This window comes from Ranitomeya variabilis, chromosome 1 (genome assembly GCF_051348905.1).
Source record: "Ranitomeya variabilis isolate aRanVar5 chromosome 1, aRanVar5.hap1, whole genome shotgun sequence".
NCBI lineage: Eukaryota > Metazoa > Chordata > Amphibia > Anura > Dendrobatidae > Ranitomeya > Ranitomeya variabilis.
Genome location: NC_135232.1, coordinates 763,387,860 through 763,507,738, shown reverse-complemented (window position 1 = coordinate 763,507,738; position 119,879 = coordinate 763,387,860). Strand labels below are relative to the sequence as shown.

At 45.9% G+C, this 119,879-nt stretch overlaps 1 protein-coding gene across 2 annotated transcripts; it reads left to right on the top strand.

The window, feature by feature from the left end:
• Window positions 1-48,676: 48,676 nt before the first annotated feature.
• FAM32A (family with sequence similarity 32 member A) lies at window positions 48,677-95,423 on the top strand. Of its 2 annotated transcripts, XM_077271797.1 has the most exons (4): window positions 48,677-48,825; window positions 66,248-66,389; window positions 90,830-90,883; window positions 95,043-95,423. In XM_077271797.1, exons 1-4 carry the CDS (start codon window positions 48,752-48,754, stop codon window positions 95,109-95,111), a joined length of 339 nt encoding a protein of 112 aa, XP_077127912.1. In that variant the 5' UTR covers window positions 48,677-48,751; the 3' UTR covers window positions 95,112-95,423. The 2 variants fall into 2 exon arrangements, with proteins under 2 accessions (XP_077127912.1, XP_077127919.1); XM_077271804.1 differs by lacking the exon at window positions 90,830-90,883.
• The last annotated feature ends 24,456 nt before the right edge of the window (window positions 95,424-119,879 follow it).

Genomic DNA, 119,879 nt, shown 5'->3' with positions numbered 1-119,879 from the left:
TCCAAGCGTATACAAGGCGTTGCTAGGATAAATTGGTCATGTAAAATCCCATAGCAACCAGTAAAAGGGTTCCCCGGCTTCCCCGCAGTGCTGTGAGGGTGCCCCCAAGGTAGATAAACCCCTTTTCCAACCGTATCCAGGGCGTTGCTAGGATAAAGTGGCCATGTAAAATCCCATAGCAACCAGTAAAAGGGATCCCCACCCACCCCGCAGTGCTGTGAGGGTGTCCTCCAAGGTAGATTAACCCCTTTTCCAAGCGTATACAAGGCGTTGCTAGGATAAATTGGTCATGTAAAATCCCATAGCAACCAGTAAAAGGGTTCCCCGGCTTCCCCGCAGTGCTGTGAGGGTGCCCCCAAGGTAGATAAACCCCTTTTCCAACCGTATCCAGGGCGTTGCTAGGATAAAGTGGCCATGTAAAATCCCATAGCAACCAGTAAAAGGGATCCCCACCCACCCCGCAGTGCTGTGAGGGTGTCCTCCAAGGTAGATTAACCCCTTTTCCAAGCGTATACAAGGCGTTGCTAGGATAAATTGGTCATGTAAAATCCCATAGCAACCAGTAAAAGGGTTCCCCGGCTTCCCCGCAGTGCTGTGAGGGTGCCCCCAAGGTAGATAAACCCCTTTTCCAACCGTATCCAGGGCGTTGCTAGGATAAAGTGGCCATGTAAAATCCCATAGCAACCAGTAAAAGGGATCCCCACCCACCCCGCAGTGCTGTGAGGGTGCCCCCAAGGTAGATTAACCCCTTTTCCAAGCGTATACAAGGCGTTGCTAGGATAAATTGGTCATGTAAAATCCCATAGCAACCAGTAAAAGGGTTCCCCGGCTTCCCCGCAGTGCTGTGAGGGTGCCCCCCAAGGTAGATAAACCCCTTTTCCAACCGTATCCAGGGCGTTGCTAGGATAAAGTGGCCATGTAAAATCCCATAGCAACCAGTAAAAGGCTATAGTCTGGCCTGAGGGTATAGTGTGGCCTGTTATAGTTTGGCCTAGGCTGTTTTACATCCTTAGGTATAGTTTGGCCTAGGCCAAAATATACCCAGGGTTAAATGTAGCCTAGGCCACTTTAACCCTGGGGGGTATAATGTGGCCTGGAGGGGTATAGTTTGGCCTAGGCTATTTTACACCCCGGGGTATAGTTTGGCCTAGGCCATTTTATGCCTGGGTATAGTTTGGCCTAGGCCAGTTTATACCCCGGGGTATACTCTGGCCTAGGCCAAATTATACCCGGGGTTAATCTGGGACGGGGTTACTTTGGCCTGTTACACCGGAATCTTAGGTGTGGCTGTTCTGGACAAAGATGACTTATAAATACCAGCTTTTATTCTATTAATAAGTTTTGGGCAGTGCCTTTCACCTTTGTCTTCGTTTCTGAAAACCATAAGTAAGACGTTGGGTGAGAAGGAGACAACTGTTAGTGCAATAGTAAGAAAATGGAAGAAATACAAATTACTGTCAATCGACATCAATCTGGGGCACCATGCAAAATCTCACCACATGGGGTATCCTTGATCATGAGGAAGGTGAGAGGTCAGCCTAAAACTACACAGGGGGAACTTGTTAATGATCTCAAGGCAGCTGGGCCCACAGTCACCAAGAAAACCACTGGTAACACATTACGCCGTAAAGGTTTTAAATCCTGCAGTGCTCGCATGGTCCCTCTGCTCAAAATGGCACATGTGCAGGCCCGTCTGAAAATTGAAGTCTTTAGCATTAACTCGACTCGCCATGTTTGGAGGAAGAGAAATGCCTATGACCCAAAGAACACTGTCCCCACTGTCAAGCATGGAGGTGGAAACATTATGCTTTGGGGTGTTTCTTCTCTGCTAAGGGCACAGGACTACTTCACCGCATCAATGGGAGAATGGATAGAGCAATGTACAGTAAAATCCTGAGTGACAACCTCCTTCCCTCAGCCAGGACATTAAGGCTATGTGCACACTTTGCGGATTCCACTGCGGAATTTTCCGCAGCAGAATTCCAAAATCCGCAGTGAAAACCCGCTGCGGTTTTTACTGCGGATTTCTCGCGTTTTTTACTGCGGTTTCTCCTGCGGATTTTCATCTGCAGTTTCCTATTGGAGCAGGTGAAAATCCGCAGAAAAGAAGTGACATGCTGCGGAATGGTTTCAGCGCGTTTTTTTCCGCAGCATGTGCACAGCATTTTTTGTTTCCCATAGGTTTACATTGTACTGTAAACTCATGGGAAACTGCTGCGGATCCGCAGTGGAATCCGCAAAGTGTGCACATAGCCTAAAAATGGGTCGTGGCTGGGTCTGCCAGCTAGACTATGACCAAAAACATACAGCCAAGGCAACAAAGGAGTGGCTGAAAAAGAAGCACATTAAGGTCATGGAGTGGCATAGCCAGACCCAGGACCTTAATCCCATAGAAAAGTTATGGAGGGAGTTGAAGCTCCAAGTTGCCCAACGACAGCCTCAAAATCCTACTGATTTAAAGATGATCTGCAAAGAGGAGTGGAACAAAATTCTTCCTGACATGTGCGCAAACCTCATCATCAACTACAAAAAATGTCTGACTGCTGTGCTTGCCAACAAGGATTTTGCCACCAAGTATTAAGTCTTGGTTGCCAGAGGGATCAAATACTTATTTCTTACTGCAAAATGAAAATACATTTATATAATTTCTAAAATGTGATTTTCGGGGTTATATTTTTGATACTCTATCTCTCAATGTTAAAACTAACCTACCCTTAAAATTATAGACTGTTAATGTCTTTGTCAGTGGGCAAACTTACAAAATCAGCAAGGGATCAAATACTTATTTCCCCCACTGTATGTTAGGTGGTTGGTGTGTATGCAACTGTATGGTCCTCCATCCCTAGTCTGATAGTGTCCCATTTCTCATACCCTGTGTACTGTTATTAGTGCTCGCTGTAACAACTCTGCTGGCATCACGGCATGGCCTCGCATTTCTCACACTATTTTACCCACTGCTCCAGGTCATGATGTGGTTTCTGTTTTATGCCAGCTCCATGTTCTGTGTCTCTGCTCTCTGCATGCTTCATGGTTCTGTGTATAGAGGGGCGGCGCCTGAACTCTCTGGTTCTTATAGGAATCAGGTGCATCTGTCCAATCTGTTCCTGACCAATTGTCAAGAGGCCTCCAGTATATAGTGCAGCTCCACCCAGTGTTCTGGGCCTGTGCAATGTGTTAGCTCAGTTAGTGTCTTGCTTCTGAGTTTGCCTGGCCTTCCTCTGAGTTACTCCCTCTCTGGAGGATTCTCTGTGTTATTTCCTTGGTCTTGTTGTCGCCCACCAGGAGGCTGTATATCCTGGTCCCAGTGTCTTTGTCCTTGTGTCTTGTTCCTGCCTCTCTGCACTTAGTCTTACCTCGGTCTCCTAGTCTTTGGCTTCCTTCCCTGTTGTCTTTCCTTGTATTCTCAGTCTGCTTACACTCCGCACTCTTGCAGCTCTGCCTGCTCTGAACCTTTGTGACTTTACCTCTGCTCCTCACTTCTGCGTTTCTGCTCCTTTCTACTCAGCTTATCTTCTGCTGTTGCAGTTATCCCTTGCTGCAGCTTCTCTCCACATTCTTTGTGGCTCTGCTCAGCTTTGCTGCAGAAACCCCTCCCGCAGCTCCTCTCCGCTCCTTGCGGTTCTACCTGGCTCCGCTCCTTGCGGTTCTACCTGGCTCCGCTCCTTGCGGTTCTACCTGGCTCCGCTCCTTGCGGTTCTACCTGGCTCCGCTCCTTGCGGTTCTACCTTGCTCCGCTCCTTGCGGTTCTACCTTGCTCCGCTCCTTGCGGTTCTACCTTGCTCCGCTCCTTGCGGTTCTACCTTGCTCCGCTCCTTGCGGTTCTACCTGGCTCCGCTCCTGCATTTCTGTTCTTGGCTCTAGCTCCTGTGCTTTCGCTCTGCATCCGCTCTTGCGGTCTTTATCTACTTATTCCTAGGTCCTCGTGTCTGAACAGGTTCTTACCCGTTCTACATACCTGCCTGCAGACCGGTCCCTACCGGTTCTTCCAGTGTACCAGTCTTGTCCACCAGTCCTGCCAGAGAGCCAGCCGTGCCCGCCTGCCTTTCCAGAGAGCCAGCCGTGCCCGCCTGCCTACCAGAGAGCCAGCCGTGCCCGCCTGCCTGACAGTGTTCCTGTTGTACCCGTCTGCCTGCCTATGTGCCAGCCGTGCCCGCTTGCTTGTCTGTGTTCCGTTCCGCGGTGGGATCAGCAGCCACAACCAGACTCCACCCTGGAGTGGTACCTGGTAGCTTCCTATTGCACAAGTCTGACCTCACCATCAGAGGCTCCAGCGAACACCTAGGAAGCTACTTAGTTACGCCCCTTCCAGGGAGGTTTGGTCTGTGGTCCAGTGGGGCCACTCCCACGCATGCCCGCGCCAACCAGTCTGGGCGCGAGCATGACAGTTTGCACAGGCCATGGCCTCCGCTGTATCCCATGTCCTACCGCTCGCAGAGCATGATGAACTTTCTCTCTGCCCGTATGAGCAACCTGATAAATTTGTTCCACCAAGGGTGGTTCAAATTGAAGAGACCTCTGACCCAATTATTGTCTCTAATGCTCTCTTCAAGCAACTTCAGGCCTATGAGGAGGAGCACTACCCAGCTGACCCACCTAGGTTCTATGGGAATCCTGAAGAATGTCAGGGGTTCCTGAAACAGTGCTTACGCTACATCCTGCAGAATGCAGCTTGTTTTCCCTCTGACTGGGTCAAGGTGGGTTACATCATGTCCTACCTGGCCGAAGATGCTCTAATATGGATAACTCCCCTCTGGGAAGCAGGGGATCCTATCGTCATGAACCTAGGGGCCTTCCTGGTTGCCTTCCGTAGAGTCTTTGACAAGCCTCGTCCTGCCACTCCTGTGAAGTCTTCCCCATCTAGATCCGAGAGGCGCTTCAGACGAGCGAAACCCGTGAAGAAACCCCCACGTCAAGCCATGACCGTCTGTGACCCTCCAGTTCCTCTACCCGTTAATGCAGCTACCCGTGTGAAGCCTAAGAAGGTTGATGAGAGTGGGCTGGCAAAGCAGCAGCCTGAAATCAGCCATAAGAAGGGCATACAATGTCGCTGCTGTTGTGAGGAACACCTGGATGGCCTCTGTCCAGGGGATCTAAAGCTCAAAAACCTCGGGTCAGTAGGAGAGACTGCCCTTGGTGAGAATATCTCCCTGCCGCTAAAGTCTATGACTGTTTCTCTGCCTTCTGGGAGCTTTGGTGTGTCTAAGCCGCCTGTCATATGGAGTCGGTGTATGGTCTCCGTTCTACAGCTCCAGAACCCGGTGTGGGCGTTGCCTGATAATGGCCGAACCCTGCTAAAGAACAGTCTAGTCCTACAAGGACAACTACAGCTCCAAGGTGGAGCCTTATACACTAAGAAGTTTGTCTTCCACATGCTGTCTGTTATGCCCATGGGTCATTCTGAGCCAAGGACTCTACCACCCGCTCTGGTCAAGGGTTCCAGTAAAGTGCTTCGTTTGAACTTACCCAGTCTTGAGAACTGTCTGGTTCCCATGCGTCAAAGACACTCAGCAGTGTCATCTTCTTCAGCTGGTCTGCTAGTCGACGAGTCAAGGTGTGCTGATGTCACCGAAGATGGGGAAACGGTGACGATGTCTCCACACATCTCCAGCGACTATACCAGTAAACACTTAGTCGTCGAGTCAAGGGGGGCTAATGTCACCGAACATGGGGAGGCGGTGACTATCTCTCCACACAGCTCCAACGACTATACCTGTAATCCGTTCCTAGGAACATCCCCGCCGCTTGGACGATTTCTTCTGGATAACTGGCAGAAGATGGTTCCTATGTTTATACCTTCAGCGTCCTTGTGGCCGGCTGGTGAAGACTTCAAAACAGAAGTTTGTTCTCCTCAACTTTTCTCTGACCCGGTGGAGCTGTTGTTCTCCACACTCATTTCTAGTGATTTTTCCTGTGTTCAGTACTCTAGAACATCTCTGCTATCTGAAAGTTTGTCTCTGGATATCGGGCAGAGGGTGTATCCTGTGAGTATTCATTCGGCTTCCATGTGGCCGGCTGGTGAAGATAACAAGTCGGTAGCTTCCAAGTCCCTGCTTCTTGTCTACCCTGAGGAAATGGTCCAGTCCATTGAGAAGGCTAACCCTATTGGGTACAATGAGACTTTGCTATCCGAGATTTCTGATGAAGCTAAACCTGCAGAGCACAAAGAGACTTTGTTTTTTGAGATACCTGGTGACCCTCCTGCCGCCTTCTACCCTGAAGATATCATGTTGGCCTGGACTATGTATGCTCCCATCCTTCTTCTGCAAGTTATTCTGGCGGGCTTGAAGAAGAGGGGCTGTAAAGGGGGGGGGGGGGGGGTACTGTAACAACTCTGCTGGCATCACGGCATGGCCTCGCATTTCTCACACTATTTTACCCACTGCTCCAGGTCATGATGTGGTTTCTGTTTTATGCCAGCTCCATGTTCTGTGTCTCTGCTCTCTGCATGCTTCATGGTTCTGTGTATAGAGGGGCGGCGCCTGAACTCTCTGGTTCTTATAGGAATCAGGTGCATCTGTCCAATCTGTTCCTGACCAATTGTCAAGAGGCCTCCAGTATATAGTGCAGCTCCACCCAGTGTTCTGGGCCTGTGCAATGTGTTAGCTCAGTTAGTGTCTTGCTTCTGAGTTTGCCTGGCCTTCCTCTGAGTTACTCCCTCTCTGGAGGATTCTCTGTGTTATTTCCTTGGTCTTGTTGTCGCCCACCAGGAGGCTGTATATCCTGGTCCCAGTGTCTTTGTCCTTGTGTCTTGTTCCTGCCTCTCTGCACTTAGTCTTACCTCGGTCTCCTAGTCTTTGGCTTCCTTCCCTGTTGTCTTTCCTTGTATTCTCAGTCTGCTTACACTCCGCACTCTTGCAGCTCTGCCTGCTCTGAACCTTTGTGACTTTACCTCTGCTCCTCACTTCTGCGTTTCTGCTCCTTTCTACTCAGCTTATCTTCTGCTGTTGTAGTTATCCCTTGCTGCAGCTTCTCTCCACATTCTTTGTGGCTCTGCTCAGCTTTGCTGCAGAAACCCCTCCCGCAGCTCCTCTCCGCTCCTTGCGGTTCTACCTGGCTCCGCTCCTTGCGGTTCTACCTGGCTCCGCTCCTTGCGGTTCTACCTGGCTCCGCTCCTTGCGGTTCTACCTGACTCCGCTCCTTGCGGTTCTACCTGGCTCCGCTCCTTGCGGTTCTACCTTGCTCCGCTCCTTGCGGTTCTACCTTGCTCCGCTCCTTGCGGTTCTACCTTGCTCCGCTCCTTGCGGTTCTACCTGGCTCCGCTCCTTGCGGTTCTACCTGGCTCCGCTCCTTGCGGTTCTACCTGGCTCCGCTCCTTGCGGTTCTACCTGGCTCCGCTCCTTGCGGTTCTACCTGGCTCCGCTCCTGCATTTCTGTTCTTGGCTCTAGCTCCTGTGCTTTCGCTCTGCATCCGCTCTTGCGGTCTTTATCTACTTATTCCTAGGTCCTCGTGTCTGAACAGGTTCTTACCCGTTCTACATACCTGCCTGCAGACCGGTCCCTACCGGTTCTTCCAGTGTACCAGTCTTGTCCACCAGTCCTGCCAGAGAGCCAGCCATGCCCGCCTGCCTTTCCAGAGAGCCAGCCGTGCCCGCCTGCCTACCAGAGAGCCAGCCGTGCCCGCCTGCCTGACAGTGTTCCTGTTGTACCCGTCTGCCTGCCTATGTGCCAGCCGTGGCCGCTTGCTTGTCTGTGTTCCGTTCCCCGGTGGGATCAGCAGCCACAACCAGACTCCACCCTGGAGTGGTACCTGGTAGCTTCCTATTGCACAAGTCTGACCTCACCATCAGAGGCTCCAGCGAACACCTAGGAAGCTACTTAGTTACGCCCCTTCCAGGGAGGTTTGGTCTGTGGTCCAGTGGGGCCACTCCCACGCACGCCCGCGCCAACCAGTCTGGGCGCGAGCATGACACTCGCTTCCTGTGACTGCTTCGGCGGTGTCCGTATCCTGATATCGCGTCTGCAGTATCTGTTCCCTCCCGTCTCTTATTACGTAACATCCTCTCTATTTATGTATGGTGCAGTCCTTTATTATGTAGCATCCTGTTATGTGGAGCGCCGTCCTTTATTACACAGTATCATCTCTTGTCATCTACAGCACCGTCCCTTACATTGAGTATTCTCATCATTTTTGTTATTCACAGCGCCCTCTCTTTATTGCATAGTGTCCTCTCCTGTAAAATGTAAAATGACAGCTGATGGAGCAGCATCTGATCAGAAGACCAGTCCATCAGCCGCATCCATCACAAAAGAAGCTTTCCCATTCTCCATCAGCCATCATTTCAGTTTATATCTAACAAGAATGGACGATATGTAATAAAGAAAAGGGAGGTATAAATAACAAAAATAACGAGAATCTGATCTGTAAGGGACAGTGCTGGATGTAACAAGAGGGAACTATGTGATAAGGGACGGCACTATACATAAAGAGAGTGTACTGTGTAATAAGGGGCGGCAATATATATAATGAGAGGAGACTGTAAAAAATATGTACCGTATATACTCGAGTATAAGCCGACCCGAGTATAAGCTGACGCCCCCTAATTTTGCCACAGAAAACTGGGAAAACTTAATGACTCGAGTGTAAGTCTAGGGTGGAAAATGCAGCAGCTACTAAATGTCAAAAATAAAAATAGATACCAATAAAAGTAAAATTAATTGAGACATCAGTAGGTTAAGTGTTTTTGAATATCCATATTGAATCAGGAGCCCCATATAATGCTCCATACAGTTCATGATGGCCCCATATGATGCTCCATATTAAAATATGCCCCATATAATGCTGCACAAATGTTGATTATGACCCCATAAGATGCTCCATACAGACATTTGCCCCATACAATGCTGCACAAATGCTGATTATGGCCCCATAAGATGCTCCATAGACACATTTGTGTTGTGAATTCGGCTCTTGGGCTCCCTCCGGTGGTTGTAAGTGGTACGGCTGCTGTCTTTGAATCACAGCATTTATCAGGTGCGTTCACCTATTGCAATTATGACTGGGCTATTTAGTCCAGCTGGATCCTTTGGTTAGTGCCAGTTGTCCATTGTTTTCTGGAGGATTCACATCTCTGCCTGGTTTCTCCTGCTATGCAGTCCAAGTCAACAAAGATAAGTTCTGGCTTTGTTTTTTGCTGTCCACATGTTGTGGGCTTATTAGTTCAGTGCATTTCTCTGTTTTTTCTTGTCCAGCTTGGTCAGTGTAAGGATTTGTTCAGCCAAGCTGGTATCTCTGGAGATGCAGATTTGCCCCCTTCATATCTTTAGATAGATGTGGAGATTTTTGGTATTGTCTGTGGTGGATATTTTCTAGTGTTTTTATACTGACCGCACAGTTCTCTGTCCTTCCTTTCTATTTAGTTAGAAGTGCCTCCTTTGCTAAATCTGTTTTCAGTCTGCGTATGTTATTTCCTTCTCCTCTCACAGTCAATATTTGTGGGGGGCTGTCTATTCTTTGGGGATTTTCTCCGAGGCAAGATAGCTTTCCCGTTTCTATCTTTAGGGGTATTTAGTCCTCCGGCTGTGTCGAGGTGTCTAGGATATCAGGTACATCCCACGGCTACTTCTAGTTGCGGTGTTAAGTTCAGGGTTTGCGGTCAGTACAGGTACCACCTTCTCCAGAGTACGTCTCATGCTGCTCCTAGGCCACCAGATCATAACAGTACAACTGGCCAACAATGAGTTAAATGCATCTCAGAAACAGGGAAGAAAAGTGCTGAGCCATTTTTTTTTCTGTAGTCTATTCTTCCCTCTTTTTTTTTTTCTGGGTGGCTCAGGAGTTAGGCGTCGGCATGGATGTTCAGGCATTGGTTTCTCGTGTGGATCAACTTGCTGCTAGAGTACAGGATATTTCCGATTATATTGTTCAAACTCCGGTTTTAGAGCCTAGAATTCCAACTCCTGATTTGTTTTTTGGGGACAGGTCCAAATTTCTGAGCTTTAAAAATAATTGTAAACTGTTTTTTGCTCTGAAACCCCGTTCCTCTGGTGATCCTATTCAGCAGGTTAAAATTGTCATCTCCCTGCTGCGTGGTGATCCTAAGGAATGGGCATTTTCCCTGGAATCAGGGAATCCTGCTTTGCTTAATGTAGACGTTTTCTTTCAGGCACTAGGGTTATTGTATGACGAACCTAATTCAGTGGATCATGCAGAGAAGACCTTGTTGGCTCTGTGTCAGGGTCAAGAAGCAGCAGAATTATATTGCCAGAAATTTAGAAAGTGGTCTGTGCTGACTAAATGGAATGAGGACGCTTTGGCGGCAATTTTCAGAAAAGGTCTTTCTGAAGCCGTTAAAGATGTTATGGTGGGGTTCCTGTTATGATCCCAATGGATGGCAGAGGATCGCAAAAAGGACAAGCAGAGATGCAAAAATAGGACAAGCTCTAGGGAGATGGAAACTGAACTGACCGCGGCCCTAGACCTAACAAACACAACTAGCAGTAGCCGGGGAACGTACCTACGGTGGTTCTAGACGTCTCGCGCCAGCAGGAGAACTAACTACCCCTTAAGAGGAAATAAAGACCTAGCTTGCCTCCAGAGAAATTATCCCCAAAGATATAGAAGCCCCCCACAAATATTAACGGTGAAACGAGAGGAAGGCACATACATAGGGATGAAAAGAGATTTAGCAAAAGAGGCCCGCTAATGCTAGAAAGCAGAAAAATACAAAAGGGATCTAGGCGGTCAGCAGAAAACCCTAATTAAAAGAACCATCCTGAGATTACTAGAACCCATGCGCCAACTCATGGTGCATGGGGAGAATCTCAACCCACTAGAGCAACCAGCAAGCATAGGATTCACATTTTAGCAAGCTGGACTAGAAAACAAAACATGGCAAAAGCACAAAACTGAGAAATCAAAACTTAGCTTGTCCTGAAGGGTCTGGGAGCAAAGTAGTCAGAAGGAAACTGAGTAGCACTGATTACATTGACAGCCGGCAAGGAAATGTCAGAGAAACAGAGCTATATAGGAACCTCCCAGCAACTAATGAAACAGGTGGAAGCCAGAGACCGCAGACAACATGCAAGGCCACCAGAGGGAGCCCAACACAAAAAGTCACCCAGTACCACCTGTGACCACCAGAGGGAGCCCAAAAACGGAATTCACAACAGTACCCCCCCCTTGAGGAGGGGTCACCGAACCCTCACGAGAACCCCCAGGGTGATCAGGATGAGCCCTATGAAAGGCACAAACCAAATCAGTAGCATGAACATCAGAGGCGACAACCCAAGAATTATCCTCCTGACCATAACCCTTCCACTTAACCAAATATTGGAGCTTCCGTCTAGAAACACGAGAATCCAAGATCTTCTCCACCACATACTCCAATTCTCCCTCAACCAGCACCGGAGCAGGAGGCTCAACCGAAGGAACCACAGGCACCACATACCTCCGCAACAACGACCGATGGAACACATTATGAATAGCAAACGATGCTGGGAGATCCAAACGAAATGACACAGGGTTGAGAACCTCCAAGATCTTATAAGGACCGATAAACCGAGGCTTGAACTTAGGGGAGGAGACCTTCATAGGAACAAAGCGAGAAGACAACCACACCAAGTCCCCAACGCGAAGTCGGGGACCCACGCAGCGACGGCGATTGGCAAACCGCTGAGCCTTCTCCTGAGACAACTTCAAATTGTCCACCACATAATTCCAAATCTGATGCAACCTGTCCACCACCACATCCACTCCAGGACAGTCAGAAGGCTCCACCTGACCCGAAGAAAAACGAGGATGAAACCCCGAATTACAAAAAAAAGGAGAAACCAAAGTAGCAGAACTAGCCCGATTATTAAGAGCAAACTCGGCCAGCGGCAAAAAGGTAACCCAGTCATCTTGATCAGCAGAGACAAAACATCTAAAATAAGTCTCCAAGGTCTGATTAGTACGCTCTGTCTGGCCATTCGTCTGAGGATGGAATGCAGACGAAAAAGACAAATCAATGCCCATCTTAGCACAGAAAGTCCGCCAAAATCTAGACACAAACTGGGATCCTCTGTCAGAAACAATGTTCTCAGGGATCCCATGCAAACGAACCACATTTTGAAAAAACAGAGGAACCAACTCGGAGGAAGAAGGCAACTTAGGCAAGGGCACCAAATGAACCATCTTAGAAAAGCGATCACACACCACCCAGATGACAGACATTTTCTGAGAGACAGGGAAATCTGAAATAAAATCCATGGAAATGTGCGTCCAAGGCCTCTTCGGGACAGGCAAAGGTAACAACAAACCACTGGCACGCGAACAGCAAGGTTTGGCCCGAGCACAAACTCCACAAGACTGCACAAAGGAACGCACATCCCTCGACAAGGAAGGCCACCAAAAGGACCTGGCCACCAAGTCTCTAGTACCAAATATTCCAGGATGACCTGCCAATACAGAAGAATGAACCTCAGAGATGACTCTACTGGTCCATCTATCTGGAACAAACAGTCTTTCTGGCGGACAGCGATCAGGTCTATCCGCCTGAAACTCCTGCAACGCACGTCGCAAATCTGGGGATATGGCAGACAAAATCACCCCCTCCCTAAGAATACCAGTAGGCTCAGAATCTCCAGGAGAGTCAGGCACAAAACTCCTGGAAAGAGCATCAGCCATCACATTCTTTGAACCAGGTAGGTACGAGACCACAAAATCAAAACGGGAAAAAAAATAATGACCAACGAGCCTGTCTGGGATTCAGCCGCTTGGCTGACTCGAGATAAATTAAATTCTTTTGGTCAGTCAAGACCACCACACGATGCTTAGCTCCCTCGAGCCAATGACGCCACTCCTCAAATGCCCACTTCATGGCCAAGAGCTCCCGATTACCGACATCATAATTCCGCTCGGCAGGCGAAAACTTTCTTGAAAAGAAAGCACACGGCTTCATCACCGAGCCATCGGAGCTTCTCTGCGACAAAACCGCCCCGGCACCAATCTCGGAAGCATCAACCTCAACCTGAAAGGGAAGTGAAACATCTGGCTGACACAAAACCGGAGCAGAAGAAAACCGGCGCTTCAGCTCCTGAAAAGCCTCCAAAGCCGAAGAAGACCAATTAGCAACATCAGAACCTTTCTTGGTCAAATCCGTCAAAGGTTTAACAATGCTAGAAAAATTAGCTATGAAGCGACGGTAAAAATTAGCAAAACCCAAGAACTTCTGAAGACTCTTAACAGATGTATGTTGCGTCCAGTCACGAATAGCCTGAACCTTGGCCGGATCCATCTCAATAGTAGAAGGAGAAAAAATGTAACCCAAAAAAGAAATCTTCTGGACTCCGAAAAGGCATTTTGAGCCCTTCACAAATAAAGTATTGGCCCGCAGGACCTGAAACACCATCCTGACCTGCTGAACATGAGACTCCCAGTCATCAGAGAAAACCAGAATATCATCCAAATACACAATCATAAACTTATCCAGATATTCACGGAAAATGTCGTGCATAAAGGACTGAAAGACTGAAGGAGCATTAGAGAGTCCAAAAGGCATTACAAGGTACTCAAAATGGCCCTCAGGCGTATTAAATGCAGTTTTCCATTCATCACCCTGCTTTATCCGCACAAGATTATATGCGCCTCGAAGATCTATCTTAGTGAACCACCTAGCCCCCTTAATGCGAGCAAACAAGTCACTCAACAATGGCAACGGATACTGAAATTTGACTGTGATTTTATTGAGAAGGCGATAATCTATACAAGGTCTCAGGGAGCCATCTTTCTTAGCCACAAAGAAAAAACCTGCTCCCAGAGGGGACGAAGATGGACGAATTTGTCCCTTTTCCAAAGACTCCTTTATGTAACTCCGCATGGCAGCATGCTCAGGTACTGACAAATTGAACAATCGTCCCTTAGGAAACTTACTACCAGGAATTAAATCTATAGCACAATCACAATCCCTATGATGAGGAAGAGAGTTGAGTTTAGGCTCCTCAAATACATCCTGGTAGTCAGACAAAAACACAGGGATCTCAGAAGGAGTAGATGAAGCAATTGACATCACAGGCGCATCATCATGAACTCCCTGACACCCCCAACTCGACACAGACATTGTTTTCCAATCCAGGACTGGATTATGAGTCTGCAACCATGGCAGACCCAGCACGAGAACATCATGTAAATTATACAGTACTAGGAAGCGAATCACCTCCCGATGAACGGGAGTCATGCACATGGTCACCTGTGTCCAGTACTGAGGTTTATTCGTAGCCAATGGTGTAAAGTCAATTCCCCTCAGGGGAATAGGGACTTCCAAAGGCTCTAAATCAAACCCACAGTGTCTGGCAAACGACCAATCCATAAGACTCAGGGCAGCACCCGAATCTACAAAGGCATTGACCGAAAAAGATGACAGTGAACAAATCAAAGTAACAGACAAAATGAACTTAGGCTGTAGAGTACCAATGGCGACCGATTTATCAACCTTTTTCTTGCGCTTAGAGCATGCTGATATAACATGAGTTGAATCACCACAATAAAAGCACAACCCATTTTGCCGTCTATAGTTCTGCCGTTCACTTCTGGACAGAATTCTATCACATTGCATAATCTCAGGTGTCTGTTCAGAGGACAGCGCCCCCCCACAAATATTAACGGTGAAACGAGAGGAAGGCACATACATAGGGATGAAAAGAGATTTAGCAAAAGAGGCCCGCTAATGCTAGAAAGCAGAAAAATACAAAAGGGATCTAGGCGGTCAGCAGAAAACCCTAATTAAAAGAACCATCCTGAGATTACTAGAACCCATGCGCCAACTCATGGTGCATGGGGAGAATCTCAGCCCACTAGAGCAACCAGCAAGCATAGGATTCACATTTTAGCAAGCTGGACTAGAAAACAAAACATGGCAAAAGCACAAAACTGAGAAATCAAAACTTAGCTTGTCCTGAAGGGTCTGGGAGCAAAGTAGTCAGAAGGAAACTGAGTAGCACTGATTACATTGACAGCCGGCAAGGAAATGTCAGAGAAACAGAGCTATATAGGAACCTCCCAGCAACTAATGAAACAGGTGGAAGCCAGAGACCGCAGACAACATGCAAGGCCACCAGAGGGAGCCCAACACAAAAAGTCACCCAGTACCACCTGTGACCACCAGAGGGAGCCCAAAAACGGAATTCACAACAGGTTCCCCACGCCTGTTGGTCTGAGTGATTCTATGTCTCTGGCCATTCAGATTGATCGGCGCTTGCGCGAGCGCAGAGTTGTGCACACTATGGCGTTGTCCTCCGAGCGGAGTCCTGAGCCTATGCAGTGTGATAGGATTTTGTCTAGAGCTGAACGACAAAAATTCAGATGTCTGAATAGGTTGTGTTTTTACTGCGGCGATTCTGCTCATGTTATTTCTGATTGCCTTAAGCGTACAAAGAGAAACGAGTTACCATCAGTACTGTACAACCTAAAATTCTGTTATCTGTGACCTTGATCTGCTCATTATCGTCATTTTCTGTCATGGCATTTGTGGATTCAGGTGCCGCTTTAAATTTGATGGACTTTGAATTTGCCAGGCGTTGTGGTTTTCCCTTGCAGCCTTTGCAGAGCCCTATTCCTTTAAAGGGCATTGATGCTACACCTTTGACTAAGAATAAGCCTCCGTTTTGGACACAGCTGACCATGTGCATGGCGCCAGCCCATCAGGAAGATTGTCGTTTTCTGGTGTTGCATAATTTGCATGATGCTATTGTGCTGGGTTTCCCATGGTTACAGCTTCATAATCCGGTGTTGGATTGGAAATCTATGTCTGTGACTAGTTGGGGTTGTCAGGGGGTTCATAATGACGTTCCTTTGATGTCAATTTCCTCTTCCCCCTCTTCTGAAATTCCTGAGTTTTTGTCAGATTTCCAGGATGTATTTGATGAACCCAAGTCCAGTTCCCTTCCACCGCATAGGGACTGTGATTGTGCTATTAACTTGATTCCAGACTGTAAGTTCCCTAAGGGCCGACTTTTCAACCTGTCGGTGCCAGAACATGCCGCCATGCGGAGTTATGATACGGAGTCTTTGGAGAAAGGGCATATTCGGCCATCTTCTTCACCGTTGGGAGCGGGTTTTTTTTTTTGTTGCCAAGAAGGATGGCTCCTTGAGACCCTGTATTGATTATCGCCTCTTGAATAAGATCACGGTCAAATTTCAATACCCTTTGCCTTTGCTTTCTGATTTGTTTGCTAGGATTAAGGGGGCTAGTTGGTTTACTAAGATTGACCTCCGAGGGGCGTATAATCTTGTTCGTATTAAGCAGGGTGACGAATGGAAAACTGCGTTTAATACGCCTGAAGGCCATTTTGAATACCTTGTGATGCCATTCGGACTCTCTAACGCTCCATCCGTATTTCAGTCTTTCATGCATGATATCTTCCGGAATTATCTTGATAAATTCATGATTGTATATTTGGATGATATTTTGATTTTTTCCGATGATTGGGAGTCTCATGTGAAACAGGTCAGGATGGTATTTCAGATCCTTCGTGAGAATGCTTTATTTGTGAAGGGGTCTAAATGCCTCTTTGGAGTGCAGAAGGTTTCTTTTCTGGGCTTCATTTTTTCTCCCTCATTTATAGAAATGGATCCGGTTAAGGTTCAGGCCATTCATGATTGGATTCAGCCCACATCTGTGAAAAGCCTTCAGAAATTTTTGGGCTTTGCTAATTTTTATCGCCGTTTCATTGCCAACTTCTCTAGTGTGGTTAAACCCCTGACCGATTTGACCAGGAAAGGCGCAGATGTGACGAATTCGTCCTCTGCGGCGGTTTCTGCCTTTCAGGAGCTTAAACGCCGATTTACTTCTGCCCCGGTCTTGCGTCAACCGGATGTTTCTCTTCCGTTTCAGGTTGAAGTTGACGCTTCTGAGATTGGGGCAGGGGCCGTTTTGTCTCAGAGGAATTCTGAGGGCTCCTTGATGAAGCCATGTGCCTTCTTTTCCCGAAAGTTTTCGCCTGCTGAGCGCAATTATGATGTCGGCAATCGGGAATTGTTGGCTATGAAGTGGGCATTCGAGGAGTGGCGACATTGGCTGGAGGGAGCCAAGCACCGTATTGTGGTCTTGACTGACCATAAAAATCTGATTTACCTCGAGTCTGCCAAACGGCTGAATCCTAGACAGGCTCGATGGTCCCTGTTTTTCTCCCGTTTTGATTTCGTGGTCTCTTATCTCCCGGATTCTAAGAATGTTAAGGCTGATGCCCTTTCTAGGAGCTTTTTGCCTGATTCTCCTGGGGTCCTTGAACCGGTCGGCATTCTGAAGGAAGGGGTGATTCTTTCTGCCATCTCCCCTGATTTACGACGGGTTCTTCAGGAGTTTCAGGCTGATAAACCCGACCGCTGTCCAGTGGGGAAACTGTTTGTTCCTGATAGATGGACTACTAAGGTGATTTCTGAGGTTCATTGTTCCGTGTTGGCTGGCCATCCTGGGATTTTTGGTACCAGAGATTTGGTGGCTAGGTCCTTTTGGTGGCCTTCTTTGTCGCGGGATGTGCGTTCTTTTGTGCAGTCCTGTGGGACTTGTGCGCGGGCCAAGCCTTGCTGTTCCCGCGCTAGTGGGTTGCTTTTGCCCTTGCCGGTCCCTGAGAGACCTTGGACGCATATTTCTATGGATTTTATTTCAGATCTTCCGGTTTCTCAGAGGATGTCGGTTATCTGGGTGGTTTGTGATCGGTTTTCTAAGATGATTCATTTGGTACCTTTTCCTAAATTGCCTTCTTCCTCTGATTTGGTTCCGTTGTTTTTTCAGCATAAGGTTCGTTTGCATGGCATTCCGGAGAATATTGTGTCCGACAGGGGCTCCTGTTATGGACCTGGTGGTTAGGAGCACCTGGAATTACCTGATAGTCAAACTGCCAAATTGGTCGAGCTCTGGGAAGTGGGAGCTCTGCTGACCGCAACCCTAATCCTATCATCACACACACTAGAATTAGCCGTGGATCGTGCCTGACTCTGCCTAGACGACTCTTCACAGCCTGAGAGGTAACTACCCCTAAAGAGAAATAAAGCCTCACCTTGCCTCAGAGAAATTCCCCAAAGGAAAAGGGCAGCCCCCCACATATATTGACTGTGAGTTAAGAGGAAGGCACAAACACAGGAATGAAACAGGTTTCAGCAAAGGAGGCCAGTCTTACTAAATAGACAGAAGATAGACAAAGGGATCTTTGCAGTCAGCACAAAAACTACAAAAAGCCACGCAGAGTGAGCAAAAAGACCCCCGCACCGACTCATGGTGCGGTGGTGCCACTCTGCAACCCAGAGCTTCCAGCTAGCGAGACAATATCATGATAGCCAGCTGGACAGAAACTTAGCAGGTACTAAGAAATATATTCAGCACACAAGTGAACAACAAATGAGCTTAGCAGGGACTTAGCTTCTGCTGAAGTAGACAGGTCATCAGGAGATCCAAGAGAGATCTGAACCAGTACTGATACATTGACAGCTGGCATCAAGTAACGATCTGAGCGGAGTTAAATAGAGGAACCAGCCCAGTCTTAAATGATGCAGCTGAGGAAGCCACTTCAAGACCAGCAGCTCCACTTTCAGACACCAGAGGGAGTCCACGGACAGAACTCACAGAAGTACCATTCCTGACCACAGGAGGGAGTTCGAGAGCAGAGTTCACAACAGGCTCCCAGTTTGTTTCTAGGTTTTGGCGGTCCTTTTGTGCTAGGCTGGGCAGTGATTTGTCTTTTTCTTCCGCATTCCACCCTCAGACAAATGGCCAAACCGAGCGAACTAATAAGACGTTGGAAACTTATTTGAGATGCTTTGTGTCTGCTGATCAGGATGATTGGGTAGCCTTCTTGCCATTGGCCGAGTTTGCCCTTAATAATCAGGCTAGTTCTGCTACCTTGGTTTCGCCCTTCTTTTGTAATTTTGGTTTTCATCCTCGTTTTTCTTCAGGGCAGGTTGTGCCTTCTGATTGTCCTGGTGTGGATTCTGTGGTCGACAGGTTGCAGCAAATTTGGGCTCATGTGGTGGACAATTTGGTGTTGTCTCAGGAGGAGGCTCAGCATTTTGCTAACCGTCGTCGGTGTGTTGGTTCTCGGCTTCGGGTTGGGGATTTGGTCTGGTTGTCTTCCCATCATGTTCCTATGAAGGTTTCTTCCCCTAAGTTCAAGCCTCGGTTTATTGGTCCTTATAGGATTTCTGAGATTATCAATCCAGTGTCTTTTCGTTTGGCCCTTCCAGCCTCGTTTTCCATCCATAATGTTTTCCATTGATCTTTGTTGCGGAAATATGTGGAGCCTGTTGTTCCTTCTGTTGATCCTCCTGCCCCGGTGTTGGTTGATTGGGAGTTGGAGTATGTGGTTGAGAAGATTTTGGATTCTCGTTTTGTCAAGGCGGAAGCTTCAGTATCTTGTCAAATGGAAGGGTTATGGCCAGGAGGATAATTCTTGGGTTTTTGCCTCCGATGTTCACGCTGACGATTTAGTTTGTGCTTTTCATTTGGCTCGTCCTGATCGGCCTGGGGGTCCTGGTGAGGGTTCGGTGACCCCTCCTCAAGGGGGGGTACTGTTGTGAATTCGGCTCTTGGGCTCCCTCCGGTGGTTGTAAGTGGTACGGCTGCTGTCTTTGAATCACAGCATTTATCAGGTGCGTTCACCTATTGCAATTATGACTGGGCTATTTAGTCCAGCTGGATCCTTTGGTTAGTGCCAGTTGTCCATTGTTTTCTGGAGGATTCACATCTCTGCCTGGTTTCTCCTGCTATGCAGTCCAAGTCAACAAAGATAAGTTCTGGCTTTGTTTTTTGCTGTCCACGTGTTGTGGGCTTATTAGTTCAGTGCATTTCTATGTTTTTTCTTGTCAAGCTTGGTCAGTGTAAGGATTTGTTCAGCCAAGCTGGTATCTCTGGAGATGCAGATTTGCCCCCTTCATATCTTTAGATAGATGTGGAGATTTTTGGTATTGTCTGTGGTGGATATTTTCTAGTGTTTTTATACTGACCGTACAGTTCTCTGTCCTTCCTTTCTATTTAGTTAGAAGTGCCTCCTTTTGCTAAATCTGTTTTCAGTCTGCGTATGTTATTTCCCTCTCCTCTCACAGTCAATATTTGTGGGGGGCTGTCTATTCTTTGGGGATTTTCTCTGAGGCAAGATAGCTTTCCCATTTCTATCTTTAGGGGTATTTAGTCCTCCGGCTGTGTCGAGGTGTCTAGGATATCAGGTACATCCCACGGCTACTTCTAGTTGCAGTGTTAAGTTCAGGTTTTGCGGTCAGTACAGGTACCACCTTCTCCAGAGTACATCTCATGCTGCTCCTAGGCCACCAGATCATAACACATTTGCCCCCATACAATGCTGCACAAATGCTTATTATGGCCCCATAAGATGCTCCATAGAGATATTTGCCCCCATATAACGCTGCACATGGCCCCATAAGATGCTCCATAGAAATATTTGTCCCATATAACGCTGCACATGGCCCCATAAGATGCTCCATAGAGATATTTGCTCCATATGCTGTTGCTGCGATAAAAAAAAAAAAATCACATACTCACCTCTCGTCGCTCAGGCCCCTGGCACTTGCAATATTCACTTGTCCCATGTTCCACCATCAGCGCCGCTGTGTCTTCGACGTCCTCTGCACTGGCTGTTCAGGCAGAGGGCGGCGCGCACACTAATCGCGTCATCACGCCCTCTGATCTGAGTGTCACTGCAGACGATGCGGAAGACGGAGCGGCGCCGACGGTGGAACGTGGGACAGGTGAATATGTGACCGCTCAATACAGGAAGAAGCTGTCAGCGCCCGGAGAACCAGGGATGTGCAGGGACCGTGCCAGGAGCAGGTGAGTATTATTAGACAGCTGCCGCTCCCCCTTCCCTGCCGACCAATGGGAATGACTAGAGTATAAGCCGAGAGGGACAATTTCAGCCTAAAAAAAAGGGCTGAAATTCTCGGCTTATACTCGAGTATATACGGTATATCTGTAGCTTGGTAGCCTTAAAAGGAGAGGAGGCCCAGATACATTTCTTGCACTGGGGCCCCAAGCTGTCTGTGTCCGCCCCTGTATTTCATATTGAAATGATTTAGAACTTTGTTTGTTTACCATTTTGGAAACAAGACCCCTTAGGCCATGTTCACACTTTGCGGGTTTTACCGCGGGTCCGCAGCAGTTTCCATTGCGTTTACAGTTACATGTAAACCCTATGGAAACCGCAATCCGCTGTGCACATGCTGCGGGAAAAACCACGCAGAAACGCAGCGGTTTACATTCCGCAGCATGTCACTTCTTTGTGCAGAATCGCGGCGATTCTGAACCCATAGGAATGCATTGATCCGCTTACTTCCCGCATGGGGCTGTGCCCACGATGCGTGAAGTAAGTGGATCATGTGCGGATGGTACCCGGGGTGGAGGAGAGGAGACTCTCCTCCAGGCCCTGGAAACCATATTTGGGTAAAAAAAAAAGAATTAAAATAAAAAATCATGATATACTCACCTCTCAGCGCTGCACGCGGCCGTCTGGTCGCAGGGTTGCTATGCGAGCAGGACCTGCGGTGACGTCGCGGTCACATGACCGTGACGTCACGAAGGGTCCTTCTCGCACAGCATCTTTGGAACCGGACCGCCGCGTGCAGCGCCGAGGAGATCGGGACGTCAGAGGGTGAGTATATAACCTTTTTTTTTATTTATTTTAACATTACTATTGATGCTGCATATTGCTGCATATGCAGCATCAATAGTATAGGTGGAAACCCGCAGCGGAAACCGCAAAACAAACCGAGATAAATCTGCAGGGATAACCACAGTGGTTTTGCCCTGCAGATTTATCAAATCCGCTGCGGGAGAACCCGCAGAGACCCGACCTACGTGTGCACATAGCTTTAGGGAACTTATCTAGATATGTGGTGAGCACCTTGAAACCCCAGGTGCTTCACAGAACATGAAAATAAAAAAAAAACACATTTTCCCAACAAAAATTATTTTTAGCTCCAAATATTGCATTTTCACAAGGATAACAGGAGAAATTGCACCATACAATTGCCCATAACAGCCAATTCACAGAGCCGATTTCACAATATCAGAGCAATTTACATAATAAAGGTTATCTCTGTGAGCGGTGACACTACTGGATCTGCGCTGGCACGGGAGGGGAGCACAGGTGTTTTTATTTTAACAGGGGCAAATAATTAGATTGAGAAGGGGTTGTCCTGGTAGTGGGAAATCCCTTTAAACAACAGCGCAATACCCCCAACGAGCAGGAAGCCAGGAAAGCAGTGTCCTTCAGAGGATAAGATGAGACAACCTCGTTAAGAGCACAGAAACATCTTTTATAAAGACCAACAGTAGATTATTTTCACCCATAGTTTTTGTGGATTTTTTTTTGCTTGTAGGAAACTCTGTTGTTTTCATTCATATTATTACCTGCTCTTCCCAGATGATATTTTATTTAATTCAGATATGTTTATGTCTTTTTATTCCTTTACAAGTCCTACAAAGAAACTTTTGGCAAAACACATGAATGAAACGTCACATTTAGGGCTTTTTGTAAAATAAACTCAGTTAAAGTGAGCATCACACAATAATAAGCCTGATGTTTGTAGTACATTTAATATTTACCTGTTGTCTTTTAGGCGACAGATGAAAAAATGCAGAAAATGTGAAATACGAAAACTTGCTGGTTGCTGTACACCAGGGGTCAGGAACCTTTTTGGCTAAGAGAGCCGTAAACGCCACATATTTTGAAATATAATTCCGCGAGAGCCGTACAATATGTTTAAAGGGCCATTGACAGATCAATCGCTCCAATGTTCACTTAGTACAGCAAGGAATGCTCCTCCCTGCTGTATAAAGCCACAACTGGACTGAAACAATGGTAATTAGCAGTAAAAAAATTAAATAAATAACTTACATTGTGAGCTTGCGATGCATGACATCAGTCCAGCAGTCTGGCTTCTTCTTTTTCCTGCGCATGACTGGAAGCTGGCATTCTTCCCACCTGATGTTGAGAGAATGCCAGCTTTGAGGCATTCGCAGAAGAAAGAAGCTGGAATGTTGGACATGTCACACAACGCATTGTCAGTTATGTCAATTATCTATTTTATTATTTTACAGCGAATTATTGTTTAGGTCCAGCGGTGGCTTAGTGCAGCAGAGAGGAACACTCCTTTGTGTACTAAGTGACCGCTGGAGCAATTGTATCTGTCAGTGGCCCTTTTAAAAGTGTTGGTCTTACAGAAAATGAACAAAAAAGAGAGGCTCAGACCCATAGGGAACTAAAGCATTTACTACTTAAAGTGGTACATACAAGCAGGCACACCCAGCGTAAGTTCTGGCGTCGGCACATTGGAGCGGAGCTGTGCAGCTCCATGTGTTCCTATGCGGCCGCACACTCCGCTCTGGAGTGCCGACGCCAGAACTTGGTTCCCACATGCGAGACACGGACGTGTTTCTCGCATGTGGAAACAAGCCCTAAGTGCCATTATACACAGGAGATCTGTACTTAGTATGCAGCGTCTGTGTATAGGTAATACAGTGATCACCGGTGACATACACAGGACCTCAGTATATAGTATACAGTGTATAGTGTCAGTGTATAGGTAACACTGACTCACCAGTGACGTCTCTAAGTGAAGTCCTTCATCTTTCATCCCGCACAGACCGCCATCACTTCATCCAGCCAGGACTCGTCTCTGCAGGAAATAACACAGTTATCACGAGTTCCACTTGCAGAACACATTACTTAATTTTCCCAACTTCTACATTACACCACATGAAGAAGGCGACATAGTGTCAATCTACACAGTAATAGGACCGCCCCGCCATTTAAAACAGTATACTCAAAAAATAAAATAAATACATCCCTGCAGTAATAATATCCCTTAATTAGCCCCTGTGGTAATAATATTCCCCATCCTGGCCCCCGTGTGTCTCATTCCTGGCTCCAGCCATATGTTCTCCCATCCTGCCCTCATGAGTATCCATCCTGCCCCATATGATCTTCCCATCCTGCCCCATCTGTCTCCATCGTATCCATCCTGCCCCATGATCCTGCCCCATCTGTCTCCAATCCTGCCTCCAGTGTCTCCAGTCATGACGCCATGTCTGTCATCCTGCCCCGTGTCTCCAATCATGCCCCGTTTCTCCATTCTGCCCCTGTGTCAAGCATTCTGCCCGTGTCCAGTTTTCTGCTCCTGTGTCCAGCTTTCTGCCCCCGTGTCCAGCGTTCTGCCCCCGTGTCCAGCGTTCTGCCCCCGTGTCCAGCGTTCTGCCCCCGTGTCCAGCGTTCTGCCCCCTTGTCCAGCGTTCTGCCCCAATGTTCAGCGTTCTGCCCCAGTGTCCAGCGTTCTGCCCCAGTGTCCAACGTTCTGCCCCAGTGTCCAGCGTTCTGCCCCAGTGTCCAGCGTTCTGCCCCAGTGTCCAGCGTTCTGCCCCAGTGTCCAGCTTTCTGCTCCAGTGTCCAGCTTTCTGCCCCAGTGTCCAGCGTTCTGCCCCCGTGTCCAGCGTTCTGCCCCCGTGTCCAGCGTTCTGCCCCCGTGTCCAGCGTTCTGCCCCCGTGTCCAGCGTTCTGCCCTCGTGTCCAGCGTTCTGCCCCAATGTCCCTTCTGCCCCCCTGTGTCCAGCTTTCTGCCCCCCTGTGTCCAGCTTTCTGCCCCCCCTGTGTCCAGCTTTCTGCCCCCCCCTGTGTCCAGCTTTCTGCCCCCCTGTGTCCAGCTTTGTGCCCCCCTGTGTCCAGCTTTGTGCCCCCCTGTGTCCAGCTTTCTGCCCCCCTGTGTCCAGCTTTCTGCCCCCCTGTGTCCAGCTTTCTGCCCCCCTGTGTCCAGCTTTCTGCCCTGGCCCCCCCCCCCCCCCCCCCCGATCGCCGCTCTCAATAAAAAAAAAAAACAAAACAAGTTTTACCTGACCGCGATCCTGCTCTGTCTGGTTATCGGTGGGGGCGGCCATCTTCCTGAGGCCGCGCGTGCGCAGGTGGAGCGCTCTGCTGCCTGGGGCTTCAGGAAGATGGCCGCGGGATGCCGCGCATGCGCAGATGGAGATCGCGGCGGCCATTTTTCTGAACTTCAGAAAAATGGCCGCCGCGATCTCCATGCCGAGATGCGAACAGGTAAATTCTGCGCCGCCGGCGACCCGCCCCCCGCATTGTGCCGCCCCCCGCATTGTGCCGCCCGGGGCGGCCCGCCCCCCCCGCCCCCCCCTTCCTACGCCACAGGCTGTCTGCGAGCCAGATACGGCCATCAAAAGAGCCATATCTGGCTCGCGAGCCATAGGTTCCCGACCCCTGCTGTACACTATGCTGATAGCACACTGGTACAGCGTGGGTTACAGGCACCCAGCACAATACAAGTGTGTGCCCCCTAACCCGTGAAGCATTAGTACTCCGAGTCCTTTCCAAAACCCCAGTATTACCAGTAAATTGTAATCTATGGGAAAATACTGATGTAATTATACTTTGAGTTTTTTATGTCTTATTTTTTATTTTAAATTTCTGCTTTTTGCTGAAATCAGATCTCAAATTTTCAAAATATTAAACGTTATACATTATTATATTTGTTTGTTCTTCATTTTCTTACTACATTTTTTTATGTAACAATTTTATTGCCCTAGCCCTATTCTTAATCATATATAATCCTAACTCTATTCCTAATCTGGTCCCTAACCCCAGCCTTAAGCCTAGTCCCGGGCCTAACCATAACCCTGGATAAGTCCCTTTCCTTACTTGTAACACTAGCTTGGATTAGAAATAATGTAAAAGTATAAAAGCAGCTCTAACTAATAAATGAAGACAGTATTGAGCGGCAAAGCGAATGCCCACCTAAGTCTACTTATGCGGAGCGCACAAGGTGGGATGATTTTGCCAGTGGTTGCTGCTCTCTACATAAGCAAAGACCAAAATTACAAATCTCAGTATAATGAAGTGAGCTTTATCATAGAAGATGCTGCCTAAGCAGAGTACAGCAGCCTATGGCAAACTCATCTGGAGTGGTCTACTCTACATAGCCAGAAACAAAGACAACCGAAAATAAATAGCTAATGAATAAACACTGGTTATATGCACTGCACGTGATTAGAGCTGTCTCCAATAATTAGCTGCTCATCTTCTGTCACCATAGTCACTGCTTATACATGGCACTGAAGTCGAAATCAGTTTGTCACAGACTGCTGTGCTCTGCATAGGCAGGAATCAAAACAAACATTATTATCCTTAGCTTTGTCATTTCAGCCACTGCTTATACTGAGTACAGCAGTAGCTGAGAAACTAATATTGCTTGCTTTGTTCACATCCACTCGATGCAAATAATGTTGAGCTCTCAGCTGATTCTCAATACGTACAATGGTCAGGTATACAGTTTATTGATGGTTGTGTGGACCAATAATACAGAACATTGTTAAAATGGGCCCAACAATCCTAACATTATCTGTGAGATAATACTCAAGTGATGGAAAATTGCAAAGATAAAGATTAGATCAACTAACTAAAAACAGTGAAACAGAAACAGATTTACCGTATATACTCGAGTATAAGCTGAGATTTTCAGCCCAAATTTTTGGGCTGAAAGTGCCCCTCTCGGCTTATACTCGAGTCATAGTCGGCGGGTGAGGGGGAGAGAGCAGTGTCACATACTCACCTGGTCCCGGCGCTCCTAACGCTGTTCCAGCCTGTCCCATGGTCTCCAGGGCTGCAGCTCTTCTTCTATTCAGCGGTCACGTGGTACCGCTCATTAAAGTAATGAATATGGACTCCACTCCCATAGAGGCGGAGCCGCATATTCATTACTGTAATCAGCGGTACTGGTGACCGCTGATTACAGGAAGAAGCTGCGGTACCATGGGACAGGCAGGGACAGCGTCAGGAGCGCCGGGACCAGGTGAGTATTTCATATTCACCTGTCCGCGTTCCATTCGCCGGGCGCCGCTCCGTCTTCCCGTCCTCTTGCTGTGACTGTGCAGGTCAGAGGGCGCGATGACGTATTAGTGTGCGCGCCGCCCTCTGCCTGAACAGTCAGTGCGGAGAGACGGGATGCTGAGGAGCAGCGACGAGAGAGGAGTATGTGATTTTTTTTTTTTTTTTTTAATTGCAGCAGCAGCAGCATTACATGTGGCTGTATGGAGCGTCTATGGGGCCATAAACAACTGCATGGAGCATTAAATTGGATCGTCTATGGGGCCATAAACAACTGCATGGAGCATTATATGGAGCGTCTATGGGGCCATAAACAACTGCATGGAGCATTATATGGAGCGTCTATGGGGCCATAAACAACAGCATGGAGCATTATATGGGGCATCTATGGGGCCATAACTGCATGGAGCATTATATGGGGCATCTATGGGGCAATAACTGTATGGAGCATTATATGGGGCATCTATGGGGCCATAACTGCATGGAGCATTATATGGGGCATCTATGGGGCAATAAATGGGGCATCTATGGGGCCATAACTGCATGGAGGATTATATGGGGCATATATGGGGCCATAACTGCATGGAGCTTTATATGGAGCATCTATGGGGCCATAACTGCATGAAGCTTTATATGGAGCATCTATGGGGCCATAACTGCATGGAGCTTTATATGGAGCATCTATGGGGCCATAACTGCATGGAGCATTATACGGAGCATCTATGGGGCCATAACTGCATGGAGGATTATATGGAGCATCTATGGGGCCATAACTGCATGGAGCATCTATGGGGCCATAACTGCATGGAGAGCATTATGTGGAGCATTATATGGGGCCATAACTGCATGGAGGATTATATGGGGCATCTATGGGGCCATAACTGCATGGAGCATCTATGGGGCCATAACTGCATGGAGAGCATTATGTGGAGCATTATATGGGGCCATAACTGCATGGAGGATTATATGGGGCATCTATGGGGCCATAACTGCATGGAGCATTATATGGGGCATCTATGGGGCCATAAAGAACTGCATGGATCATTATATGGGGCTCCTGATTCAATATGGATATTCAAAAAAACTTAACCTACTGATGTCTCAATTAATTTTACTTTTATTGGTATCTATTTTTATTTTTGACATATACCGGTAGCTGCTGCATTTCCCACCCTAGGCTTATACTCGAGTCAATAAGTTTTCCCAGTTTTTTGTTGCAAAATTAGGGGGTCGGCTTGTACTCGGGTCGGCTTATACTCGAGTATATACGGTAATTGTATTCCAACCCGTATATCAAATTGATACATTCCTATAGCATATACCCTGGAATCCTATTGGTCAGTTACTGATCACATGACCAGTGTCATCCAGGTGCCCGTGCGCTCAGTTGACAGTTGAGGAAAGTGACAGTTGGAGTTGATGGTGAAGGTGAAGAATCTGTCTGTGGATTATAAGCAAAGCGCTAATATGGAGAAAGAAGAGTTTGTAGGGAGGAAGAGAGCGAGGAAAAGAAGACACTTGGATTCATTATCTGATGACGAGCCTTCAATCAAAAAAACAAAAAAAGCAGACTCCGGACGGAAGACGTCTCCCACCCCAGAAATGGAGCGAGTGCATGAGGACTTCATTGCCCAGAGTGAAGGGCTAAAGAACAGAAGAGACTTCGCCTCATCGGCTGATGAGAAGTCTTCAATCAAAGAGCCCAAAAGGAAGGGCAAAAAGAGGAAGAATCCAGACGCAGGACAGAAGACGTCTCCCACCCCAGAAATGGAGCGAGTGCATGAGGACGTCATTGCCCAGAGTGAAGGGCTAAAGAACAGAAGAGACTTCGCCTCATCGGCTGATGAGAAGTCTTCAATCAAAGAGCCCAAAAGGAAGGGCAAAAAGAGGAAGAATCCAGACGCAGGACAGAAGATGTCTCCCACCCCAGAGATGGACCGAGTGGATGAAGACATCATTGTCCAGAGGATAGGACCAAAGAAAAGAAGAATCGGCCTGGACTGTGCAGAGGAAGGAAAGACACCAATTATTAAGACCAACATTCAGGAAAAAAAAGACCTGCAGAAGTACCCAGGAGGCTCAGGTAAGTAGAGATAAAGAACTATCAATTACAGAGAAAGTTATTGTACATGTTTTATATCTCCACATGTAATCCGGGGAAAAAAGTCAGCAAAATAATTCTACATCAAATGAACCTTTTATAATGAAAAATTACCAAAACCAGTTTTATATTAGTGCAGAAGATTACAGGTGTTGTAGGCAGTTTACCAATGGAAATGTACAACAATAACATTAGGGTTAAATCATCAAGGTGAATGTCTACTTTATTTCTCTACATTTCAGTTCACCCGTTGTGTATGTCCTATTCTAATGTATAATGTTCTTCTGTCAACTCCACTGTCATGTCAATTAAGTAATTCATTTTATGATTTTTATGATTTAAGTTGTGCTGCTGTGATAACATAATTTCCCACGGGATCAATAAAGTGTATCGTATCGTATCGTATCGTATCGTATCGTAACATGGTCAGAGTTATCTGTTCCCAATTCATGGTGACATGTTCTTATCATTGTGTAATGTCCAGGTTCAGCTCTGATGAGATTTACCACAAGATATGGAAAAGGCTGACACCTTTTTAAAGGGAATCTGTCAGCATGATATAGGGGCAGAGACCCTTATACCAATGATATACTACTTATTGGACTACATGGTGTAATTTTGATAAAATGACAGTCTTATCAGCTGCAGATTTACCAGTTCTCTCGATGCTGAGCTCTGTATAACCCTGCTAACAACACTGATTGGAAGTATTCTGTGTATGTGTACACTGTGCATAGGCAGAAAGCTCCGAATCAGTGGTCGAGTTATACAGAGCTCATGAATATGGATAACTATCTTGCAGCAGTCCTCTACTGATAATCTCCTGCTGATAAAACAGTGATTTTATAAAAACTACAGCAAGCAGCTCAATACGTGATACATTTCTCTTTATATATTACAGTATATAGATATATAATTCTAAATACGGTATATTAGATCTCAGATTAGGCGTTAAAACCTTGGTGACATAACCCCTTTAAATGCTGCAGTATCTGAAATAAAATAAAAAACACACACCTCCTGGAATGGCGCCATTCCCACGATGCTAGCACTGAGTCTCCTGTAAACATGGAGTGCTTTTACTTTGTTGCTCTGCAGCACTCAGAAGGGATTGACCAGTAGTGAATAACTCCTTAAATGACTTTCTCTGCCGTAAACGCTCCTAGAAGTTGCCACATTTGTTGCCAATGTTATAATGTTACAATTTCCTCCTCTACTCCCCTTTTGTTTAGTCTTTCCACATTCACATACAAGGTTTCTCCAGTGTATCCCCCCTCACTCTTGAACTCTCTACCCCAACATATCAGACTCTCACCTACTGTGGAAACCTTCCTAAGGAACCTGAAGGCCTACGTCTTCCGACAAGCCTACAACCTGCAGTAACCCTCGCTCCACCACACCGCTGCACGACCAGCGCTGCCCTCCCTTCTGTATCCTCACCCACCCCCTGTAGACTGTGAGCCCTCGGGGGCAGGGTCCTCGCTCCTCCTGTACCAGTCGCTGACTCGTATTGGTCAGGATTATTGCACCTGTTATTACTATGTATTCTCCTTCTCACATGTAAAGCGCTATGGAGTAAATGGCGCTATAATAATAAATAATAATAATCCATGGAAGGACTAGGTGAAGTGCATTATATTCTATGAAGGACCATGGGGAGTGCATTATCTTGTTTGGAGGACCATGGGAGGTGCATTATCTTGTTTGGAGGACCACGGGAGGTGCATTATATTCAATGGAGTACCATGAGGAGTTAATTTTATTCTATAGAGTACCATGAGGAGTTCATTGTATTCTATAGAGGACCATGGAGAGTACATTATATTGCATGGGGGACCATGAGGGGTGCATTATACTGTATGGAGGATTATAAGAGGTTAATTATATTGTATGGAGGACCATGGGGTACATTATATTGTATTGAGGACCATTGAGGGTGCATTATATTCTTAGGAGGACCACGGGGAGTGCATAAAATTCTCTGGAGGACCATGGGGTGTACATTAAATTGTTTGGTGGATCATGGGGAGTGTATTATATTCTATGGAGGACTATGGGGGTGGATTATAGCCTATGGAGGACCATGGGGAGTACATTATATTGTATGGAGGACCATGAAGAGGGCATTATGTTGTATGAAGGACCATAGGTCGCTCATTGCATTCTATGGATGACCATGGGGAGAACATTATATTCTATTGAGGACCATGGGGGGTGCATAAGCTTGTTTGAAGGACCATTGGGAGTGCATTTTATGGAAGACCACGGAGAGCGCATTACATTCTATGGAGGACTATGGGGGCTGCATTATAGTCTATGAAGGACCATGGGGAGTGCATTTTATGGAGGACCACGGAGAGCGCATTATATTCTAGGGAGGACTATGGGGGCTGCATTATAGTCTATGAAGGATCATGGGGAGTCTACTATATTCCCAGGAGGAAAATGGGGTGTGCATTATATTTTTAAGAGGACTGTGGGGAGTAAATTATATTCTAGGGAGGACTATGGGGGGTGCATTATAGTCTATGAAGGACCATGGGGAGTCTACTATATTCTCGGAAGGAAAATGGGGTGTGCATTATATTTTTAAGAGGACTCTGGGGAGTGCATTATATTCTAGGAAGGACTATGGGGGGTGCATTATGTTCTATGAAGGACCATGGGGAGTCTACTATATTCTCGGGAGGAAAATGGGGTGTGCATTATATTTTTAAGAGGACTATGGGGAGTGCATTATATTCTAGGGAGGACTATGGGGGGTGCATTATAGTCTATGAAGGACCATGGGGAGTCTACTATATTCTCGGAAGGAAAATGGGGTGTGCATTATATTGTTAAGAGGAGTATGGGGAGTGCATTATATTCTAGGGAGGACTATGGGGGGTGCATTATATTCTATGGAGGACCATGGCGACTGCATTGTATTGTATGGAGGACCATGGTCAGGCCCCAAGAAGCAACCTTGCAAAACTGTGCACGTCGGACAAGGGGATCTCTAGCAGCAGCTGGCCCTACCGCACAGTCTGACAGTTCCAGTCTTCTAGCAGGTATCTAACTATATGAGCATTCTGAACTTCCTGGACATTTAATACACCTTTTTACTGAGATCTGTCAGCAGCACATGTGATGTGAAGGAACTAGCTTCTATGGCATATAATCCATAAGCACCTCACCTTGTCTTCACTCCTCCTGGACTTTGTTTCTTTCCTTTCCTTCTTGCAGGCAGCTATTTAATATTGCATCTGCAAAACTTAGCATATAAAGCAACTTTGTAGTGCTTGCTAAGTCTCTCCGTTCCTGTCCCTTCATGAATGTAAGGATTATACATTCGCCTGCTTCTTTTATGCATGGTGCTCGCATTATATTGTTTAGCTGTGCGCTTTATCATTACTTGCTGCAGCTTCCTTTCCCCCTTTCCCCATCATTTGGAGGCCCTTTTTTCTTGCCCTGTCTTTTCAAATTTGTTTTTATACTATTGTTATTTTATAAAGATATTCTTTTATTTGCATGTTGTTTCATATCACTTCTCTTGTATATGGCACCTTACCATAGTAGATGATGTTAGTCATATATTGATGAAGTGTCCTTAGCCTCTTTATTATTGTATCGCATTATATTGTATGGATCACCATGGTGAGGTACATTGCATTCTATGGAGGACCATGTGGAGCGCATTATATTCTATGGAGGAAAATGGGGTGTCCATTACATTGTATGGAAGACCATGGGGAAGGCATTATATTGTATGGAGGTCAATGGGGGTACATTACATTCTACGGATGACCATAGGGAGCACATTACACTCTATGGAGGACCATAAGGAGCCCATTATATTCTATTTAGGACCATGGGAAGTGCATTATATTGTATGGAGAGCCATGTGGAGTGGATTATATTTTATAGATCAGCTGGGTGGGTGCATTCTATTCTTTGGAGGACCATGGGGAGGCCATCATATTGTATAGAGGACAATTGCAGGTTCATTATATTGTATGAAGGAACACGGGGAGCTCATTACATTCTATAGAGGACCATGGGGAGCGCATTATATCTTATGGACCACCATGGGGTGCGCATTCAATTCTATGGAGGGCCACGTGGCTTGTATTATATTGTATAGAGGACTATGGGGGGTGCATTATACTGCATGGAGGACCATGGTGGTGCAGTATATTATATAGAGTTCCGTGGGAGTGCATTACATTGTATGGAGGACCATAGGGGTGCATTATATTGTGTGGTGGACAATGGGAAGGGCATTATATTGTATAAATGTCCATGGGGGTGCTTTATATTGTATGGAGGACCACGGGGGGGGGGGGGTTATATTGTGTGGAGGACCATAGGGGTGCATTTTATTGTATAGAGTACCATGGGGAGTGCATTATACTATATGGAGGATTATGAAGGGCTGCATTTTATTGTATGGAGGACTATGGGGAGTGCATTAAATTGTAAAGATGACCATGAGGGGTGCATTATGTTGAATCGAGAACCATGGAGAGTGCATTATATTGCATGGAGGACCATGGGGGGTCCATTATATTGTATAAAGAACCATGGGGGATTGTATTATATTTTATAGAGGACTATAGGTGGTTCATTATATTGTATGGAGGACCATAGGGGTGCATTATATTGTATGGAGGGCCAAGTTAGGGCATTATATTGCACGGAGGACCATAAGTAGTGAATTATATTGTATAGATGACAATAGGGCGTGCATTATATTGTATGGAGGACCATGGAAAGTGCATTATATTGTATAGAGGACAATGGGGGGGTTTATTATACTGAATAGAGGACCATAGGGGGTTTAATATATTGTATAGAGGACCATGGGACGTGCATTATACTATAAAGAGGACCAAAGGGGTACATTATAATGTATAGAGGACAATGGGGATGTGCATTATATTCTATGGAGGACCAAGGAGAGCACATTATATTTTATGGAGGACCATTGGGAGTGCAATATATTGCATACATGACCATGGGAATGCATTGTATTCTATGGAGGACCATGGGGAGTGCATTATGTTGTATGGAGGACCGTGGGGTGTATTATATTGTGTGGAGGACCATAGGGAAGGCATTATATTGTATAGATGACCTTGGGGGTGTTTTATATTGTAGGGAGGACCACGGGGGTGCATTATATTGTGTGGATGACCATGGAGGGTGCATTTTATTGTACAGAGTATCATGGGGAGTGCATTATACTATATGGATGATTATGGAGGGGTGCATTATATTGTATGGAGGACTATGGGGAGGGAGATTTATATTCTATGGAGAACCATTGAAAGTGCATTACATTGTATGGAGGACCATGGGAGGTGCATTATATTCTATAGAGGACCATGGGGAATGCATTATATTGTATAATAGACCATGGGGAGTGCATTATTGTCTATGAACAATCGTGGGGAGGGCATTATGTTGTATGGAGGACCGTAGGGAGTATATTATATTGCATGGAGGTCCATGGGGAGTGCATCATATTATATGGAGGACCATAGGGAGTGCATTATATTGTATAGGTGATTTGTGGGTTCATTATCTATATATATAATTGTCTAAGGGTCACTTCCGTCTGTCTGTCCCGGAAATTATATTGTATAGAGGACAAAAGGAGGTTCATTATATTGTAAAGAGGACAATAGGAGGTTCATTATATTGTATATAGCACCATGGGGAGAGCATTATATTTATAGAAACTTAATTCCAGCTCACCCAGTTGCTCTATGCTCATCCATCTGGGGCTCAGACACTGGGTCATGTCGACCATGTAAATTTTTCTTATGTATGCACCATATTTCTTTTGAAAAGTAAAAAGAAAAGGAAAATCCAGGCCTGTTGAGCCGGATTCCAATTTTTTCTATTTTCCTTGATGTGAGAGCATAATATTGTATGGAGGACCATGGGGAGCTCATTACATTCTATGGCGGACCATGGAGAGTACATTATATTCTCTGTAGGGCCGTGTGGAGCGCATTATATTCTATGGAGCACTATGGGGAGCGCGTTATATTGTTTGGAGGACCATGGGGGATTGAATTATATTGTATAGAAGACAATAGGAGGTTCATTATATTGTATGGAGGATCATGGCAAGTGCATTGCATTATATGGAGGACCATGATGAGTGCTTTATATTGTATGGTCGACAATAGGGAGCGCATTATATTGTGTAGATGACATTGGTGGGTGAATTATATTGTATTTAGGACCATGGGAAGGTCATTATATTGTATAGAGGACAAAAGGAAATGGTTCATCATATTGTACGGATGACCATGGGGGGTGCATTATATTTTATAGAACACCTTGGGTTGTGTATTATATTGAATAGAGGACCATGGGAATGCATTATGTTGTATATAGAACAATGGGAGGTGCATGATATTGTAGGAAGGACCATGGAGAGTGCATTAAACTATATAGAGGACCAAGGGGAGTGCATTATATTGTATGGGGACCATGGAGAGTACATTGTATTGTATGGAGGACAATTGGAGATTCATTATATTGTATAGATGACCATGGACTAGGACTATGGGCTGTGCATTATATTCTATGAAGGATAACAGGGATTGCAATATACTGTATAGAGAACCATGGGCGGTGCATTATACTGTATAGAGGCCATGAGGAGTGCATTATCTTACATGGAGGAGTATGAGGGTGCATTCTATCTTATGGAGGACAATGGGGGGTACGTTATTTATTATATGGAGGACTATGGCGAATGCATTATACTGTATGGAGTACCATGGGGAGTGCATTATATTGTATGGAGGACAAGAGGGGCTAAATTTTATTGTAAGGAGGATCATAGGCGGTGCAATTTTATTCTATTGAGGACCATGGGGAGAGCAATATATTGTATTGTATGTCCATGCTGGACATAAGAAGGATATGGGACTCACATTGAGTATATGGGGAGGCTATGTGAGTCTCATGCAGTATATAGGAGGCTGTGTGGGGTTCATGGTGTATATGGGGATGCTGTGTGGGGGTCATGCTGTATATGGTGAGGCTGTGGAGGCTCATGCAGTATATAGGGAGGCTGTGTGGGGCTCATGCAGTATATGGGGAAGCTGTGTGAGGCTCATGCTGTATATGGGGAGTCTGTATGAGGCTCATGCTGTATATAGGGAGGCTGTGTGGGGCTTATGTTGTATATGGGGAGGCTGTGTGGGGCTCATGCTGTATATAGGAGGCTGTGTGGGGCTCACGCAGTGTATATGGGGAGGCTTTGTGGAGCTCATGCATTGTATAGGGAGGCTGTGTTGGGCTCATGCAGTATATGGGAGGCTGTGTGGGGCTCATGCTGTATACAGGGAGGCTGTGTGGGGCTCATGCTGTATATAGGGAGGTTGTGTGGGGCTCTTGGAAAATATAGGGAGGCTGTGTGGGGCTAATGCAGTATGTAGGGAGGCTGTGTGGGGCTAATGCAGTATATAGGGAGGCTGTGTGGGGCTAATGCAGTATATAGGGAGGCTGTGTGGGGCTCATGCTGTATATAGGGAGGCTGTGTGGGGCTCATGCTGTATATAGGGAGGCTGTGTGGGGCTCATACAGTATATGGGGAGGCTGTGTGAGGTTCATGCAGTATATAGGGAGGCTGTGTGGGGCTCATGTAACATATAGGGAGGTTGTGAGGGGCTCATGTAACATATAGGGAGGTTGTGAGGGGCTCATGCAGTATATAGGGAGGCTGTGTGGGGCTCATGCTGTATATAGGGAGGCTGTGTGGGGCTCATACAGTATATGGGGAGGCTGTGTGAGGTTCATGCAGTATATAGGGAGGCTGTGTGGGGCTCATGCAGTATATAAGGAGGCTGTGTGGGGCTCATGCTGTATATGGGGAAGCTGTGTGGGGCTCATGGAATATATAGGGAGGCTGTGTTTGGCTCATGCAGTATATGGGAGGCTGTGCATGTATATAAGTCGCTGTTGGCACTTACCCGGCACACCCACTGAGGAAGGAGCCGTGCTGCGCTCCGAAACGCGCGTCGGGGTGGGCTCAGGGTCCCCCACTGTTGGTGCACACCACGTAAATACATTGTGAGTGTGTATGAGTGTGATATATGGCCGTTATTGGGTGTTTACTTAGACTTGTGCATTTGCATTATATTCCCTATACGGTTTTATTCGGCCTTCTGAATTTGTTAGTATATTTGCAAAATACGTATACACTCCCTTTCATTGTATGTGATTTACATCAACAATATATGCTGTGTTGATACAGTGGGGGTATCCTATAGCCCTATGTGTATTTATGGTATTGCTATAGTTATTTCACTAGCCCCAATTTTGCTAAATGTACCTTTTCCTTGTATGTTTTGGTATTTTAATATATATTTAATAAAGTATTTTTATGGAATTTATTGACTGTGGTTTTTCTGTGGAGTATTAGGATTTCTGTTATACAGTTGTCCCTACTGTTTGGTCCTTACATACGCACATGATATACTAGTGCCATTAGTTATATCTATATTAATCTATTGTGCTCCATGTGTGTATTATGTATGCCGCAATTTTTATTTGTCGTTGTATGCATGGCTGGGCTCCCCCCATCCTTGTATGCATGCTGTGCTTCCCCCGTCCTCCCCACCATACTCACTCTCCTTGCGCGGTCGCTGCATGTTCCTGCATCTCCATTGTCCCGGCGGCTCTCCTCTCTTGTGCTGAGCGGTCACGTGGTACTGCTCATTAAGGTAATAAATATGCACGCCACGCCTATTGGAGTACCACGTGACCACTCATCGCAGTAGAGGAAAGCTGCCGGCGCTGGGACAATGGAGATGCAGGGACGTTCAGCGAGGGAGCGAGGATGATGTCACAGCCGCCGTCTCCTGCTGCTGATCCCCCTTCTCGTCGGCTTTCTGGACAGTGACTTGTGTATAAGATAAGGGGGGAGTTTTCAGCACAAAAAATATGCTGAAAATCTCGGCTTATACACGAATATATATGGTACTTACACTGCTCAAAAAAATAAAGGGAACACTAAAATCCCACATCCTAGATATCATTGAATGAAATATTCCAGTTGTAAATATTTATTCATTATATAATGGAATGCTTTGAGAACAGTAAAACCTAAAAATGATCAATGTAAATCACAACTAATGTCCCATAGAGCATAACGCGGAAAGAAAAAAGATGACAAATGGTCACACACAATAAATAGAAATACTATAAACTTTATTAATAGCATACCACAATATTAAAACCAGGTGAAAGGAGGGAAGGTAGTAACAGCACAAAAACCTCTGTTATAGAGTTAACAGGAAGGGTGCCACCAGGAATACCAGTCCTACAGGCTTATACATTATCAGAGTAGAAAAAATAAGCAAAAATAGGAAACAAATAGTAAAAAACTAAATAAACAAAAATAATAATTTGATCCTACTGCAGTCAGGAATACCAAGCCAAATAACAACAGTTCACATATAAGATAGGTAAATACAAGAACCGCTATAGTGCTAACCTAATTGAAGTCCCATAGCCTATCAAACAAACATAGTAGATATTATTGGAGCAAGGTACCCACCGCACAGAGGACTGTAGTACTGGAGGCACGCTTCCACCCCAACGCGCGTTTCGGCGATCACACCTTCATCAGGGGGCAAAGACAGTGAGTGCACATGGGTTTAAAAAGCTCCCGGACCGGAAATGAGCGGGTGCAACGACCAAAATAGTCCGTACGGCAACAGGAAAGAAAGAAACAGTGACCGCATATACCGGAAGTATAGGGGCGTGGCTATCAAAGTGATTACGCAGTACCGTGGAGACCATGACGCAGAAGCGTCAAAAAGAAAACGCTGTAACATGGCAAATCAAAACGCAGCAGCGTCAGGAAAAGAACGTAACTCCGTGGAAACCACAACGCTAAATAGTTGCGAAATTTCATGAACACCATAGCGCCGGCGACGTCCAATGGGGGCCAAAGGGAGCCGGAGACCACTGGTGCCCCAAGTGATCCGTAGCATCCAAAGGCCACCACAAGAACGCACCGGCGTATAGGATTCACTAAAGCAGCACCCAAAGATGTAATAATTACTGCTAGATGGAATCACTACAATCACTAAGAATGGCCCCATTCAATTGTACATAGACATAAACATAGAATATAAGAACATAAAATAAAGGGACAAATACCAATAGATACCTATGACACCGACCACAAACTATATATTACTTAATCACCTCTAATCCTACAGAAATACAAGAAGCTCATCCCACAGTTAATGAGAGATTAATACAACGAATTTAACATACAATCTATACATTGCAAATGCAATAAAAGTGATAACAATCACATATATAGATAGCAATAATAGATATAGAGAAAGCATATATATATATACAAAACTGTGGTTGTAATAACTGTGGCCGTAGTCAATTGCTCATTTCTGCCTTCTAAATCCTTTTCTTTCTTTTTTCTTCTTTTTAAACTCTTTTTTTCTTTTTTTCTCAATTTTTCTTTTTTTCTTTCTTTTTTTTCCTTTTTTTCTCATAGAACAAAAATCTGGGATATGCCGCAGGGTACTACCAGGTCAACATGTGCTAAAAACAACGAAGTAAGTAAAAAACAAGATTAAAAACAAAGAACTAACAGCGTAAACGTGCAGATACTACCAGCAGGACCGATAACAGCATATACACTTGGAAGAGGAGCAGTTGTATTAATGCCAATCTTACAAAAAGGGAGCATAGCTAATATTGTCATTAAGGCCAGTCGGCTGAACCGTGCCCAGAGTCCATATCCATCTTGACTCGACGCGGGCCAGCCTCTGAAAGGTACCACCCCCACGGATCCCTACTTCAAGTAAATCAATCCCTCTAGCCCTGAGAAGATCAGGGTTACAGTCATGAAAGGTCTTGAAGTGGCGTGGTATTGTTTTGAGGGTGGATGTGTCTTCCACAGTAGCCGCTGCGCCGATGCCCAATACATGTTCCCGGATACGTGTTTTAAGTTGGCGGGTGGTCATACCTACGTACATTTTGTCACAAGGACATGTGACAACATAGATCACATTGGTACTAGTACAGGTAATTTTTTTCTTTATTTTAAATTCGCGTGATCTATCCCAGTTGGCAAATACGCCAATTCTCTCAATGTTTGGGCATGCGACACAGCGGCCACACGGAACACACCCCACCCGAACCGCCATACTATCAAGAAATGTGGTAATCCTCTCACCAGTATAATGGCTATGCACCAGGGTATCTCTGAGATTCCTGGACCGTCTGACTGCAATCCCAGCCCTCTCAGGGAGATATCGTGCAATAACAGGGTCAGCCCTCAATACATGCCATGATTTTTGTAATATATTTTTCATCATCGGAAATTGGGAGTGGTACCTAGTAACAAATCTGACAATATCGTGCTCTTGTTTAGCATTGCTCTTATATAGTAGTGAATCCCTCGAGGAGTATTTCGCTCTATTGAACGCTTTTTTGATACTGCGTTTACTGTGGCCTCTGGACACTAATCTGTTTTTTAAATCTTCAGCCTGCTCACAGAAGTCCGTCTCAGTAGAACAAAGTCTACGCAGACGGAGGAATTGCCCCGTGGGAACTGATTGAATGACATGATCCGGGTGTGAGGAGGAGGCGTGCAACAAGAGATTGGTAGAGGTAGGTTTCCTGTAAATCACTGTCTGCAGGTCACCACGAACATCCCGTTTAGTCATGACATCTAGAAACTCGATGGCATTGCCATCGAATTTGTATGTCAATTTAATATTACTGGTGTTATCATTAAGGGATGTCATGAATTCCTGCAGGCTGATAGAAGAACCCCGCCAGATCATAAAAATGTCATCAATGTACCGTGTCCACAGGAGGACACGGCACATTGACTCCGGATGATCTGGCAGGGAGAGGCCCCTCTCCCACAGCCCCAAGAACAGATTGGCGTAAGCAGGGGCAAAGGGGGCACCCATTGCTGTTCCTTGGAGCTGCAGGAAGAAGGACCCCTTAAAAACAAAAAAATTGTGAGTTAAAGAAAATTCCAGGAGATCACAAATAAGTTTTATGATTTCAATTGAGGAGTTGGATGCATCTAAGAAAAACTTGACCGCTCGAAGGCCATCGGAGTGTCGAATACTGGTGTACAACGACTCGACGTCGGCTGTAACTAACAATTCCTCATCCCCGAGACTGACCCCATCCATAAGTCTCAGGAATTCACCCGTATCCTTAAGATACGACGGAAGACTTATAACCAATGGCTGCAACTTAGAGTCGATCCATTGATTTACCTTCTCGAGGTAATTGCCTCTGCCAGATATTATAGGACGCCCAGGGGGCGTCTTTGTGTCCTTGTGTATCTTGGGGAGAAGATAGAATGTCGGAATTGTAGAGTCACTTGTCAATAATGCTGATGCTAATTCATTAGTGATGGTACCCGCATCTCTAGCCTGTTTAACAATATCAACAAGTTGTTTAGAGAAGGCGGACAAGGGGTTAAACGTGAGTTTTTTGTAACAAACTTTGTTGTTTAACTGGCGATAGGCCTCCTTCTCATACATTGAGTTCGGCCAAACCACCACGTTACCCCCCTTGTCCGCCGGCTTAAACACATAAAAGGGTGTACCTATGGAGAAAAAGTAGACAAGGCGATGGACAGATGAGGCGGGCCCAGTCTCAGTCGTCCATCTCTTCTGTAAGTGATACTTCAGAACGATCTACATCTTCAGTGACCACACGGTCAAGAATGACTACACGGAACCAGAGAGATTTTATGTTTCATCCTTACAGACGAGATGATTCCTCCACCGAGCCCCGTAAATATAACAACAAGGTAATTAACCTTAGCTCACATGACTTTACTGATACTGATTTAGAACTACTAGAGAAGGGTCTATCTTTTTCACCTGCAGCACCCTTTGATGTGTTTGAGGCTGTAAAAGATCTTCACCTCTTTGCCAGATCATTAATTTTCAAAAAATATTTTTTTGATGGTAATCTGGCTGCACTCTTCCCCACAGAGGAAGAACAGATAGCCCTTCGTACTTTGGAAGAATTGGCAGTCGAACACGACACCCCTGAAGGAGGTATGATCCCAACCTCCATTCGTTCTAGATCCAAAAAATTTCCTCCCCTGTCTTCATGTCCAAATGTAGATTTGTTTGTACAAATGGTTACCAAAGATTTTCAGGGAATCCCCAAACACATCTATAAAGATAATTTAACATTTGAGGAGAGGGGGCGTCTTCGTGTCCTTCAAGGTCTTGGGGATGTTGTGTTTAAGCCGGCGGACAAGGGGGGTAACGTGGTGGTTTGGCCGAACTCAATGTATGAGAAGGAGGCCTATCGCCAGTTAAACAACAAAGTTTGTTACAAAAAACTCACGTTTAACCCCTTGTCCGCCTTCTCTAAACAACTTGTTGATATTGTTAAACAGGCTAGAGATGCGGGTACCATCACTAATGAATTAGCATCAGCATTATTGACAAGTGACTCTACAATTCCGACATTCTATCTTCTCCCCAAGATACACAAGGACACAAAGACGCCCCCTGGGCGTCCTATAATATCTGGCAGAGGCAATTACCTCGAGAAGGTAAATCAATGGATCGACTCTAAGTTGCAGCCATTGGTTATAAGTCTTCCGTCGTATCTTAAGGATACGGGTGAATTCCTGAGACTTATGGATGGGGTCAGTCTCGGGGATGAGGAATTGTTAGTTACAGCCGACGTCGAGTCGTTGTACACCAGTATTCGACACTCCGATGGCCTTCGAGCGGTCAAGTTTTTCTTAGATGCATCCAACTCCTCAATTGAAATCATAAAACTTATTTGTGATCTCCTGGAATTTTCTTTAACTCACAATTTTTTTGTTTTTAAGGGGTCCTTCTTCCTGCAGCTCCAAGGAACAGCAATGGGTGCCCCCTTTGCCCCTGCTTACGCCAATCTGTTCTTGGGGCTGTGGGAGAGGGGCCTCTCCCTGCCAGATCATCCGGAGTCAATGTGCCGTGTCCTTCTGTGGACACGGTACATTGATGACATTTTTATGATCTGGCGGGGTTCTTCTATCAGCCTGCAGGAATTCATGACATCCCTTAATGATAACACCAGTAATATTAAATTGACATACAAATTCGATGGCAATGCCATCGAGTTTCTAGATGTCATGACTAAACGGGATGTTCGTGGTGACCTGCAGACAGTGATTTACAGGAAACCTACCTCTACCAATCTCTTGTTGCACGCCTCCTCCTCACACCCGGATCATGTCATTCAATCAGTTCCCACGGGGCAATTCCTCCGTCTGCGTAGACTTTGTTCTACTGAGACGGACTTCTGTGAGCAGGCTGAAGATTTAAAAAACAGATTAGTGTCCAGAGGCCACAGTAAACGCAGTATCAAAAAAGCGTTCAATAGAGCGAAATACTCCTCGAGGGATTCACTACTATATAAGAGCAATGCTAAACAAGAGCACGATATTGTCAGATTTGTTACTAGGTACCACTCCCAATTTCCGATGATGAAAAATATATTACAAAAATCATGGTATGTATTGAGGGCTGACCCTGTTATTGCACGATATCTCCCTGAGAGGGCTGGGATTGCAGTCAGACGGTCCAGGAATCTCAGAGATACCCTGGTGCATAGCCATTATACTGGTGAGAGGATTACCACATTTCTTGATAGTATGGCGGTTCGGGTGGGGTGTGTTCCGTGTGGCCGCTGTGTCGCATGCCCAAACATTGAGAGAATTGGCGTATTTGCCAACTGGGATAGATCACGCGAATTTAAAATAAAGAAAAAAATTACCTGTACTAGTACCAATGTGATCTATGTTGTCACATGTCCTTGTGACAAAATGTACGTAGGTATGACCACCCGCCAACTTAAAACACGTATCCGGGAACATGTATTGGGCATCGGCGCAGCGGCTACTGTGGAAGACACATCCACCCTCAAAACAATACCACGCCACTTCAAGACCTTTCATGACTGTAACCCTGATCTTCTCAGGGCTAGAGGGATTGATTTACTTGAAGTAGGGATCCGTGGGGGTGGTACCTTTCAGAGGCTGGCCCGCGTCGAGTCAAGATGGATATGGACTCTGGGCACGGTTCAGCCGACTGGCCTTAATGACAATATTAGCTATGCTCCCTTTTTGTAAGATTGGCATTAATACAACTGCTCCTCTTCCAAGTGTATATGCTGTTATCGGTCCTGCTGGTAGTATCTGCACGTTTACGCTGTTAGTTCTTTGTTTTTAATCTTGTTTTTTACTTACTTCGTTGTTTTTAGCACATGTTGACCTGGTAGTACCCTGCGGCATATCCCAGATTTTTGTTCTATGAGAAAAAAAGAAAAAAAGGAAAAAAAAGAAAGAAAAAAAGAAAAATTGAGAAAAAAAGAAAAAAAGAGTTTAAAAAGAAGAAAAAAGAAAGAAAAGGATTTAGAAGGCAGAAATGAGCAATTGACTACGGCCACAGTTATTACAACCACAGTTTTGTATATATATATATATATGCTTTCTCTATATCTATTATTGCTATCTATATATGTGATTGTTATCACTTTTATTGCATTTGCAATGTATAGATTGTATGTTAAATTCGTTGTATTAATCTCTCATTAACTGTGGGATGAGCTTCTTGTATTTCTGTAGGATTAGAGGTGATTAAGTAATATATAGTTTGTGGTCGGTGTCATAGGTATCTATTGGTATTTGTCCCTTTATTTTATGTTCTTATATTCTATGTTTATGTCTATGTACAATTGAATGGGGCCATTCTTAGTGATTGTAGTGATTCCATCTAGCAGTAATTATTACATCTTTGGGTGCTGCTTTAGTGAATCCTATACGCCGGTGCGTTCTTGTGGTGGCCTTTGGATGCTATGGATCACTTGGGGCCCCAGTGGTCTCCGGCTCCCTTTGGCCCCCATTGGACGTCGCCGGCGCTATGGTGTTCATGAAATTTCGCAACTATTTAGCGTTGTGGTTTCCACGGAGTTACGTTCTTTTCCTGACGCTGCTGCGTTTTGATTTGCCATGTTACAGCGTTTTCTTTTTGACGCTTCTGCGTCATGGTTTCCACGGTACTGCGTAATCACTTTGATAGCCACGCCCCTATACTTCCGGTATATGCGGTCACTGTTTCTTTCTTTCCTGTTGCCGTACGGACTATTTTGGTCGTTGCACCCGCTCATTTCCGGTCCGGGAGCTTTTTAAACCCATGTGCACTCACTGTCTTTGCCCCCTGATGAAGGTGTGATCGCCGAAACGCGCGTTGGGGTGGAAGCGTGCCTCCAGTACTACAGTCCTCTGTGCGGTGGGTACCTTGCTCCAATAATATCTACTATGTTTGTTTGATAGGCTATGGGACTTCAATTAGGTTAGCACTATAGCGGTTCTTGTATTTACCTATCTTATATGTGAACTGTTGTTATTTGGCTTGGTATTCCTGACTGCAGTAGGATCAAATTATTATTTTTGTTTATTTAGTTTTTTACTATTTGTTTCCTATTTTTGCTTATTTTTTCTACTCTGATAATGTATAAGCCTGTAGGACTGGTATTCCTGGTGGCACCCTTCCTGTTAACTCTATAACAGAGGTTTTTGTGCTGTTACTACCTTCCCTCCTTTCACCTGGTTTTAATATTGTGGTATGCTATTAATAAAGTTTATAGTATTTCTATTTATTGTGTGTGACCATTTGTCATCTTTTTTCTTTCCGCGTTATGTGCTTATCGTGATGATAGGTCTTGTTGGTCCTTTTCACCTATGGTACAGATTTTTGTCATATTATGAGTTACCATGGTGTTTAGTCATATAAGTTGTTATTCATTAATGTCCCATAGAGGTCTGGAGTTGGAATGATGCTCAAAATCAAAGTGAAAAATCAAATTGCAGGCTGATCCAACTTCAGTGGAAATGCCTCAGGACAAGGGAATGATGCTCAGTAGTGTGTATGGCCTTCACGTGCCTGTATGACCTCCCTACAAAGCCTGGGCATGCTCCTGATGAGGCGTCGGATGATCTCCTGAGGGATCTCCTACCAGACCTGGACTAAAGCATCCGCCAACTCCTGGTCAGTCTGTGGTGCAACGTGACATTGGTGGATGGAGTGAGACATGATGTCCCAGATGTGTTCAATCGGATAAGGTCTGGGGAACGGGCGGGCCAGTCCATAGCTTCAATGCCTTCATCTTGCAGGAACTGTTGACACACTCCAGCGACATGAGGTCTGGCATTGTCCTGCATTAGGAGGAACCCAGGGCCAACCGCACTAGCAAAAGGTCTCACAAAGGGTCTGAGGATCTCATCTTGGTACCTAATGGCAGTCAGGCTACCTCTGGCAAGCACATGGAGGGCTGTGCGGCCTCCAAAGAAATGCCACCTCACACCATTACTGAACCACTGCCAAACTGGTCATGCTGAAGGATGTTGCAGGCAGCAAATCGCTCTCCATGGCATCTCCAGACTCTGTCATGTCTGTCACGTGCTCAGTGTGAACCTGCTTTCATCTGTGAAGAGCACGGTGCGCCAGTTGCGAATTTGCCAATCCTGGTGTTCTGTGGCAAATGCCAAGCGTCCTGCACGGTGTTGGGCTGTGAGCACAACCCCCATCTGTGGATGTCGGGCACTCAGACCATCCTCATGGAGTCGGTTTCTAACCGTTTGTGCAGATACATGTACATTTGTGGCCTGCTTGACGTCATTTTGCAGGGCTCTGGAAGTGCTTCTCCTGTTCCTCCTTGCACAAAGGGTGAGGTAGCGGTCCTGCTGCTGGGTTGTTGCCCTCCTACGGCCCCCTCCACGTCTCCTGGCCTGTCTCCTGGTGTACTGGCCTGTCTCCTGGTAGCACCGCCAGCCTCTGAACACTACACTGACAGACACAGCAAACCTTCTTGCCACAGCTCGCACTGATGTACCATCCTGGATGAGCTGCACTACCTGAGCCACTTGTGTTGGTTGTAGAGTCCGTCTCATGCTACCACGAGTGTGAAAGCACAACCATCATTCAAAAGTGACCAAAACATCAGCCAGAAAGCATTGGTACCGAGATGTGGTCTGTGGTCCCCACCTGCAGAACCACTCCTTTATTGTGTCTTGATAATTGCCAATAATTTCCATCTCTTGTCTACACCATTTGCACAACAGCATGTGAAATTGATTGTCAATCATTGTTGCTTCCTAAGTGGACAGTTTGATTTCACAGAAGTTTGATTTACTTGGAGTTATATTCTGTTGTTTAAGTGTTCCCTTTATTTTTTTGAGCAGTGTATTTGAAAAGGGATTAGTATTGATACGTTGTATCATGTTATGTGAATAAATTGTATTCAAATGACGAAATACGATAGGGAAGGATTGGGGGCATCCTTTGCATATAAATATGTCTATCGACCCTGTGATTTTCATAATTCCAAGACTTTTATTTCTTAGTGTTGCAATTTCAATGTTGAGGAGTGTAGCTAACCTGTCAGACAAGCATTTTTGTGTCCGCATAGTTGGGAAACACCTGAATGGCACAGCCAGCCGCAGGTTGCGGGAGTGTGTGGGCGCCTGTTATTTGGTCATGTTTCTCCGCAGCCATGTGGGGCGCTTGTAGGAGTGTTCCAGTTTCTTACAGTCCCCGCAGAAAGGAGGCGAGCAGGAAAACATGTGGATGGGTCACCAGCAGTGTTTAAGAGCAGGGTGATGAGCTCATACACTAGCAAGGGGCTGCTGAACAATGAGAGGCTGCAGGAGATGCTCCACATGTTGGAGACCTGTGTATTTACATGAGAGGGAGTGGGGTCCTTGGGGGTGTGGTGGGATTGGGGGGGAGTACATAATGAGGGATCGTGCTTGTGAGATTTGGGGGTGTATAAAGTTGGGTGGGTCTGAAGAGTGTATAAAGTAGTGGGGTTATCAGCGTAATATAGAGGGGGTGTCTGCTTAATGTATAAATAGGGTTTGGGGAGTGCATAAAGGGGGTTTCTGCAATGAGAAGTACTCCAATAAGGTACAAATACCACTAAAAATCCCCTTACTACAATCCAACAATTCCCAAACACCACCTCATTATAGACCTCCAACTTACAAAAGACACCCCCCCATGCATTATACAGCCCCAAAACCCACCAACCTTCATGATAGACCCCCATATTCCACCAGCCACCCCCCATTATACAGATGTAGACAAACCCTTGGCACTCAAGGGCTGCAGTGACTAAAATAATGTGTTTATTTGGTAATCTCTATAACTGTAACGTTTCGGCCCCAACACTGGCCCCTCATCAGAACAAACTACCGGCAGAGGGGAGGACACCCCTGTGTGCCACGTACGTCGCTGTGGAATGGCGCCATCCCTACGTGGGCAAAGCAACACAGGCTAGAAGCGCCGTATAACCTCCATACTTCATTATATCCCCCAAATCCCACCTACCTTCATTAGAGACCCCAAATTCCACCAGACACCCCTCATTATACAGCCAATCCCACTACACATCCCCATACTGTACACGCTCATTTCACCAGAGACCCCCGCATCATACAGCCCTCAAATTTCTCCTAGCCTCATTATAGACCCCCACATTCCACGATACACCCTCATTTCACCAGAAAGCCCCCCATGCACCTCCCAAATCCCCCAACATCCTCCCCTGGAGACGCTGCCCCTCTCCACCCGCAGCGTCTCATCCAACAGGTGCTTGGCAACAACTGTCCGAGGAAGCCAGCATTACTTCCTGGAAGAAACCAGTACACGGCGCCTCCAAGCGGCCACGTGACCACAGAGGCACGTGACCAAATGACGTTATACGTACAGCAGCCGATCCATTGTAGCATCTACCCTACGGTGCCCGGGAGGAGTCAACATGGCGGAGTACGAGAGCGCCCAGAAAGGGACCCTGCGGCTCAAAGGCATCGGGGAGCTCAGCGCGGGGAAGAAGTGAGTGCAGGCGCCTACAGGGTCTATACCTGGCTGGGTACAGTGATGGTGACCCCAGCCTGAGATGTTATTTCCTCTCCCTCACAACTAATACTCGGCAATAAGTCATTTTTAGTCCAGAAGTCTTACTAATCTATAGAAATAGAGACCTCAGTTGTAGGGTACAGTTTTATTGCTAACAGAAAAAATGTAAAAAGAAGTGAGAGGACACAGGTGAGGAACTGAGAGGAGCAGCTGAGGTAGTGACATGGGTGTATGCATATAGAAATAAGGTAACATTCGTGCACGTTACACAGCCGCCGTCTGTCCCGTGTGCACTGTGTGTATATACTGTATGTGTCTTACACAGCCGCCGTCTGTCCCGTGTGCACTGTATGTATATACTGTATGCGTCTTACACAGCCGCCGTCTGTCCCGTGTACACTGTATGTATATACTGTATGTGTCTTACACAGCCGCCGTCTGTCCCGTGTGCACTGTGTGTATATACTGTATGTGTCTTACACAGCCGCCGTCTGTCCCGTGTGCACTGTGTGTATGTACTGTATGTGTCTTACACAGCCGCCGTCTGTCCCGTGTACACTGTGTGTGTATATACTGTATGTGTCTTACACAGCCGCCGTCTGTCCCGTGTGCACTGTGTGTATGTACTGTATGTGTCTTACACAGCCGCCGTCTGTCCCGTGTGCACTGTATGTATATACTGTATGCGTCTTACACAGCCGCCGTCTGTCCCGTGTACACTGTATGTATATACTGTATGTGTCTTACACAGCCGCCGTCTGTCCCGTGTGCACTGTGTGTATATACTGTATGTGTCTTACACAGCCGCCGTCTGTCCCGTGTGCACTGTATGTATGTACTGTATGTGTCTTACACAGCCGCCGTCTGTCCCGTATACACTGTATGTATATACTGTATGTGTCTTACACAGCCGCCGTCTGTCCCGTATACACTGTATGTATGTACTGTATGTGTCTTACACAGCCGCCGTCTGTCCCGTGTACACTGTATGTATGTACTGTATGCGTCTTACACAGCCGCCGTCTGTCCCGTGTACACTGTATGTATGTACTGTGTCTTACACAGCCGCCGTCTGTCCCGTGTACACTGTATGTATGTACTGTATGCGTCTTACACAGCCGCCGTCTGTCCCGTGTACACTGTGTGTATGTACTGTATGCGTCTTACACAGCCGCCGTCTGTCCCGTGTGCACTGTATGTATGTACTGTATGTGTCTTACACAGCCGCCGTCTGTCCCGTGTACACTGTATGTATGTACTGTGTCTTACACAGCCGCCGTCTGTCCCGTGTACACTGTATGTATGTACTGTATGTGTCTTACACAGCCGCCGTCTGTCCCGTATACACTGTATGTATATACTGTATGTGTCTTACACAGCCGCCGTCTGTCCCGTATACACTGTATGTATGTACTGTATGTGTCTTACACAGCCGCCGTCTGTCCCGTGTACACTGTATGTATGTACTGTATGCGTCTTACACAGCCGCCGTCTGTCCCGTGTACACTGTATGTATGTACTGTGTCTTACACAGCCGCCGTCTGTCCCGTGTACACTGTATGTATGTACTGTATGCGTCTTACACAGCCGCCGTCTGTCCCGTGTACACTGTGTGTATGTACTGTATGCGTCTTACACAGCCGCCGTCTGTCCCGTGTGCACTGTATGTATGTACTGTATGTGTCTTACACAGCCGCCGTCTGTCCCGTATACACTGTATGTATATACTGTATGTGTCTTACACAGCCGCCGTCTGTCCCGTATACACTGTATGTATGTACTGTATGTGTCTTACACAGCCGCCGTCTGTCCCGTGTGCACTGTGTGTATATACTGTATGCGTCGTCCCGTGTGCACTGTGTGTATATACTGTATGCGTCTTACACAGCCGCCGTCTGTCCCGTGTGCACTGTATGTATATACTGTATGTGTCTTACACAGCCGCCGTCTGTCCCGTGTACACTGTATGTATATACTGTATGTGTCTTACACAGCCGCCGTCTGTCCCGTGTGCACTGTGTGTATGTACTGTATGTGTCTTACACAGCCGCCGTCTGTCCCGTGTACACTGTATGTATATACTGTATGTGTCTTACACAGCCGCCGTCTGTCCCGTGTGCACTGTGTGTATATACTGTATGTGTCTTACACAGCCGCCGTCTGTCCCGTGTACACTGTGTGTATATACTGTATGTGTCTTACACAGCCGCCGTCTGTCCCGTGTGCACTGTGTGTATATACTGTATGCGTCTTACACAGCTGCCGTCTGTCCCGTGTGCACTGTATGTATGTACTGTATGTGTCTTACACAGCCGCCGTCTGTCCCGTATACACTGTATGTATATACTGTATGTGTCTTACACAGCCGCCGTCTGTCCCGTATACACTGTATGTATGTACTGTATGTGTCTTACACAGCCGCCGTCTGTCCCGTGTGCACTGTGTGTATATACTGTATGCGTCGTCCCGTGTGCACTGTGTGTATATACTGTATGCGTCTTACACAGCCGCCGTCTGTCCCGTGTGCACTGTATGTATATACTGTATGTGTCTTACACAGCCGCCGTCTGTCCCGTGTACACTGTATGTATATACTGTATGTGTCTTACACAGCCGCCGTCTGTCCCGTGTGCACTGTGTGTATGTACTGTATGTGTCTTACACAGCCGCCGTCTGTCCCGTGTACACTGTATGTATATACTGTATGTGTCTTACACAGCCGCCGTCTGTCCCGTGTGCACTGTGTGTATATACTGTATGTGTCTTACACAGCCGCCGTCTGTCCCGTGTACACTGTGTGTATATACTGTATGTGTCTTACACAGCCGCCGTCTGTCCCGTGTGCACTGTATGTATGTACTGTATGTGTCTTACACAGCCGCCGTGTGTCCCGTGTGCACTGTATGTATGTACTGTATGTGTCTTACACAGCCGCCGTCTGTCCCGTGTACACTGTATGTATGTACTGTATGTGTCTTACACAGCCGCCGTCTGTCCCGTGTACACTGTATGTATGTACTGTATGTGTCTTACACAGCCGCCGTCTGTCCCGTGTGCACTGTGTATATACTGTATGTGTCTTACACAGCCGCCGTCTGTCCCGTGTGCACTGTGTATATACTGTATGTGTCTTACACAGCCGCCGTCTGTCCCGTGTGCACTGTGTATATACTGTATGTGTCTTACACAGCCGCCGTCTGTCCCGTGTGCACTGTGTATATACTGTATGTGTCTTACACAGCTGCCGTCTGTCCCGTGTACACTGTGTGTGTATATACTGTATGTGTCTTACACAGCCTCCGTCTGTCCCGTGTACACTGTATGTATATACAGTATGTGTCTTACACACCCGCCGTCTGTCCCGTGTGCACTGTATGTATATACTGTATGTGTCTTACACAGCCGCCGTCTGTCCCGTGTGCACTGTGTGTATATACTGTAATGTGTCTTACACAGCCGCCGTCTGTCCCGTGTACACTGTATGTATACTGTATGTGTCTTACACAGCCGCCGTCTGTCCCGTGTACACTGTGTGTATATACTGTATGTGTCTTACACAGCCGCCGTCTGTTCCGTGTACACTGTATGTATATACTGTATGTGTCTTACACAGCCGCCGTCTGTCCCGTGTACACTGTATGTATATACTGTATGTGTCTTACACAGCCGCCGTCTGTCCCGTGTACACTGTACGTATATACTGTATGTGTCTTACACAGCCGCCGTCTGTCCCGTGTACACTGTGTGTATATACTGTATGGGTCTTACACAGCCGCCGTCTGTCCCGTGTACACTGTGTATATACTGTTTGGGTCTTACACACCCGCCGTCTGTCCCGTGTACACTGTGTGCATATACTGTATGTGTCTTACACAGCCGCCGTCTGTCCCGTGTGCACTGTATGTATATACTGTATGTGTCTTACACAGCCGCCGTCTGTCCCGTGTGCACTGTATGTATATACTGTATGTGTCTTACACAGCCGCCGTCTGTCCCGTGTACACTGTATGTATGTATGTACTGTATGTGTCTTACACAGCCGCCGTCTGTCCCGTGTGCACTGTGTATATACTGTATGTGTCTTACACAGCCGCCGTCTGTCCCGTGTACACTGTATGTATATACTGTATGTGTCTTACACAGCCGCCGTCTGTCCCGTGTACACTGTATGTATGTATGTACTGCATGTGTCTTACACAGCCGCCGTCTGTCCCGTGTGCACTGTGTATATACTGTATGGGTCTTACACAGCCGCCGTCTGTCCCGTGTACACTGTGTATATGTGTGTTACACACCCGCCGTCTGTCCCGTGTATACTGTATGTACAGTGGGGCAAAAAAGTATTTAGTCAGTCAGCAATAGTGCAAGTTCCACCACTTAAAGGGAACCTGTCACCACGTTTTTGGAAGATGGGATAAAAATAGCGTTAAATAGGGGCAGAGGTGGGCGTTACATTAGTGTGTTTGTTATGCGTTTATTACCCACCTAAGTTGCCGAAATACCTTTGCAAAGTCTCCGTTTTCGCCTGTCAATCAGGCTGGTCTGGTCAAAAGGGCGTGTTGTCTTCCCCCAGATTTTGCGTAGTTTTCTGTTGGTGGCGTAGTGGTGTGCGCATGCCCAAGGTCCCGAATCCTCTGCCAGGGGATTTAAAAGAGCGCGCTGTTCGTTATTTCATTGGTGATCGGTGGGCGTGGCCATCTTCCTTTGGCCGCGCGTGCGCAGAAGCGGCGCTCTGCTGGCCGCGGCTTCAGGAAAATGGCCGCGGGATGCCGCGCGTGCGCAGATGGATATCGCGGCGGCCATTTTCCTGAAGCCGCGGCCAGCAGAGCGCCGCTTCTGCGCACGCGCGGCCAAAGGAAGATGGCCGCGCCCACCGATCACCAATGAAATAACGAACAGCGCGCTCTTTTAAATTCCCTGGCAGAGGATTCGGGACCTTGGGCATGCGCACACCACTACGCCACCAACGGAAAACTACGCAACATCTGGGAGAAGACAACACGCCCTTTTGACCAGACCAGCCTGATTGACAGGCGAAAACGGAGACTTTGCAAAGGTATTTCGGCAACTTAGGTGGGTAATAAACGCATAACAAACACACTAATGTAACGCCCACCTCTGCCCCTATTTAACGCTATTTTTATCCCATCTTCCAAAAACGTGGTGACAGGTTCCCTTTAAAAAGATGAGAGGTGTCTGTAATTTACATCATAGGTAGACCTCAACTATGGGAGACAAACTGAGAAAAAAAAATCCAGAAAATCACATTGTCTGTTTTTTTAACATTTTATTTGCATATTATGGTGGAAAATAAGTATTTGGTCAGAAACAAAATTTCATCTCAATACTTTGTAATATATCCTTTGTTGGCAATGACAGAGGTCAAACGTTTTCTGTAAGTCTTCACAAGGTTGCCACACACTGTTGTTGGTATGTTGGCCCATTCCTCCATGCAGATCTCCTCTAGAGCAGTGATGTTTTTGGCTTTTCGCATGGCAACACGGACTTTCAACTCCCTCCAATGGTTTTCTATAGGGTTGAGATCTGGAGACTGGCTAGGCCACTCCAGGACCTTGAAATACTTCTTACGAAGCCACTCCTTCGTTGCCCTGGTGGTGTGCTTTGGATCATTGTCATGTTGAAAGACCCAGCCACGTTTCATCTTCAATGCAATTGCTGATGGAAGGAGGTTTGCACTCAAAATCTCACGATACATGGCCCCATTCATTCTTTCATGTACCCGGATCAGTCGTCCTGGCCCCTTTGCAGAGAAACAGCCCCAAAGCATGATGTTTCCACCACCATGCTTTACAGTAGGTATCGTGTTTGATGGATGCAACTCAGTATTCTTTTTCCTCCAAACACGACAAGTTGTGTTTCTACCAAACAGTTCCAGTTTGGTTTCATCAGACCATAGGACATTCTCCCAAAACTCCTCTGGATCATCCAAATGCTCTCTAGCAAACTTCAGACGGGCCCGGACATGTACTGGCTTAAGCAGTGGGACACGTCTGGCACTCCAGGATCTGAGTCCATGGTGGCGTAGTGTGTTACTTATGGTAGGCCTTGTTACATTGGTCCCAGCTCTCTGCAGTTCATTCACTAGGTCCCCCCCGCGTGGTTCTGGGATTTTTGCTCACCGTTCTTGTGATCATTCTGACCCCACGGGGTGGGATTTTGCGTGGAGCCCCAGATCGAGGGAGATTATCAGTGGTCTTGAATGTCTTCCATTTTCTAATTATTGCTCCCACTGTTGATTTCTTCACTCCAAGCTGGTTGGCTATTGCTGATTCAGTCTTCCCAGCCTGGTGCAGGGCTACAATTTTGTTTCTGGTGTCCTTTGACAGCTCTTTGGTCTTCACCATAGTGGAGTTTGGAGTCAGACTGTTTGAGGGTGTGCACAGGTGTCTTTTTATACTGATAACAAGTTTAAACAGGTGCCATTAGTACAGGTAATGAGTGGAGGAAAGAGGAGACTCTTAAAGAAGAAGTTACAGGTCTGTGAGAGCCAGAAATCTTGATTGTTTGTTTCTGACCAAATACTTATTTTCCACCATAATATGCAAATAAAATGTTAAAAAAACAGACAATGTGATTTTCTGGATTTTTTTCGTCTCAGTTTGTCTCCCATAGTTGAGGTCTACCTATGATGTAAATTACAGACGCCTCTCATCTTTTTAAGTGGTGGAACTTGCACTATTGCTGACTGACTAAATACTTTTTTGCCCCACTGTATATATGTGTGTTACACAGCCGCCATCTGTCCCGTGTACACTGTGTATGTATGTATATGTGTGTGTGTGTGTTACACAGCCGCCGTCTGTCCTGTGTACACTATGTATGTATGTATGTATGTATACAGTACAGACCAAAAGTTTGGACACACCTTCTCATTTAAAGATTTTTCTGTATTTTCATGACTATGAAAATTGTACATTCACACTGAAGGCATCAAAACTATGAATTAACACATGTGGAATTATATACTTAATTTCAGTTGTTTCACACTTTTTTGTTATGTCTTATATTCTAGTTTCTTCAAAGTAGCCACCTTTTGCTTTGATGACCGCTTTGCACACTCTTGGCATTCTATTGATGAGCTTCAAGAGGTAGTCACCAGGAATGGTCTTCCAACAATCTTGAAGGAGTTCCCAGAGATACTTAGCACTTGTTGGCCCTTTTGCCTTCACTCTGTGGTCCAGCTCACCTCAAACCATCTCGATTGGGTTCAGGTTTGGTGACTGTGGAGGTCAGGTCATCTGGCGTTGCACCCCATCACTCTACTTCTTGGTCAAATAGCCCTTACACAGCCTGGAGATGTGTTTGGGGTCATTGCCCTGTTGAAAAATAAATGATGGTCCAACTAAACGCAAACCGGATGGAATAGCATGCCGCTGCAAGATGCTGTGGTACCCATGCTGGTTCAGTATGCCTTCAATTTTGAATAAATCCCCAACAGTGTCACCAGCAAAGCACCATCACACCTCTCCTCCATGCTTCACAGTGGGAACGAGGCATGTAGAGTCCATCCGTTTACCTTTTCTGCGTCGCACAAAGATACGGTAGTTGGAACCAAAGATCTCAAATTTGGACTCATCAGACCAAAGCACAGATTTCCACTGGTCTAATGTCCATTACTTGTGTTCTTTAGCCCAAACAAGTCTCTTCTGCTTGTTGCCTGTCCTTATCATTGGTTTCCTAGCAGCTATTTTACCATGAAGGCCTGCTGCACAAAGTCTCCTCTTAACAGTTGTTGTAGAGATGTGTCTGCTGCTAAAACTCTGTGTGGCATTGACCTGGTCTCTAATCTGAGCTGCTGTTAACCTGCGATATCTGAGGCTGGTGACATGGATAAACTTTTCGTCAGAAGCAGAGGTGACTCTTGGTCTTCCTTTCCTGGGGCGGTCCTCATGTGAGCCAGTTTCTTTATAGCGCTTGATGGTTTTTGCAACTGCACTTGGGGACACTTTAAAAGTTTTCCCAATTTTTCAAACTGACTGACCTTAATTTCTTAAAGTAATGATGGCCACTCGTTTTTCTTTACTTAGCTGCTTTTTTCTTGTCATAACACAAATTCTAACAGTCTATTCAGTAGCACTATCAGCTGTGCATCCACCAGACTTCTGCTCAACACAACTGATGGTCCCAACCCCATTTATAAGGCACAACATCCCACTTATTAAACCTGACAGGGCACACCTGTGAAGTGAAAACCATTTCCGGTGACTACCTCTTGAAGCTCATCAAGAGAATGCCAAGAGTGTGCAAAGCAGTCATCAAAGCAAAAGGTGCCTACTTTGAAGAACCTAGAATATAAGAAATATTTTCAGTTGTTTCACACTTTTTGGTTAAGTATATAATTCCCACATGTGATGTGTTAATTCATAGTTTTGATGCCTTCAGTGTGAATTTATAATTTTCACAGTCATGAAAATATAGAAAAATCTTTAAATGAGAAGGTGTGTCCAAACTTTTGGTCTGTACTGTATATGTGTGTTACACAGCCACCGTCTGTCCCGTGTACACTATATGTACACTGCTCAAAAAAATAAAGGGAACCCACACAGGTGGCTCAGGTAGTGCAGCTCATCCAGGATGGCACATCAATGCGAGCTGTGTTAAGAAGGTTTGCTGTGTCTGTCAGTGTAGTGTCCAGAGGCTGGAGGCGCTACCAGGAGACAGGCCAGTAGACCAGGAAACGTGGAGGGGGCAGTAGGAGTGCAACAACTCAGCAGCAGGACCGCTATCTCAGTCTTTGTGCAAGGAGGAGCACTGCCAGAGCCCTGCAAAATGACCTCCAACAGGACACAAATGTGCATCTGTCCTCACAAACGGTTAGAAACCAACTCAATGAGAATGGTCTGAGTGCCCAACGTCCACAGATGGGGGTTGTGCTCACAGCCTAACACCGTGCAGGACCCTTGACATTTGCCACAGAACACCAGAATTGGCAAATTCACCACTGGCGCCCGCCGGTGCTCTTCACAAATGAAAGCAGGTTCACACTGAGCATATGTGACAGCCTAGAGACACCGTGGAGAGCGATCTGATGCCTGCAACATCCTTCAGCATAACCAGTTTGGCAGTGGGTCAGTAATGGTGTTGGGCGGCATTTCTTTGGAGGGCCGCACAGCCCTCCATGTGCTCGCCAGAAGTAGCCTGACTGCCATTAGGTACCGAAATGAGATCCTCAGACCCCTTGTAAGACCATATGCTGGTGCGGTTGGCCCTGGGTTCCTGCTAATGCAGGACAATGCCAGACCTCATGTGGCTGGAGTGTGTAAGACGTTCCTGCAAGATGAAGGCATTGAAGCTATGGACTGGCCCGCCCGTTCTCCAGACCTGAATCCGATTGAACACATCTGGGACATCATGTCTCGCACCATCCACCAACGTCACATTGCACCACAGGCTTTCCAAATGTGCATGTGTCTGCACAAATGGTTAGAAACTGACTCCATGATGATGGTCTGAGTGCCCGACTTTCACAGATAGGAGTTTTGCTCACATCCCCAACACCATGCAGGATGATTGGCATTTGCCACAGAACACCAGGATTGGCAAATTCGCCACTGGCGCCCCGTGGTCTTCACAGATGAAAGCAGGTTCACACTGAGCACATGTGACAGATGTGAAAGAGTCTGGAGACACAGTGGAGAGTGATCTGCTGCCTGTAACATCCTTCAGCATGACCGGTTTGCAGTGGGTCAGTAATGGTGTGGGGTGGCATTTCTTTAGAGGGCCACACAGCCCTCCATGTGCTCGCCAGAGGTAGCCTGACTGCCATTAGGTACCGAGATGAGATCCTCAGACCCCTTGTGAGACCATATACTGGTGCGGTTGGCCCTGGGCTCCTCCTAATGCAGGACAATGCCAGACCTCATGTGGCTGGAGTGTGTCAGCAGTTCCTGCAAGATGAAGGCATTGAAGCTATGGACTGGCCACATCTGGGACATCATGTCTCGCACCATCCACCAATGTCACGTTGCACCACAGACTGTCCAGGAGTTGGCGGATGTTTTAGTCCAGGTCTGGTAGGAGATCCCCCCAGGAGACCATCTTCTGCCTCATCAGGAGCATGACCAGGTGTTGTAGGGAGGTCATACTGGCACATGGAGGCCACACACACTACTGAGCATCATTTACTTGTCTTGAGGCATTTCCACTGTAGTTGGATCAGCCTGTAATTTGATATTCCACTTTGATTTTTGAGTATCATTCCAAATACAGACCTCCATGGGATATTAATTTTGACTTTCATTGATCATTTTTAGGTTTTATTGTTCTCAACACATTCCACTATGTAATGAATAAAGACTTGCAACTGAAATACCGTATATTCTTGAGTATAAGCCGAGAATTTCAGCCAAATTTTTTTAGGCTGAAATTGCCCCTCTCGGCTTATACTCGAGTCATTCCCAGGGGTCGGCAGGGGAGGAGGTGCGGCAGCTGTCTAATAATATTCACCTGCTCCTGGCGTGGTCCCTGCACATCCCTGCTTCTCCGGGCACTGACAGCTTCTTCCTGTATTGAGCGGTCACGTGGTACCGCTCATTACAGTAATGAATATGAACGCGACTTCACTCCCATAGGGGTGGAGCCACATATTCATTACTGTAATGAGCGGTACCGGTGACTGCTCAACGCTGGAAGAAGCTGTCGGCACTTGGAGAAGCAGGGACGTGCAGGGACCGCGCCAGGAGCAGGTGAGTATAACGGGGGCATTGCGCGATATTCACCTCTCCTCGTTCCACCGCCGGGCTCCATCTTCTGCGTCGTCTATCTGTGACGTTCAGGTCAGAGGGCGCCATGACGTGTTAGCGTGCCCGCCGCCCTCTGCCTGAATAGTTACTGCATAGGACGCTGAGGAGCAGCGGGCAGCGACGAGCGACCTCTCATCAGTGTCATTTTTTTTTTTTTTTTTTTTTTTTAAATTGCTGCTGCAGTTTTCCCAGTTTTTTTTGTGAAAAAAAATTAGGGGTCTCGGCTTACTCGGATCAGCTTATACTCAAGTATATATGGTATTTCATTCAGTGATATCTAGGATCTGGTATTTTAGTGTTCCCTTTATTTTTTTGAGCAGTGTATATACGTGTTACACAGCAGTCTGTCCCGTGTACACTGTATATATAAATATGTGTATTACACAGCCGCTGTCTGTCCTGTGTACACTGTGTAGTAGTAGTATTATTATTATTGTGCCATTTATTCCATGGCGCTTTACATTTGAGGAGGGGTATACATACTAAAAACAAGTACAATACCCTTAAACGATACAAGTCATGACTGGTACAGTAGGAAAGAGGACCCTGCCCGCAAGGCCTCACAATCTACAAGGGATGGGTGAGGATACAATGGGCGAGGGGAGAGCTGTTCGTGCAGCAGTTTGGTGGATCGGTGGTTACTGCAGGTTGTAAAGCTTGTCGGAAGAGGTGGGTCTTCAGGTTCTTTTTGAAGGTTTCCATGGTAGGTGAGAGTCTGATATGTTGTGGTAGAGAATTCCAGAGTAGGGGTGATGCACAGGAGAAATCTAGTATGTGATTGTGGGAAGAGGAGATAAGAGGGGAGTAGAGAAGGAGATCTTATGAGGATCGGAGGTTGCGTGTAGGTAAGTACAGGGAGACGAGGTCACAGATGTATGGAGGAGACAGGTTGTAGATGGCTTTGTATGCCATGGTTAGGGTTTTGAACTGGAGTCTTTGGGTAATGGGGAGCCAGTGAAGGGATTGACAGAGGGGAGAGGCAGGGGAATAGTGGGGGGACAGTTATGTATATATGTGTGTTACACACCCACAGTCTGTCCCATGTACACTATGCATGTATATATGTAGGTAACACAGCCACAGTCTGTCCTGTCTACACTATGTATGCTTAGTACAAGTTAGTGGTGGTTAGTTAATTTCCATTAAGGTACCGTCACATTAAGCGATGCTGCAGCGATATCGACAACGATGCCGATCGCTGCAGCGTCGCTGGAGAGCTGTCACACAGACAGCTCTCCAGCGACCAACGATGCCGAAGTCCCCGGGTAACCAGGGTAAACATCGGGTTACTAAGCGCAGGGCCGCGCTTAGTAACCCGATGTTTACCCTGGTTACCAGTGTAAATGTAAAAAAACACCAAACACTACATACTTACATTGCCGTGTCTGTCGCGTCCCTCGCCGTCAGCTTCCCTGCACTGTGTAAGCGCCGGCCCTAAAGCACAGCGGTGACGTCACTGCTGTGCTTTGCTTTACGGCCGGCACTGACACATTCAGTGCAGGAAGCTCTGAGCAGCAGCGCGGACGCCGGGGGACGTGACAGACATCAGAGGGTGAGTATGTAGTGTTTTTTTTTTTTTACTTTTACAATGGTAACCAGGGTAAATATCGGGTTAATAAGCGCGGCCCTGCGCTTAGTAACCCGATATTTACCCTGGTTACCATTGTAAAACATTGCTGGCATCGTTGCTTTTGCTGTCAAACACGACGATACACGCCGATCTGACAACCAAATAAAGTTCTGGACTTTCAGCAACGACCAGCGATATCACAGCGGGATCTAGATCGCTGCTGCGTGTCAAACACAACGATATCGCTATCCAGGACGCTGCAACGTCACGGATCATTGTCGTTCTCGTTGCAAAGTCGTTTAGTGTGAAGGTACCTTAAGCCGTAACCTGTTAGCTTCCCCAAGTCCCAGAAACCAGCCCGATGTCTTTATCCCACTCTTTATACTGCTTCCAACAGTATTTCTTTAGTTTAATTTTCATAAAACTGTTTTTTGTTTTTTTTTTCATTTAGCAGGAATATCAGTGAGAGACTGGTCAATGAGCCATTTTCTTTCCCCAGACTAATCGTTCCACTATCAAGTTACAATGTGCGTTGGGGTGTCAGTAACATAACCTGCAAGATTGGTGTTACCGTCTATCTGCAAATCTATTACTCCCTGAAAATGCACAGAAAGCCTGGTGTACGCACTGCACATGCCCCGGGAGGTAGCAGTGATGCAGCCAGCCATTGCTAACTACTCTGCAAACATCTCAGGTGCCTGTGTCCTACCTCACCACTGTCTGGACATGCATCATGCATCAATGAAGCCATGGAGCATACACCTGACTTACTGTGCATTCTCAGGGAGGCAAAGATTTGTCTGGGCATGCGTCATGCACCAGTGCTGCAAGGGAGCATATACCCGGCTTACTGCACATTCTCAGCGTGGCAGAGATGTGTCTGGGCATGTGTCATGCACCAGTGCTGCAAGGGAGCATATACCCGGCTTGCTGCACATTCTCAGGGTGGCAGAGATGTGTCTGGGCATGCGTCATGCACCAATGGTGCCAGGAGCATATAACTGGGTTACTGCGCTTTCTCAGAGAGGGAATGATATGCAAAGACCTAGTGGTGGTGCTGCTTTTGCAAACCATGTTACTTCCACAGGTGTACAGTATTATGATTAGGGGCTAGGGTTGGAAATAGGATTAAGAATAGGCTTGTGGTTAGGGTTATGGTTAGGGTTAGGGGTGTGTTGGGGTTAAAGTTGGGGTTGGGATTAGGGTTAGGGTTGGGATTAGGGTTAGGGTTGTGGTTAGGGGTGTGTTGTGATTAGGGTTATGGCTAGAGTTGGGATTAGGGTTAGGGGTGTGTTGGGGTTAGGGTTGGGATTAGGGTTAGGGGTGTGTTGGGGTTAGTGTTGGAGTTAGAATTGAGGGGTTTCCACTGTTTAGGCACATCAGGGGTCTCCAAACGCAACGTGGCGCCACCATTGATTCCAGCCAATCTTGCGTTCAAAAAGTCAAATGGTGCTCCCTCCCTTCCGAGCCCCGACGTGTGCCCAAACAGTGGTTTACCCCCACATATGGGGTACCATCATACTCAGGACAAACTGGGCAACAATTATTGGGGTCCAATTTCTCCTGTTACCCTTGCGAAAATAAAACATTGCTTGCTAAAACATAATTTTAGAGGAATGAAAAATGATTTTTTATTTTCACGGCTCTGCGTTATAAACTTCTGTGAAGCACTTGGGGGTTCAAAGTGCTCACTATACATCTAGATAAGTTCCTTGGGGGTCTAGTTTCCAAAATGGGGTCACTTGTGGGGGTTTCTACTGTTTAGGCACATCAGGGGCTCTGGAAATGGAATGTGACGCACGCAGACCACTCCATCAAAGCCTGCATTTCAAAACGTCACTACCTCCCTTCCGAGCCCCGACTTGTGCCCAAACAGTGGTTTACCCCCACATATGGGGTATCAGCGTACTCAGGACAAACTGGACAACAACTTTTGGGGTCCAATTTCTCCTGCTACCTTTGGGAAAATAAAAAATTGTGGGCTAAAAAATCATTTTTGAGAAAAGAAATTTTTTTTTTTTTTCATGGCTCTGCGTTATAAACTTCTGTGAAGCACTTGGGGGTTCAAAGTGCTCACCACGCATCTAGATTAGTTCCTTGGGAGGTCTAGTTTCCAAAATGGGGTCATTTATGGGGGAGCTCCAATGTTTAGGCACACAGGGGCTCTCCAAACACGACATGGTGTCCGCTAACGATTGGGGCTAATTTTCCATTCAAAAAGTCAAATGGCGCTCCTTCCCTTCCGAGCCTTGCCGTGCACCCAAACAGTGGTTTACCCCCACATATGAGGCATCGGCGTACTCAGGAGAAATTGCCCAACAAATTTTAAGATCCATTTTTATCCTGTTGCCCATGTGAAAATGAAAGAATTGAGGCTAAAAGAAATTTTGTGTGAAAAAAAAGTACTTTTTCATTTTTGCGGATCAATTTGTGAAGCACCTGGGGGTTTAAAGTGCTCACTATGCTTCTAGATAAGTTCCTTGGGGGGTCTAGTTTCCAAAATGGGGTCACTTGTGGGGAAACTCCAATGTTTAGGCACACGGGGGCTCTCCAAACGCGACATGGTGTCCGCTAAAGATTGGAGCCAATTTTTCATTCAAAAAGTCAAATGGCGCTCCTTCCCTTCCGAGCCCTGCCGTGCGCCCAAACAGTGGTTTACCCCCACATATGAGGTATCAGCGTACTCAGGACAAATTGGACAACAACGTCCGTGTTCCAGTTTCTCCTTTTACCCTTGGGAAAGTAAAAAAATTGTTGCTAAAAGATCATTTTTGTGACTAAAAAGTTAAATGTTCATTTTTTCCTTCCATGTTGCTTCTGCTGCTGTGAAACACCTGAAGGGTTAATAAACTTCTTGAATGTGGTTTTGAGCACCTTGAGGGGTGCAGTTTTTAGAATGGTGTCACTTTTGGGTATTTTCAGCCATATAGAACCCTCAAAATGACTTCAAATGTGAGGTGGTCCCTAAAAAAAATGGTTTTGTAAATTTTGTTGTAAAAATGAGAAATCACTGGTCAAATTTTAACCCTTATAACTTCCTAGCAAAAAAAAAAATGTGTTTCCAAAATTGTGCTGATGTAAAGTAGACATGTGGGAAATGTTATTTATTAACTATTTTGTGTCACATAACTCTCTGGTTTAACAGAATAAAAATTCAAAATGTGAAAATTGCGAAATTTTCAAAATTTTCGCCAAATTTCCGTTTTTTTCACAAATAAACTCAGAAATTATCGACCTAAATTTACCACTAACATGAAGCCCAATATGTCACGAAAAAACAATCTCAGAATCGCTAGGATCCGTTGAAGCGTTCCTGAGTTATTACCTCATAAAGGGACACTGGTCAGAATTGAAAAAAACGGCAAGGTCATTAAAGCCAAAATAGGCTGGGTCATGAAGGGGTTAAGAGACGCAGCATCTTTTCACAGAATACTGCGCCCTGCTGCAGCTCAGGATCGCTGACAGCAATATCAACACTGTGTCCTATAGCACGGAACCTCGCGTTCAACCTACTAGGAAAAGAGCCTCGCGCTCAATGTTTCCTGTCCCTAACCTGAACAACAGTGATTAACAGACTATCCTGTCACAATATTCTAAACCGTTGGGAGGCGGTCTCCTTGTGAGACCCCTCCACTGAAATTCTGGTGGTCCCCCCCTTGGGACGTCTTAATTACCTGTTAGTACAAAATTTCTGGTGGTTCCCCTCTTGGGACGTCTTAATTACCTGTTAGTACAATATCACAGAGGCTGCGTCTCCTATCCCTTTCTCTAAGCCGCCCCGCAATCTACAACTTGCTCAATCTTTCACTCCACTTCACTACTAGACAATAGTCACGGGTAGGGTGGTTGAATGGAGTACAATGACCGGTGGAGGAGGTATGGTGTACACGAGGACGCGCAGGATGCGACGTCTCTCAGTTGCTGGTTCAGAGCGTGGCACGGGATCGCGCTCGGTCTCACCACTCGACCGGTCACCCCTCAGATCCAAGGAGACCACAGACAAACCAATAACGGCTGAGACACTAGCAGGTGTGACACATACAAAGTATATGATCTCCACTTACCGTGTTTGGAGGTTGATCAGTCCTCGAGGTCAGCCACTACGGGTGTCGTCCACGGACACCCAGGAATGGGTCCAGGGGGTCTCGGATCGCTGGCCACGCCCCACGTTGGCTGCGCCTAATTGTCGGGGTCGTCACGACAATAACCCTCATTCACCAGTCATCCCAAATTAGAGTATGAGCAGAGCATGTGGTACCGGGTAAGAATGAGTCAGACAAAGGGCTGGTTCAATCTCAGTGCATGCTCGTGCGTCTACAAGTATCGGCAACGATCACAGCAACTGACTTTATTTCCGGATACGCAGTACTATATCGTTTTAGAAAAAGGAATGCAATAGGCGGGGTTTAAGCAGTACATATCTAGTATTCAGCCTTCTGATTTGTCCTGATGTCTTCTGGTGAATCCTCCTTTCTTCACATTCCTGAAGTTTCAATTTCAGAAGAAATGATACTTCTTTCCTCAGAGACGAAAAGTAGGGCAAAGGTGAATACTGGCAGCCATTTTAAATACAGTTACATTAGCATCTGCAAGCATGGGGAAAACTTATTGTTTCACATAACAGTACAAATAATTTATAAAGATATATCTTTTTCACCTTGACACTTTATTCATTCCCTGAGTCCTAGGGGATGAATGGAGTGGATTCTCATGGTGATAAATTGTTTTCACCGAATAACCCCACTGTAATTGTGCATCACGGTTACGGTGTGGGCACAGTAGATGTGCACGAGCCTTCTGTAATTTACACTCAGCACTCCGCTATAATGGGAATAACAAGTATTTCCATATAGCTGTTGTGTGGGTCCCTAGAGTCAATTCTACCTATGGGCCGTAGGCATCCCTGTCTGACATTGGACCACCCCTTATGTAGTATGTAGCCGCTGCAGCCATTATTTATCCTTCTCTTCTAGTTCTATGTATATTTTACTGTCATTCATGATGATTTTTTTTTTCTTAATTTCCTTTTTTAAAATTTTTGATAATGGGACATTTTGTGTTCTAGGAAGAAGAAGAAGGATAAAGCGAAGGGTAAGATGATAGAACAGATGATGACCAACAAGAAAAATGAAGATGAGAAGAAGAAGCCTGCTTTAGATAAAAGAACACCAGCACAGATTGCATTTGAAAAGATGCAGGAGAAAAGAGTAAGCAAAATAAGAATATCATAACTGCCGTCAATGATCTGATATTCTGTGCTATATTATTTATATAGCACCATTGATTCCATGGTGCTGTACATGAGAAGGGGTTGCATACAAGATACAAATATCACTTAGAGTAAACAAACTCACCATGGCAGACTGGTACAGAGGGGCGAGGACCCTGCCCTTGCGGGCTTACATTCTACAGGATGGTGGGGAAGCAGACAGTAGGTTGGGGGTTGCAGTAGCTCCGGTGGTGAGGTGGCAGTGTGGGCATTGTAGGTTGTAATCTTTCTTGAAGTGGGTTATCTGGGTCGGTTTTCTCTCTGAAGGATCCGAATGCGGTGGATAAATGGACGTATTGAGGCACAGAACTCCAGAGGATGGGGGATATTCAGGAGAAGTCTTAGAGGCGATTGGAATGAATAAGTGTGGAGGAGAGGAGGAGGTCTTGGGAAGATAACAGAAAATTAGCTCAGAGATGTACGGAGGAGAAAGGTTAGATGTCTTTGTTGAATGGTCAGTGTTAGTAGTTTCAACTGGATATACTGGGTAATGGGAGCCAGTGAATGGGATTTGCAAAGGGGGAAGCGGACGAGTAGCAAGTAGTGATGAGCGAATATACTCGTTACTCGAGATTTCTCGAGCACGCTCGGGTGTCCTCCGAGTATTTTTTAGTGCTCGGAAATTTAGTTTTTATTGCCGCTGCTGAATGTTTTACATCTGTTAGCCAGCATAAACAGATGTGGGGATTCCCTAGCAACCAGGCAACCCCCACATGTACTTATGCTGGCTAACAGATGTAAAACATTCAGCTGCGGCAATAAAAACTAAATTTCCGAGCACTAAAAAAATACTCGGAGGACACCCGAGCATGCTCGAGAAATCTCGAGTAACGAGTATATTCGCTCATCGCTAGTAGCAAGGAGAGAGGTGAACTGGTCAGGCAGCAGAGTTAGGGGTCATACTCGCCAGTCTCACATGTTAATACCCGGCACTCAGATCGGAGCATGCGGCTGCATAGGAATACATGCAGCCGTACGCGCCGCTCCTGAGTGCAGGCAGCAGCACTGGGTATTGAAGTGCGAGACTCATCCGAGTTTCTCGCAGGTGAATATGAGCCCTGAAGGACGGACTGAAGAGGTGTGAGAGTGCTTGCAGGTAGGCCACATAGGAGGATGTTGCAGTAGTCAAGCTGGGAGATGATTAGGGCATGCACACACATTTTGTGACAGAGAGATAAGGTAGGGAAGGACCGTGAGATGGAGGAAGGATAATGAGTTAAGATTTGTCCACATTGAGCTTGAGGAAGCGAGAGGAGGAGGATGTGGCTGATACCTTCCGAGACTTTGGACAGCAGAGAGTTGATGTTTGGACCAGAAAGAGATCTGAGTGTCCTCAGCAGACAGATGGTGCTGGGACACATGGAACTTTAACCCCTTCGTGATATACGGTGTACTAGTAATGCTGCATTTGTGCCCAGAGCGGTACTATTATGGTGCCGCAATCACCGCAGCCTCACGCTGAGTGCCGTGGGGATCGCATGCTGGTGTCAGCTGTATGTGACAGCTGACACCCCGCAGCAATGCCCACTCGGTATTTGGTATCGCCACGTCTGTAGTGACCCGCTCTATAAAACTGTCCCAGCAGTTAACCCCTTCAGTGAACACCGTAAAAAAAGAGGCAAAAAACAATGCTTTATCATTATACCGCCGAACAAAAAGTGCAATAAAACGCGATCAAAAATATGAATGTAAAGAAAATACAGCTCCATGAGCAGAAAAATAAGAAAGTTACAGCTCAGAATAAAGCTTTGCAAAACTAATTATTTTTTTCTATAAAATAGTTTTTATTGTGTAAAAGCTCCAAAACATAAAGCTATACTGTGGGTACAATAAGTATTCAGACCCTTTTAAATTGTTCACTCTTTGTTTCATTGCAGCCATTTGGTAAATAAAAAACAAAAAAAAATTCTCATTAATGTACACTCTGCACCCCATCTTAAATGAAAATAAATATAGAAATTTTTGTAAACTTAATGAAAAAGAAAAACTGAAATATCACATGGTTATAAGTATTCAGACCCTTTGCTCAGACACTCATATTTAAGTCACATGCTGTTCATTTCCTTGTGATCCTCCTTGAGATGTTTCTACTCCTTTATTGGAGTCCAGCTTTGTTTATTTAAACTGATAGGACTTGATTTGGAAAAGCACACACCTGTCTATATAAGACCTCACAGCTCACAGTGCATGTCAGACTAAATGAGAATCATGAGGTCAAAGGAACTGGCCAAGGAGCTCAGAGACAGAATTGTGGCAAGGCACAGATCTGGCCAAGGTTACAACATAATTTCTGCAGTACTCAAGGTTCCTAAGAGCACAGTGGTCTCCATAATCCTTAAGTGGAAGAAGTCTTCCTAGACCTGGCCATCCAGCCAAACTGAGCAATCGGGGGAGAAGAGCCTTGGTGAGAGAGGTAAAGAAGAACCCCAAGCTCACTGTGGCTGAGCTCCAGAGATGCAATGGGGAGATGGGAGAAAGTTCCACAAAGTCAACTATCACTGCAGCCCTCCACCAGTCAGGCCTTTATGGCAGAGTGGCCCAGCGGAAGCCTCTCCTCAGTGCAAGACATACGAAAGCCCACATAGAGTTTGCTGAAAAATACATGAACGACTCCCAGACTATGAGAAATAAGATTATTCGGCCTGATGAGATGAAGATAGACCTTTTTGGTGATAATTCTACGCCGTATGTGTGGAGAAAACCAGGCACTGCTCATCACCTGTTCAATACAATCCCAACAGTGAAACATGGTGGTGGCAGCATCATGCTATGGTGGTTTTCAGCTGCAGGGACAGGATGACTGGTTGTCATTGAAAGAAACATGAATGCGGCCAAGTACAGAGATATCCTGGATGAAAACCTCTTCCAGAGTGCTCTGGACCTCAGACTTGGCCGACGGTTCACCTTCCAACAAGACAATGATCCTAAGCACACAGCTAAAGTAACAAAGGAGTGGCTTCAGAACAACTGTGACCATTCTTGACTGGCCCATCCAGAGCCCTGACCTAAGCCCAATTGAGCATCTCTAGAGAGACCTGAAAATGGCTGTCCACCAACATTCACCATCCAACTTGATGGAACTGGAGAGGATCCACAAGGAAGAATGGGAGAGGATCCCCAAATCCAGGTGTGAAAAACTTGTTTCATCATTCCCAAGAAGACTCATGGCTGTATTAGCTCAAAAGGGTGCTTCTACTCAATACTGAGCAAAGAGTCTAAATACTTATGACCATGTGATATTTCTGTCTTTCTTTTTTAATAAATTTCTGTGTTGTTTTTTTTTTCCAGTCAAGATGGGGTGCAGAGTGTACATTAATGAGAAAAAAATGAACTTTTTTGAATTTACCAAATGGCTGCTAGGAAACAGAGTGAAAAATTTAAAGGGGCCTGAATACTTTCCGTACCCACTGTAAATGAGGTATCGCTGTAATCACTGACCCGTAGAATAAAGCTGCCTTATCAATTTTAGCACATGCGGAGCTGTATTAAAATCCTAAATTGTTCTGTCTCCCAAAAATCAGAATAGAAAGCGACCAAAAAATGTCGTCATGTGCCCGAAAATGGTACCAATAAAAACACCAGCTTGTCCTTCAAAAAACAAGCCCTCGCATGACTGTCGGCTGAAATATGAAAAAAATTATAGCTCTCAAAATATAGTGATTCGAGAACAAGTTTTGCAATAAAAAGCGTCTTTTAGTGTGTGTGTGACAGCAGCCAAACGTAAAAAGCCGATATAAATCTGGTATTGCTATAATCGCACTGACCCTAAGAATAAAGTCACCTAATCACTTACACTGCACGAGGAAAGGCATAAAAAATAAATCCAATTCTTCACATGCTGTAGATTTTTTTTTCATTCTCCCAAAGATCACTTTCACACATCAGTTTTTTGCTGTCGGGCTCAATCCGGCAAATTTTGAAAAAACGGATCCGTCGCAAATCATGAAAAACTGATGCGACGGATCCGTTTTTTTTTACTGGATCCGACTAGCTTATCCGGTCGGGGGAGAGAGAATGCACGCTTAGTTTAAAAAAACAAAAAACTGAATCCGTCGCTGGATTCCATCATTTGATGGATCCGGCGCCATAGGGTTCCATTTTAGCAAATGACGGACGACGATGGATCCGGTGAAAAACAGATGAAACGTGAGGCCATCCATCGCTAATACAAGTCTATGAGAAAAAAAACTGATCCGGCAGCAATTTTTGCCAGATCTGTTTTTTTCAAAATTCACGTAATTGTGCGTGACAGCAAAAAACTGATGTGTGAAAGCAACCTTAGCTTTGTGCACATTTATTCTGCGCTTACATCGGGGTTTCTGTGTAAATCTCTGGAATACGTGATTCGGACAGAACCTCTGGCGGAAGACTCTCTATAATGAAGCAGATGGAGGCACTGTGGACGCCGTCTGACCTGTGATCCGGCGGTGTCTGTCTTTTTAGGATTGCATAAAAGTGCCATCGGCAACAGTTTTGTGCACTTCTGAAAAAAAGTAAACTGCAGAACAGAGGCCAGATGGAGTCCAGAGTAACTCTGCTGCCTCATTATAGTGAATGGATCCATCGGGGGTTTCATCTGAATCAAGTCACTCCAGAGATTTTGATGGAAACCGCAAAGTGAGTAGTCCGCTTAGACCACCGGATAACTGTGATCCCAAACGTTATATAAAATGTTGCCAATAAAAGCTTCAACTCAATCCACAAAAAAAGCAAGTCCCCACTCAGATCTGTCATCTGTTAATGGAAATATAGGAGGCATCCATGTTACTGCTAGTACAAAGGCTCTGGAAAAGCAAAATGGCTCCTCACCCACCAAAAGAAATTCAGCAAATTCTCCGCTCCCAAATCCAAATACCCCCCTCCCTACTGAGCCACAGTGTGCCTAAACAACATTTAGCTCCCACATGTTTGGCATTTCTGTAGTGATGAGAGCACACCTAAATTACAGGTGTGTGTCTCCAGAAGCATGAGCTGGGCATAATGTACTGGTGAATGCAACATACTGATCAGTACAGCAGCAGTTTGCAATTTTCACTCAGCAACATCCACTGCTGCCTGTTTCTGGAAAACACCCATGGAGTCAAAATCGTCACTACATCTGTAGATAAATTCCCAAAGGGGTATAATTTCCAAAATGAGGTCCCTTATGGGGGTTACATCTGCACTGTAATATGGTGCTACTTCCCTTCTGAGCTTTGCACTGTGCCTCAAAAGTAGTTTTCGACCACATATGGGGTATCGGTGAACTCGGGAGAAATTTGCACAACAAACTTTGGGGTCCATTTTGTACTTTTCCCCTTGTGAAAGTACAAAATTTTGTAGCTAAAAAGGATTTTTGTGGGAAAAAAAATGTTGTTTTTTGGGGTTTTTTTTAATTTTTTTACGTTATATACTTCAGGGGCTCTTCAAACACGACATAGTTTCCGTGAATTATTCCATCAAATTTTGCATTCAAAAAGTTAAATGGCGCTCATTCCCTTCCAAGCCCTGCCGCACGCCCAAACAGTAGATTTCCCCCACATATGGGGTATCACCATGCTCAGGAGAAATTGCACAACAAAATGTATGGTCCATTTTCTTCTGTTACCCTTGCAAAAGTAAAAAAAAAAAAAAAAAAAAATTTGTGAAAGTAAATTATTTTTTCTCCTTCCACATTCCAAAAATTCCTGTGAAGCACCTGGAGGGTTAATAAACTTCTTGAATGTGGTTTTGAGTACCTTGAGGGGTGCAGTTTTTAGAATGGTGTCACTTTGGGGTATTTTTAGTCATAGGCCCCTCAAAGTCACTTCAAATCTGAGGTGGTTCCTGAAAAAAAAAAAAATGGTTTTGCAAATTTTGTTGTAAAAATAAGAAATTGCTGGTCAACTTTTAACCCTTATAACTTCCAAACAAAAATATATTGTTTCCATTGTGCTGATGTAAGGTAGACATGTGTGAAATGTTATTTATTAACTATTTTGTGCAATATGTCTCTCTGATTTAAGGGCATGAAAATAAAAAATTTGAAAACTGTGAAATTTTCGGCAAATTTCCATTTTTTTCACAAATAAACGCAAGTCATAACGAAGAAATTTTAACACTATCATAAAGTACAATATGTCACGAGAAAACAGTCTCAGAATCACCGGGATCCGTTGAAGCGTTCCAGAGTTATGACCTCATAAAGTGACAGTGGTCATAATTGTAAAAATTGGCCTGGTCGTTGAGGTGAAAACAGGCTTCGTCTCAAAGGGGTTAAGTTGACCCAGGCGAAGGGTATACATGGAGAAGAGTAGGGGTCCTAAGACAGAGCCTTAAGGGACTCCAACAGAGGGGTCGGGATGAGGGGATAGTGTGAGAGATGCTAAATGTGCAGTTGGAAAGGTATGAGGAGATCCAAGAAGAGAAGATGTGTAGTAGGATGCAGTTGCCAACTGTGTTGAAGGCAGAGGACACGTCTAGAAGGAGGAGTATAGAGAATTGTCTGTTAGCTTTAGCTGTAAGTAGGTCATTAGTAATTTTGGTCAGCGTAGTTTCAGTGGAATGGTTTGGGCGGAAGCCAGATTGTATGTTGTCGAAGAGCAACACAGAGGGAATGGCCGATACTTGCCATTGAAATCTCCTAGTGATGTGTTTAGAATAGACTTTTAGCAATTTTGACAGGTTATCTCAGAATCAAGGATTTTTTATTTTTCCTTTTAAAATTTCTGTTGTCAAATGGCTTTCAAATTTCAAACTTGTCTCATCCTTTTCTCTTCCTGACAATAACTGTTGGGGAAGAGTTGGAAGGGCCCCATATACATCAGATAGTCATCCTGCCTCCCCAGAAACATTGTGTTTGGCGACTTTCCTCTCTGTGTGGGATTTCTTGTAAAGGGAACCTGTAAAGTGATTCCTGTTGCCTAAACTAGAGGCTGAAGGAATGAGACCAGCTGCGCTATTGCAGCCATAAACGTTCTCTTCTGAAACACTGCCCCATTTCTGAGAAAACATGCTTTGAAAAGCTGGTGGGAATTGTGCATCTCTGACTAGTCCGAGCCAAGTGTACCGCAGCTTCTCATCCTGCTACCCTACACTGACAGGTCTCTTGCTATCTACACACATTGGGAGAGCTCTGTGAGTCTAGGAGAGCAGGTCAGGGAGAAGCTGCCAGAAACCTGCCTCGGACAGATCAACTGAGGCGCTGAGTCCCCAAATAACTTTTCAAACTATGTTTTTCTTTTCTGAAATGCTGCAGCTAATAAAGAAGTAACTAAGGCCGGGTTCACATTAGTGTTTGGGGGCTTTGCGTAGGGCTGCGGATGTTGTCCGTTAAGCCCCGCCTACTTCCGCATGCGTCCTGCGTACCTATCTTTAACATTGGGTACGCAGGACATGCGGATGCGTCGTTTTGATGCGTCCGCCGAGCGCACGGGAACGCAACAACGCAGATAAGGCTTGTATAGGACGCCAGTCACACAGAAAAGTGCGATGCACAGTGTGCGGATTAAAGCACCGTATAAGAGAAGTCCATACGATTAGCTCAGGCCGGCTGCCCAGCATTAGGCTATGTTTCCACGGTCAGGAAATGCAGCGAAAACCCCGCTCCGCCCAAAGCGCCGCCCCCCTTTGTACATGTGGTGATTCCACATGTGTTCATTGAACACATGCGAAATCAACGCATCGTATTCATAGACTGGGTCTCTGCAAGATAAATAGACATGCTGCGGTGTAGAAAGATGCGCCGCATGTGCGTAAACACAGGGCCGTCGGATGCGGTCGTGCGCACATAGTGGAGATGGGATTTCATAAAATCATCATCATGCTGTAACATCTGGACGCTGCGTCCATCCGCAGCAAATCTGGATGTATTATGCCACATGGAAACACCCTTCTATAAATGCACCCCACAAAGACAGATTCCCTAAGCTAACATTAAAGGCCTGACTGAACCCTGCAAAAGACAAAAAAGTACAACAAAAAAGATGTATGAAATACATAACGTATTTGTCAATATTTTGGCCAAAATACATAAGCTTGCAACCCAAGTCAAGGGTCCTGTTTGGATTGATATGTAGATAAGGTTGAAGAGCTGTTTGTAGATCTCAAGCCTCTGTCACTCCAGCTCTATTCCCCAGCCAGCACCACCTCTTCATGGTTGACTGCTCTTTTGCCTGAAGTCACACGGCATAGAGGCTCTCAGTAATGTAGTCGGTGGCAGAGCTGGACAGGAAATAGAACTGGAGTGACAAAGGCTTTATTGCCTGACTTGTGTTTTAAGATCTACATGCCCATATAAATTGAATGTATGAAGAAAAATAGAGCAAATTTGTCCCAGATAAAAAATAATTTATTGAAAAAACATATTTAACACAAAAAGTAATGGTCAAATTACAGACAAAGTAGATAGTTCCAGTACAGTAGGAGGTCAAAAATTATTTTAGTGGATGGGATGACCAATAAAAGTAGCACATTACATAAAGTGTCAGTGCCCGTGAAGTTAATGCGCCCATAAGTGTGCATGTTTCCATGAGGATACTAGCACTAAATGCCTCATATATAGAATAAAATAATGCAAGGAGAGTAAATAGTAATGAGAGACATAACAGAGGGGTCAACGCTGGAGAGGTGTACATCACGGTCACTGACAGAAATGGTAGTGCTGCCAGAAGACACAGAAGTGATACAAGGTGGTTGGTGCAAAAATAATCTTTTATTGAAATAACACACAAAATGTAAAAACGCCATTAAAAAACATGTTGGTTTTTTTGTCCCCACCCTGTTTTTTAATGTTTTTACATTTTGTGTTATTTCAATAAAGATTATTTTTGCACTAACTAGCTTAAATCACTTCTGTGTCTTCTGACGGCACCTCCATTTCCGTTAGTGACAGTGCCTTTTTCAAATTGTGTTTGAAGTGTTGAGTATTCATTTTTTTGGACATATGTGATTTAGAGGTGTATATCACTAGTAGGGGGCACCACGGATACAACAGTGGGATCACCCAGACCTCCAGCAATTGTAAGACCAAAAAACAAAGAAAAAAGTAGAGGTCAAGCAAATGGGGTTCACCACACAATGGATTTAGCAAAAATAGACATAATTTTATTAATATGATACAATACATAGGAAACAAGATATAAAGAAAACACACATTTAAAAACAATTAAAAAGGAAACATACTTGTTCCTTAAAAACACAGCCCATAATGGTGCTTACACCCGCGCCAAAGATAGTGGGTCAATGTCAAATAGAGATAATGCCTATATGGACATCACTATGCATGCATGCATACAAGACACCATAGGGCAAATACATAAAGGTTTGTGCAAATGGACAGAGTAACAAAAAATCCCATCAGCGCATAGCATATGCACAGTTTATACCAAAAGTGATGCTGCAAATGCAGCCCTAAATGCTAACCCTTAATAAAGGCATGTCCCTTGCTTAGATATATGCAGAGGTTAGAATCCTGACTCGCATCACCAATTCAGGCTGAAAGCGAGTGAATATACCAGGAGCCCCATGTGCAACCATGCAATACAATACCAAAAACCGATAAGGTATGACCCAGTCAATAAGGCGCAGGTGGAGCGGAGACCCATCACTAGTAGTAAATTAAATGTATACCGCTTTAAGAGAACAAAATCAACATAGCTAGTAGTATATTCCAGGGCTGTGGAGTCTGTAAGCCAAACCTCCGACTCCCACTCCTCAATTTCCATGTCTCCGACTCAACATCCCTGGATAACCCATAGTGTCCACTTAGAACCAAGTGCTGTCAGCCACTGTACTTTAAGGCCTCTTTCACACTTCAGTTTTTTGGCGTCAGTCTAAAACCGCCAGTTTCCTCAAATAACGGATCCGTCATTTTTTTTTTGGCGGATCCGTCATTTTCCCATAGACTTGCATTGGTGACGGATGGTCGTCAGTTCCATCCGTCATGCGACGGATCCGTCGAAATTTGGCGGATGTTGTCTAGATATAGACGGACATTGAAACGTTTTTTGTCAACGCCGAAATGACGGTTCGCAGCGGATCCGTCGCGTCCGTCATTCCATAGAATGGCCGCCTATGGGCGACGGATCCGTCGCGACCGTCATTTCGGCGGATCCGTCACCCCAATCCGTTTTTTCAATTGCGCATGCTCCAAAAAGTAGATACTTTTCCCTGACAACCCCCAAGTAAGGCTACTTTCACACTGGCGTTAACTGCATTACGTCGCAATGCGTCGTTTTGCCGAAAAAACGCATCCTGCAAAAGTGCTTGCAGGATGCGTTTTTTCTGCATTGACTAACATTAGCGACGCATTTGCGACGCAATGACACACGTCGCAACCGTCGTGCGACGGTTGCGCCGTGCTGTGGCGGACCGTCGGGAGCAAAAAACGTTACATGTAAAGTTTTTTGCTCCCGACGGTCCGCTTTTTCCGACCGCGCATGCGCGGCCGGAACTCCGCCCTCACCTCCCCGCACTTCCCCGCACCTCACAATGGGGCAGCGGATGCGCTGGAAAAATGCATCCGCTGCCCCCGTTGTGCGGTGGAGACAACGCTAGTGTCTAGCCCGACGCTAGTGTGAAAGTAGCCTAACGGATCCGTCAAAAAAACGGATCCGTTGGAACCGTTTTCTCAACAATTGTGACGGATCCGTCACTATGTCGGAAGTGACTGACGCCAAACAACTGAAGTGTGAAAGAAGCCTAAAATATCCACTTTGTCTGTAATCTGATCATTGTTACTTTTTTCTGTGTTTAAATATGTTTTTTCAATATATTCAATTTTTTTTTATCTGGGACAGATTTGCTCTATATTTCTTCATGTATTCATTATTATGGGAGCATCCTGTGCTATTTTAGCTCCCTCAACCACTAGGTATAGGGTCTGACGGATTATTGATATTTTTTCTTTTTTAAGGATTTCACTTATATATGCCCATATAAATTGTTTGGGGAGAGTAAAATCCTACTGACAGATTCCTATTGAGTGAAAAGTGAAAAAAAAAGTAAATTAAAAATATAGATAGAGGTTGGTTGTGGCAGTAGAGGCCGTGGGGACTCAATTGAACCCCGAGCTGGAGGTGTTCCCTGGTAAGTTCGGGACTGCTCAGATCCAGGGTCCCACACGGAGATGCATGTATAAGAAGCATGCAAATAGAAAGAGTGCTGGGAAGATCCTGGAGTGTGTGGTCGCCGAGGCGACTGGGGACGTGCGCACACGGAACCCTCTGGCACTGGCCGTGGGTCAGGGTAAATTAGAGCGCTTGCTAAACAGCAGTGTCGGGGCTCAGGTTTGGGTGCGAAGTAATACAGACATGTACTCGGAGTTGCCGGCGTGGTCCATGGCACTTCAGCATGATATAGTCAATGGGGCACAGGTAAGGGTGCGGAGTAAACGGTACCAAGGGCCCGAAGGCCGTTATTTAGGTGACAGGATGTGCTGCGAGGTTAAGACCACCCAAACCTACGGTAAAACATGAGCATGTCGTCAGTAACGGACACCGGTTTGGTGGGTGGTCCCATAAGGAAGTATGGAGGAGAAATGCAAAGGGGAGGGATTCATGTCCCGATCGATGGTTCCGGTCCCTACTTTGGTTTCTTAGTGTAGTGTCGGGTGGGGATGTCACTGTCTCGCGCCCATGTGGGGTGACAAGTGTTCAACCCCACAGGTTTGAACAGGGGAGGGGGATAAGTGAGACAGTGACCACTGTTACAGCTATGGGGGCGCTGTTTGTTCTCCCCAGGAGGCGTAGTGAGGCCATGAGGGGGTGTTACATTCGCAGGTGTGGCTGTGATTACAATTGTTAAAAGCCCTGTAGTATAGAGAGGTTTTAGATTTGAGTCTCAGGTGTGTCGGGGCCAGAGTGAAGCCTGACATCCCACAGCATACACAGTGATGCTGCTGTCCATGATGACTGGTCACGGATGAGGACAGGTCTTGTTCCTGGAGGTAGACTGTCCTGTGCCCAAAAGAAGGACCAGCATGTCACAGCTGCAGACAGGAGGATGTTAAGGCTATGTGCACACGTTCAGGATTTCTTGCAGAAATTTCCCGAGCAAAATCGGACATTTTCTGAAAGAAATCCACATGTGTTTTTCTCGCGGTTTTGTCGCGGGTTTTTTTTCCGCGTTTTTTTCCGGAGCTTCCCAATGCATTAAATAGCAGGAAAAACGCGAAAAATCCGCAAAATTAATGAACATGATGCGTTTTTTACCGTGATCCGTGTTGCCTTTTTAAAAAAAAAATAAAAAAATCATGTGCACAAAAATTGCGGGATGCATAATGTATGCGTTTTTATAGCAAAAAAGGTGAAAAATCCGCAACGTGTGCCCACAGCCTGAGGCCTGTTTACAGCTATGAGTAGAGACTGTGATACAGCGGTGCAGGACACCCATGGAACTAGTCAGAGGAGAACTAGCATGTGTAGTGACTGCAATCTAAGGGTATGTGCACACGTTCCAGATTTTTTGCTGTTTTTTTGTGTGTGTTTTCCGCTGCAAAAACGTTTAAAACCGCATACATTAACCCCTTCATGACCCAGGCTATTTTGACCTTAATGACCTGCCCGTTTTTTGCAATTCTGACCAGTGTCCCTTTATGAGGTAATAACTCAGGAACGCTTCAACGTATCGTAGCGATTCTGAGATTGTTTTTTCGTGACATATTGGGCTTCATGATAGTGGTAAATTTAGGTCGATAATTTCTGAGTTTATTTGTGAAAAAAACGGAAATTTGGCAAAAATTTTGAAAATTTCGCAATTTTCACATTTTGAATTTTTATTCTGTTAAACCAGAGAGTTATGTGACACAAAATAGTTAATAAATAACATTTCCCACATGTCTACTTTACATCAGCACAATTTTGGAAATACATTTTTTTTTTTGCTAGGAAGTTATAAGGGTTAAAATTTGACCAGTGATTTCTCATTTTTACAACAAAATTTACAAAACCATTTTTTTTAGGGACCACCTCACATTTGAAGTCAGTTTGAGGGTTCTATATGGCTGAAAATACCCAAAAGTGACACCATTCTAAAAACTGCACCCCTCATGGTGCTCAAAACCACATTCAAGAAGTTTATTAACCCTTTAGGTGTTTCACAGCAGCAGAAGCAACATGGAAGGAAAAAATGAACATTTAACTTTTTAGTCACAAAAATTATCTTTTAGCAACAATTTTTTAACTTTCCCAAGGGTAAAAGGAGAAACTGGACCACGGACGTTGTTGTCCAATTTGTCCTGAGTACGCTGATACCTCATATGTGGGGGTAAACCACTGTTTGGGCGCACGGCAGGGCTCGGAAGGGAAGGAGCGCCATTTGACTTTTTGAATGAAAAATTGGCTCCAATCTTTAGCGGACACCATGTCGCGTTTGGAGAGCCCCCGTGTGCCTAAACATTGGAGCTCCCCCACAAGTGACCCCATTTTGGAAACTAGACCCCCCACGGAACTTATCTAGAAGCATAGTGAGCACTTTAAACCCCCAGGTGCTTCACAAATTGATCCGTAAAGATGAAAAAGTACTTTTTTTTCACACAAAATTTCTTTTAGCCTCAATTCTTTCATTTTCACATGGGCAACAGGATAACATGGATCCTAAAATTTGTTGGGCAATTTCTCCTGAGTACGCCGATACTTCATATGTGGGGGTAAACCACTGTTTGGGTGCACGGCAAGGCTCGGAAGGGAAGGCGCGCTTTTTTAATGGAAAATTAGCTCCAATCATTAGCGGACACCATGTCGCGTTTGGAGAGGCCCTGTGTGCCTAAACAATGGAGCTCCCCCACAAGTGACCCCATTTTGGAAACTAGACCTCCCAAGGAACTAATCTAGATGTGTGGTGAGCACTTTGAACCCCCAAGTGCTTCACAGAAGTTTATAACGCAGAGCCGTGAAAATAAAAAATGTGTTTCCTTTCCTCAAAAATATTTTTTTAGCCCAGAATTTTTTTATTTTTGCAAGAGTAACAGGAGAAACTGGACAACAACTTTTGGGGTCCAATTTCTCCAGAGTACGCCGATGCCTCATATGTGGGGGTAAACCACTGTTTGGGTGCACGGCAAGGCTCGGAAGGGAAGGAGCGCCATTTGACTTTTTGAATGGAAAATTAGCCCCAATCGTTAGCGGACACCATGTCGTGTTTGGAGAGCCCCTGTGTGCCTAAACATTGGAGCTCCCCCATAAATGACCCCATTTTGGAAACTAGACCTCCCAAGGAACTAATCTAGATGCGTGGTGAGCACTTTGAACCCCCAAGTGCTTCACAGAAGTTTATAACGCAGAGCCATGAAAATAAAAAATAATTTTTCTTTTCTCAAAAATGATTTTTTAGCCCACAATTTTTTATTTTCCCAAGGTTAACAGGAGAAACTGGACAACAACTTTTGGGGTCCAATTTCTCCAGAGTACGCTGATACACCATATGTGGGGGTAAACCACTGTTTGGGCACATTCTGGGGCTCGGAAGTGAAGTAGTCACGTTTTGAAATGCAGACTTTGATGGAATGGTCTGCGGGCATCATGTTACGTTTGCAGAGCCCCTGATGTGCCTAAAAAGTGGAAACCCCCCCACAAGTGACCCCATTTTGGAAACTAGACCCCCCCAAGGAACTTATCTAGATGTGTAGTGAGCACTTAGAACCCCCAAGTGCTTCATAGAAGTTTACAACGCAGAGCCGTGAAAATAAAAAATAATTTTTCATTCCTCAAAAATTGTCTTAGCAAGCAATTTTTTATTTTCTCAAAAGTAACAGGAGAAATTGGACCCCAATAGTTGTTGTCCAGTTTGTCCTGAGTACGCTGGTACCCCATATGTGGGGGTCAACCACTGTTTGGGCACACGTCGGGGCTCGGAAGAGAAGCAGTGACTTTTTGAAATGCAGATTTTGATGGAATGGTCTGCGGGTGTCACGTTGCATTTGCAGAGCCCCTGATGTGCCTAAACAGTAGAAACCCCCCACAAGTGACCCCATTTTGGAAACTAGACCCCCCCAAGGAACTTATCTAGATGTGTGGTGAGCACTTTGAACCCCCAAGTGCTTCACAGAAGTTTATAACGCAGAGCTGTGAAAATAAAAAATAATTTTTCATTCCTCTAATATTATGTTTTAGCAAGCAATTTTTTATTTTCGCAAGGGTAACAGGAGAAATTGGACCCCAATAATTGTTGCCCAGTTTGTCCTGAGTATGATGGTACCCCATATGTGGGGGTAAACCACTGTTTGGGCACACATCGGGGCTCGGAAGGGAGGGAGCACCATTTGACTTTTTGAACGCAAGATTGGCTGGAATCAATGGTGGCGCCATGTTGCGTTTGGAGACCCCTGATGTGCCTAAACAGTGGAAACCCCTCAATTCTAACTCCAACACTAACCCCAACACACCGCTAACCCTAATCCCAACACACCCCTAACCACAACCCTAACCCTAATCCCAACCCTAATTCTTATCCCAACCCGAACTCTAACCCCAACCCTAACCACAACTTTAACCCCAACACACCCATAACCCTAACCACAAGCCTATTCTTAACCCTAATTCCAACCCTAGCCCTAATTCCAACCCTAACTCTAATTCCAACCCTAAGGCTATATGCCCACGTTACGGATTCGTGTGAGATTTTTCCGCACCATTTTTGAAAAATCCGCAGGTAAAAGGCACTGCGTTTTACCTGCGGATTTACCGCGGATTTCCAGTGTTTTTTGTGTGGATTTCACCTGCGGATTCCTATTATGGAGCAGGTGTAAAACGCTGCGGAATCCGCACAAAGAATTGACATACTGCGGAAAATACAATGCAGCGTTTCCGCGCTGTATTTTCCGCACCATGGGCACAGCGGATTTGGTTTTCCATAGGTTTACATGGTACTGTAAACCTGATGGAACACTGCTACGAATTTGCAGCGGCCAATCCGCTGCGGATCCGCAGCCAAATCCGCACCGTGTGCACATATCCTAATTCTAACGCTAACCCTAGTTCTAACCCTAACCCTACCCCTAACCCTACTCTTACTCCTAACCCTAACCCTAGTGGAAAAAAAAAATATTTTCTTTATTTTATTATTGTCCCTACCTATGGGGGTGATAAAGGGGGGGTTCATTTACTATTTTTTTTATTTTGATCACTGTGATAGCGGCGCCCGTGGAGAAGACAGACGGACACCGGGAGGCTCGGTAAGTATGAGGGGGGGGGGTGATCGGAGCACGGGGGGAGCGGGCAGGAGGACGGGGGAGCGGACAGGAGGACGGAGGGGAGCACGGGACAGAACCGAGGACTGGGGAGGAGATCGGTGGGTGTGGGGGGGACAGACTAGGTTTTCCAGCCATGGCCGATGATATTACAGCATCGGCCGTGGCTGGATTGTAATATTTCACCAGTTTTCATAGTGAAATATTACAAATCGCTCTGATTGGCTGTTTCACTTTCAACAGCCAATCAGAGCGATCGTAGCCACGGGGGGTGAAGCCACCCCCCCTGGGCTGAAGTACCACTCCCCCTGTCCCTGCAGATCGGGTGAAATTGGAGTTAACCCTTTCACCCGATCTGCAGGGACGCGATCATTCCATGACGCCACATAGGCGTCATTGGTCGGATTGGCACACTTTTTCATGACGCCTACGTGGCGTCATGGGTCGGGAAGGGGTTAAGCATTCCATCATTGTGAATGCATTCCGCAATTTTTGTGCACATGCGTATTTTTCTGCGATAAAAACGCATTGTGGAAAAATACGCAGCATGTTCGTTAATTTTGGAGATTTTTCGCGGATTTCCCGCTATTTAAATGCATTGGGAAGCTCCGGAAAAAAACGCAAAAAACGAGAAAACCGCGTGCGGATTTTATGCAGAAAATCTTTGGTTTTGTTCAGGAAATTTCTGCATAAAATCCTGACGTGTGCACATACCCTTAAGGATGATGTAATGAACTGGTGTGAACTGAACACTGAAGTTATTTGCATTTAAGTTATATGCTTGGAACCTTTTCTGTGTGAAGATAACGCAGTAAAGAGACTTCTGTTTGAACTTTGCGGGTCACTGCTACCGGTGCTTTACAATATATAAAAAAATAATAGCCAGAAAAACCTCTTAAACATATTTACCGCCACCTGATAGGCTACCGCTTAGCCCATACAAGGAAGGGAAGTACCCACTAAAAGCAACATTTCCATAGAGAGAAAAAAGAGTTCTTTTGGGTATGAAAGGATAAAAGACAAAATTTTATTGAAAGTTCATAGTACATATAAATACCAACAGTATACATAAGATTCCAATAAAGTGACACATGTGCAGAGCAAGATAACAGGGCACCCAGAAGCCCCCAACTACTTACACCCCTTCGTGCCTAGCAGTCTATCCAAAATTAAGGTGCATATATGGCAAAGTACGGCACAGGCAAGTTTGGTGTGGCCCAAAATGTAATCCTAAGTATATACAATTCACTCCGCAAAAAGCAGAGTATATAAAACGAACGGAGTACCAAAAAGTATCATATAGGGCCAGCTGACACTTACCACGGGTAGAGGTAGGAGGGATTCGGGGGCCGGGTGTAAAGAAAGCCCCCCGACGCGCGTTTCGCGTCCCCAACAGACCGCTTTCTCAAGGGAGGTGGAAAGATCCATGCAAAAGGACCTTTTAAGGTCAAAGGGTTGATCACGTGTGAAAAGGGCCAATCGCGAGTAGTCCGAACCGGCGCATGCGCGCCGCACACCACAGGTCCTAGAGGTGCCGGGGAGCGTCATGCGTGTCCGCGCACGCGCGGGGAGGGAATCCCCGGCATACGAGGAGAGCATAAAGACGCGCCGCCGCACCGAAGGAGTGCCAGGTAGCGGAGCGCATGGGCACAACCACTCATATATATAATAAAAAAATAAGTTGAAATCACCCCCCCTTTTTGCCCTATTCAAAATAAAACCATTAAAAATTAAATAAAAAATACACGTTTGGTAATTCTGAATGCGGCTATAGCAAATCTATCGATTATATAAAAATAATTAATCCAATCGGTAAACAGTTTAATGAGAGAAAAGTCAAAATGCCAGAATTATTGGATTTTAATGAAATGTTGAGGTGAACAAAATACATAACGGGCAATCAAAAGAACGTATCTACACCAAAATTATGTCAATAAAAACGTCAGCTTGTCATGAAAAAAATAAGCCCTCACCCAGCCCCAGATCACAAAAAATGGAGACGCTATGGGTCGCGAAAAATAACGGTTTTGTGTTTTTTTTGGGTTTTTTTAAGCAAACTTTGAATTTTTTATTCACCATTTAAATAAAAAAGAACCTAGACAAGTTTGGGGTCTACAAACTCATAATGACCTGGAGAATCATAATGTCAGTTTTAGGCCATGTTCACACGATCCTTTTTTTGATCCTTTTTTTTTCAGGTCCTGATTTGGAAAACCCGCAGTGCAAAACTGCACTGCTGATTTTCCTGCAGTTTCTTCTGCAGATTCCTCTGCGGGTTTTCAACAGCACTTTCCTATTGGTGCCTGTTGAAAACAGGAGCTGAATCCGCAGAAAGAAGTGACATGGTACTATGATAGTGGGCACAGCGGTTTTTGTTTTCCATAGAGTAACATTGGACTGTACCCTGCATGGAAAAAGGACCTGAAAAAAAAAGGATCGTGTGAACATAGCCTTAGCGTTTGGTGAACATTTTTTATTTAAATGAAAAAAATTTAACTTTCATAAGTGCCCTATGTTTTTAAACATGTGTTTACTATTTACCATATATACTGTACTTGAGTATAAGCCAAGGCACCTAATTTTACCACAAAAAAAAAAACTGGGAAAACTTATCGACTCCCGTATAAGCCGGGTATGCATTGTCCCCTCATCCCCATCCTGGTATGCATGGCCTCCTCATCCCCATCCTGGTATGCATGGCCCTCTTATCCCCATCCTGGTAGGCACTGTCCCCTCATCCGCATCCTGGTATTAATGGCCCCCTCATTCCCATCCTGGTATGCACAGCCTCCTCATTCGCATCCAAGTATGCATGGCCCCCTCATCCGCATCCTGCTATGCATGGCCCTCTCATCCCCATTCTGGTGTGCATGGCCCCCTCATCCCCATCCTCGTATGCATGGCCCCCTCATCCCTATCCTGGTATGCATGGCCCCCTCATCCGCATCCTGCTATGCATGGCCCTCTCATCCCCATTCTGGTGTGCATGGCCCCCTCATCCCCATCCTCGTATGCATGGCCCCCTCATCCCTATCGGTATGCATGGCCCCCTCATTCCCATCCAGGTATGCATGGCCCCCTCATTCCCATCCAGGTATGCATGGCCCCCTCATTCCCATCCAGGTATGCATGGCCCCCTCATTCCCATCCTGGTATGCACAGCCTCCTCATTCGCATCCAAGTATGCATGGCCCCCTCATCCGCATCCTGCTATGCATGGCCCTCTCATCTCCATTCTGGTGTGCATGGCCCCCTCATCCCCATCCTCGTATGCATGGCCCCCTCATCCCTATCCTGGTATGCATGGCCCCCTCATTCCCATCCAGGTATGCATGGCCCCCTCATTCCCATCCAGGTATGCATGGCCCCCTCATTCCCATCCAGGTATGCATGGCCCCCTCATTCCCATCCAGGTATGCATGGCCCCCTCATTCCCATCCAGGTATGCATAGCCCCCTCATTCCCATCCAGGTATGCATGGCCCCCTCATTCCCATCCAGGTATGCATGGCCCCCTCATTCCCATCCAGGTATGCATGGCCCCCTCATTCCCATCCAGGTATGCATGGCCCCCTCATTCCCATCCAGGTATGCATGGCCCCCTCATTCCCATCCAGGTATGCATGGCCCCCTCATTCCCATCCAGGTATGCATGGCCCCCTCATTCCCATCCAGGTATGCATGGCCCCCTCATTCCCATCCAGGTATGCATGACCCCCTCATCCCCATACTGGTATGCATGGCCCCCTCATCCCCATCCTCGTGTGCATGGCCCCCTCATCCCTTTTCTGGTGTGCATGGCCCCCTCATCCGCATCCTGGTATGCATGGCCTCCTCATCCCCATCCTCGTGTGCATGGCCCCCTCATCCCTATTCTGGTGTGCATGGCCCCCTCATCCCCATCCTCGTATGCATGGCCTCCTCATCCCCATCCTCGTATGCATGACCCCCTCATCCCCATCCTCGTATGCACGGACCCCCCTCATTCCCATCCTGGTAGGCCATATCCCCATCCTCGTATGCACGGCCCCCCTCATTCCCATCCAGGTATGCATGGCCCCCTCATTCCCATCCAGGTATGCATGGCCCCCTCATTCCCATCCAGATATGCATGGCCCCCTCATTCCCATCCAGGTATGCATGGCCCCCTCATTCCCATCCAGGTATGCATGGCCCCCTCATTCCCATCCAGGTATGCATGGCCCCCTCATTCCCATCCAGGTATGCATGGCCCCCTCATCCCCATCCTCGTATGCATGGCCCCCTCATCCCTATCCTGGTATGCATGGCCCCCTCATTCCCATCCAGGTATGCATGGCCCCCTCATTCCCATCCAGGTATGCATGGCCCCCTCATTCCCATCCAGGTATGCATGGCCCCCTCATTCCCATCCAGGTATGCATGGCCCCCTCATTCCCATCCAGGTATGCATAGCCCCCTCATTCCCATCCAGGTATGCATGGCCCCCTCATTCCCATCCAGGTATGCATGGCCCCCTCATTCCCATCCAGGTATGCATGGCCCCCTCATTCCCATCCAGGTATGCATGGCCCCCTCATTCCCATCCAGGTATGCATGGCCCCCTCATTCCCATCCAGGTATGCATGGCCCCCTCATTCCCATCCAGGTATGCATGGCCCCCTCATTCCCATCCAGGTATGCATGGCCCCCTCATTCCCATCCAGGTATGCATGGCCCCCTCATTCCCATCCAGGTATGCATGGCCCCCTCATCCCCATACTGGTATGCATGGCCCCCTCATCCCCATCCTCGTGTGCATGGCCCCCTCATCCCTATTCTGGTGTGCATGGCCCCCTCATCCGCATCCTGGTATGCATGGCCTCCTCATCCCCATCCTCGTGTGCATGGCCCCCTCATCCCTATTCTGGTGTGCATGGCCCCCTCATCCCCATCCTCGTATGCATGGCCTCCTCATCCCCATCCTCGTATGCATGACCCCCTCATCCCCATCCTCGTATGCACGGACCCCCCTCATTCCCATCCTGGTAGGCCATATCCCCATCCTCGTATGCACGGCCCCCCTCATTCCCATCCAGGTATGCATGGCCCCCTCATTCCCATCCAGGTATGCATGGCCCCCTCATTCCCATCCAGATATGCATGGCCCCCTCATTCCCATCCAGGTATGCATGGCCCCCTCATTCCCATCCAGGTATGCATGGCCCCCTCATTCCCATCCAGGTATGCATGGCCCCCTCATTCCCATCCAGGTATGCATGGCCCCCTCATTCCCATCCAGGTATTCATGGCCCCCTCATTCCCATCCAGGTATGCATGGCCCCCTCATCCCCATACTGGTATGCATGGCCCCCTCATCCCCATCCTCGTGTGCATGGCCCCCTCATCCCTATTCTGGTGTGCATGGCCCCCTCATCCGCATCCTGGTATGCATCGCCCCCTCATCCCCATCCTCGTATGCATGGCCTCCTCATCCCCATCCTCGTGTGCATGGCCCCCTCATCCCTATTCTGGTGTGCATGGCCCCCTCATCCCCATCCTCGTATGCATGGCCTCCTCATCCCCATCCTCGTATGCATGGCCCCCTCATCCCCATCCTCGTATGCACGGACCCCCCTCATTCCCATCCTGGTAGGCCATATCCCCATCCTCGTATGCACGGCCCCCCTCATTCCCATCCTGGTATGCACGGCCCCCTCATTCCCATCCTGGTATGCATGGCCCCCTCATCCCCATTCTGGTATGCATGGCCCCCTCATCTCTAGCCTGGTATGCATGACTCTTGGATGGAGGGGGAGCAGCATCGGCAGAGCAGCGGATCACAGGAGAGAGGAGCCTGCCTCCTGTGACCCACTGCTCTGCCGATGTTCAATCCCCCTTCACCTTCTTGGACCCTCACTCGAGTATAAGCCTAGGGGGGTGTTTTCAGCTGAATGTGCTGAAAAACTCTGCTTATACTCGAATATATACAATATTTACTGTAGGGCTTATATGCATTGTTTGTACTTTAGGCTATATTTGCCTGTTATTGGCCAAAGTATATATATTCACCTCTTATGGATAAGCGGAACCTACCTCCAGTCTATAAGATGACCGCACTTTTAGACAGATGTTTGCTTGCTAAATGCATCATATCAAATTGGTACAGGATGATTCACACGCTACTTTATCCAGTAAAATTGCTGTAACTTCTAAAAGAGACAGTCGACCGTACTGAAATTTGGACTGTACATACTTTGGCTCATGAGAAGTGAGTGCAATGAACCTAGGCGACAATAAACATCCGAGTGGTCTCACTGACTTGTCGCCCTCTTGTTGTCTCCACTACGATACAGACTTGCTGCATGCCTTTCTGCGTGTCGGTAGTTTCTGTGGTGCTTGCATTTCACTCCTGCCAAATTTATTCGTTTGTTAACAACTTTGGAGGAGTGTGTTTTCATTGTGAAAACTTATTGGAAAACTTAGTCCTTAAAGAGGTGTCAAAGTTAGTTTCTAAAGAGGTTTGGAGGTCGAAATCCGCCTTCCAAAATGTGTATTGAAGCTGCCTTTGATGACCAGGGACTGTGGCCAGCAAGATCGCCTGATTTCATACTGCCGGATGTTTTCCTTTGGGGCCATTTGAAAGGTTGGGTGTACAATAACAAGCCAGAACATTACAGGCACTAAGCGAGAACATACAGCAAGAAATTCATTCTGTGATCCCAGACATCCTGCCAAAAACTTGCAACAATATGGAACGGTGCGTGCAGGCGTTCTTGGGTGCGAACGGAGGACATTTTCAATACCTGCTTTTACCCCTTAACAACATAGCACTTATATTTGTCGTATCCCTGACTTTGATGCAGGTTTCAATACTAAGCCTGCAGCTTTCCCACCACATGACAGCTGATTTAAACAACTGTCATGTGCCTTAACAGACATGGATGAATCAGCGCTCCACCCGCAGCTGTTAACCAGTTTAATCCTGCTGTCAATCTATGATAGCGGGATTTAATACACGCTGTCCGAAAACGCGTCATTCTGGCAAACGATTGGTGCCCCTGTCACATGATCTTGGGACACCGATGGGTTGTCTTGACAGCTGGGGGTCTGCAGAAGTCCACCATGCCCCCTTGCCTGTCATTACGATCCTACTGTGATTGCCGGCTCCTGGCCTGCATTCATTGGAGATCATAATTTCTGTTATACATAGCAGGGGACACAATGAAAAAAGCACTTTCAAATCTCCCCGATCTATGAAAATATAAAATAAATTAATCAGATCAGTAAACGGCATGACGAGAAAAAAAATTGACACTCGAATTCTGTTTTTTGACAGCCACAAAATTACTATTAAGTTCAATAAGAGGAGATCAAAACAATGTATCTGCCCCAAAATGGTATCAATAAACGTCAGCTCAGGGCACAAAAATAAGCCCTCACCCAGCCCCATATCCCAAAAAAACAAACACACCACGAGTCTCAGAAAATGGTGACAAACGCAAAAACTTTTTTTCATACAAATTTCGGATATTTTTTTTTTTCTTCCCACCAGGGATGAACATTCCAAATTTCAGTACAATAGTGTCTTTAAGCAGTTACGGCAATTTTTCCTTGTAAAGTAGCGAGTGAATCACCTTGTATATTATTTTAGAGTATTTGAACGTCCATTACATGTGCAAAATGAAATTGCTAAAGTTCTTTAAAGCAAACCTGTTACATGAAGAAACGACATTAACCTGCAGATATGGGGTTAATCAGCAGGCTAATAGCGCCCTGAACCTGCCCCCCCCCCGTACTTAGACCCCTGCTGCTGGGAGAATAACAACTGTATACCTTCCGGAAGTATTCTGGTTTCATTCTCACTGGTGGCCCCGGAGCAGGTTCTTTGTGTATGGAGAGATGGAGAGCAGCGTTGTAGCCGCCCTCCCGGACACTGACTGACAGCTGACTTGGCATTAGGGCCGGCTGTCAGTGAAGGGGGTGCGGTTACATCCGCTGCTCTCCATACACAGAGCGGTGACTGAACCTGTTCCCGTGCCACCAGCGTGACTGAAACCAGAACGCTATCGGGAGGAATAAAGTTAATTTCCTCCCTGCAGCGGGGAGTGGGGGTATAAGTGCTGGCAGCGGGCAGGTTCAGAACGCTATTAACCTGCTGATTAACCCCATATCTGCAGGATAATGGCGTGTTTTATTTTTATTTTTTTTTTACAGGTTCCCTTTAAAGTCAATTTAGCTTTTGATAAAATAATGACTGATATATTTTTCTTTTAGCAAATGGAAAGAATTTTAAAGAAGGCTTCAAAAACACACAAGCAGAGAGTTGAGGTAGGTAATCCGTTAATGCTACTGAATATATACTTCCAATTAGAAGGTGCATATGTCTTACCACAGTAGGAATCTGAGACCGACCCCTGTATCCCAAACTTCTGTGTCTTACTCTGTGGTGTTTCAGAGAAAAACGTAGCTGAAGGCTAAGTGGGGTGCCAATGGGTTATCATGGTAGCGATGCCCTACTGAAGGCCCACTGCCATCTTTATTATCCCATGAATCCCGGCCTGGGCTCTGCTTGTTGATTGTCATGTTTACTATATACTACAATACTGAAGTATGTCTGTATATGGTACAAGTGATCAAACAAAAAATAAGTGGCAGTTAATTAATCCAAAGTAAAAGCTGTAAAAATTTAAATGACTAGCCAATTTACAAAATTTAAAAAATTTAAAATGTATTAACCAGTTGTCCGTAAGTCAGATATATGAAATTATAAAAAGAATGAACCCATGCTGCAAAATAAAAAACTGTAAATGCCTGCACTTGTATTTTTTGATCATTTCACAAGCCCTCTGCCCACCCAATTAAAATTGCAATTACAAGCTATCAAAAAATTATACGCAACCCAAAATGGCACCAATTAAAGACACATGTCACTACTAGAAAAAAATACCTTCACACAGCTTCATTGATGGGGAAAATAAGAGTTCTGTGTTTCACAATAGCAACTCAAGCCTTGTTTGCTTGTTTAGAGCCACTTAAAGAACAGGCCTGATTTTCCCCAGGGAAAAATTCAGTCTCCTGGCTGCCTAGTAGAGCTGACTGTGTCTACCAGGACCCAGCAGCTTCTGCTCCCTCCCTACACCCAGCGATCACATGATGACTTCCTATTTTTTATACACAGTGTTTACAGCAGAGGCCAGAGCCTGTATGACACCATTTCTACCTTCTCTATGGACAGCCGGTTTCCCGCTCCCACAGCTGCATGATGTCTTGCAGCACTTCTACTATGCAATGACATTATACAGTAGAACATCACTACAGAGTGTAACACAAACCGCCCTGACGTTTATAGTCCATGGGTGGTCCAGGAGTAAAGTTCTGCATTAACTTCTGTCCCTTTCCTCTTCTTATTTCTCATTATGTCAAGAAAGTTAACATCCACAACAGCAAACGATGGGATCCTACAAAGAATATGTAACTGGTAATTCACTAGATATGAGCGGATCTGGCAAGATTCAAATTTGCCAAATTTTGCCTGATTTTACTAGGAAATTTGATTAGCAGCAAATGTATTATCTGCAAATCGTGTGCTATGTTATGTGGTCTGGAGAGACCCCAGAGCATAATAAGCATAAGATGTGGAGGAAAAAAAATAACCAATACTCCCTTCCCTGCTCACTGATACCCCCACCCCTGACAGTCCTCTGTGCCTCTTAAGACCACCGGATATCTTCATGCTTTGCCGTCCCGGCAGCATGCTTGGAGACTTCCCTAGCCTAGTCGCATCTCGAAGTCACATCCTAGTGTGCTTGTTGTGAGGTCGCACTGCATGTCCAGACATCACAATGTGGTTGTGACATTAAGATACGAATGCACGTAGACGTCATGGGCCTTGTTGCATCCAGAAGTTCTGGCCTACTGTGAAGGAACCCAGGGTTTTAGTGCCTGATGGTGGTAAGAAGAGGCAGTGAGAACTGTACGGCGAGAGCATGGAGTGTGGGTGGCCTGGAGGCGAGCAGTGAAGTGAATAATAGTTTTTACATTTTTTTTACTTTAAAGGGAACCTGTCACCCCCAAAATCGAAGTTGAGCTAAGCCCACCGGCATCAGGGGCTTATCTACAGCATTCTGTAATGCTGTAGATAAGCCCCCGATGTATCCTGAAAGATGAGAAAAAGAGGTTATATTATACTCACCCAGGGGCGGTCCCGGTTCTGTTCTGGTCCGATGGGCATTGCGGTACGGTCTCATCTTTCAGGATACATCGGGGGCTTATCTACAGCATTACAGAATGCTGTAGATAAGCCCCTGATGCCGGTGGGCTTAGCTCAACTTCGATTTTGGGGGTGACAGGTTCCCTTTAAACCTTTTGTCCGCCCTCTAAAATTCAAGTAGAATTCGATTCCGCTTAAATCACTTTGCCCATCTCTACTGTTCACCTTTTCTTATTTGGAGTTCATCTTTAACTACATGCCGGCACGTCATGCAAACCGTTTATACATTCATACAGTGGACATTACCCCTATAAAAATCATATTTGTGGTACAGATTTTCATTATTCTGTTATGTTAAAATTTATTTTATTACATATGTAAATGAGGTGGCTTCTGTGCATCTTTGTCATGCCCAAGTGCTCCGTGCACTGTGGTGCCCCCTCAATTACTATCCTCTACCCCTTCTTATGATTGACAACACTCCAAGGAGCGCTGCCTGTATTGAATCCTAAGCTCTGCATACTCCAACATTGCAGGAGACAGGAGCCTGCACAGGGTTGGTGTGTGCGGGCACCTGCTACACACCCCTAGTCCTGCTTTAGCGGTCGCGTGCTGCACACAGGTTCACACAGCATCATGCTGCTTGTGAGAGGATGATGAGGGGCTGCACATACTGATGCGGTGTGCGCTCAGCTTCTGCAGTGTCAGAACGCACTCTCATCTTCCTTTCCTGTGGGCATCGGCCGCTCACTTCTGTGCTAGCGCCCCCTGCAGACAGAACAGAGGGATCAGTATGTGCAGGCCTGAGGATACAATTCAATCCACTGCAGGGTGGCGTACTTGGAGCACTGTCAATTATAAGGTGAGGAGCTGAGGATGGTAATTAATGGGGTGAAATGGTGCACCAAAACAAAATATTTAAAATCTGTACCACAAGTATAATTTTTATAGAGGTCCCTTATATAAATGTATGACTGATTTTAATCTGAGTGTTGGGGTGAGGGGGTCAGACTCCCTTTAAAGAGAACATTTCACTATGAAAATGCAATATTTTTTGTGCAGGCACCATGTAATGTGGAGGCACCAGGTGGAGCTGGGCAGATTAATATATAGTTTGTGACAAAATATTCAGAGAAACTTGTGATTTAATAATTTAATTCTCGGTTCTCTCTGCTTTTCAGTCCAGTGGGCAGTCCTATCAGTGACAGACAGCTTCCTTGTATAACTGCATAGCTTTGTCAGTCATCGATAAAACCGCCCACTGGACTGAAAATCAGAGAGAACAGAGGATTAAATGATTAACCCCTTAACGTCCAATGACGGGCAGTGTCCATCATTGGACGCCTCCACCCATTAGGTGTGGGCTCTGGCGCGCACCTTTTCTGGCACATAACAGCTGATCTGATCAGCTGATATGTGCCCCTAACAGCCGCTGGGGGAATCACGATCTACCTGCGGGTGTTGACATGTTAAATGCCGCTGTCAAACTCTGACAGCGGCATTTAACATGCACACGCAGGAAGCGCGTCATTACCTCCTCGCATCGGTGCCCGTATCACATGACCGCGAGTCGTCGAAGGGTTGGCATGACAACTCGGGGTCAGTAGGAGACCCCTGTCTGTGGTTGTAATGGCTGGATAGCTATGAATGCTGCTCATCGGTTGGCACCCATAGCAAGTGGGCAGCCCTGCTCTATGCAGCACAAGCGATTGAATGATGATATATATATATATCAGATCGGCATGCAAAAATAAGCCATCAGCCAGCCCCAGATCCTGAAAAATGTAGACGCTACGGTTTTTTGTTTGTTTGTTTTTTTTGTTTACAAATTGTGGATTTTTTTTTCATCACTTAAATAAAAAAAAAAGACCCTAGACATGTTTGGTGTCTATGAACTCGTAATGACCTGGAAAATCATAATGGCACGTCAGTTTTAGCATTTAGTGAACATGGTAGAAAAAAAAAATCCAAAAAACAATTGTGGAATTGCACTTTTTTTTTTTTTTTTTTTTTGCAATTTCACCGCATTTGGATTTTTTTTTTACTGTTTTCCAGTACATGATGTAGTAAAACCACTGATGCCATTCAAAAGTACAACTCGTCCCACAAAAAACAAGCCCTCCCATGGCCATATTGACGGAAAAATAAAAAAGTTATGGCTCTGGGAAGAAGGGGAGCAAAAAAATGGAAAGCATTTGGTTTGTAATGTCATATGGCTGAGTTTTCACAGCATATTGCTAATATTTAAAGTTTTCCTTTTTTTCTTCTCTTTTTCAGGATTTTAATCGACACTTGGACACCCTTACTGAACATTATGACATTCCTAAAGTCAGCTGGACCAAATAATCCTATTTATATTTTCATGGCAATGTATACATCCTTCTGCCTTTAGCTCCTCATTGTTGTTTTTTTGTCAGTAAATAAACTCTTGTGAACATTTCTGCTGTTAGTCCTCCTTGCTTTGGCTCCACTGACTACCATGCTCTGACTTCTGGCTACAATGAAAAGCACAACACTGTCAGGCCTGGCATGTGATGGATCCCAATGTGCTCAGCTGACTTACAACATGATTCATCGTGGTTTCTGTATTTTTTTTTTTCCAAAGCTAGATTATTGCTGCATGCTGTTTCATGTTTGCAATAAAATTAAATGAAACTCTGTGCTTGATCAGCGCCATTATTATCTGTGTGAGCCTTGGGGAGATAAACTATTGTTTAAAAAAAAAAAAAAGTATATCTCCTTACAACGTTATTCCAACGATGCCGATGCTTGCATTATAAAAAATGCTTTGATTACTGCAGGTGACCCATTTTTATTTTATTAAAAAAAAATTTTGTTTCAAGGGACCTAGCAATTATAAAATGTGCAAGGCATGCTTTAAGGGGGGAGATGGGAAAGTGGAAATGCTGATGATGGTGCACGTGGGGCAAGTGCGACTACACCTGCTGCTGGAGCACAAGAAATACGCCAATCCACGCCAGTGCGAACAGGTGGTCACCACCGAGTCTTCCGTATGGTCCAGTCTCGCCAGTCTGAAGTCTGGATCACTTAGGCTATGTGCACACGTTGCGGATTTTGCTGCAGATTCACAGCGGATTTGACGCTGCAGATCTGCAGCTGTTTTCCATGCGTTGTACAGTACCATGTAAACCGTATGGAAAACAAAATCCGCAGTGCACATGCTGCGGAATAAAACGCGCGGTAACACAGCGGTGTTCTTTCCGCAGCATGTCAATTCTTTGTGCGGATTCCGCAGTGGTTTACACCTGCTCCTCAATAGGAATCCGCAAGTGTAAAACCGCAGGTGGAATCCGCACAAAAACCGTGGCAAATCCGCGGGTAATCCGCAGTGCGGTTTACCTGTGGAATTTTGCAAGAACAAAATCCGCACACCAATCCGCAACGTGTGCACATAGCCTTAAAGGGAACCTGTCACCCCCAAAATCGATGGTGAGCTAAACCCACCAGCATCAGGGGCTTATCTACAGCATTCTATAATGCTGTAGATAAGCCCCGATGTATCCTGAAAGATGAGAAAAAGAGGTTAGATTATACTCACCTGGGTGGGCGGTCCGGTCCGATGGGCGTTGCGGTCTGGGGCCTCCCTTCTTCATAGGACGACGTCGGTTCCGGCGCAGGCGTACTTTGCCATGTTGAGGGCAGAGCAAAGTACTGCAGTGCGCAGGCGCCGGGCCTCTCTGACCTTTCTCGGTGCCTGCGCACTGCAGTACTTTGCCCTGCCCTCAACAGGGCAGGCAAAGTACGCCGGAGCCGCAGCATGAAGATAAGAAGAGGATGTCATCATAAGAAGATGGGAGGCCCTGGACCGGACAGCGACGCCCATCAAACCCGGACCGCAGCGGGTCCGCCCCTGGGTGAGTATAATCTAACCTCTTTTTCTCATCTTTCAGGATACATCGAGGGCTTATCTACAGCATTACAGAATGCTGTAGATAAGCCCCTGATGCCGGTGGGCTTAGTTCACCTTCGATTTTGGGGGTGACACCTTTCCTTTAATACTCCTCCTTCCTTCCACCATGTTGAGTCCTAGGAGGCTAGTGATCCCACACTTGGACACTCTGAGGAACTCCTAACAAAATAATTCTTGATTGTGGCCTCTCAACTTGCATGCTCCAAGAGTTACAGGACGACATGCCATTTAGTGATGCTCTAAACTTAGAGCAGCCATAGACACAAGAACATAATGATGGGTAACGGCAAATTTGGGATAAGGAGTAGGAAGATGATGAGACGCAGTTGCCAAGTCTTGTTGTTAAGTCAGGAAGACCAGGGTAGGGGGGTGGAAAGAGGTGATGAATGACTAAGTCACCGACCCAACCTGGGAAGCTGGCATGCAGAGCGAGGTCATCAGCACCGAAACAGACGGGAAGAGGCTGTGGGGTGACCAGAGGGAGAAGGCAGACAACTGTTCCACGGAGCACAAACAGTCTTGAATTTTTCTGTCAAAGAGTTAGGTGTTCCTCAGTCTGGGACTTTTTTTTTTTTTAAAGAGAGTTCTGAGACCAACAAAATGGCCATTTGCAACCTGTGCCATGCTAAGATAAGCAGGGGCTTGACCAATAAGAACCTAACCACCACCAGCATGATCAGGCACATGTCATTTAAGCACCCGACTCGGTAGACTGAACGCCTGGGTCCACGATTGATGCGATCGGGTGACACCACAGCCTCTTTTCCTGGGCTAGGTGCTTCCAAATCCACTGTCCAAAACACTGGCGCAGATGTCTCCTGCCTTGAACATTTTGACATCATCAGGGACTTCTAAATCCTTCTCTCAGCTCAGCGTTCAGCTTTCCTTACCCCAGGCCTTGGAACAAAAAAGAAAGTTCTCAGCCAGCCACCCACAGGCCTAAGTGCTAAACGGGCACATTTCCAGGCTGCTCGCCGTGGAAATGTTGCCATTTAGGATGGTAGACACAGAGGATTTCCGCCAACTCATGGTGGCAGCCGTCCCTCGGCACTCTGTCCCCCGGCCACCACTTTTTCTCCCATTGTGGCGTCCCCTCCTTGTACCAGCACGTGTCCATGAACATCACCCGTGCCCTTTCATACGCACTTACTAGAATTGTCCACAACTGTAACGCTACAGAATAGGTTATCCAAGAGTGGACCCTCTGGGCCGTGGTACCGAACCTCCCCTGGGCGAGCTGATCCTAGTGGACCGGCCCCTATACAGGGACTGTCAGGGGCAAGCCCAGAGGATTCAAATACCATGACTGCCGGTACTGAGAGGGCGACTCGAAAGGACCGAGTAGCAGTACGAGGGGCAGACCGTGAAGACAAAGAAAGGAGACACGAGGGGAACTGATACACAAAGGGTAGTCACACGAGGAATAAAGAAACTAGGCAAGGCTGGAGGAGAACCATGGATGAGAGAAGAAAAGATTAGAGGGAAGGAGCAGGGTCCAGGGACCACAAGGAGCTTGGACGGCAGGAGGCACAGTGGGGAAGACAAGGACCAGGCAGTGTTAACAGGATCCAGGAACCACCAGGAGCTGGGATGGCAGGATGCACCATTGGGAAGGCAAGGGCCAGGCAGGGATAACACGATCCAGGGACCACCAGGAGCTGGGACGGCAGGAGGCACTGTAGGGAAGGCAAGGGCAGGGTTAACAGGATCCAGGGACCACCAGGAGCTGGGATGGCAGGATTACAAGGGAAAAAATACACAATACGAGGAAGTACAACAGGGCCTGGGCTAGTGAAACTAACAAGATAATCAGGCATGGCCCAAGGGAGGAAATGAGGAGAAATACCCCGTACGTACCCGCTATTGGAGGAGAGGCACTTCCGGGTCAGGATGCAACAGCCCTATAGAGCGCCCCGCAACCTAAGCCAACCAGGGGGCATGGACACCAGAACCTGGCAGCAGACAGAGAAGCAGGAAGCATCGGAGAGGAGCTGAGCAGTGGCGCACTGGAGCAGCCGCCTTGTGGTGTGTCACAGAAAACCGGCGGATACCTGCCACTGTAACATCAACCGACATGTGGACAAGCACTTGTGGCAAGGGAAGCTACATTTCTCTGACGAAACACTGGGTGAACATTGTGGAGGCTATGGCCGAGTCACACCCTGGCACGGCACATGTGCTCACCTTGATGAGGAATGCTGGCCCTACTTCAATCAGGATTTTCCTCCACCTCCTACAGCAGTTCCTGCACCCCCTCATCCTCCGGCTTTGATATGGTATCTCAGAGAACATCATCCACATCAGCTGGAAGCTCTGCAGCATTGCCTCAGTGAAGTGGCAATGGGCTCTGCTGAAGCTAATTTGTCTAGAAGACAGACCGCACACCGCGGCAGAGTAACTTAGAAGAATAACAGACCAGACAGATCAGTGGTTTTTGCTGCTGAACCTCCAATCAGGCATGGTCGTGTGTGATAATGGCCGTAACTTGGTGGCGGTTTTGAAACTTGGCGAGTTCACACACGTACCATGATTGGCACGTGCTCAACTTGGTAGTTCAGCTATTTCTGAAAATATACTCAGATTTGCCAGAGCTTCTGGGCAAGGTACGCCAAGTCAGCGCCCATTTGCGCAAGTTTGTTACTGCTGCCACCACTCTGGCATTCTGCAGCAGCGCATGCAAGTGCCAACTCACCTACTGGTGTGCGACGTCCGCACACGCTGGAACTCCACACTGAACATGCTGGCAAGGCTTTATGAGCAGAAGAGGCCAGTGGTTGAATACCAGCTTCAACACGCACATAACAACTGAAGAGTGGGCATGGATGTCTGACATTTGTTTGGTTCTCCAAGACTTTGAGGACTCCACAAAAGTGGTGAGCGGCAATGACGCCTCAGTCAGTGCAACTATCCTGCTTCTGTGCTTACTTAAACAGTCGCTGCTCACATGAAGCTTTGCATGCGGACGAGATGAGGATGGAGGAAGACATAACACAGAGAGATTGTAGCCAGCCCAGCCTCATCTCATATGCTCAGAAGAGGAGGAACAGGAGCTGGTGTCTAGCGCATCATAGGCTATTAGCCACACAACCTTTGTTCAGATGATTCTTCCGAGCTCCACCAAACAGGGATCGGCTCTCTGGCGCCACCACTTGCCTCAGGTCAGTCAGGGAACTGCACCGAGGGCAACTAGTCGCCAGAAAGGCTTCCATTATAGGTGCGAGTTAGTGAGGCACTCTCAGTGAGGGGGTGGATATACACTCACCGGCCACTTTATTAGGTACACCATGCTAGTAACGGGTTGGACCCCCTTTTGCCTTCAGAACTGCCTCAATTCTTCGTGGCATAGATTCAACAAGGTGCTGGAAGCATTCCTCAGAGATTTTGGTCCATATTGACATGATGGCATCACACAGTTGCCGCAGATTTGTCGGCTGCACATCCCAAAGATGCTCCATACAAGGCAGGATGGATCCATGCTTTCATGTTGTTTACGCCAAATTCTGACCCTACCATCCGAATGTCGCAGCAGAAATCGAGACTCATCAGACCAAGCAACGTTTTTCCAATCTTCTACTGTCCAATTTCGACGAGCTTGTACAAATTGTAGCCTCAGTTTCCTGTTCTTAGCTGAAAGGAGTGGTACCCGGTGTGGTCTTCTGCTGCTGTAGCCCATCTGCCTCAAAGTTCGACGCACTGTGCGTTCAGAGATGCTCTTAGGCCTACCTTGGTTGTAACGGGTGGCGATTTGAGTCACTGTTGCCTTTCTATCAGCTCGAACCAGTCTGCCCATTCTCCTCTGACCTCTGGCATCAACAAGGCATTTCCGCCCACAGAACTGCCGCTCACTGGATTTTTTTTCTTTTTCGGACCATTCTCTGTAAACCCTAGAGATGGTTGTGCGTGAAAATCCCAGTAGATCAGCAGTTTCTGAAATACTCAGACCAGCCCTTCTGGCACCAACAACCATGCCACGTTCAAAGGCACTCAAATCACCTTTCTTCCCCATACTGATGCTCGGTTTGAACTGCAGGAGATTGTCTTGACCATGTCTACATGCCTAAATGCACTGAGTTGCCGCCATGTGATTGGCTGATTAGAAATTAAGTGTTAACAAGAAGTTGGACAGGTGTACCTAATAAAGTGGCCAGTGAGTGTATATCACCATTCCAGCCTGAGGATATATATCTAAACCTCCCGGCCATCACTGCCAGAGTTCCTCACTAAAACAGTACAGTATTCTGCCACCAGTTCCGCATTTAAAATAAGCCCGATCCGACAGCAGGCTTATATCGGGTCAGGAACCAACCCTGCGGTATTGTATAATATAACCAACGGAGCGTGCGGACGTGGGGATTCGTGGATCGAAATAAAAGAGCAGCCCAAGATTATTTTTTTATTGAATCGCCGAGGAGGCGCACTCGAATATACAGATATACATACAAGAGAAAATATATACAGTCAGGAGTGTAGTACAAGGATAGGGCATAGATAGGTTGCAATTACCGTGTTATAATATAACACAGTTAACCTATACTCATAAGACATATATATATATATATATATATATATATATATATATATAACAATACCTATTTTATTATTTAAATGAATCCATAGAACACAACCACAGACATAACACTACAAACAACCGTGCTCTCTACATAACCCTATCAAGGGGCCCTATTGCCCACTGCCTAAGGCTACGTTCACATTTGCGTTGTGCGCCGCAGCGTCGGCGCCGCAACGCACAACACAAACAAAAACGCAGCAAAACGCATGCACAACGCTGCGTTTTGCGCCGCATGCGTCCTTTTTTTCATTGATTTTGGACGCAGCAAAAATGCAACTTGCTGCGTCCTCTGCGCCCGGATGCGGGCGCCGCAGTGACGCATGCGGCGCAAAACGCAAGTGCGACGCATGTCCATGCGCCCCCATGTTAAATATAGGGGCGCATGACGCATGCGGCGACGCTGCGGCGCCCGACCGCAAATGTGAACGTAGCCTAACAGCGGAGGTTGGCACCCTAAACACAATCGAGATTGGCGCCCCCACTCAACGTCGGCTGACCCTAATTCTCCTGTTGATGCCCTAGAAACGTGTTACATATGGACCCACAGTTATTCAACAGGAGATTATTGGGTAAAGATAAATTTCCAGATGATATAGCCCATAATATGGTGGGCACTAAAAATTGACAAGGTGAGAAACACAGACATACAAAGTGCAAAACAGTGCAAAAATAAAGTGCTATTAGTGAACAAAAATCCTTGCTACACTGCACCCTATGATCTCGATAACTGCCTTGCCGCGGGGGTTGGCACCCTACTGTTCAGCGGAAAAGGCAACCCCACTCCACGTCGGCTATCCCTTGGATTCCCTATGGGTAGCATATATAAGAGATTGGCAGAAAAAATATGTAAATCTTGTTGCTAATCATAATGTAAAGTAAAAGCCAAATTGCTCACAAGACCCACAGATAAGCTAATACACCCACATGCTAGTTATCATACAATACTAGATATATAGCACGGAATAAGCGAATATATATATACAGTATGTATATCATATAAGAGATATCATAGCGTGCCTCAATAGTTAATCATGCTTCGATGTTGCATTCAGTTAGAGGTCATATACATGACTATTGTCTATTTGCAGTAATTTAGCAGTGTGTACATGAAATAATAATGCTAAGCAGTTAGCAAGGAAAAGATACTCATCGTTCAGAAGATGTCATAATGCGCCTCAACGCGTTTCACCTAACGGATCATCAGGAGGCTCTGATGCAATGGATATGTCAAGGATATCTCAACAGGAGAATTAGGGTCAGCCGACGTTGAGTGGGAGCGCCAGTCTCGATTGTGTTTAGGGTGCCAACCTCCTCTGTTAGGCAGTGGGCAATAGGGCCCCTTGATAGGGTTATGTAGAGAGCATGGTTGTTTGTAGAGTTATGTCTGTGGTTGTGTTCTATGGATTCATTTAAATAATAAAATACAGTGGGGCAAAAAAGTATTTAGTCATTCAGCAATAGTGCAAGTTCCACCACTTAAAAAGATGAGAGGCGTCTGTAATTTACATCATAGGTAGACCTCAACTATGGGAGACAAACTGAGAAAAAAAATTCCAGAAAATCACATTGTCTGTTTTTTTATCATTTTATTTGCATATTATGGTGGAAAATAAGTATTTGGTCAGAAACAAACAATCAAGATTTCTGGCTCTCACAGACCTGTAACTTCTTCTTTAAGAGTCTCCTCTTTCCTCCACTCATTACCTGTAGTAATGACACCTGTTTAAACTTGTTATCAGTATAAAAAGACACCTGTGCACACCCTCAAACAGTCTGACTCCAAACTCCACTATGGTGAAGACCAAAGAGCTGTCAAAGGACACCAGAAACAAAATTGTAGCCCTGCACCAGGCTGGGAAGACTGAATCTGCAATAGCCAACCAGCTTGGAGTGAAGAAATAATAGCTAAATAATTAGAGGGAGGGAGCAATAATTAGAAAATGGAAGACATTCAAGACCACTGATAATCTCCCTCGATCTGGGGCTCCACGCAAAATCCCACCCCGTGGGGTCAGAATGATCACAAGAACGGTGAGCAAAAATCCCAGAACCACGCGGGGGGACCTAGTGAATGAACTGCAGAGAGCTGGGACCAATGTAACAAGGCCTACCATAAGTAACACACTACGCCACCATGGACTCAGATCCTGCAGTGCCAGACGTGTCCCACTGCTTAAGCCAGTACATGTCCGGGCCCGTCTGAAGTTTGCTAGAGAGCATTTGGATGATCCAGAGGAGTTTTGGGAGAATGTCCTATGGTCTGATGAAACCAAACTGGAACTGTTTGGTAGAAACACAACTTGTCGTGTTTGGAGGAAAAAGAATACTGAGTTGCATCCATCAAACACCATACCTACTGTAAAGCATGGTGGTGGAAACATCATGCTTTGGGGCTGTTTCTCTGCAAAGGGGCCAGGACGACTGATCCGGGTACATGAAAGAATGAATGGGGCCATGTATCGTGAGATTTTGAGTGCAAACCTCCTTCCATCAGCAAGGGCATTGAAGATGAAACGTGGCTGGGTCTTTCAACATGACAATGATCCAAAGCACGCCGCCAGGGCAACGAAGGAGTGGCTTCGTAAGAAGCATTTCAAGGTCCTGGAGTGGCCTAGCCAGTCTCCAGATCTCAACCCTATAGAAAACCTTTGAAGGGAGTTGAAAGTCAGTGTTGCCAAGCGAAAAGCCAAAAACATCACTGCTCTAGAGGAGATCTGCATGGAGGAATGGGCCAACATACCAACAACAGTGTGTGGCAACCTTGTGAAGACTTACAGAAAACGTTTGACCTCTGTCATTGCCAACAAAGGATATTTTACAAAGTATTGAGATGAAATTTTGTTTCTGACCAAATACTTATTTTCCACCATAATATGCAAATAAAATGATAAAAAAACAGACAATGTGATTTTCTGGAATTTTTTTTTCTCAGTTTGTCTCCCATAGTTGAGGTCTACCTATGATGTAAATTACAGATGCCTCTCATCTTTTTAAGTGGTGGAACTTGCACTATTGCTGAATGACTAAATACTTTTTTGCCCCACTGTAGGTATTGATATATATATATATATATATATATATATATATATATATATATATATATATGTCTTATGAGTATAGGTTAACTGTGTTATATTATAATTTTTTGGACCTATAATTAGTATAGCTTTTTGGAATTACCGTGTTATGTAGCATGTGACCACAGGGAGGCGCTGATTATTATTATTTATATATATAGCACCATTAATTCCATGGTGCTGTACATGAGAAAGGGGTTACATACAGGGTTATAAATATCGTTTACAGTAAAGTTTACAGTGACAGACTGGTACAGAGAGGAGAGAACCCTGTCCTTGCGGACTTACATTCTATGGGATAGTGGGGAAGAGACAGAAGGTCGGAGGTGCAGCAGCTCTGGCAGTGGTGAGGCGGCTGCTCTGGCGATGGCGAGGCGGCAGAATGGTTATTGCAGGCTATAGGCTTTCTTGAAGAGATGGGTTTTCAGGTTCCGTCTGAAGGATCCGAGGGTGGTGGATAGTCGGACGTGTTGAGGCATGGAATTCCAGAGGATGGGGGATATTCGGGATAAATCTTGGAGGCGGTTGTGTGAGGAACGAATAAGTGTGGAGGAGAGTAGGAGGTCTTGGGGGGATCGGAGATTACGTGAGGGAAGGTATTGGGAGATTAGTTTAGAGATATAGGGAGGGGACAGGTTGTGGGGATGGCTTTGACGATCAGTGTTAGTAGTTTGAACGTGATTCGTTGGGGAATTGGGAGCCAGTGGAGGGATTTGCAAAGGGGAGAAGCAGGGGAGTAGTGAAGAGAGAGGTGGATTAGCCGGGCAGCAGAGTTGAGGACAGACTGGAGTGGTGCAAGAGCATTAGCAGGGAGGCCACAGAGGAGGGTGTTGCAGTAGTCGAGGCGGGAGATGATAAGGGCATGCACAAGAGTCTTAGATTGTGGGGTGAGGAAGGGATGGATTCTGGCAATATTTTTGAGTTGGAGGCGACAGGAGGTGGCAAGAGTTTGAACGTGCAGTTTGAAGGACAAGGCAGAGTCGAGAGTTACCCCGAGGCAGCGGATTTCAGGTGCGGGAGAGAATGTGATGCCGTTTACCATAATAGATAGATCAGGTAGGGGGGATGCGTGAGATGGGGGAAAGATGATGAGTTCGGTTTTGTCTACATTGAGTTTTAGGAAGCGAGAGGTGAAGAAGGAGGATATGGCTGACAGACACTTCAGGATTCTGGACAGAAGAGAGGCGACATCTGAGCCAAAGAGGTAGATCTGAGTGTTGTCCGCATACAGGTGGTACTGGAAGCCATGGGACTTTATGAGTTGCCCTAGGCCAAGGGTATAGATGGAAAAAAGTAGGGGCCCTAGGACAGAGCCTTGAGGGACTCCAACAGAGAGAGGGTGGGATGAGGAGGTTGTGTGGGAGTGGGAAACGCTAAATGTGTGGTTGGAAAGGTATGAGGCAATCCAGGACAGGGCAAGGTCTTTGATGCCAAGGGAAGAAAAAAATCTGTAGCAGTAGGCAGCGATCGACTGTGTCGAAAGCAGAGGACAGGTCAAGAAGGAGGAGGATGGAGAACTGTTTGTTAGCTTTGGCTTTGAGTAAGTTATTAGTAATTTTTGTCAGGGCAGTTTCGGTGGAGTGGTGGGGGCGGAAGCCAGATTGGAGGTTGTCAAGGAGAGAGTTAGTGTCATGCGGGTACTGGGTAGACTACAGCTGATTACCCGGGCCCCTGTGATATCCCTCAGACTAGGGAAAACCCTGTCTGTCCCTCTCCCTGAATTTACACTGATGGTGCGCTTGTCTGGGCCGCCAGGCCTGACCCTGACTCCTGTTTCAGTCCTATGCTGAAACCTCAACCCGCCACCCAGTGATTAGACCACACACCAACCCCTACAGAAAGCACAGACAGGGAAAACTAAAAACGCACCACGCCGCAGACACACAGGAAAACACTAAAATGTGCACAGGGCAAAACAAATACAAATATAGGAAGGAGAAATATGACAAAGGATATTACACCACCAGATACGATATTTCTTCTCCTAGACCACCACTCCAGACCGAGATCACCAGGCACAAGACACAAGCTATAATCGGCGACGCCCAAAGTCCAGAATGACTATTTAAAGGCCACGGGCGTGACCCAGCCTCCAACCCGATTACCAGCTAGATTAACCCCGGACAACCTGGATAAAGTCTAGCCGGCGCCACAGAACGTATAGTGGACGAATGTGGAATTACCGCTGTCTGTCGGACGCCCTAGTGTGAATAGCGTCTGACATGACAGTTAGATGAGAGGTGGGGGGAAATTTGAGCATGGACATGTAGCTCAAGGATTTTTGAAGCAAACGGGAGCAGTGATAAGGGGCGGTAGCTGGGCATAGCAGTTGGGTCAAGGTTAGTTTTTTTGAGGATGGGTGTGATGGTGGCATGTTTGAAGGCAGAGGGGAAGGTACCAGAAGAGAGCGATAGGTTGAAGAGATGGGTTAGGGCTGGAATGAGCGTGTTAGTGAGGTTGGGGAGCAGGTGGGAAGGGATGGGGTCAAGTACACAGGTGGTGAGGTGTGATTTGGAAAAGAGGCGAGTAAGCTCTTCAGTGATGTTGGAGAGGGAGGTTATTAGGGAAGGGCAGAGGTCTGGTATATGGAGTGGTTGGGGTGGTGGAACAGTTAGGGTTTGCCTTGTTTGGTCGATCTTGTTTTTGAAGTAGGTGGCAAAGTCCTCGGAGGAGATGAGGGGAGTTGGAGGTGGCCGTGGTGGGCGGAGGAGGGAGTTAAATGTGCTGAACAGTTGTTTTGGGTTGTAGGATAGTGAAGATACAAGGTTAGTGAAATAGCTCTGTTTAGCGGAGGTGAGGGCTAATTTGAAGTCAAATGTAGCTTGTTTGAAAGCAGTGAAGTCGTCTGGCAGGCGTGTTTTCTTCCAACGTCGCTCTGCAACCCTGGATGCTTGTCGAAGTTTTTTGTGAGATTGTTATGCCAAGGTTGCCTATTGGTTCGTCACACTTTGCCATGCATGAGAGGGGCGACTGAGTCTATGGCTGATGTGAGAGTAGAGTTATAGAACGCGGTGGCGCTGTCCGTGTTGTGGAGTGAAGATATGGAGGACAGGGGTAGGAGAGAGTCTGAATGTCTAGATGTGCGAGGTTTCTGCGTGGATGTGGTAATGGCTGGACATGGGGCAGGTGAGGAGGACAATGATGAGAAGGTGAGTAGATGGTGGTCAGACAGGGGGAAGGGAGAGGTTGCGAGATTAGATAAGCAACAGAGGCGGGTGAAGATGAGGTCTAGTGTATGTCCGCTGATGGATCACAGGTCCAAATGCTTTCCGGGCTGCGTCAGCAAACGTATCCTCCGGCCATCAGAAAACTCAGTCCAAAATGAGGGGCTGCCTTATATCTCCTAAACTGCTAACTCACACATCTGCTCCCACCCCTGGGTGGTGCAGCCTCTCTCCTCCCATGTCTGCGAATATGATTTTCTGCCTAGAACTGTGACTGGCCCATAACTTTGCGCACGAAGCTCTGAAAGGATTGGTTGTACCGCCACTGGATTCCGCTGGATTTTATCTGCGCATAGAGACTAAATATGACTACCGTATGTAATTACAGCTAGCTCTGCTTTATAACTCCATAATCCAGAGTGCTACAAGTGGCTAAATAATATGGGCATGTGGGGAAAGGAACGCCGATTCAAAATATGTGCTCGGCTCAGCTTAGAGATATTGCATTCTGTTATTATAGGTCATTTCCCAGATTCCATACCTCATAGCCTTGATGTGCCATGTGCTTGGTCAAAGAGGTTCAGGTTGCTATAGTTGCAGAAGAGTTCGCACCCTTGTGTTAACAGCTTCAAAAGAACTTGTTCTAGCTCTTTTAATTAAAATAAAACAATGAGCCTGTGGAATCCCAAGGGTGGGGGCACATTTCAGGAGTGGGAGATGTCCTGAACTTAAAATCCAAAATGGATTCTCCCTTGTCCCTCACAGGGGTTAGAAAGGAATCTTCTAAGCATTTCAGCTTTCCATATTCAAGGAATGTCCAATGTCAGGGCAGACTGGCTGAGTAGCAACAGGATTCATCCATGAAAGTCGAGTCTGAACCAGAAGATTTTCCTATAAATCACTTGCAAGATGGGGGCTCCAACATCTGGATGTCATACAAAATCTCACCAATTTTGCTCTGTCCATCCTCTTGATCATCAATGGAAGGTTAAGCATCTCTCTTTTCCATGGAAGTACATGCTGATTTATGGGTTTCCTCCAATTCCATTGATTATGAAGGTTCTGATCGAGGTCAGACACAAGGAATCAGAGGCGATAGCAATCCTTCCCTTTTGGCCCTGAAGATCCTGTTTTCCACTTCTTTGGCATTTATCAAAGGGCAGGACCTGGATGTTACCTCTCCTACCAGACCTATTGATACAACAGATCAACTATTATCCAGATCCTGCCAGATTACGTCTGACGGCATAGAGATTGTCCTGGAACATATAGTGGCTCAGGGCCTTATGGATCAGGTTCTTGCAAACTTATCTGCTGCCAGAAGACCAATTACATGTTAGGTCTAATCCAGAAAATGGTAAATCTATTTTACATGGTGTCCTTCGAAACAGCTGGATTAGAAAGCTCTAGCTTACATTCTGCAGTTTCTCCAAGCAGGATTCGAGAAGAGTTTAAAGCTAAACATTCTTAAATCTAAATTCTCGGCAGTTAATGCTTGTCTAAATTTTTCATTTTCAGGTCACCATCTTATACGCAAACTTTTCAAAGCGGTAAAAAATCTCAGACCTCCCTTTGTAGCTCCGGTGTCCTTGTGAGATCTAGCCTTGGTGCTGAGAGTTTTGCAGGAACATCCTTTTGAGCCAGCAGATTTGTTGCCTATGAAAAATATGTCAACGAGGACACTGTTTCTGGCAGCTGTTACAACCGCTACACGTCTGGGGGAGATGCAAGCTTTGTCGTCAAAGGAGCTTTACTTGCACATCTTCCAGGATCATATTGCTCTCAGGCTTATGCTTATGTATATCTAAGGTCAATTCAGCCTACAACATCAATCATGAAGTGGTTCTGCTGGTCTTTTTCCTTTATCCAATAGGGGATGAGCAACAACATTTACACTTGTTAGATGTTAGTAGAATCTTGCTCCTTTACTTTCAGAAGTCTCAAGTTTTAAAAAAGGATGAAAACCTATTCGTGCAGTTCGGAGGTCCAAATCAAGGCAAGAAAGCCAGTAAGGGTACATTGTTAAGATGAATCAAAGACCTAATTTGCAATACTTAACTACAAAATCATTAAATTCCACTGCTTCCTGTCAGGGCTCACTTCACTAGAGTTGTCTCTGATTTCTGGGCTGAATTGGCACATGTTCCGCTAGAGCATATCTGTAGAGCAGCCACCTGATCATCTAGGTCTACCTTTGTGAAGCATTACAGATTAGACATCTCTGCAACAGAGGGTTCAGCCTTCAGCAAACGAATGCTGCAGTAGGCAGTTGGTTTCTTTTCCTCTCCCTAAAAATTTTTGATAATTACTTTTACAAATCCCATTATCTCCTGCAGTAGGACATCGAGGAAAGTCTAAAATTTGCTTACCTGAAATGTTCTTTTTCTGGAGTTTGTAAGTAACACAGGCTTACCTACCCTTTATTAAGTACTGTATTTTTCGGACTATAAGACGCACCAGACCATAAGACACACCTCAAATTTTCAGAAGGAAAATAGGGAAAAAAATAATGTGTCAAATAGTGGTCCATCTTACAGTCCAAATTCAGCTTACGGGGGGGATCGACACAGGTGGAGGAATGGTCACAGGGGAGCGTGGTCACATGGGTTGTTTAGAGGTCCAGGCTGGTGCAGTGGCCTCCGGTAAATCCTATCCCAGGCTTGTGTGGCGGTGGTGCTCTGGGGTTCCCGGTGGTTCTGCCGGTATTTTGCAACAGGTTCGGCGATAGTGCGGCGGGGCTCCACTGGCATTTTGCGACAGGTGCAGAGGTGGTGCTCTGTGTTGCAGCGGGGCTCTGCCAGCATTTTGCGACAGATGTGGCGGTGATGCTCTGTGGTGCGGCTCGAGATCTCGTCTCCCGACATCTGAATCTGAGCATGCGCCGCCTTCGGCGGCCATTTTCCCGGAGGCCACTGCATCGCAACAATGGATCTGCGGGAGGCTCCGGGCTTTTAGAAAAGGCTGTCGGAGCCCGCCTGCACCACAGAGCATGGCCGCCGCACCACCCTGGGAAGGGAGGCTGCATCGCCCTGCAGCGTCTGACCAGGACCGCCGCCACAGTACTATATTCCAACTATAAGACACACCCCCATTTTCTTATAGTCTGAAAAATGTTACATTTTGTTTTATTGCTGCAAATATATACATGGTGTGGTGTCTCCTTACTCCCTTTATGGGATAGAGTAGGGGAGTGATCAGTTTGTTTTGTTGTTAATCATTTAATTGCTTATTAGCCTATCTTCTGTTCCAGCCAGGGGTAATGTATTAACTCATTATGTGCTGCCATTGGACAGCCAGGAAATCAAAATTTCAGGTGAGCAAATTTTAGATTATATAGTACAAATGCAATAAATGTGCAAATGTAGTAAAACATAAAAAGCGATAAAATTTGGTATCATTTTAATTGCACTCACAGAATTCAGCTTCTATTTAATTTATTCTGCACAATAGGGTAAAAAAAAAAACGTGAATGTCTGGGGTTTTTTTGTTTAAATTCCAGCAATAGCAAAAAATACTACCAATGAAAACGTGAGCTCATCCTGCAGAAAAACAAAATCCATTCCATGGCACTGTGAACACTAAAAATAAAAGGTATGGCTTTCAAAATATGTTTACATAAAACCATGTTTTGTTTTTAAGAAATGCATTTTATATAAAAGAAGTAAAATATAAAACAAAAAATAAAAACACCAATTTGGTATTGCTTTAATCATACGGACCCAGTAAAAGGGGTTGTCTGGTCTCAGAAGAAAATTCTGCAGCCCCTGTATTAGGCTATGTGCACATGTTGAGTATTTGCTTGCAGAAATTTCTGCAAGGTTTTTGCATCTTTTGGCAGCAAAAACGCTGCGCCAAAAATACGCATTTTGCTGCAATTTTGGGTGCGTTTTTCTGCGTTTTTTGCATGCCTTTTTTTACAGCAATGAAGGCTTTTTTGAACTAAATAAAGATATTTAAAAAAAAAAAAGTTTTGTGATTTAGTTTCATGGCTGAACACCACCTTTTTCATTCTGATGCAATAGCATCAGGGTAATGGGATTAGGGCTTGGTGTCAGCAGCTGTCATTGACACCTAGCCCAAGGCTTAAAGGTACCGTCACATTAAGCGACGCTGCAGCGATATAGACAACGATGCCGATCGCTGCAGCGTCGCTGTTTCGTCGTTGTGTGGTCGCTGGAGAGCTGTGACACAGACAGCTCTCCAGCGACAAACGATGCCGAAGTCCCCGGGTAACCAGGGTAAACATCGGGTTACTAAGCGCAGGGCCGTGCTTAGTAACCCGATGTTTACCCTGGTTACCAGTGTAAATGTAAAAAAAAACAAACACTACATACTTACATTCCGGTGTCTGTCGCATTCCCCGGCGTCCGCTTCCCTGCACTGTGTAAGCGCCGGCCGTAAATCAGAGCGGTGACGTCACCGCTGTGCTCTGCTTTACGGCCGGCCGGCGCTGACACAGTGCAGGGAAGCGGACGGCGGGGGACGCGACAGACACCGGAATGTGAGTATGTAGTGTTTTTTTTTTTTTACATTTACAATGGTAACCAGGGTAAATATCGGGTTACTAAGCGCGGCCCTGCGATTAGTAACCCGATGTTAACCCTGGTTACCAGTGAAGACATCGCTGAATCAGCGTCACACACGCCGACTCAGCGATGTCAGCGGGTGATCCAGCGACGCAATAAGGTGCTGGCCTTCTAGCTACGACCAACGATGTCACAGCAGGATCCTGATCGCTGCTGCGTGTCAAACACAACGATATCGCTATCCAGGACGCTGCAACGTCACGGATCGCTATCGTTATCGTTGTTAAGTTGTTCAGTGTGAAGGTACCTTAAGCTGGAGTCACACTAAACGACTTACCAACGATCGATTGTGTGGTCGCTGGGGAGCTGTCACACAGACAGCTCTCTCCAGCGACCAACGATCAGGGGAACGACTTCGGCATCGTTGAAACTGTCTTCAACGATGCCGAAGTCCCCCTGCAGCACCCGGGTAACCAGGGTAAACATCAGGTTACTAAGTGCAGGGCCGCGCTTAGTAACCCGATATTTACCCTGGTTAGTGCAGCGCCCCAGAGTCCTGGTCGTTGCAGTACTGTGGCTCCGCCACTATGGGGAGCTATGGTGCGTCCGATGGCACTGAAGGAGTTCATCTGATCAGGTATCACAGACACCAATACATATCACAGCCGGGCCTCCGGGGGGAGCTAAGGGTGCTATTCATTAGGCCACTCCCCACCATAGTGGGTAAACTGGGGGTCAGGCAGGAAGTTAGATCAGAAAGCTGACTGGATTGGACGAAGCAACACCTGGTGGCAGAGGGTGTTGTGGAGGAAGAGACAGTAGGGTCTCTGTCAGGGGTGGGATCCTGACAGAGGCTTGGCATTGGAAAGAACGTAACGGGTCCGCGCCAGCTCCGGGAAGCGGCGGGGCCCAAGAAAGGACTAGAAGCGAGATAGATTGTGCTGAGTGAGAAACGAGATCAAGCGATAGGAGAATACCAGTAGGGGTCGTGCTGTAAGACCGGAGCAACACCCTACTGAGGCGCACTACCGGTGGCCGGAACGCCGAGGGAGTATCATAACATTCAGCTTCAAGCAATACTCTAAACAGCGGCAGGACAGTCAGTCTCAGGTGGGCTGTCTAACTCAAATCACCTATGAAGTCTTGGGAGGCAATTGTGGGAGAGGGGCGTCTCTAGGGTCCCGGAAGAACTCCAGGCCTACCCGTCAAACGGGTGCCGTTCCTACCCGAACCTCAGGGAGGGACGGAGGATTAGCAGAACATCATCTAGTCGAGTTGTGAGGGAACATCAGAAACAGACACAACAGTTGTGGGGTACTTTCCGTAAGCACAGCAGGGAAGGACTACAACACATAGCGCTAGGGGGAAGGCACAGATTTCCTCCTGTGAAGAGAACTCTGGAAGGGTCATTGGACCGGCCGGACTTGCGCAGCCTGGTGAGCCGTATTCTGGATTGAGGACTCAGAGATCTTCAGTAAAGAGGTAAAGAGACTGCAACCTGGTGTCCTTGTTATTTACCGCGACCTGCACCCCACAACTGCACCGTTACAACACCACTTATTGCACCGGACGTCCCCCACTGACAGACAGGGCCACGGACCGGGTCTAGCCACCGTGACAACCCCAGGACTGAGATCCCAGAGGCCCGGCTCCGGGTACCCCTCGGCCCTGCGGCGGTGTGGGGGCGCTCCAACTTGGCGTCACGAACAGGATCTACTTAAGCCTGAGGAATCAGGTCATGTGTGCCTTGGAACTGTGATTTACTGTGCTTGGACTGTACTTTATTGCAAAGACTGTGTGCTGCGCCACTTGCCCCCAAAACCGCCGCCATTGCAGCGCTGAGGAGAGGCGCAGGAGAAGAAGAGGGGCGTGGAGTGGGCGTAAGCAAACTGGAGAGCGCGAACAACCATGGCCGCCCAGTCTAAAAATTGTTGCATCTTAAGGGCGGGCCCGTCGACAGGAGAGACCCGCCTCCTGATCCTCTATGGCGGGCGGAGACCGAAGAAACGAAACTATGACTCAGATGAGGTGGAACTGGAGACCAGGACAGGCCTACAGAAACGGATGGCTGCGCATCGACCCCCGTCACCAGCGGATTATTCTGACATGCCTCCGCTGGAGGATTTGGATCCTTGGGAGCTGCCGCTGGAGCATCCCGGCCCTGGACGGTCCCCGACTCATACGCCTTCCCCAGGAGGGGCTACCGCAAGTGGAGGTACCCAGTGCCGCGATCCCCGGGATGGCCACCTCCTTTCTGCACACAACCCGGTCACTGCTGCGACCCGGTCACTGCATTAGCAGCGCTCCTGCCGAAAGCAGTTTTAACCCTGTGGACGCCGGGGGACGTGACAGACATCAGAATGTGAGTATGTACTGGTTTTTTTTTTAACTTTTACAATGGTAACCAGGGTAAATATCGGGTTACTAAGCGCGGCCCTGCGCTTAGTAACCCGATATTTACCCTGGTTACAAGTGAACACATCGCTGGATCGGCGTCACACACGCCGATCCAGCGATGACAGCGGGTGATCAGCGACCAAAAAAAGGTCCTGATCATTCCCATCGACCAACGATCTTCCAGCAGGGGCCTGATCATTGGTCGCTGTCACACATAACGAGATCGTTAGCGGGATCGTTGCTACGTCACCAAAAGCGTGACGTTGCAATGATATCGTTAACGATATCGTTATGTGTGACTCAGCCTTTAGTAATGAAAAGGTGTCAGCCTGACACCTTCATTACTAAGCCGTTAAGTAAACACAAACACATTGTCACCAGCATATGTACAGTAGGAGCATTAACAGAATGTACCTACATAGGCTGTAACCAAACATTAACTGTTAATTTTAAGGGAAAAAAATTGAAAAAAAAATTGCGTGGGCTCCTGCGTAATTTTCATAACCAGCAGAGGGAAAGCTGATGGCTGATGTTAATATTCTGGGAAGGAGCCAAAAGCCATAAAGATTCCCAGGCTATTAATATCAGCTCACAGCTGTTTGCTTAGCCTTTACTGGCTAGTTTACAGGGGGACCCCAGAAAACGCATCAAAAACGTACTGTGTGAACTCAAGCCTTAGACTGCTGACAATGTGCAGTTGTAACCATACTGGAGTTACTACTCAAAGGTTTCCATTTTACTAGTAGCACAGTGTCATGGTGTTGCAAGCACAACTGTACTTCTATGCACAAATGTCATCCTTTCCCTCTGAATATTGTGCAATCTGTTCTTTGAAAAAGGTCTGGTGTGTTACCACATTGCCTACCTATGCACAGTGTTGGATTGTTAAAGAGCCGCCTTTCTATTTCTACATACTTGAGAGTTCTGAGATGTTCTTTCTTTCAAGCAGTCTTACATTATCACTACATAAAGTGACATAAGTGGAGTTCATAAAATGGGGCCATGTCCAGAAGGCTTAAAATGTAACTATCATTTTGGTGAGCTTTTTATAAATTATAGTATCTGTATAGTGCTGCTGATTGGCAAGGATCTGACACTTTAGACTCTCTACTGATTGGTCATAACACTGCTCTGAAGTTTGCAGCTCCTGCATGAGCTGTGTGCACAGAGCGTTGCACTTGCTCTATAGTAAGTCTATGGCTCCATACACTGCATTGTGATAGTTAATGTATGGACCCGTGCACACATCAGTATTTGGTGACTATTTTACCTCAGTATTTGTTTTTCAGTGTTTTTATTAACATTTTAATAACAAAACATGAACACAATGGGAAGGGGGGAAAAGGTGTAGGAAGAGAGGAAAGGGACACAAATTGAAAGGAGAACTCAATGAGTTATAAGTTTCTGATCCAAATATATTGAATATTGCAATAACTCTAAGATATATGAGATATACAACCCCTGGCAAAAATTATGGAATCACCGGCCTTGGAGGATGTTCATTCAGTTGTTTAATTTTGTAGGAAAAAAGAAGATCACAGACATGGCACAAAACTAAAGTCATTTCAAATGGCAACTTTCTGGCTTTTAGAAACACTAAAAGAAATCAAGAACAAAAAATGTGGTAGTCAGTAATGGTTACTTTTTTTAACCAGGCATATGGAAAAATTATAGAGTCACTCAATTCTGAGGAAAAAATTATGGAATCATGAAAAATAAACAAACAAAAAAACATTCCAAAACATCATTAGTATTTTGTTGCACCACCTCTGGCTTTTATAACAGCTTGCAGTCTCTGAGTCATGGACTTAATGAGTGTCAAACAGTACTCTTCATCAATCTGGCTCTAACTTTCTCTGATTGCTGTTGCCAGATCAGCTTTGCAGGTTGGAGCCTTGTCGTGGACCATTTTCTTCAACTTCCAACAAAGATTTTAAATTGGATTGAGATCCAACCTATTTGCAGGCCCTGACATTGACCTTATGTGTCTTTTTTCAAGGAATGTTTTCACAGTTTTTGCTCTATGGCAGGATGCATTATCATCTTGAAAAATGATTTCATCATCCCCAAACATCCTTTCAATAGATGGGATAAGAAAAGTGTCCAAAATATCAACATAAACTTGTGCATTTATTGAAGATGTAATGACAGCCATCTCCCCAGTGCCTTTACCTGACATGCAGCCCCATATCATCAATGACTGTGGAAATTTGCATGTTCTCTTCAGGCAGTCATCTTTATAAATCTCATTGGAACGGCACCAAACAAATGTTCCAGCATCATCACCTTGCCCAATGCAGATTTGCGATTCATCACTGAATATCACTTTCATTCAGTCATCCACAGTCCATGATTGCTTTTCCATAGCCCATTGTAACCTTGTTTTTTTCTGATTAGGTGTTAATGATGGCTTTCGTTTAGCTTTTCTGTATGTAAATCCCATTTCCTTTAGGCGGTTTCTTACAGTTCGGTCACAGACGTTTACTCCAGTTTCCACCCATTCGTTCCTAATTTGTCTTGTTGTGCATTTCCTGTTTTGGAAACATATTGCTTTAAGTTTAGGTTTCCGATCTTGACGCTTTGATGTCTTCCTTGGTCTACCAGTATGTTTGCCTTTAACAACCTTCCCATGTTGTTTGTATTTGGTCCAGATTTTAGACACAGCTGACTGTGAACAACCAACATCTTTTGCAACATTGCATGATGATTTACCCTCTTTTAAGAGTTTGATAATCCTCTCCTTTGTTTCAATTGACATCTCTCGTGTTGGAGCCATGATTCACTTGGTGCCACAGCTCTCCAAGGTGTGATCAGTCCTTTTTAGACTCAGACTAACGAGCAGATCTAATTTGATGCAGGTGTTATTTTTGGGTATGAAGATTTACAGGGTGATTTCATAATTTTTTCCTCAGAATTGAGTGATTCCATAATTTTTCCCCTATGCTTGGTTAAAAAAAGTAACCATTACTGACTACCACATTTTTTGTTCTTGATTTCTTTTAGTGTTTCCTAAAGCCAGAAAGTTATCAATTGAAATGACTTTAGTTTTGTGCCATGGCTGTGGTCTGCTTTTTTTCTACAAAATTAAACAATTGAATGAACATCCTCCAAGGCCGGTGATTCCATAATTTTTGCAAGGGGTTGTATTAGGATAATAATGATTGTTACAACAGAGTTATCATAGTTTCATTTAACCCTACGACAAATATAATAAGTAATACAATATAACACTAGAAACAAAAAGAAGAATGAGGTACATGCTCACAAAACATAGGTCAGGGATGAAATTCGGACCAGCGTGCCCATTTTTTAGAGTATTTGTTGATTATTACAAATTTGTGTTCATATGTTTTATGGAGAGAAATTCTGTCTATTGTGATGCAGCAGTGTCCTAGCTGTGCAGTGAGAGGCAGTGACCCAATCAAGTTCAAACAAAAACAGGTTTAATGTCCAAAAACTCACATAATGCACAGCATACTGTGTCCTCCGGGTCGCAGCCGTTGACCATGAAAAAACTGTCCGGGTTTGGTTGCCGTAAGCTACCACACTACTATGCAGAAGAGGTGCCAGACCTTTTTGGCTCTGTTTGGCCCTGTGTTCCCTCACACAGGGAAGGCTTCTGCAGACCATCTGCTCTGTCTCACAGCAAGCACATAACCGACACACCCAAACTCTCCTGCAGGGTTTGTTTTTCTTCTCTCCAGACTGTGGCCATGGGCCACTTATAAGATCTGGCCTGGAGGAAACGGACCGGCTCCACAACCTTCCTGCAGTCCCTTTCAAAAATAAAATCCCATACCGGGTTTTCCTGAATAATTTCTTGGTCAAATAACTTGACCCAGTTCACACTCACTTTTATTCTGCTCTGTGACTCACAGGCAACCTACTGTGAGCACAGGGCACTCCAGTGGATCTAATATGCTTCTGAGCACATCCTGGGGGACACATAGTGACCCTCACATATGACACCGGTCACTGCCTCACACTATTATGTCTGGGAATTTGGGTAGGTCTGGTTTCTTCCACTGATATTCCATAGTATTTTTTACCACTAGGAAAATGTGGATTAAGATAGGCCTAATAGATGGATCAATGTCTTCCATGTCCATGGATAGTAATGCCATTTGAGGAGATATTGTGATATCCCTACTCGTTAGTTTTTTTTTTGTAAGAATTGAAATTAGAGCCCATAAAGGTTGAATTTTAGGGCATTTACAGAAGATGTGCAAGAGGTTACCATAGTGGCCACAGTTCCTCCAGCACAATGAGGAATTATTTGGGTTGATGTGGGATAATGTGGCAGGGGTATAATACCACCTAGAGAGGAGTTTGCAAAATGATTCTTGGAGAGACATAGATATATTGGACATGTATGAATATGTTCATGCATTTTCCCAGTGTTCGAGTTGGAAAGACATTTTCAGGCCTGATTCCCATTTGACCATGTAAGAATTTTTTACCAATTTGGTATCATTGTTGAAACAATTATAAATACTTTTGCAGCTCCAGAAGATTTTGTGATTAACATTACATAAAAGATTTATTAAGGAGAAAGTCGTGAATTTATTTTTTTAGAATCAAATAATGTAAGAAGGCAGTTGAGGGAATATTAAAATTGTTTTTAGCTCACTGAAGGGAAAAAAGTTTTTACCATCATAGATATGTTTTAGTTTATTTATACCCTGTTCTGACCAAAGTGGCGAGATTGGATGATTATATAAGGAGGAGATAAAAGATAATGGGAGATTTTTTAAGGACTTGAATTTATCTGTCCCTTTTTTGGGTTTGGCTAATTTCTTCCATGCATATAAGGAGGCAAGAAAGATAGGGTGAGTGTGCACACTAGGGCATTTGTTTAGAAGGTGCTTCAATATTAGGTCACGTGGGGGACTATTGTTGTTTAATGCGGTTTCCAAATTGAGCCAGGCAGGAGGATCTTCCTGGGTCACCCAGTGTGAACTTTGTTTGATAAGGTTGGCATAATAATAGGCTGAGATGTTTGGGAAGCCTAATCTACCTAATAATTTGTTTTTGTCCAAAATATTACTAGAGATTCTAGCTTTTTTATTATTCTAAATAAAAGAATTAAGGGTTGAATACTTGTTAGGTACGAGGTTTAAATTTTAAGAGGTAGGATTCTGAAGACATTTAAAATTTTTAGAAGTATGATCGTTTTAACTGTTAATGATTTACCCCACCATGAAAGATCTATGTTGCCGTAAATGGAGAAGTCGTTAGTGATGGTGTTGATTAAGGAATCCAAGTTTGAGGGAATTATGGAATTGAGGTGTTTTGTAAGGGTTGTGCCTAGATATGTGATATCCTTTCCTGCCCAACTTAGAGAAGATGTATCTTATATTTAGTTGATTTGAGCATCGCTTAGATTGAAATGAAGGATTTTTTACTTATCTTCGTTGATTTTGAAATAAGATATATTTGAAAAGAGTTT

What these genes read in the sequence shown, in the direction of transcription:
- FAM32A (XM_077271797.1), top strand. Translation starts at nt 48,752, where the DNA reads ATGGCGGAGTACGAGAGCGCCCAGAAAGGGACCCTGCGGCTCAAAGGC. An exon ending in GAGCTCAGCGCGGGGAAGAA is followed by an intron (nt 48,826 to 66,247) that starts GTGAGTGCAGGC and finishes TTTGTGTTCTAG; the next exon opens with GAAGAAGAAGAAGGATAAAG. An exon ending in CACACAAGCAGAGAGTTGAG is followed by an intron (nt 90,884 to 95,042) that starts GTAGGTAATCCG and finishes TCTCTTTTTCAG; the next exon opens with GATTTTAATCGACACTTGGA.